Source organism: Squalius cephalus (genome assembly GCF_949319135.1).
Source record: "Squalius cephalus genome assembly, chromosome: 21".
Taxonomy (NCBI): Eukaryota; Metazoa; Chordata; class Actinopteri; order Cypriniformes; family Leuciscidae; genus Squalius; species Squalius cephalus.
In genome coordinates, this window is record NC_137142.1 from 22,038,906 (window position 1) to 22,145,033 (window position 106,128).

The 106,128-nt window shown below is 40.1% G+C and overlaps 1 protein-coding gene and 1 long non-coding RNA gene across 5 annotated transcripts; both read right to left on the bottom strand.

Annotated features, from left to right (window-relative positions):
* Positions 1-38,160: 38,160 nt before the first annotated feature.
* Positions 38,161-47,869, bottom strand: LOC307149134. The gene is made up of 4 exons (XR_013819531.1): positions 47,763-47,869; positions 46,622-46,722; positions 40,229-40,409; positions 38,161-38,247 (listed from the first exon to the last, which is right to left on the bottom strand). It is a non-coding gene; the product is annotated as an uncharacterized lncRNA (long non-coding RNA).
* Positions 47,870-50,613: 2,744 nt separating this feature from the next.
* bcl11aa (BCL11 transcription factor A a) lies at positions 50,614-103,883 on the bottom strand. Of its 4 annotated transcripts, none has more exons than XM_079855177.1 (3): positions 103,342-103,883; positions 99,658-99,993; positions 50,614-54,347 (listed from the first exon to the last, which is right to left on the bottom strand). In XM_079855177.1, the coding sequence occupies exons 1-3, from the start codon at positions 103,394-103,396 to the stop codon at positions 52,279-52,281; spliced, it is 2,460 nt and encodes an 819-aa protein (XP_079711303.1). In that variant the 5' UTR covers positions 103,397-103,883; the 3' UTR covers positions 50,614-52,278. The 4 variants fall into 4 exon arrangements, with proteins under 4 accessions (XP_079711303.1, XP_079711305.1, XP_079711304.1 ...); XM_079855179.1 differs by lacking the exon at positions 103,342-103,883 and adding an exon at positions 102,549-103,308; XM_079855178.1 differs by lacking the exon at positions 103,342-103,883 and adding an exon at positions 103,007-103,079.
* Positions 103,884-106,128: the final 2,245 nt, after the last annotated feature.

Sequence of the window (106,128 nt, forward strand, 5' to 3'; positions counted from 1 at the left end):
TGAATCCTTAAAGTCAAACACGCACTACAAGACTGAAGCTCATGCCATCGTGCACTTGAAGGCCCTGTCCCAAATGGCACCCTAAACACTCACAGTCTTCCTCTAAATCCGCACTTTCGTAATGTAACGCCCTTCTGACACCTAAAATGACTCATGGACTTAACGGACATGCGGAAGATATTGTAAGTCAAGACCGAAAGTGCATATGAAGTGTGCCATTTGGGACAGGGCCTAAGTGTCTTTGTAGCCTGTTTTGTACCATGTTGGTACGGACCATAGGGTATGGACTTTACTCGACTAGATGTGTCAGTTAAAACATCGTCCTTCTAATAGACTACAGTAGTTAATACGTGCACATACCAATGAGAGTTTTATCCTCAACAAATAACATTAAGGAACGACTTGTTTTTGCACATCACAGGTGGAAAAAGAGACAAAAATATTGATGAGAGTGCACCTTTAGCACATAGCAACATTGGTGGGAAAATATGTAAAGTGTGTGCTATGGATTCATACATATGCAATATAAATAGGCATAACCATATCGAATGGAACCAAAAAGAATATTATTATAGAATAATATAGAAAACTTTGCATAGAAAGTTGACAAGCTATATTTATAGTTTTTCAGCCTTAAAATTATTCATTTAAATAAAGATTTATAGAATTGTTTGATTAGAGGTTCTCAACCTTTTTTACCTTTTTGACAAAATAATATTTGAAGGCTCCCTATATAATATGATATTTAAAGAACAATATAAATGTAGTCTTGTAGTGTGCATTTGGCATAATACTCATACACTGAATGCAAGTTTACAGTATGCTGATTCCATGTTAAGTACATGACATGGGCTACAGTATTATACGTATTCATAAGACAATCTGTCAACTAACAAAGAAACTGGCACGCATTTAGCATTGATGATACAAGCAAAGAACTAGCCTATTCTCGACCGGCGATGACCTTGATAAACCCTGGGAATGCTTCTGAAAGTGGAGGCATGCAATAATTATTTTCTCTCATTCTTCATCCTGAGCCTCCCACTGAGGGAAGCATTACACTCTTTCACTCAGCCCATCCTGAACATCCTTTGCTAATGATGGCCCACTATTACTTGTCAATGACCTTACACTCAAACACAGTTCGATTTACACTCTCTCCTCTGAATTTTACAGAAAGGATGGGTAACCTGAGGAATAATTGGATAAGCAAGGCCAATTAAATGGCTAAAAAATGAAAATGTGCTGATGGTGCCAAAAAGAGACGAGAAGAGAGCATTTTCTGTGCTTGATTGCCCTCACTCCTGAAAAGACGCAGGGCAGGGTGCATGTTTGGGCAAGAGAGAGAGAGAAGAATGACTTGAAAAGGTTTGACTGCTTAGCCTAGTCCTTCAGCAGGACCCCAAGCACAGTAACCTTATATCAAAGACAGAGTGTCGAACAGGGAAGGGAACTACATTAATTATTAAAGCACTTTTGGTAACAAGCTGCGCGTCGGTAGATGCCTATTGTAAGGACGACTTCCTCCTGTTTCCAATTATCTACTTTTAACAGTCCTACAGCGCTGTGAGTTTCCCTGAAGCCCATGGACAGGTCTGGCTGCTCAACGGCCAAGTGAGTGAGAGGTGTGTGCTAAACCGTATAACGCTAACTGCTAACATAAGGCGAACTCACTATCTGTGTATCCACAGAGGAACAGACTGCGAGAGGAACCGGTTCATCCCAGCTTTCAGCCGTAGAGTCAGCTACCATTATAATTGTTCACTTCAGGAACGCAGTACATGATCTCATTCAAAAAGCTGGTGGTTGACTCCACACATAGCAGAAATCACAACCTGTGCTGAAGGTCTTATTGGAAGGCATCTCAGGCACTCCGACAATTTATTCATTATCTGCCAGACTCGACAGCACCGGCCTGCAGTCTGCCAGTCAGATTTCTCTTATCAACTGTCTTTCGGTTTTTAGCATTTTCCACATTATATGGAGTCTGTAATGCACTTCAGGGGACAGACGAATCATTCTAAGTTGTTTGTGTTCCATCAAGTATTTCAATGCTTTTTAGTTGTTGTTGTTGTTAGTTAGTTTTGTTTTTAACAGTATTATATTTTTTGTTTGTTTTTTACACTCATTTTATAGTATATTGTTTTCTAAGTTATTCAGTACTTCATAATATTCAATAATTATTTACTAAAATGCCATCTAATTTTGGTATTATATTTAAGTGGATGCCAAAGTAGTCTCGCATAGCCAGACCTTCAGACTGACGGCAGAAAGTCTGGACTCCATAGCAGCTTTCATTGGCCAAGGACTGCCCAGAGCCATCTGAATGAAATGTAAAGCAACCAAACGAAACACAGTCAGATTTAGGGGCGTGAAAATGTAAAGTCAATGGGCCTCATTCACCAATATCTTCCTAAGAATTTTCTTAACTTTGTACTTAATAAACTTCCTAAGAAAAGTCTACGTAGGATTCATGACATGTTCTTAAACAACTGAATTGTTCGCACCTGTGTTCTCAGGATTGATGAATCCCACGTCTTCGTAATTGAAAGCGCGTGACAGTTGTTCCTAATTACCATAAGAAAATGCCCCGCAAATTCCCATTTAAGGACATGACACTTCAGGGCCGTGTGCAAGAATAGTTGGAGAATGTCCAAAAAAACGCATAGACGGTGGTAGTTCACCAATCACCAAACAAAAAAAAGAACTTCAGTAATTCTGAAATTCTACTGCAACAGGTAAATGCTAAACGAGGCATAATATTTGATTTAATCAGCTTAATTGCTGATGTAAATTGCAGTGTTAGTGTTTCTTTGCATATTATGATTTTTTTTTTCAACAAATGATCAGAAATACATTATAGTAAAATACTATCATTGTAAATGGCTGTAGAATTAAATAAAATGCAGTAACCAATTATTTGGAGCAAACTGTCATCACTCAAAGAGTGCTCTTGAGTGTGCATATATTTTGTTCTTAGCTGACATTAGTGAATGTCAGAATCCTCGTAAAAAGTGTACGTTATGTTTAATGCCGCGTTCCAGGCAACCTGTAACCCGTGTTTTTCCAACCTTATACCCGTGAAAGTGCACTGGAACGGCAGTAAAACCCGTAACTTCCCACCCGTGAACTCGTACTAGATCGATGGACTCCCAGTTACGAGTTGGAAAAACACGGGTTACAGTTTGCCTGGAACGCGGCATAAGAACACATTTCTTCGTAAGAACGGTTGGTGAATGAGGCCAATGTCCCTACAATAACAGACCGGCGAAAAAAAAATCTTGGAATTATTATTTTTATTTTTAACTTTTGCAAATACAACATTTAGTTTATCATGATAAGCGCTCAGTGTTTCAGATAAAAACACGAAGGCTTTCCTCTACCATGAGGGGGTTTGGCGTCTTTGTTTCCAGGCAGACCGGTAAAGATATGTAGAATTCACACAATCTGATGATGACTTGAAAACTCATGAAGTCTTTCCAATTTTGTGTGCCATATCAGCCCGGTCTCACCCCAAAACGTCACATACTGACGCGTCTTGACCAAACGGCAATATACGACGAAAAGGGTACCCCTAAAACGTCCATATGAGACGAAGACATAAGCGCACCCGCAGCGCCTCTTAGCGGTACCCTAACGCATACCTAAACCTACCCATAACCCGAATAGTCACATACGGACGTTTTAGGGGTACCCTTTTCGTCGTATATTGCCGTTTGGTCAAGACGCGTCAGTATGTGACGTTTGGGGGTGAGACTAACGACAAAGTGCAAAATGTAACAAAACATTTTGTAAATTAATTTAAAGATGTATTAACATTTAAAGTGATAGTTCGCCCAAAAATGAAACATGAGAAAATATTTTGAAATGTGCTTTTTTTTTTGTCCATACACTGAAAGTCAAAGGGCCTCAGTGTTATACAGAAGAAAGTCAATCCCAGACATCAGGGGCGTAGCAACCGGGGGGGACGGGGGGGACACGTCCCCCTCACTTTTAGAAACAGGTGATTCTGTCCCCCGCATTTTTTTTTTTTTTTTTTTTTTTTGACCCAGCGCCACTATTTCCGCCCGTGTTCTCTGATTTGTTACTTAGACTTGAGTGAACTAACATTCAGCCAATCACAGCGCGAATCATCTCTTGGGCGTGTCTGCCATGAGCTTCAAATCTCTTGTTGCTTGCTCTAAGTTGCGAATTTTCGTTCGTTGTTTAGTCACTTTGCTGTTTGGCCGTCTGGGGTAAAATGAACCCCAGAAAAAAGCAGAGGACATTATATCCTTTTATATCCATTATATCCTTTATGTCGCGATGACATGAATCACGCGTAAAGTTTCCTTGTTGATTTAACCAACTGTACGCAGTAAGACCGTCTATGAGTAAGATGTGCAAGACAACAGAACCCGTATGGACCTCGTCACGTCGCGCCTGATTGTGCCGAGTGTGTGTTAAATGCTCTCCTACTTGTCGCTTTGGATAAAAGCATCTGCTAAATTAGACATAACATATTATTCCCATCAGGTAACTTACGCAATGTAAGACGTTGATATTTGGTTAAATTTCGGTTGTGACGTCGGGTGACCAAAATAATATTAAAACTTTGTAAATACATTGATTTAGGTTTTATTGATAGCCTATATTTAAATAAAATGTCTGTTGTATAAAATTAGGGGGAAAATGCCCTTTATAAAGGTACAAAAAATGAGTGTTTTCAAACAGTGATGTAATGAAACATTGACAATTTAAGTTTAAAGGGAGTAAAGCTTCTGTTTATGCTATTAAGGAAATGTAATTTTGCCAAAAGAAGAACTTTTATTTTAAATAAATGTTCATTTTAAATCAGCCTACTTCAGTGTGATATGTTACCATATTATCATGCTTAACACTAAGAATTTGAATAATTGTAATGTGATGATCAGATGCAGATATCTAAATCAAAGAATATGGGTGGTTGGCGGGTGGATTATTTATTTTTAACAGTGGATTCGGGTGACTCAAAGTGAACCAGATTAATGACCAGATTTTTAACCAGATTAATGAATTTAACTTTAAAATGTACAATGTACACAATGTACACTTTTAACAGTGGATTCGGGTGACTCAAAGTGAACCAGATTAATGACCAGAATTTTAACCAGATTAATGAATTTAACTTTAAAATGTACAAAATTTTCTTACGGGGGGCATGCCCCCGGACCCCCCTAGAGGTACCAAGCTCCACCCACAAAAATAATGTGGGAAACACATTAGGCTATATGATGATCTACAAAAAATACACATTTTCATTATTAGGATTTTACCACCTCCGCCTCATTTTCGGCCAGGAAAAACCCTGTTATGAACATCACCTTTGGGTCACATCCTATGGTCACATACGGCTTTTGTCCCCCCCACTTTTAGAATGGCTGCTGCTTAGGGGCGTCCCTGCCAGACATTATTCACTATGACCAAAATGTTTGAAACGATTATATTCTTTGCAGTGTTAAAATGATCAATCATTTAATTGTCCTCATAATGCACATTTTAATGAATCTAATCTTCGTTATCATTGACGAGGTTAACAATGGCTTTAGCTACTATACATTTAATAAACATACAGACTGTAGCATCCCACATGGGACATAACTGAGTAAATGTCTATGTTTAACTCAGGCAATAAAGTTAACCAGCCACACCATTGTGTTAGGTGCTCTGTTGCCGCATTAAACACTCTTTTCACAACACATTGGCTCTGCAGGGCTCCACTAAAACTCCATCTCCATCCACTCTCCGTCAGTGAGTAGCTGTTGATTAGCGTGTGATTTGTTTACACTGACTGATGGCCTTTCACCCTGAACTGTCATTTCACACGTCCACAACCTTGTGCCAATGAGCCATTTAACACCCTTCAATAAGACCACCAGCCAGCACTCACACCACCCTGAAAGAATCATGTTTATTGGGCTCAATAAAACTCTTTGTTCCTCGGGCAAGAGCAGATAACAGGCAGGCAATATCTCAGAGTACTAAATATTGCCGTTATGATGACGGAGATTGATCTGTGTATCATTGTAGCGCACAACAGTAATGCATTTTGAAGACTCACTCAGAGGTCATTATCACTTAAATTGCAGTGATGAGAACTTCAGGAAGCTTTGCGTCTCGCCTACAACCTGAACTTGGTGATTCAATCAAATATTGAGTTGAGCATCTTCCAGTTTTTCTGCTTACTTCTCTCATGTTTAATTCATTTGTGTAATTAAAATATTAATAATTGAAATTAACATTCGACAGCAATAACGCAGCCTTTGGTACAGGAACATGTTCATGATTGATAAAGATAATTGTATGATTATTCATTATTTTGGTCATTTTAAGTGTTGGATTGATGTTGTGCAACAAAGATGAACAAAGATGAAGTTCGTTTCATGGCTCCTTTCAAGAAGACCCAACTTTTAATGGGCCAACTTTCAGCAACATGAAACGTTTTGCATATTTTCTCGAGTTTAATTTTTAATGGAGCTTTTAAGAACTTCATTAAGTACCAAGGAATGTGAGCGCAAGTATGCATTTGATGTGGTTTTTTTTTTAGTTTTTTAGTTTTTTGGTGAAAAGAGCAGAACCACGCAAATCCCATTGTTGTTGGTGAAACTAAAAACAAGTAAAACTGGCCTCTGTATTAGGCAGTCAGGCTGGAGTCCTTTCAAGCACAGTTGTTTCACTTATCTTCAAAGCAGAGTAGAGCCGAAACCTTTGTTTTTTGCACACCAGTACACTGGCTTGAACCTGACCCTGTTTCTTCAAGCTTGTTGAGGATTACATGTTCCTTTAGTACTGTTTGATAGTAAGAGCACTTTTTTCTCATTTATAATTCATTTTCTCCTAATTTATTATTCATTTGATCTAAAATTTCATTAATTTTCTAAAATGTTCCAATTGGGTTTTTCTAGCCCAGGCAAGAATTTCTTTGTCCCTTTTTATAGATGGTTATCATTCTTTAATGCCTCGTGTTGTAGAGGTTATCATCTTCTAGGGGCAAACATCATTTTTAAAAGTTTTAATCAGCCTTTAATGAAAAGGGTCAGTGTCAGATTGGTGAGATTATGTCTTTCTCTCTGTATTTTTTTTTTCTTCTCAATTTCTTTCACTAATGTTTAGTCACTTTCTTTTCATGGTCTCCTAGTTGCTCCATCTTTCTCTAAAATAAAACGGCTGCACTAATTACAAACTGTAGCACATGGCTGGTCAAACTGGACCAGAAGTCCCTGTATAAGAAACTGATACATGTATTATATGCTCATTTAGGCAGCGATATGCAGTATGAAGTTGTGCAAGTCTATAGTCTCATTATAATGTTCCACATATACTCTTCTCTAGAGACTTTCTTATAATGTTAATGCCTTCTCACTCACTTCTGATATTTTTTTGCATAAGGCTGGAAATACTTCTCTTCACCTACCCCATTTATAATTCCCACTTTTTCATTTAAATAACTAATATTACATTGACTTCAACTTCAGCCTTAGGCTTAATTTATTTTAGAAGAACACTTTAATGCCTGACACAATTAACCCTGTACAGCCAGTTGGTCATTCCAGACTGGACTCAAATCATCTCCCACACTGAAGGATCTAAGTGATCAGATAAACTGCTTTGTGCTGGGTTTGAATTTTACTTGCATATAAGTTGTAGTTAATTTCTATAGCACATTTCCCAAAAAGCATTGTTATTCAAGTAGTTTGTAAAAACAAGAGCATATAGTTGTATTATATACTGTATACACAGACAGCAACATAGATCAGGCCCACATCTGGTACGTGTGGTATCCACATGTACCAGATGTGGCCCGGATCTGGGCCGACACTATGTTGCTGTCTGGGTATAGGCCTATTCATATACTTGTGTATTTAACTTATAAGGTTTATAAAAACGTAATATATTGGTGAATATTTATTAATATATTAAAATATATTTCTGAAAATTTGACCTATTTTAGTACCTTTGAACCTGTTTCCAGAAAAGGGCATACTTCATGATGAGTATTTACATGCCGCTTTGAGAAATAAGTGTTGCTTTGTCATAAAATAATGTACAACAAGATTTTAAGAGTGGTATTTGCAATGTTTTTGGAAAACCCAGCCATTGGTATTTTATTCAATCTATGTATGTGTATGCTTTGGTTTGAGGTCAAGAAAGAAAGACTGTCTCACCTTTGGCCTGAATACAGCAGAATAATGTACTACATTCCTAAAGACTACTGAAAGCAGGTAGGCTTGAGGACTCATGCATGCTATGCTACGTTCACTGCATATTGTATTTCTGGGTATATGGTTTTATGTGCCCTATATGAATATGTCTGCAAATGCATGCATTCATACATTTTTCCTTCATATAGCCGGTGCATCTACAAGCCCCAAATGTCAGTAGTATTATCAGGTGCCTGTTTTGGTCGAATTTGCATCTGGCAGCATCAGTGTGGGCCCATTTCTAAAGAGCAGAGGTTCAGAGCAGTCACAGCTTAGCATTCATATTGATAAGGGTGTACTCAAAGGAGGGCTAAGAAATGCATTTGCCATGTCAAAGCTGGACAAATTCCCTGCTGCCTGCTATGAGGTTGTGCTCCTCTGAGGTTCAAAGAGAGAATGACAAAGAGGAAAATTGTCAGGTGCAATGACTGAGAATAAGACCAGCACAGATAGAGGGAGCTGGCACAGGCGCTGAGCTGTAATTATGGCCAGGGTGACCATAGTCTGAGCCTCAGATAGAACAACCGACCGCCCACAGTCTGTACACTGACCATCTCATGCATATTGCACACTGAGAAAAGGATAAAAGCACTGTGACTGTCTTGATTCGTAAGTTCTAATCTAGCTGATGTTGCACAACTAAGAGCACCAAGGGTTTTTATCAGTCAGCCTTAAACAAAGTTGTTTTTGCATGGTACCAGCACTGTGTAGCAAGTTAACTAGATATCCACATGCAACTGTAGGCCTATATTCTTATATATCTATAATATATATACAGTAAGCACCATGACAAAACAAATAATCTTTTACCTGAGCTGTGTATGTAAGCTTGCAGCTTAAAGTGAATGTGATGTTTATAGCAAAATAGTTTCACACACACACTCAGGTCTTTTTGAATCATTCTAATGAGTTATTCACTTTATGAAATAACTGAATCGTTTACTGAATCAACTTTTTGACTTATTGAACTGTAGGATTTTGAATATTTATTTACAGATAACGTTTATTTTTATTACAAAATACATGACAGCTTAGTAGTTTCAGTCGTTTTTTTATCATTTCAATGTAAATTGTTACTGACCAAACGATAAAGAATATTGTGATATAATTTTGCAAACAAAAATGATACAGAAGACAATGCTTTATTCAGAATTTACTCTTTTATCCAAGGTGACTTTAATGATAAGTAAACGAGCATGAGCAATTTTTCCAAGAGACAAAACGATGTAAGTTATCATACCAAAACCCTGACAGGCTATACCTTGCGAAAGACAATTATATATTCATCAACTGAGAAATTTAGGTGTGTTTGTCAAAGCAGAAATACATTATATTGTTGTTGTGATTAACTCTCCCTTTTTTTACATAGCATTTTCATTTATTATGCATGCACATGAAGTATTATACAAGGCAGACCATAAATGTTCAATATGTAATGATGGAGGTATCAGCTATATGTGATAGAGTCCACAGTTGTGTATTGTTCCACACAGGCAGGGTGGCTGCAAACACACAGCATGTGAAGTAAAATGAACACACATTCTTATCAGATGCAGATTTTTCTACTGCAGCATGTGTGTAGTTGGCTGGCAGTAGCGGTGCAGGGGCCGCTGGCCTGCGCCGGGGGGCATGCTAAGGATAATTGGAGGGCCGGCATATTAAGAATGAGGCCAGGCAGCCCAGTCTGCTCAGGGGGGTCAGCTCTCTGCACTCACAGCTGGTCATTAGTGACCCACGCAGAAAGGAATATGGAGCTATGCTAAAAAACCTATTAAAATTTTAGCTCAGTGGCTGTGACAACATTACAGGAGAGAGGTGAGGGAGGGAGATTAATCTTTATTGGGCGATTAGCGAATACGGCCTTCGTCCGCTGAAACGGGACACACTGTGTTGCCAAGTACAGAGCTGACACACACAGAATAAGGCTGAAAATATGATGTTGCATTCTCTCTGAATGGCAGAACTCTGAAGGGAAAATACATTTGGATTTATTCACATGCATTTAGACTTGTGTACTGTCTCTGTATTTAATATTTCCCGTTAATTTTTTTTTTTTTTTTTTTTTTTTTTTGGTGCTCGATGGGACAATAAATTACCTCAGGTTGCAAAATAAATTGCCAGTATACTCCACCCAGGATCTCATGATTATAAATGGCTAAATTAATTTCTTGAGTTGACCATTGCACGTACCTTTCACTATTAGCCTTGTGAAAGGGCCCTTCTTCAATGGATTCAATTGTTTACTTCTGTTTGGAACAACACATCGAGTAGTATGCCCTTCAAAAATGTTGTTCGAAATTCACCCTAAAATTGAACGTTTGTGTCATTCACAATAGTCATTTTAAAAATAGTCTCACAGGGTAAGACAAAAGCTAGAATCATGTTCAAAGGTTCAAAAGCTCCAAAAGTGATTAAAACTTGATTGTATAACTGAAGATGCTGGCTTAATATTCCAAACAAATAATATTCTATTTCAAATCGGTAGCAGTGTCAGGGATAAAAAAATAAATAAAAATGCATTAATGAGATTTTGAATTATGTGGAAAACAAACACAGATTTCAGTATGCTCTCCAAAATAAAGGTACACCTTGAGGGGGAAAAAGTGCTTGACAAAACACTGCAAAATGACCAACAACCTCGTCCAACCTCGAAACAAAAGAATCCAGGATCTGAAGGTAATAAAGACAAAAAAGAAGAAAAAACATGGCCTCAGCATCTCCTTTTATCGCCCACATTAATTTGTTCTCCAGAACAACAAATGATTTTTCCAGCTCTTGTGAGGATTTTGTTTTTCTTTTATGTGCTTCTCAGACATTAATTATATATTTTTATATAGAATATGCAAAAAGAAATCTGAATGTTGTAAGGCAAGGTGATTAAATATTAAACAATGCAGAAATCATTCTGTTACCTAAAGGGATGCTATTTCTTTTTCTTCTTTTTCCATCTTCCTCTTTTTTGTCGTCTTTGTGTGTTGAAAATTCCTTTAAAGTACCGGTATACTCTGAAGGCATGCAACGATAGACCCGGGCGAAGTTTGTTTCAGACCCCAGCTATTTATTATGGAGTGTGAGGCGGCCGGGTCACTTCACTAAACTAATGTGTCATTACTCGCCGGCTGCAGCACTGACCAAAGCGCTTGCAATATGCATTGAGTTTGAATTATTTCTCTGCCCTCTGGCAGCAACAGTGAGGAAAGAGGCAAACGAGACAGAGAGAGAGAGAGAGAGAGAGAGAGCAAAAAATGAGCAAAAAAAGGAGGAAAGAGGAGGTTCTGCGCAGTTTGGGTCTGATCCTAAGGGAAGCATTAGCAAACCTTTGAAGGGGGAAAAAGGCATCTGCACCATAACTGAGACTAACACTGCAGGGTGAGGGGGTCACAGTCCATTCCACCATGCAGCTATTTTTGGTAGCCGGGCCTGAGGAAGAGGAGGGGCCGAGGGAGACTCACAGCATTCTGCACTCAGTCTGAAAGGAAACTTCACGGCAGGTCTTCGTCGGTGTTAAGCGGATGCTCTCATCCAGTAGCGGCGGTAAACAAACGCAATCGTTAGGGTGGGTTCAGGGCTTGTGGCCTCCTGGTGCAGTAGACCTGGGGCTGGGAAGATCAAGGAGACTCTGGCAAAGGAGGACTGTTCTCTTTGTGCAGGCTGTGAGCCTGCAGGGCTCTGACTCACATACAGTACCTGAATCAATCCACTGCATCATCTCATACTCTCTCGGAGACTTTCAGCTCTGTTCAACATGTTTCACCCGAGGAATGGCTGGATACAGAAGCATCATGCCCATTCAAACTGCTCAGATTTTTGAGCCAAGTGGATTTTGAATGCAACTTCCAAATATATATACTGTATTGTATTGTATGTTTGAAAATCTAAGTGAAACCAGTGCTTAGAAGAACCACTGAGTTGTTAAAGTTGTTCTTTATCTTCCTAGGGAATCAAGTAAGCCAGGACTAGGGATGTGAAACTGGAAGAATAAGCCAATTTCAGTGGATCTGATTCCTATTCCTTAACAGTTTCATACACAATCATTTTAGTACTTTAAAGGAATAAATATTTGCAAACAATTTGCAAAAAAACAGCAAACAAATAATATATAAATTTAAAACCGTTTTGCAAAAAGATGTTTAGACAGATTTATAATGACCTTTCACTGTTTGTTTTAGAGGAGACATAAATGCAACCCAATAACTAGATAAACTAAACTCTGCTATATCCATTAAATAACAATACTAAACAAACAAACAAAACTGGTCACTTATTTCATTCAATCATTTTATTTTGACAGTCCCATTTTATTGAAGTAACTTTGCACCTACATACACATCATCTAACTCTCAGTAGAGTACAAGTTGACTGTCTTCTTAATATCTGCTAACTCTTTATTGTGATAGTCCTCAAACAGACACTCTACTGACTATAAGTAACTTTGCAACTATGTCAGCTTATTCTAACCCTAACCCTAGCAGTCTACTAATACTCTACTAACACTCTGAGAGTTAGTAGACATGTAGGTGCAATGTTACTTAGTCAACAGAATGTGTTAAAGGGACCATCAAAATAAAGTGAAACCAAACTGACAAAACATGTGTATCTTCATGCACATTCTCATTTAAACATCCAGTTAGTAACTACATTTAAGACTCACAAGTCTTAACTACAACATAGTACATCACAGGGTGACATGATTTCACCAAGTACAACAGGTTCCTGGATCAAGATCTTTGCTGATCCTGGAACAACATTCCAATCAACCAATCAGATTTGAGGGACAAGCTTACACTTTATGTCAGGTTTAGGATTACAAACAGAATACGTGCTTCTACATCAGTTATTCACCTATCATTTCCCTCAGATTTTTGGGAGAAGATATGGGTAGGGTTTAGGGGTAAGGATAGCATTAGGAATACATTTTTGGACGTGAATGTTGTTCCAGGATCAACAAAATATCTTGATCCAGGAACATACTTGGAAAAATCACGACCTGTACAGTAAAGGTATGCGTTTAATTCACTAAAAATAACAGACTTATTAGAGTCATTTGTTCGGGGCCAGACTACATAAGTCAAGCTGTTTTGCACTGATGTGACACTGTTGAATAAGTATTACTGGAAACTCTCTTCACTCCTGCATCAGTGGAAGAATGCATGTTTTTTTTTTAAACATTGGATCCGGTCCGGGTCTGAATAATGCCCCTGGCTAGATACATTTTTAATTTTGGTTGTTTCACAAGTACATCTGATCTCTTCTTAATATTTGAAATGGATTTTGTTTGAGATAACTAGGAGATGAGTACTGATGAAAATGGTCCAGCAGAGAAAGGTTTTTGGACACATTGGTTCAACAATCAGCTAGTTAATCTATGAGAGCAGTCTTGCAAAACAAACCATCACCGTCACAAAGGATCTGCCACCTGGATCTGATTTCCCTCAACAACCGTGTGCACCATCACTGAAAACACACACACGTTTTGCGGTCTCTGTAGGTCAACGAAAACTTGCTGGAAGAGCAAATGATGACAAAATCTCATACGTGGTAAATAAACAACTTTTAAAAGAATTCTTCACCAAGCAGAATGGCCCCCATATCATATTAAAATGCATCGGTTTTCATCAAACAGGAATAAACAAATCTGCGGAGGAGAGCCAAAATGGTGTTGCTAATGCTTCCCCTTTGGAAAGGCCTGCGTTTGGCCCCGTGGGCAGAGGAATGATTGGCAGGCAGAGGAAAGTAGGAGCGAGACCCGGAGGGGAATGAGCGCGGCAGGGATTTGGCTTCACCAGCCCTCCCTCCATGTTTTGAAATCTAAGAATAAACAGCGATAAGGCTCCAAACTCTTCCCGCCGTTTAATCTTGCCCCCCCCTCCACCCTGTCTCGCTGGGCAGCCTACCTCAAATGGACTGGGAGGGAAAGAGTGGGCATGCATGGCTGCTCTCACCTGCGCAGGCTGGCTGTGCGGGCAGGACGATCCCCCTGACTGCGGCGCTAATCGCCTTTAACAGGAAGCTCCAGTGTCTCTTCTTATGATTCTTCCCCATCTGTCTTTCTCTTCAGCGATGAAGGCATCCGTCGAGATTTCTTCCCCTTCTACTGTATCCCATTATGTTGTCTTTCATGCTGCTTTCTTAGTTTGTCTTTCAAAGCAACTGTGGATGTCCTCTTTTAGCCACTGAAAATTGTAGACCAGTGATTCTCTAATTGTTCAGATAAAGTATCACCTTTGATCAAATCAGACCTTCCAAGTACCACCCACTAATTTCTGAAAATCTGTGAACATAATTCCATCAGAGCAGCATCTAAAAACACTCACACACACAAACAACAAGAGTAAGATTAATACAGTTTTACGAATACACATTTTTTATACTGATTTTGACGTCCAGTGCACATACATAATGGGATTTGGATCAATGTAGCCAACTAAATTTTTTTCGTGTATTAGCACTTAAACATTTGCCTCGATAAACTCTACTGCTTTATTTAATAGTTAGTAAGGTAGTTGTTAAGTTTAGGAATTGGGTAGGATTAAGGGATGTAGAATATGGTCATGCAAAATAAGGCATTAATATGTGCTTCATAAGTACTAATAAACAGCCAATATCCTAGTAATATGCATGCTAATAAGCAACTAGTTAATAGTGAGATTTGGACCCTAAACTAAAGTGTTACCATATATAATTATGTAACTTTATGTAATATATATATATATATTGTCAATTTTTGTATCAATGCAAAAGTAAATATTGTTTTTTAGTTCTTTATTTGTTGAACATTTCAGAAATGTCTAATTTTACTTTATATTGATACATTGTTGTTTTATATAGCCCTAACTTTATAGCAAAGAGTGTGTGTGAGATGGAAGGTTGTTTCCTACAGAAAGACTGGTACAACCCAAAGAAAGATTCATGTAGTGGCCTTGTATACTCTTAGTGTTTTAGTGAGAGTGAATATTTATCTATATTTTACCACACACTGTAGATTACAGACTCCTGTGAACTGTGTCCTGATGACCAGAAAGCTGCAGCAACATTATCGCTATTATTCACTTGCATATGTCACACAGAAAGACAAATTATGAATGAAAAATGTGGCAGGGCGAGTAAGAGAAAGCTGATGAATAGAAAGTCAGAAATGGAGTGAAAGAGAGAAAGAGTATGACAGAGAGAGAGAGAGAGAGCAGTCGGGGTGGCTCGGTGTCAGCTGACATATATAATTACAGAAATGGTTCTCTCTCCCTAAACCATTATTTATTTTAGCAGTTCTGACCCACTGCTGTGGCTCTACCACCCCCACTCCTGCCAAAAAGTGGCTTTTTTAACTGAAAGCTTTCCAAACAAGCCTCACTAGTACTTGGCTTCACTCCAAGAAACTGTGTATTTTGGTGAATCTGGCCTGTTTTACTATGAGTCCTGTGCTGGATCGGAACTACTCAAGTAGCTAATTTGTGTGTGTGTGTGTGTGTGTGTGTGTGTGTGTGTGTGTGTGTGTGTGTGTGTGTGTGTGTGTGTGTGTGTGTGTGTGTGTGTGTGTGTGTGTGTGTGTGTGTGTGTGCGCGCGCGCTTGTGTGTTTGACTGTACACAAATGGTGTGAAAGCGAAAAGTTTTAGCCTCACTAAAAGGTGCGATAAAAAAAAGACAAACAGAAGGACAGAAATTTAAACAACCATATTTTACAGTGTGATTGCAGATTACAATCCCCTCTGTTTAAGCAAACTGGTCCAGTCCAAAGATTTTTTAATATTGTAGATAGGTTGGGGGAAAAAACAGATATTAAAGGACTCAGAATGAAAGGTTAAAATAACTTACTAAAGGTGTGAATTTGCTGAAGAGGCAAGTACAGGAAAATGTCAGTCATCGCATGATTAAAGTTCAGCCCTAGTGGCTGCTTTCCTCTATTCTGAAAAGAGTCAATTTAAATTTGACAGTATCTGTGCTTTTCTTGGTGATTAGAAGCAGTGTTAGGACAGCTACTTTAAACCTAGCTTGTCAAGATACAAGCAACACATGATTTAAGAGAGTTAAACCTCAGTCAACTCTGAAATAGGTAGTTATCTACATCACAGACTAGCTGACTACTTAAGGGGACAATGATTTTTTTATTTTTTTTATTTGACATGCACACTTATTACAAGATGGATTAAACAACATATCTTAATTCTTTCAAAATTAGCAATAATGTAAGTTGTAGGTAAAGTATTTAGAGGTGAGTATATTCATAGTAGAAAATTCCATGTCTTTTTAAGATTTTATTCATTTTGATTCTTTTTTTAGATGCCATGGAAAGCACAGTTTAAGAATTCCCTGATATATGAACCTAAAATGGACCTAAAATTTCTTTATAAAAAACACCTTTGAAAGAATATACTGTTATATTCACTCACACTCATTTATTGACTCTCTGTGAGGCTGATAAACGTACTAATACTGCTAAAATACTAATAAATCTACCCCATTCCTGCATTAATGTTCCTTTGATTTCTAAATTTTACTGCGGGACTTTTGTTAGTGCTTGCAGATTGATGAATATAGAACTGTTTTATATTACTGTACAGTGAAGCACTTCACTCTTTCACATTCCACTCTTTATTCTTTCCAAAGGTGATGAGTTAATTGTGACCTTTGGCCCCTGTTAGATCTGACAGGTTGTTACCACAGAGGCATGTGAGACTGCTAAAACACACCCTGGTGGACAAATTCCTACACTACAGGCTCAGGATCAGAGAGGAACAGCCCGGTAAGCCAACAAACTGACTGTAAACAAAAGACATACAATAGAGACATAATATGCTGAGAAAAATATTTACTTGTGTGTGTATTTCAGTGCAGTTTGTGGTTTATTGGTTTCAAAAGATGGTAGCAGTATTGTTACGCTTTGAAGAAGAGCTGAAATACTTTTATAAAAAGGTATGTGTGTGCGTGTGATAAATGAGCCAAAACAATAAAAGGTGGCCCCTAACTGAAAGATGCACTCTGTCAAAGAAAATAAATAACTTCAAGCCTCATCACCTTCTTAGGAAAAAAAAAAAAAAAAAGTTTCACCACATGAATATGCAAATATTTCAGCGAGTTTACGTTTGTTTACAAAGCTGCTGCTTTTGTGTCGAGCAATTAAAAGCGCAAACATTTCTTTCTTCTCGCTCTCGTCCCATGAATACGCATATCTGTAGAGATGATATGTAAAAGCTGGCAAATGCATGCAGATTATTAATGCAAATGCAATGCAACTTATTCATTTGTTGACATGAAAGGAATGAACGCCGTATTCAGCATTATCCTGCGGGCTGTGAGTTGCGGCCGGGTCGGGCCACATGCTACACTGGCACCCATGATTTTCTCTCCCCTTCACCCTGACCGCAGAATCGAGCCGATCGGATCCTATTGGATCCAGGGCCGGACACAGGGGACAGGCATTGTCACAATGCATGAGAAGAGTCGCTTGCATCAACACACCCCCTCTGCCTCCATCTGAGATATTTATAATTCTAATGAGGATGATGATGACCAGGGCAAAGCGGCCTGCACATCCGCAGGCTTAATGGAATAACCTCCTGCTCCCTGGATCTTCTGTCCGAATACACACATACATTTGGACATAACAATGCAAATCAGTCTCGGATGCGCCCTGCGGAGAGGCAGCGGTCGATCCCCCACGGACAGAACGCTGTCCTTCTTCATGACCTGTGTCACCAGGAATCAGCAGTCGCTCCTCAGCCGTCCCCCTGACCCACGCATTAGCATCCATTGCTGTGCATTGTTTGCTCGCTTTTTAATGCAGCGTTTTATATGCTGAATATGCAGTAAAAGGCCTCGGCAGAAAAGAAGGAGGGAATGTCCTATGGGTAGGAAATGCTAATTGCTGTAATCGTATAACTCATTTGGCCGTTTTTAAAGGAATAGTACACCCAAAAATATAAAATTCTGTCATTTGTTACACACTCATGTCTTTTGAAATCCAAAGAAGTTATTTATGTCCGATTGTTCAAGCCTCTTGTTTCCGTCCAATGAAAGTCAATGGTGATGAAGGCTTCAAGCTAGATTTTTAATAAGCTACGGCTTAAATTTCAGTCGGTTCCTACACAAAACTACCAAATCGTTTTTTACCGACTACTACTTTTGTGATGCTTTTATGGTTCTTTTTTTTTCCTTTATTGAGCTTGACATTCTGCTCACCATTGTATACAGGTTTGGAACTACAGGGTTAAAAGATGACAGAATTTTCATTTAGTTGAACTATCCCTTTAAGGGGTTTGTTGGTATCCAGTTTATGGGTAAGAGAAAAAGAGTTAATGTCATCTTGACTGTGTGTGTGCACAAGTCAAAAGCTAGAAAAGTACCATTGCTCATCCTGAGAGGAATTTCTCTCATCCTTTTAAGATGTTTTCATGTGACTCGAGATCAATGCCTTTTTATTTCTTTGAACAGCGCGGGATCAATAGTCGGCCACTGTGAAGAGTGTGACCACTGAAAGACGAGCCATATGCAGAATATGGCCATCTACGCACCAGAGCCGAAATATATTTATATATATATATTTCGCTTCTCAATAAAATACATCTTAAGGAAGAGAAAGAGAAATATATAATATTTCGCTATATATATATATATATATATATATATATATATATATATAGTAGACTTGTTTTATATATAATGTTTGTGTTTTTCAAATAAAACAAAAAAACAAGTCCAATATGACACATGTAATTTAGTTTGTCACGTAACTTTGGGGTTGGTTAGATTTTTTTATGTTTTTGAAATTTTTTATCTAAAAACTGAGAATATTGAGAAATATTGAAAAACTGAAATATTGAGAAATATTATTGCAATTAAAAAAAAAACTTCTATTTTCTACTAAACAGCTTAATATTTTTAAATTGGAGTCCATGACGGATTTTTTTTTTTTTTTTTTATCATTCACTTTCATTGTGTGCAGATTAGACTTTCAGCAAAATATCTCCTATAGTGCTCCACACAAGAAAGAAAGAAAGTCATTTAGGTTTAGAACAGCATGAGGGTGAGTAAATGACAGAATTTCCATTTTGAATGAACTACTCCTTTCGAATGATTTTTTGATCTCTCTCTCTCTCTCTCTCTCTCTCTCTCTCTCTCTCTCTCTCACTCACTCACTCACTCACTCTCTCTCTCTCTCTCTCTCTCTCTCTCTCTCTCTCTCTCTCTCTCTCTCTCTCTCTCTCTCTCTCTCTCTCTCTCTCTCTCTCTCTCTCTCTCTCTCTCAAAGATTGGCTATGGAATAGATTAGTGCTCTGCAACATCACTTCAACTCCCAGGCCAGCCAGTGTGTGTGCCCCCACTCCACATTTGTGTTTAATCTTATTTAAATGAAAGGGACTTTGGCAAGAAGGCGGCAGGGAGTGCCAGCCTGCACTACGGAGCTGGGGAGGAGGATAATGCCCAGCTCGGTGGCAGTGAGAACAGGGTTGGGGGGTTTGGGGGGAGGACGGGGGGTCCGGAGGGTGGAGAGTCCGATCCAGCCCAGCAGGAAGCTCCAGATGTGAGGCCACAGAGCTGACAGTGCTCATTCCCTCTGGGAAAGAGTGTGGCTAACATAGCTCAGAGAAAATGAAGAACAGAGAAAGAAAGACAAAGAGAGAGAGAGAGAGGGAGGGAGGAGAGGCCGACAGGCTGCTGTAATTTATTCTTGTGAAATGGACAAAGTTTGGAGTAAACATAGGTGCAGAGGAACAGAGAGTCCTGTGAACTGTGAAAGTGTGAATGTGATGTGCAGAGGAAGTGATGATAGTCTCTTTGCCCATTTTAGCCCTATGTATTTTTTTTTAATACATTTTTACACCTCTTCTATGATGAGCATGTTTTCAATTTCTGTATTGAAATTTATTTTGATGCCTTTGGAGGGGCATAATTAAAACAATTAGATGGTGATACAACTGTCCTGATATCTTTATCACTGAAAAGAATCATTAAAAATGATTTGGCATATTTAAACATAACTGCTTCACTGCTATTGATATCTGAAAAACGTTAGGCAACTAAAGAAAAGTCATGTGTTGCGACTTCCAAAAACTCTATTTATGAACTGTTGTACTATATCATATCATGCTCACGTAAATTGTCAAAAGGGTTAGTCCACCTTTTTTTAGTCCAACTATTGTTGAGGCCGAAAAAAATATAATGGAAGTCAGTGGGAACCGAAACTGTTTGGTTTTGGCGAATTTTATTTGGAATGACAGGAGGGTGAGTAAATGATGACAGAATTTTCATTTTTGGATGGGCTATCCCTTTAATGCCATTAATACCAAAATCCAGAGTACTAAAATGTTCTAGAAATAGTGTAAAGTAAAACAAAACTTTCTCTTTCACTCATCCACTATCCACATGTGGCCATACACCACAAGACTTCTCATAAATGAAGCAGAAAATCTGAAACTTAAATATTTGTAACCTCATATGGTCTAAAATGAGTTATTTTCCGCCTGTTTTCCTCCGCCACTGAGCTTATCCAGTAAGTGTCTTAAGATGATCAAATATATGTTTAAGCTCTCCATCTCTGAGTGTGTGTTTGTGAACTGGGGGTCAGTTTGAGATATGTAGCTACAGTACATGTCACATATCTTATCGTTCTGTTGTTACTTGTGAGTCAACATTGCACACATACAAATGTGTACTCACACACCCATGCAGTGCTGCGTCAGTGTGGCCAGGGGCTAAGAGTGTGGTGGTGGGCCAGATAAGGGGTCGCTGGAGCAGGCGTAGTGTTCCGAGGACAGTCTGAGGACCGATAAGAGCAGATAAGATTCAGCCTGCGAGTGCTTATAGGAACATATAAGCTGAGAGACCCTGCCACCAGCCCCAAAGACTGTGTGTGACACTTCAGAGGCCAGAGAGAAGAAAACTCACACACATTTACACACCGCCCCCAGAGCCTGAATGCTCAATTGCTTTTGCCTGAAGCCATACGGCGAGGAATCGGACATTTACATATTGCCATTACAATAAATACATTTCATATTTATTTAATTAGGCACTTTAAATGCTCTTATAAGGGTTTTGCAATGCAAAAGCGATTCAGTGTGACTTTGTGAAAGGTCTGAAATGACACTGTTTGCTTTAAGACCTTATCTGGAGGTTTATTTCCAGACCAAGCATGAAATACGTCAATGTCAAAGGAGACATTTTGAAGTTCTAGAGGTGGATATTAAGGCCACGCATTTCTCATAAAACATGACCTTCATTTTCTAGGAGGAAGCCGCCACACGGTTCAGGAACTGTTTTGCATTTGATACTGGCTGGTGGGCCTGGGGTTTATTTTGAGACATTTATTGTAACACAGGTGTTCTCTTTTCTGAGAATCAGGAACTAGATGGGTCTGCACGGACCACCATGCTCAGCCAAGTGTCGAAAGGACAGCTTAAATGAAACTGGCCCCAGAGGAGGTGCTGGCAGTGGGGGATAGATCGAGAAGAAGAGCCAATATGACCGTGCAAGCTGGCCTGAAAGGGAAGGAAGGAAACAGGGGCCAGTGGTTCCATCAAACAGACAGCCTCTCGGCTAAAGTCTCTCATGGTTGTGACCACACCATCCCCCTCAGAGTGAGAGCGGACTCCTGACTCTCTCACAGGCCCGAGAGTGAAAATAAACACCACATGCAGCGACCAGACTCCATAGTATTTAATGAGAGGAGAGTGTTTTAAAAGGCTGCTGAAAAGTATGGGGCATGAAAAAAAAAAGAAAATATAAGTCATTCTTTGTATTCCGCCAATTCAATCATTTTTTTATTTTTTTTATTGAGATGTCCTGAGGACATGCTTTACTTGGTGAACATTACTCTGCGAGTGAAACATCTCAAAAGAACCCATGTAGACAAATGTATTTCAAGGAAATATACTGTAAAACTGAACAAGAAGTAAATTCATTTTTTTGCATTGGTTAACTACATTAGTTAACATAAACTAACAATAAAAACTACTGATGAAAAAGCATTTATAAATCTTAGTTCATGTTAAGTTTAACATATACTAATACATTATTAAATCGAAAAGTTGTATCTGTATTTTAATACAGTATATCTGTATATTTATATTATTTAATGGATCTCAGCAAATATTAATAAATGCTGTAACAAATGTAATGTTTTTAGATAATGTTAATTAAAGCACTAACTAACATTAATAGGACCTAATTGTAAATGGGTTAACGATGTTTCTATCTTGTTACTAAGACTTATACAATTTTGAAAACAGTACTGTTGACATTATTATTCTTATTTGTTTTAATCAAAACACTCTTTTGAAAGCCATCAATTGTTGCTTCTTCTACCTGGAAACTTCCCAACAGCTAGAGAGAAACCTGCTGCAAATCTCCATGCATCCAACCATGACTTTGAATCAACTGTGGGCAATAATGAATAGATATTAATTTTTAATATCTGGGACCTTTGTAAGACTTGTCAAGCTGTCGCGAGGCTCTTTTGATATGTGAGTTTTAACATTCATAAAAGGGCTTGAAAGCCTGCCAATGAGCAGCATCTGCTCCCAGTGCAGCGAGACAGGGCTCCTCAATGAACTAACACGCATGCTGCTCCTCCCCACAATGAGACAAAGTCAAAGACAAGTTCCTTGTTGGTGCCTGTCAATGGCAAAGGTGTCACCATTGCAGTTAATCTCTTTAACAGAGAGCAGGGCACTGCTTTGTTTATTCTGCTGGCTTCTCTCCTCCCCGACTGTACTCCCCGCGGCCTCCACACGCACGCTTATCAGACCCCTTATTTCCTTATCGGCCTGTCATAGCTGACCATGGCCTCTTGAGTAACTATGCTGAAGGAAATGGTGAAAAAAAAGGGAAAGAAGCAACAAACGGCTAACCACTTCAGATTTCCACGAACTGCCTTATCAGAGGAGACCGGCCGACCTCTCTCTACCCACCACATGACTAAATAATGACCAGACCTTCCTCTATACTGTTCCCTCCTTCGTTTATTCTCTCACATTTACATCTCTGAGCACTTTCTACCTTAACGGCACCTTTGTCACACCCATGTATTCATGAAGCCCAATCTCCAACTTTTAACACTTTTTCCTAAAACGTATTTGCGATCTTTCTTAAAGGGGGCGTGTGTATACACTTATGTAGCATTTTCCCCCTAAAGTCCAGTTTTAATGTTAGTGAAGGATAGAGCAAGTCGTAATTTAAAGAATGTTCCACCCTCTTTGAAATGTTTTGAGAATTAAAGTCAAAAGAAATAGTTCACCCAAAAATGACTCCCCATATGTTGTCTTGAAGCACAACAAAAATATATTTTGAAAAATGTTTTTTTTTTTTTTTTTGTACATCAAAAGTCAGTGGGGTTCAATTTCAAGTGTGTTTGTGTGTGTGTGTGTGTGTGTGTGTGTGTGTGGGTGTGGTTCAGGTATACCATACGGGTATTTATTTTAAGGTGTCTGTATTACAGTGTAACTATACATTTAAGTACTGAGTAACAATAATTAACTATACATGTACTTATAGGCTTAGTTGCATGTAACTATGCATAATTTATAGTTATCACTACAGTAACTACATGTAACGTGTAATAAGGACAATATCCAAAATCCTTGCCCTTGTGGGGACATTTTTTGTTCCCAATGAGGAAATTAGCTTATAAATTATACTAAGTGATGTTTTTTGAAAATCTAAAAATGCAGAAAGTTTTCTGTGATGGGTAGGTTTGGGGGTAGATTTAGGGTTGGGGTCTGTACAGTTTGTACAGTATAAAAATCATTAAGTCTATGGAAAGTCCCCATAAAACATGAAAACCATTTCAGTGAGTGAGTGAGTGAGCGAGCGAGCGTGCGAGTGTTCCTCAGAAGAAGAAAAATCATACAGGGGTGGGTTTCCCGAAAGCATCGTTGGCCAACTATGGTCGCAAGTTCCGTCGTTACCAATAGAGTTCAATGGACATTGCGATGAACTTGCGACCATAGTTGGCCAACGATGCTTTCGGGAAACGCACCCCAGCTTTGGAACAACATGAGGGTGAGTAAATGATGGCAAAACATTTTTTTTTTTTTTGGTGAACTTTTGCTTTAAGTCTGTCCTTCAAAAATTGCAAACCAGTCGTGTGAAAATAAGCCATGCCATGTTCACATACTTTAATGTAATTTTTGGCACCTGATGGTGGCCTTTACTTGTATGGAATGCATTGATTTGTATGGAAAATAGTACTATCAAATCATTAGAGGTTTTGAACAGAATTATTGATACTGAATTTGCATATTTTTTAGTGAACTGTTCCTTTAAGACTATGTTATGAGTAATTTATGTTTAAACATGGACGGTTGTTTAATGTGCTCATGAGTGTGACGGTACAATAAAAATTTCTGAATTAACCATTTTTGCAAGTTTGTTTTCCTAAATGGGTTGGGCGGACATGGGATGGATCTACATTACACAATGTCTACATAGAACATCAGATCCTTTTCTTTTAAAAGAGCAATGGAAATAGTGTTTCCACGTCCACTTTAAACCAACTCAGCCAGACAGAGCAGTGTCTGCACATGCAGGTATAACATTCACAGCTGTAGTATCAGTGTGAACAGTAAAAGAGCAGAATGTTCTGGAGACGGCGAGCGTTCTTCTTTCGGCTCTCAGATAAAGGCATGGAAATGAAGGGCAAGTTGACTGAGCTGTAAGTACAGCCAACCGAGCATAGATCAGGAGAAATCCCTCGCTTCAATTAGTCATTCTTTTCCTTTCTTTCTTTCTTTCTTTCTCCTTCTTTTTTTTTCTGACATCTGATTAGAAATGTATTCCTGAATCTCACCAGTAAAATGAAAGGGAATGAGAACCGGAGAGAAAGTGCAGGATAAAGATAATCCAGCAGCTTAGGAGATACACCATAAAGTCAAACCAGGGCACGGAGGATGTTTAAAAAAGAAAGAAGCATCAAGACAACGGTTAAAGAACAGGCCAGCTTTAATGAGTCAGTGTCCAAAAAAAAAAGAGGAAAGAGTAGAAAGAAAAGCTGGCTTTAAAGTATCCCTCATTAGCTCCTCAACTGATGTCACATGCTGGCAATCTCACAGCCATGAAGACAATAAAGAAACAGCAACCATGTAGCGATTACGGCTACCCAGACTATAGACACTGTGAAGTAGTGTGGAAAAGTGTATATTCGAGTGTATTAATTAAGCCAATGAGAAAAATGTTGTGTACCCATACAAGGTCACACAAACATTGAACAGAACTATGTTAGATATCTATCAACTTACTGCATGCTAACACATGATAACAGACACACACAGGCAAGTTTAAATATATTGTCGCATCTCAGTATAATTAGAGAGTTGTGATTGGCTGTTCATGTTGCAAAGAACAGATTTTATTTGAAATAGAAATATTTTATAAACATTGTAATTGTCTTTACTCTCACTTTTGAATAAATATGTGATTGCAGAAAATAAAGAAGAAGAAAAAAGAAATCGTACAGACCCCAATGTTTTGAACAGCAGTGTACTTACCTGGTTGTGTTGGTGTTTGTATTTAAATTTGTAACATGTGCTCAATTTTAAAGATGATCCTACTTTTGTTGTATTGGTGTGTAGTATAAACATATTCCAAAACATGCTGCATCTGCCATCTTGGTTTTGTCCTTGGTAAAGGGTCTAAGGTCACAGGTTTCTCCCCCTCTCTTAGGTAGCAAGCCGGGCCTGGCCGTTTGCCGAAGACCCTGTCCTACAACGACAAGGCCACTCATTAGACTCCCAAAGAGCAGGAGGAAACTGGCTAGACAGGGTCTCACAAGGGGACAGATATTGATCAAGGATCAAACACACACCCACACACACACTCATCACACTAGTACATTGTCACACACAAGCACACTCATACACAGCAACTCGAATCAAGGGTGTAAATTGGGGGATGCGAAGAGGAGAGCGAGGGGATGCTTGATGAAATAGAGGCCAATATGTGATCAATACAGCCTGAGATTTTCTCCTCTCTCCATTTCAATTGTCATGCTGCAAGCAATTAGACGAGGTGAAGATAGTGGGCCAGATTTACCCCCATTACCAGACAGGCCCTGGGAGGAAAAAAAAAAAGTTACTTTTATTATTTTTCTTAGTCGATATGCTTTGATTATTATTTTTTTTTTAAATAAAACCGTGCATGGGGTGGAGAGACGTCCTTGAGCTGACAGCAGGCCAATGATGGCAGGTCACTTCTTAGAGAGAGAGAAAGAGAGAGAGAGGTGATGATGATAAAGAGGAGGACACGCTCTTATATGGCTTGGGAACCAAATAATAACGTTCTAGAAATGTTCATTCTCTTTCTTTTCTTTTCTATTTTTTGCATCCAAAAACTAACCTTTCATAAAGAGGTTTTAGTGACAAGCTAAAGAGAACCTATAGACAATGTTTATTTACACTTTATTTCGATAGTGCACTTTAGACATTCTACTGCAACTACATGTCAACTAACTCATTCATTTAAAACTACATGCCAGCTAACTCTCTTTAGACTATTAGTAGACTGTTAGGTTAGGGTTAGGGTATGTATGTATAAAGTGGACAACTGAAATAAAGTGTTACAGAACACTCAGTAATGGTTATTTTTAGGTTTTATTTTATAACCAAAAACTAGCCTTCCCTGAACAATGCAGGGAGGTTTTATTTTTGTGACATATCTAATGGTTATTTTTATGCTTTAATATATAGCCATAAACTAACCTTCCCAGAATGTGGGGTTAGATGAAAGGAACACGCTGTACCAGTTGACCAAGGTCAGTGGAATCTCGTGCATATAGTATGAAATAAAGTGTCAAAGATCCTTGTAACATATCAAGTACATACTACAGAGCACACCTGTGCAGACATGAATCAAGTACAAAGAAATACCAGCTGTCATATCATACATGTCACATATACTAGAATGCGCAGGACATGACCACAAGAGTGAGCTTATTTTTATAATAAACCAGAGGAAATTGTATTTCTTTGGGTTGCTCTTATAGAGCAAATGTGACAACCGTTGACATAAAATAAGAGTATAGCACTATAAAAATGAATGTGGATTCAGCTCAACTGATTTGGTGTTTGAAGAATTTGATGAGAAATGTTTGAGTTGAAATTTCAGATGTTTGATTGTTGAGAACTCTTTGTGAAATGCTCTAAGAGACGTGAGACGACTGAGGTCTTTTTCTCAAGAGAAACATCTAAGAGGCCATTCAGTAAACGTCTCAATTTGTTCTCCATTTCTTTTAATTGGTGTGTGGGAGAAACAATTGAGACGTCCGAGAGATATCATTTGTTTTCTTTCCCATGAGAACTGTCTTAATGGTTTTGTCCTTGCTCCACTCTTGAATAGAACCATCATTACATTCACCAGCAATAACAATGTACTATAGATACCAGATTTAAAAAAAAAAAAAAAGCAAAAAAAAAAATTATATATATTTAACGACAAAGCTGACACTGTAAACGGTATAATAAAGTATTGCTTAGGTCAGAGCTAACAAGATGGTTCTTGGCGCTCATATGCATACCATTGTTCCTAAGCGCTGATATGTGGAGAGAAAACCACGCAAGATCCTTCACATGACCTTCAGCGTCTGCGTCGTCTGAAAGAGCTTACCTCTTTTTCTAGGAGGGAATGTCACGCAGACCCGAAGCTTTATCTCCAACCCAGTTTTTTCATGGGCATCTTAAAGGGCTGTTTGAGCTAGCTGAAGTGTTTGGACAATAGGTATTCATTAAGAGCCAGTGTACAGTGTACAGGGCTGTTTTGTCTGAGAGAGGAAGATAACAAAAGGACATGGCAACCCTCTTCAGCATTTTCTAAATGAATGGCTGGTCCGGAGTGACAGTTTAGCATTCAGTGTCAGGTGTCGCCCGCGATGTACTTTTTCTCATGTTTATTTTTCATGGGCTGGGGATGTCTTGAAACAAAGAGGGGTTCAAAATTGGCACAGTCTCTAATGTGCGTCTTTGCTCTTGTTTGGTGTAATCCTTTAGCGTTGTCTGAAATGACACAAGTGTCAAAGCCAGTGATGTCAGAGAGCGCGGGCTGCATTCTTCGTCCTGCCTCTGAACTCGTCTTCACAGAGAAATTGATTAGCACGGGTTCAGGCCCGGCAGCTCAGGCCTCAGCATGCAGAACACTCCCTGAACACAATAAAAAAGAGGGGGGAAAGAGGAGGGGATAAGAGATCCCTGGCAGAGTGAAACACACAACAGGACAGCGGGGACTAGCCAGTTCAAAGTCCACAGTCTGAAACCCTAGAGAAGCCCCCCACCCCACCCACCCCTCTGAACCCTGCTCCCTGCCCCCTCCTTTCTTGGCCCTCGTCTGGTTTGAAAGGTCAGTGCGTGTCTGGGAAAGAAGTCTGGGGATCCCCTTCTTTATTAAAGGTCACTATTATTCAATAGCTCTTAACACACAGCCGCTCTGCTTGGTCCAGCAAGCCTGGGCAGGAGGGGGTGCTGGAGGATGCAGGATGGGGTGCAGACAAGCCTTGCAGATGAGGTTTAGTAGGTTTTTGGGGAGTCCTGCATAGGGCCATATTACTGAAACATCCTCTCTTAAATCGTATCTATTTCGTAAACATGATGATGTCAGCCTGGATCTCATTTAACTTAATTTTGCTTAATGTAAGACATATTTTAGTTGTTTCTCAAACTATTGTTTGTTTGTTTTTTATCCTATGGGTGACATGCAGGGCTTTCTCCTCTTACGCCCTAAAATTGTGGAACTCACTACTAAGAGATATTTAAAAAGGCATCAACTATCCTTTAAATTAATCATTACCATTAAATCTTAAAATGTATAATTTGATATATTTTATTCATTATCATATTAATTTTTATATATCTTATTTTATATATGTTGTGTATGTACACTACTGCTCAAAAGTTTGGGGTCAGAAAGATTTATTTTTTTAATTTATACTTTTATTTAGCAAGGACACATTACATTTATCAAAAGTGACAGTAAAGACATTTATAATGTTACAAAAGAATCTATCAGTATCAATAAATATCAGTATCATGTGACACTGAAGACTGGAGTAATGTACGCTGAAAACACTTTGCATTACATTTTATAATATAAAACAGAAAACAGTTATTTTCACAATGTTATTCTATTGACAATTTTTTTTATCAAACATGTTTGAGCATAAGAAACTTCTTTGAAAAACATTTTTAAAAAACATTCTGACCCCAAACTTCTGAATGATATTATTATTATTAATAAATTCTAAGGGTTTTAAGTTTTACTGCTAATATGATAAACAGCTGTTTAGAAACTTTCTACCAATGTGAGCTATGAAGCAAAACAGCATTGTGTTGTGTTTTCATTATACTGCAGTCTAATAGAGTTCAGGGTTAAAATGTTTGTTGTGCTGTATGTGGTTATCTGTCGAAAGCGTGATGATGGCCAGTTGAATTTAGCGGTAAATTGAGTTGGTGGGAGGGGGTGTTCCCACATTGCTTTTGGTTCACCCCAGCCAAACTACTTCCCGATTTCTTATGGAGAAAGAGAGAGAGGGAACTGACAGACTCATTCTCATGTAAAACACTCTTCGCACAAGCATCCCCCAATCTGCGAGTCCTCATTAGGTATGCCTAGTTTAGCGCTGACTCTTTTTCATCAAGTGGCTCTATTATTACAATAATCATCACCACTACCTCAATCATGTTTGCAGTAATTTCATAAATCAAGGGCCCTTTAGCAGGCCACAGGAGCTCTGGATTCTCTCAGGCCATTTGTTCACAGTTACAGAGAAGAGGTGAGCCAACGGGGGGAGACTGATCAGTCTAGGCCTTTCACACAAGAGGGACAGTAATTACAACCCTGTGCAATGGGTGACAGGGGAGAATTATCACTCTGATTCAAGACTAAAAGCCGCTTTCTGGCTCCAATGCTAAATTCTCCATCAGTGAACATTGTTCTTGATTTTTTTTTTTACAGATATTTCAGGACCAGATGTTTAAGGTCTTGTATGGAGATGAACACAAACGGATATTTGAGCAGCAGGGTTCACGCTGACTTTGAAACGAGATGATTTTCAACACCTGGTTTTGATAAGGCTCCTTTGCACATGACCCTTAAAGCACATGGCACGATTTCATATGTCATAAAAAATATGGATTTGGTAACAGGATAGTAAAATTTATACGATCTGGCGTCTTTAAATATATATATATATATATATATATATTAAAAAAAAGTCTAAAGAGAGGGTTTTGCTTAGCCTCATACAACTATGAAGAAAAAAACTGTTGCAAGTAGTAATCAGTAGATTCATTTTTTTAGCAGGGAGTTGACTTGAATAAAATAAATGAATGGTTTCGTGAACTTGTTTTCTTGGGTTTTCAATGTGCTTTTTTCTAAACAGCACTGATAATGTGTACAGTCCATTAGCTTCTGAGTCACCACTGAAGGACATTCCTACTTTCCCACTTGAGGATTCATCAGGGAACGGGTGATGGTTCTCTGTGTGGCTTGCATGCCGGCAGTAGCAGATGGCATCAAATTGAATTAGATTGCAGTGTTAATAAGAGTAACTTTTTGTTTGTGTCCTTGAGAAACAGAGGAGGGGGTTTTCATATCATCCTGGATTCCAGACTAAAACACTTAAGCAATGCAGACACATTCCACGAATATGGTACTTTGGTTTACTGTTCTTCTAAGCATTGGATGCACAAATCAATTACTTAGATGTGATTGATGAGATATTATCTAATGTTAAATGTACCTATTAAAAGCATGACACATTATCCGTATCAATATCTAATAATTAAAATCATAAAACAAGGTGACACTTTTGACAAATATTCAACTGAACCAATATTTAGATCATACATATTAAAGTTTAGTAAAAATAAACATGTTTATTAAAACAAGAAAGAAAAAAAACGATACATGGTTTTGACCTGTAATAATAATATTAATAATAATAATAATGAATAATACTGCACCTTTTATACAGCATGACAGGAAAACATCAATAATCTCATTCCAAGTTTTATACAAATTGTCCAGTTGACTGCATTTGTAAAGTGAATTATTTAAGTTATTGTAGTATAGAAACATTTTGTATTTGCATGTTTAATTTTCACTCAAGGCAAGGTTTTAGATTTAATTTAGAAATGTCCCAAATTATAGAAAAAGGGTTGCAAAAATATGCAATGAAAAAAAAAATCAATACAAAATAAATAGGCTCATATAAAATTCAATTTAGCCTCCTTGGGGTCATAATCAACATTTTCCGAAGGTTAAATACCTCCTATTACTGACCATTTGCTGGAAAATATATATTTTTTTATTATTCTTATGATTCATTTTTTTATAAAATAATTATAAATAATTATAAAGAGTACAAGGCCTTATTTTGTATAGTATATATGAAAAGTGACTGGAACATCTCTCTTCATGACCGCTTACATGACACTACTTGTAACATTGTTATGTTATATTATATGGCCTCTACTGGTACTGGTAATATTTTTACCCAATCTATCTCTTCTCATTCTCTCTTTCACTCTTTACATGTAAATATACAAGTAAATGTTTATTAACATGGGTGTGGGGTTTGTATGTAGTATATGTGTGTCACATGTCTGTGTGTGCATGATTGCATGTGAGGGTGCGCCCTGGTGTGTGTGTCCATGTGATTGTATGGCGGGGTGTGTCTGAGTCTCACCCCAGGTCGTGATGAAGTGTCTGGTCTGAATGTGGGGCTCCAGTCAGAGGGGGGCAACTCACAGAAAGAGCACTCAGCTCAACCGGGTCAGCACGCACTTCTTGAACATCTACAACTGATATGTCCACTATCCCGGGCCATCATGACCGTTACGTTGCAGCCATAGAAAACCATATTCAGAGGAGACTGTTTGGACCTGGATGCTATGAAAGACAATTTTATGTCTAATCCCCCCCCCCCCCCCCCAACCAAAAAACAGCTTCCAGTCCCAACCGTCGCTTCAGCCCCCTTTCCCAATCCTGCTAAGGATTATTTTGTATAATGATGAATAATTTATGAAAATCTACCCCCTGGCCCTCAACAGTGTCTCTCAATTGGCCTTGGCATTAAGCCATTCATTCCTCTGTCTGGGGTGGGAGTCGCTCATAAGCAACCGCATAATAAAATCTCATTTTCCCTAAAAGCGAATGATGCCATGACTTAAAATCTTATGAATAATTTCTAAACCTAAATTTGGACACACTCTCCCCTTTGTGAACGCTAAACAAGGATGGTGCCACTTTTCGGTATACCTTTTTACTGCGCATCGCCCCGCCAATGCACCTTTTCTTCTTTCCTAGGTATAAGTCTTCCTCTTCAAATTTGACTTTTATTATTAGGAATGGGTTCTGATGATTTTCCAGTTTTGATTCCTCTTACTGATACCTTAAAAGTTCCAGTGGAAATTATTTTAGAGTTTTTATGGAAATTATGGAAGTTTTTTATGGAATAAATACCAAAAAAAGAGGAGCAATTCCATTGCCAATTGATAAGATCATTAAATAAATTAATAAATGTTAAATACTTTTTAATAATTTATCAATTTTCTTTAGAAGTAGCATAAATCCAACACCGTTATTAAGCTCATAAAAAAAATTGGAAAGATATCTTAAAATACTGCTGACAAAACTCATAATGTGTATCTTTAGATACAAGCTGTCATATGAACAACCAGTCATAAGCTTACACTTAGTGGTAAAAAATGTCTTTGATTGCCTAAAAAGAACCTGCTGATAAGAGTAATCCGTTTGGGAACCGAACTACTCCAATTGTGCTGTATGTTGTTGATTCACTAAAAAGAACTGCCTCATAATAGTCATTTGTTAGGGAAATCGGAATGTATGGCTACATATGAATATGCAAACTACCCCACTATATAGCAGAAAAAAAATGAGTATGTCAGAATTCACAGTTTTCATAAACCGGTAGGTAAAAAGTATCTGAATGACACTACTTCCAGTGAGAATCTAAAGTGTGCACTTTACTATCCCATGAGGCCACGGGAGAAGATTTGTGAATGGCAGTGAAGAGACGCAACTGATGCTGTAGGTCACGATAATGACAATGTGACGGATGTAGTACATCCAGATTAAAACCTTTATATATTAAATAATATGTAAACAAACCAAAAAAAACTTCATATTTCATACATGTTATATGAACAACCAGTCAGACAAGCTAATTCAGGCCCTACAATTAGTTATAGATGTAGGCCTGAATTTGATTGTATGCATTTAATTCACATAAAAAAAAAGTCATTCAGGAATCAGTTGTGATTCACTCAAAAGAATCAGCTCACAAGAGCCAATTGTTCATGAATCGGACTACCCTGGTTGTGCAGTATGTTGTTGATTCACTCAAAAAGACTTGTTCATAAGAGTGTTGTAGATTCAGTAGAAGTGTTGCAGCACCGTTGAAAAGTATTACGTATTTCAGGAGACTCTATCAAAGTATTTTAATACAGTATTCCATCTGCATTGATGGAAGAATGCATGAGCGATAACTGTTAACAGAAATGAACAGCGTTCAATAAAATGTTAAGGGTATATAGCAGCATGTTTTTCTCTATTAAGGTTTACCAGACTGGTCTTTCAATGCATTTACAGCGATTAACAAACCTGCACTTGAGAAAAATAACTGTGTTAATGTGACCCCAGGGTGGCCAGTCGCTAATAACACTCAACACTAGACAAGACACGTCATGCAAACTGAGAGAAGTTAGAGACAGAAATCTGAGGCATCTGTGACGTTTTTTTCTATGTGTGTGTGTGTGACAGAGAGAGAGAGAGGTTTAAAGAAGAAAGACAGAGTGTTATCTGAAGCAGCAAAGCCGTCTCTGGCTGCAGGGATCTTTGATGGTGGAAATCAATAGATACTCACTGCATAGTGGCGTAACCTTGTCAGGCCAGAGCAAGGGTACTCTGGTTAAAAATGTGGGTGGAGGAAAGAGAGAAGGAGAAGGGGAGGGAGAGGAGGATGGTGAGAGTGTCATGTGGCTGCCCTCAGCAGATTAGTATGTGAGTGTCCGGTAATCAGGCCATGGCCTTAAAGGCCTTTTAAAAGCCTTCCGCTGAAGCAGATCATCTAAATGTGACCATGGCAGAGTAAAACGAACAGTGACACACATATACTAACACGGTTACTTCAGGGGTGAGAAACAAGCAAACATCCAATAAATCCTCAGCTTGTGCAGTCAGTGATGTTTTACAGAGGATTGATTCACACACACAGTCATTTCTAACAAACAGAGTCGGTCTAAAGGTTAGCCTGTAAACACATGAGCCCAGGGTCATGTGCACGCGTACCTGCACTGGTTTTGTCCAAGTCCAAGACGTGTGATAGCGGCCAGCACAACATAAACAAAAAAATGACTGAGTGCACCTCAAAGAATCAGACAAAGAGCCCAGTGGCCACGTCAATGGGCGAGTGTTTGCATGCGTGTATGTGAGAGACAGACAGATTGAGAAAGATAAAGCCGGCTCTTTGAATGGGTAGGGGTACGGACAGGCCTACAAGCAGTGCCAGGGGGCACAGCCATTGTGCCAGTGTGGGCTCTTTCTTTGAGTCCCAGCTGAAACAACAGTGCTGCAATTACACCTGCCCATCTCCCTGCTCCCTGAATCTCCCTCTGTTCGCTCGCTGTCTGTAGTGCCCCTGTTGTTTCTGTTTGTTTATATCATTTAGCTTTTTTACTTTCATTTGTTTTTCTTTTTTTTTTTTTTTTTGTTGGTATCTCATGCTTTTTGTGACAGGGCATGGGGGCTGCCTTTGCCTCCAGGAAATAGCTGACAATTTGCAGCAGCTGTGATGCGCAATAATACAGCAAATTCACTTACTGAATGACAACGGCTTTGTTGACAAGCCAATTCAATTAGCCAGTGAAACCAACGGGAGTAGCAAGCGGGCAGCCAGTCAGACCCCGGGTCTCTCTCTCTTTTGCTCTCTCTCTCCCCTTAATTCCCTACATCTCTTTCTATCTGTCCAAATGAGAGGATGGCTGTGTGCCTGTGTTTGGCACTGAGAGAGAAGGCCAGAGTTCTGGCCGTTCTGTAGTCAATGAGAGCTGAATGAGTAGTGTGTGTGAGTGTGAAGCTGTGTAATGCTAATTAATGGTAGTTTTTCACACAGACTCACTGGTAATGGCAGCAGAGCTATTATAGCATGGCTCTGACCTATGCCCAGACAAACTGGCCTGCCAGCTTGACCCAGCTAATGGCGGAAGAGGAGTGGGGCCTGCTATTATGCCTTGATCAATCATTTTCCCAGGGCCCCATGTAAAATGTATTGCGCTTGTCTAAGCTAATGTATCGATATTGGACCTTAGGAGACAGCTTAGTCAGACTCGCTCACTTGTTAGCTTAATTATTTCACCTCTTTAATATCCTGTTATTAACATGTACGTGTGTGTGTGTGTGCTGAGAGGTGTGGACTCTGCTACCACTCTGCTTCCCCCATCTCTTTTTGGTCATTTTTTTCTTGTCAGGAAAAATAGCGAATGTAGTCTTTAACGTGAAGTGGACATTTTCTACGCTTCCTGAAGTTTACTGTTATTAAAGACTCCCTCAATCAAATTATAGTGAAGTTTTTAAATTAAAATTATATGGAGAAAGTGACAAAAGCCATTTGCAAATACTTCAGATTCATACGTTGCGCTAAGAAGTCCTATATAAATTGTCACATTTTTCTCAACAGACTGAAACCAGTCTTTAAATATATGTTCTATAAACTATATATCTCTGAATTGCTGCTCATGCTTTTCTCTTTGCCGTTTTAATGCTATCTAAATAGTCAAAAGTGTAGCAGTTTATTGTGCATGTAATTAAGTAAGTCATTTAAATAGCTCCTTGTTACAGTAACCATTGGAAAGTTGGCAACACTGGCTTTTAGTGTTAAGAAATCAAGAAGAATAAGCCGTGTTTGAAATTGCCCACTATACTCTCATTCGCTATTCCCTACATTATTCCAGTAATATAGTCCAGTTGAAGGAGTGAATGAGCGAATTCGGACACTGGGTGCAGCTTTTGCATAGTTTGTGCTTGCTGTTTATTAATCATTTGAAACTTAGGAAACTGGCAGCTCTAGTAGTAATGAAAAGATTTATCTTGAACTCTCATGGAAACTAGCATGTATAAACCTTAATTTAATAATATAATAATCAATTAAAAATAAATGTATACGATATTGCGATTTACCGACATTGGTCAAGCGGTTTGGAAAATGGATGGATGGACAATTCAGCCACAGATGCCATGTTTTGGCGAGGCATGGGAATTAATTCGGCACTATGGTGCATTATGGGTGTGTTGAGCGTACATTGGCTGTACACGCATTATTGCGGTGCATTATGGGATTAAATGAGTGCACTTGATAATGTGCAGAATGGTTAATGACACAACTAAATGGCTGGGCCCTATTTAACAGTATAGGGGAGGGTATTTTGGACACATCCATAGTCTGTTAGCATCTGCTGCTAGCATTTGATAATTGATAAAAACATATTTAAAATGTATCTCACAAGAGTTCCTAATGAGCGGCCAGCAGCAGCAACACTAATTCATTAAAGATGCTTTCAGTTTGTGTGGCTTGCACACCATCTTGGCTCAATATGGAACAGGTCCCTGGAGGTTGTCCACCCCTCCCTCCAGCTACCAGTCCTAATCGCACCTCTGCCCTCCTACCATGACCTTGGGAAGAGCACTTGACCCACCCTGTGGGTCATTGCTGGTGGTTGTAACTGGAGAGCAGAGCTGTTTCTGACAGAGCTGGTCGTGTTTAGTCCAGTGGAGAAATGCTAAGGGCCAAAGCTATTCAAAGAGCCCCTGAAAACTAGAGCCCCACTGTTCCACTGAGTCCCAAAGGCTTCAGATGAGCACTAATGGATGCAAATAAAGCTGATGTGTCACCTGATACTTTTAATTTTAGAGAAGGAATACACAGCCACCACAATCAGAGACCCCCATTATTCGAGAGCAGTTAGTGCTGAAGGTGCTATGCTGATTGCAATACTGAACAGAATCTGCTGTGCATTTTCACACTGATTTTAAAGGAAAGTCATGTTAAAGTCAGAATGTAATGGAAGTAGCGACAGATCATTTCTCCAGTTTTGAAACGTACATTCAAGTGTAACGGATTATCCACAATTTAGGATGGGGACTTAGTTCAATTCATTGGTTGTTGTTTATGGAGGCAGGTCTGAATGTGAGCTTTTGATCGAATGTATCGATTTGTTTAAGTGGTCTAAATAATTGGAGAAATCTGCCATATGTCACTAAAGAAAAGTCTGTAGTTCTACCAGTAGATTGAGTTATGACATTTTGACTAAAAAGGTTTTTAAAAAAATTGCATGAATGATTCATTCATATTAAGATCTTTAAGATGCATTAAAAATAGGGTGAATTTTTATAATTTAATGCCAACTTTAAAATGTTATGTTTTAACAAGTCTTTAACACTTATTCATAGCTGGGAGCTTAAACTATCTGAAATATTTAATAAATTATATTAATGCATTTGTCAGACTGCATTGTGCAGCATTCAGAATTGATTTGAAAATGCTTTTTATATTCCAATTTAAATTTTAACAATTTTAAATTTAAGTAGCAAATAGGATGCAAACCTGCAATTGAAATTCGAATACAAGTAGAATTAAATGAATTGATATTCAAAGAAATTCATGTTTTGTTTACTACAAAATCTTAAGATGTTGAGATTGATGGAGCCTTTTTGGTATGTGGATGCTAGCTAGAAAGCCTGGAAAAACATGGAGCCAAGCTTACAGTATATCAAAGAGGAAATCGATGGAAAATGGCCCGTAGTTGTTCATGACATATATTTAGCTAAAGCAATTTTCCCCAAATAATATCACTGCATAATATCAGTATATATGCCAAAAGCTGTTACTTGTCCATGGGAGTGCAGCAACCACTGAAGCTCCGCAGACTCCGCGTGGGCCTAGCCGTGGCTGATTTGGTATTCACAGGATGTTCTTGCTTTTATTTTGCAGAGATTTAGTGGTGATGGTGTGAGTAGGAAGTCCTCTCTCAGGTGCTGTGGAAGTCAGAGAGAGGGTACAGAGAGAGGAGAGAGTAATAAAGCGCTGATGGTAATTTAAAAAGCAGGCATGCATATCTGAGACTGGCCATGACACCCCTCTGTCCTCTACCCCTCTCCCTCTCTTTGCTTACCGGCCTTCCATTTTTCTTTTTCTCTTCATTTCCTTTCCCCCAGCCTAGACAATCAATTTCCGCCCCTGGCATAGCGTTCATCTCTCTTTTCCTCTCCCTCTCTTTTTCACTCAATCTCTCTCTCTCTCTCTATTCTCATGGTCAGATGACTGGAGCTGACCTTTTCGCTATAACCCGTTATTAGAGAAACTGACATTCAATCCCTGAGCCCGGAGGACACGGAGAGCCAGCGTCAGTCACCCAGGCCCCCACTGCTGCCCCTGGCTTGCCCCTGACCCTCCCCTTCACGCCGCGCAACCCGTCAATCAACCCGCTATCCTCAGGCGTCCGCCATACCGCCACAGCCTCTGAGAGAAAGGTGCTCTTCGAGAAGGACGGTCTTCGGGGTCATGTGACCATCACACCTGTGAGCCGGGCTGTTGTCAGTCGGGGTCACAGTTACTACACAGTAAAATTGGGGAATGTAAAATTTGCTTTTCACAGTTACATTACTACGACCCTGTTTACACCTGATATTAAGATTCATTTTGGGTGACCATTGCCTTTGTTGTGAAGAATTTAACTTAATTTTATTTAATTTTATTGTTTTATATGATCAAAAGTGACAGTAAAGATATTTATAATGTTACAAAAGTGTTATTTCTATTTTGAAAATAAATGCTGTTCTTTTGATTTTTCTATTCATGAAAGACTAATACATTAATTAGCCATTAATAATCATAAGAAGAAATGTTTCTTGAGCACTAAATCAGCATATTACAATGATTTCTGAATGATCATGTGACACCGAAGACAGGAGTAATGGCTGCTGAAAAATTGTATTTAAAATACAGTAGTCAGCATTTGAAGTGGATCAAAACCTTTCATCAAAGTTATACATGAATTTTGAACAAAACCCGTTCTTGTCTTAGGACAACTTTGATGAACTTTTTTGATCCACTTCAGATGTTGACTAAAATAGAAAAGTTATTTTAAACTGTAAAAATATTTCACAATATTACTGTTTTTAATGTAGTTTTGATTGAATAAATGTAGCATTGTTGAGCATAGAGACTCCTTACCAAAAATCTTACCAAAAATCAGAGACCCTCCCCTCAAAATTCGAAGTGGTCACACATCTAAGGTCCGTTTTACTATCTGGTGTAAATAATAATGTGCCTTGGCTGACTACTTGTGATCGGATGTGACCCGAGACAGATCTTAATAGCCTACCAAGTTTAAACAAAGGCTAAAAAAAATTAGAATCAAGGAAGGGAATAAAAATAAATAAAATCAGGTTTGCTTTAGGTTTAAAGTGTTCTCATTAAATGTTCATTACCATTGGAGTTTAATGAGCTTTTGAAGAAAAGATTAAATGGTAGGCGATGGTGGAAAATTTGATACAGAAAAACAGAGGCATAATTTGCTAGGGAATCAATTCAGCCTTTTTTTTTTTTTTTTTACAGCAAAGTTTATTGACTGACCAGATGAGACACAGACACTGGCAATTTGGACCGACTGCATGTGTGCTTTACACAATGAAAACACACTTTCTCACACTAATTATTTGCCCTTTGCCTTGGCAGAGAGGGGGGCTCAGGTTATGATAATTTTGTTATTTTTAGGTAATTGTTTCCAGTGTGCAAGTTCATGAACATTAAAGGGCTTGCCGCGTTTTTAATCTAGTGGATGAAGGTTTAACGGCAACGGCGATGTGCTCTAATGACAGGGGAGCCAATCATCGGCTCTCCTCACGCACATGGCAGAGCAAATAAACGGCCACTGGGCTGGGCTGCCTGCTCTCTCAAATTCTCAGTTCCTGCAGAGGCTTGCATGCAGCTCCATATGTGTGCGTGTTTACTTACAAAAGTGTCACTCAGTACAGTGCAGGTGAGGAGCAGGTATGTAGGACGGGGTGTGGTCCAGGCCAGTCGAGCAGGTCAAGCATGTGACCAGCGCCAGCGGGCAGAGGGTGTGGAGCAACCCGGAGAGATAAGCGGAAGAAGGGCCAATCGGGGCCGATTCAGCTTTAGGTACAAAGTGTGCCTGCGGGAAGAGGAGGAGAACTAAAATTTCACACACACACATACATAAGCCTTCGGGCTTTTTCCACTGTTTCACAAACAAAAATTGATATAGATGAGTCAGTCTCTCATGCTCAGGTTAACCTCTTACTGCCCACAAGACAAAAGAACACTCACACTTGTACAGTGAACACACATAAAGCAGAACTCAATGTATGATCTTCAGATGACTTTAGTATGGTTGAAAATGTAGTGCACTGAAGTCTATTAAATGTAGGTCTGACATTACACTTTAACCATATTTCAAAAACAATACAATTATGAATTTACATCAAAATTGACTAAAGTTCAGCTAATTGCATTTAATATTTTAAACTATAATACATTTTCATTGATTTAATATCAGTTAACACGCAATTCATTGTCCGAACATTACATGCAGTTCACAGCTATATTCTTTGAAACACTATTAATTCCGTAATAAGTAGCCTACTCTCTTTTTAAAGTGTGCTAAAGTGTACTTCTTTTGCCCAAGGATGACCTTTCAATAAGCCATAAAATGTTACTGTTGTCACCTGCCATTTTCTCAAATAAGCTTTTGCTCTCCTTAATGTGTTCTATGAGAGGTCCTTGTGTTTGAACAATTTGGAAACTTTTGGAAATTATCCAATAATGTGGTAATATGGTAAAAAAAATTGTGTAACTGCATAATTTAACAGTTTCTGTAAAGGAAATGGGCAAAGAATGCTTTGTAATGTCACTGTTGTTTTACCACTATGAGCACATTTAATTGAAAATCACTCAACTCATCAGGACATTCTGAAAAGCCTGTCTGGGTTAGCAACAGTAGCAAAGAGGGCAGAGCTTAGCAAAGGCTCAGTTGAGTGAGTAGAAATTCTATCATTTACATAAAGCTGAGCTATCAGAAATAGTCAGTAATGGGGTACAGAAGCACTTTAAAGTAGTGCAGCTCATCTCAAGGGCCTGGAATCTGGGCCTGGTCTCAATAACAGAGTCGGCTTGATAATGTGAGAGAAAGAGTCAGATGAAAGAAAAAAGGAAGAAATTCTCCACACACATCCTTAAAATAATTAGAACATGTAATCCACCAAAAAAGGTTAAAATTTACAGGAGTAGATGACCCAAAAGGCTTACCTCAGTTTAACAAGCCTCCACAAGCACCAAGTGCTGAGCTGGGCAACTGAGGCTCCTGGGAAATGGGGGACCACTGCATTAATGCCACTTGCTGGATGGGTAAGTGGCAGACATTAGCAGACATTAGCAAGCCTTGCAGGAGCAGTGCATCAGAATCTACTCGAGTCTGCTGGTCATAAACATCCATTATTTTAAAACTGAAACTCAGTTTCTAATACATGAAGGACCTTTTGGGCAGAAAAGATTTAGAGGGGGATCTTGCCCCCTTTTCCAAAGTGGTCTTGTCTAAGAGAGTTCCGGAATGTTGACTGAGCTGACCCGAGTCATTTAGCATGATAAGTAATAGGCACCTGTGGCCATCCACAGCATTCCAAGAGGACAAGACCACTGATATGATCAGCTACTCCAAATACTGATTTCTAGGGCTGAGCACAGAGGTCAGCAAGTACACACACTTACTTACACACACACACACACCCAAGCATAAACCGCATGGGCCAGAGAAAGAGGCGCGCAGCCATCTTTAGAATTTTAGAACTGTAAGACACCTTATCATTCAAAATGAAAACTATAATTGGTTTAACATTACATATGAATATATTTTATTTCAATATTTTTGTATGTATTTTGCCAATATGCCACCTCGTAATACCTGAAACATTGTCAACATATTTTTACATTGAATTTATGGCAACGGCAGCTGCTGTTTTTTGCAGTAAATTTAACGCGATGTATTTTTTACTTTGTGATTCTCCAAATCTGTATGACTTTTTTCTTCTGTGGAATAAATGTGAAAGGATTTTTTCTGACATTTTTCAAATTCTCTTTTAGAAGAAAGTAAGTCATACAGGTTTGGGTAAACATGATGGTGTTTTGGTGAACTGGAGTGAACTGGAGAAAAAAAATAAGTGTCGGACAGTACAAACTTTGGTCTGTTTGTTTGTGTGTGTATGTTGAATTAGAGGCTGTAGGAGAGTGTCCTCACTGAAATAAATATCTCTCTGACCTTGCACGTGTCATCGCTGTTCAAACACAAATACACTGGTCACTATAGCTGAAGACACCACAACTAATGGGGCCCCACTATTCCAGCCAAGGCAGGAAATGAAAATGTTGATGAAGAGGGTATCGATCGCTCAAATTAATTCGGCCCTGATGGCCTAATAGTCACGGTGTGGTGTGTAAACAGAAAATCCCTAACGCAGGAGGGTGAGACAGAAACAGAGAGCAAACCTCATCCACTCACTTCATAAACTGAAGTCTACAGAGTCAGGTTTCAGACATTGAGATTCAATGTATTGTCTTTACCAGACAGGTTAATGTAAGGGCTTTTCACACGTTCACATGTTAATGTAAAAAGGAAGGAAGCTTTGACGCTGTTTGTAATAGAGGTGTTGACCATAAGGATAGTGGGACAGTTAGAGGAGGGGGGGGGGAGGGGGGGCTCCAAACTTCATTAGGAGCTGACTATGATTCTTACTCATTTGATCTGTATGTTCAGATATTTTGTGTTGGCAAAAAAAATACAGGATTCTTTGATGAACAGAAAGACAGCATAGGCCTATATAGGCCTATTTGAAAAAGATGTTGTTTTTTTGTTTGACTTGTTTTTACAAGTCATTCCTGTCAATTTGATCAATACAATGCATCCTGGTTCAATAGTGTCAATTTATTTTTTTCTATAATTTTCTTTATTTTTTTTACTCACCCTAAACTTTTGAATAGTAATGTATGTTTAATTACAGACAACTTAACCTAATTTTCTACTTTTTTATCTACTTTTTTTTCATAAAAAAATTATAATAATAATGCTAATTTGGTTGCTCCAGAAGAACTGTCGCTGTTATACTATAATTCACTTTGAATAAGATCATCTCCTAAAAAAGCATTTAATTTTTTTACTAAATATTAATATGAGAATAACATGTAACATATCACATATTTTGATAACAGATGAAAAATAAAATGAAATAAAAATGGCAGATGAAAAACACCACTTTATGTGAAATATATAGCAAAATAACAATAACCTGTCTGCACTTTCAGGTTTCAAGTTTTTACATTTGTAAAAATCTCTTATAAAAGCATCTGAACATTGTTCAGAACTGATTGGCTGAACATGACTTCAATCTCAAGTGCAACCTTTGCTGGCTCTCCCCTTCCATTCAGCAGCATGTGTCAGGCCAGACATATTGTAGTTCATGAAAGGGTCTGAGACACTGCAGATCAACCAGATTGTGTAGCATGCAGAGTTCAAAACACCCCCCTCGGACGAGCAAACATAGTGAGGCTGGTGGGGCTGTGTGTGTGTGTGTGTGGGGGGGGGGGGTGCTGTATGGTAGGCATGCTGCACCGGTGGCCAATCTCAGCACAGTTCTCAGAGGGAGGAGTTGCACGATCCTCCTCTTGGATTCAGACATGCAAGACACTTCCTTTCTAGTGGGCCGCCGCAACAAAGGTGCTCAGTCATGTGAAACTTAATCTGCAGCCTTGCCATGCTGACCTCTCACCCCCACCACCTTAAGACTGAGAGAAAGAGTGAGAGCTGTGCTTAGACTGAGGGAAACGGCGTGGAGAACATACCAGAGAGACCATGAAGTTGTGAAATGAAGACGGAATGGCCTTTTCAAATCGCTTACAACACATGAAAAATGGTTACTGTGTTCCTGCCACATTTCTCTGTGTGCTTGTTCATGCCTCTGTGTGTATGTGCATGACTCTGGGGATACAAATGTGAACGAGTGTCAAAACGGGATTAAGCGGTAGACAGAGTGCACTGGGGGTCACTTTAACACAAAACAGTAGGACCACTAGACAAAACACAGCCTCAATCCTGCCCACACTGTTCTTCCCCGGCCCATGTTATCCGATCACAAGAGATCAAGCAAGACAGATCGACATTGACACATGGTATTGTTGTATGAAACAGAAGTTGCGATCGTCTTATGTGCCCTTGTAATCTTTAATCAAATACAGTAATGTATCCTCCCCCCTCGCAATGACAACTCTTCTCTGTGCAACCAGTCACTCACATGAGAACGCAGCAATAGCAAACAACAACGATCCAATCAAATCCCGACGGATAAAATCAAGTCCTGCCCTAATTTTTTCTAATTCAAGAATGTGGTTTTGGACTCCATTTACGCCTGTACTTACGACTGACCACTTTTAAACGGACCATGGTTAATAAAGCAATGCCTCACACACCTGTCCCATCCTCCCCTCCAAAGCCCTCTACCAGCCATTAGGAACTGTCCTGAAAAAAATCTGTGATTCAACTTCAGCCGTCCTCTATGATTACCTCATCCCCCCCCCCCCCCCCTCCATCTCTATCGTAGAGAAGGTGACCCAGGCTGTTCATCTCTACAGCTGCAATTAACCCAGGTCACCCTGCACAGCTCCCAGAGTTGAGCAGAAACGAGACGTGTTAACAGCCAGCACGGACAGGCTTTTTTTTTTCCTCCCGCAGATTAGCTCCAGTCTGCCTGGACGCACTGCCTCGCTCTCAACCATCAGGCTACGCTGGGATTAAGGCTGCGCCAGATGCCCAGAGGAGAGGAGAAGAGAGGTGAAGGCTGTTGTATATGTGGGTGTGAGAGAAACTACAGACTGTCACCACAGACAAGCACTTGCAAACTGGAAAACAGATTACTGGCCAGTTAATACAGATACAACTTCAGCACACACACTTATAAATGTTTTTCCTTAGGGAGTGAACTTGACTCTCTGACCTTTACACTCCAGACCATCCATTCACACACACACACACACACACACACACACACCCTGCCCTTCAGTCCGCACAGTCTTAACTTTATCTCAGTTGTCCACACCTTGCATTCCAAGTCTCTTGTCTATCTATAGACTTTAGCCTTCCCAGCTCAGCAAACAGCCAGGGTGAGAACAAGGCCAGCCATTAGTCCAACATGCCCCAGGGCGCTAAAAGAGGACAAGAGAGAGACACACACACACACAGGAAGACACTGATAGATTTATGGTAATGACATACTCACTCTGTTGACCATGCAAGGGCAGGGGACTCGGATAAGTCACCAAACACTAAACTCCAACATCTGATGTCTGAGGTTCAAGGCTTGAGGTGTGTGTGTGTGTGTGTGTGTGTGTGTGTGTGTGTGTGTGTGTGTGTGTGTGTGTGTGTGTGTGTGTGTGTGTGTGTGAGTGTGTGTGTTAGTTCCTATTTATTTGTGTATTTATTTATTTATTTATTTATTTATTTATTTATTTATTAAGTCTTGATATCTTATGCAATTGTGCTTCTGAAGTAAATTTATATCCAAATGTATCAAAGGTGATGTCAATAAATGTGTAGTACTCTCAGATCAGATTAACACATTTAAATCCATTCTGCAGAAATCCACTGGTGTTTCCCCAACAACAACAACAAAATCTGCACAGAAAATGCAGGAAAAATCCTGCATTCCGTTTGCGCAAGCAGATGACTAACCTCTTGGCCTCTTTAAAAGTATTATGCGACTGACGGGTTTTATTGGGCTTCGTGACAACTTAATAAAAGTCATTTCTCATGTGTCTTTAAATATGTGAACCTATAACTTCATTAATTCTCACAGAAGGTATATTCGACTGTATGTACAGTATGTTCTAAAAATGATACATCTCTCCTGGGCCTCACGCCACTGGCGAGAAAAAGAAAGAGAGTCCATATGCGACACAGTTACAGGCCGTTCAAATGACACACCTTCTAAGAATTCAACACGCCTCATTCAAACAGGCTGTTATCTCCAAACAGGGCTCAGTGTGGGCTGCGGGCTCTGTTTATTCAAACCTAAAGGGCATTGCAATCTCCACAACAAAGTGTTCACCTGGGATCAATCAGTTAGCTTATTAAAGCACTAACAATATTCAAATGATGCTGCTGCTGTTTAAGTGTGTGTGTGTGCGCATGTGTGTGTGTACGTGTGTGTATTTTGCTCCCCTGCACCATTTGTGATTAATTATCCCTCACAAATCTAATCATAGAACACACATGGTTGCTTCTAACTATCTATCTGTTGTCCTGTGCTTGAGGGGGAAAAACAACAATGAAGAGACTGATTCCACCTTTAATGAGATTGGAGTCAGCATACAAGTTCTTGTGGCATTGCTCGACCCCCATTCAGCAAGCAGGTGTCCATTTCCAATGACTCCAAGATCCTGACAGCCTGCCATTAAAAAAAAGTGAGAGAGAGAGAGCGAGAGAAAAATAACATGTTAGATATGGCTCACTGGAATGGGGATAAAATGACACTTGACCAATTGACCCCACAAACCTTTGAACAGGCCTGTCAGGGTCAAAGGTTGAGCTTGCTGTGATTTCTGAGGGCTAATCTAGTTCCCATAACCTCCTAATCAACGCCATTTGACCAAGGGTAAGGAATTGTCTCTAATGTTTTGTGTCTCCTTGAGATCAAATTGTTGTGTAAGTTGTGTCTGTGTGTAAATTGCAGTGCGAGGCCGTTCTGTAAGAGCCAAGTAGTTTGCGTTCAGATGATGTGCTGTAAATCTAAGCTTGGTTAACTGTCACATACTTTGAAAGCAGGCGCGAGGTGGTCATTGTCCATTAAGGTGCTCTTACTTTGTGCCCACTCAACTCCACACACCGCATGATTAATAGAGCAAAGCCAAGCTGGGGTAAAAGAAGTGATGCAAAGCTAGTTCAACACACAAAGACGGGCATTGGCGATGAGGCATTTGTGTCTAGTGGTACGCAAACTCTCAAACCGACTAAAAAGTTGACAACGTGTAACGTTTAAACAACTGAGTCAACCTCTGTTTAGACAGCGGTACAGTCCTCTTTGGCAACCTCGTGCTGAATAGCCCAGAGCAGAATGCCTGCCAGCGGGCCATAAACACAAGGAACTTTTGATCAGGAGACCAATTTGCACGGCCAAGCCCACAAAGACACAAAACTAAAACAAACCATGCACCTCAGTGTTTTGAGACTCACATTTTCCAAGTCACTGGAGAATTCTGAACTACAAAACGCTGGGAAAAGGGAAAAGAAGGATATCTGGGGATACTGAGTGAGTAATGCCCATATGGATTTTTATAACAGTGAGAACATAATAACAGTGCCAGTGTTCCGATCTTGTTGTCTTTTGTTATCTGTATATATATTGTTGTAATAGTAGCTAGTTTGATTTTTGACAGGCCATGACAGGGACAGTTCATCCAAACGGAAAATTCTTGCAAATTAACTCACTCTCATGTCGTTCCAAACCCGTGGAACACAAAAGGAGAAGTTTAGTAGAATGTCCAAGCTGCTTGCTTCCACACAATGAAAGGGGATGGAGACCAGGAGCTGCCAAGCTGTTAAACGGGGGAAAAAGGCAGCATGAAAGTAGTCCATATAACTTTAACACCAAATTGCAGATCTTCCCAAATCATATAACTTTACATATAAAAAAAATAAATAAAGCAGTTTGAAATATGTTTTAATCAATGGAAATCTTATATATATTGCTTGACAGCCATGGTCACCATTCACTTCCATTGTATTGGAAAGACCAATTTGGGCATTTAGACCAACATCATACTTTTCTGTACCACATAAGAAAGCTACAGGGGACATGAGGGTGCGTACATGATGGCAGAATTATCATAAATACAGCATTAAAGTCTGTAAAACTTAAGTACAGGGGTTTATGTGAGCATTCGTTGATCAGCCGTGGATAGAAAAGTCAGTGATTTGTTTTATTTGTCTGTCTGTAGTGTAGCATTGTTTGAGTAGAGTGACATGTTGTTCTTAAGAGCCAGATGAATAAATGGGAATGATTGGGTAGGGAGGGGTTGAAGTTTTGCGTTTTTCACACCTGCCAAAACACAATAGGCCTCTCTAAACACAAGTGGCTGAAGGGAAATCTAAAAGAAACACATCTCTGCCTGGTTTTATGGATTTGTGTTAGACAAAGGAGAAAATTTGAGAGTGCATCATTATAAAAAAAAACTTGGTTTGTGGTCAAGGCCTTATTCCACTATACAAAACTAACTTTTGTTGATTTTTGTAGCATATTAAAAATAAAAGAGATATACGAAATAAAGGCGGATTCAATAGTGATCTTGCATATAAGCTGTGTATGTGGTAAACTGCTAAGCTGCTCTTCTGACCTAAAAAACTGGTAAGGTAACACTTTTTAAGTCACTTGGTCACATGACCCCAGAGATCTGCAAAGCAGCCTGAAGGCCCTCCTTCGCCCAAGGGCTGAACACACCAAGCACACAGTAGCGGGCAAAGGAATGGGGGGAGGGGGGAGGTGCCACGAGTGCAGTAGAGCTGCTCAAGAGGACCTTCCTAATTATTATATGCATACACAGAGTGTAATTCAAGGAATTGAAAGTTAAACACCATCATGCTTTAGTATGATGCTCAGCTGTGTGTGCGTGTGTGCGTGTAAAATATCTATATATATAAAATTAAAAGACAAAAATGCAGAGAGAAATCTTTGTCACCAGACACAGATATACTTTAATTTTTTTTATTAATTGTTTTCAATAAAGGGACAAAATTGGTTGGTGAACAGGATAATGTAGACAACTGCCAGAAAACACAGACAGTGGTTTCTCCAATAAAATTTAACATAGACCAGAAACAAACAAAAAGCAAGTCTGTCAATGACCTTTGGTCATTCTTTTCTTTAAAAAATAAAATAAAAAATGAAAACAAACGAACGAACAAAAAAAGGATCCATTGTATGTCTCCGTTTTGAACAGAGTATTTAAGCAATAATAAATAGTGACTCCCATTGAAAAAGATAAAGTTCAAGTTCAAGTTACAACAAACAGCTCTCATAACAGGAATAGAAAAGGCTGATAACAAAATATTCCGCATTGCCATTTACAAAAGAGTATGAACTTAAGTGGGCTGCTCCTTTAGTTCCATTTCATTTTTAAATATGCTTTGCATATGAAAGTCGTCCCAATCTAAATATAAAGCACCATTTAATATTTGGCAATGAAAAAAAAAACACCTGCAAAACATTGATTATTTGAATGATTTTTTTTTTTATTGTTTGTTTATTTACTGGTATTTTACTGCATATGAAGTTAGCTTTTTTTCAAGATGCTGGAATGTATTCAGGTGAGACAGGTGAAAAGACAGAAGCACACTACAGAACAACCCAACATTAGCTTGCTGTACTGCATACAGAATGGCAGCAGAGGAGATTTTAAAAAAGAAGAACAGAAAAAAAGATATGTACAACCACCTGTTTTAGCTAGTGTGGACATTCTCAAAAGACTCCTCGGGGAAACCATTGAATGGCCTCCTTTGTTCAATGCCACATACTTTAATTTTTTAATTTGATTTTTTTTTTTCCGTTTTCTTTTTTTAAACATACAAATAATTCGCACTATATTATCCTGCCAAATTAAAAAAATATACCGTGGCAGCTTGTTGTTTTTTTCCACTACCAAAAAAGGTACAATAATACCTTTTGAGAGAACAAGCAACAGTTAAAAATACAAGCCTCAATATAAATACTGTAGTACCTACACTAGGTGAACATTTAATTCAAATACCATTCTAGAAATACAGAAGAAAGTAGACCATAAATGTGTTTTAGCATAGGAACCGACATGATGTGCATTTTCCTATATTTAAGTTTCTCTATTATATATTTTATATATAATCTTAAACCTTTCCCCAATGCAAGTTTGACCTGAAGAGCTGTGAAGAGCCAAGATGTAAAAAGAAAAAGCAGAAAAAAAAACATATTTTTTCCCATTTTATATATAATGTGATCAAGTCTTGAACACCACCAAGACAAAGAGGAAAAGAGAAACAACAAACTTAAATACAGTTTCCCCTAAGATAATGAAATGTTACCTTTTAAAAAAGTCATTTTATTTTCATACTTAAAAAAAGATTTGTACAAAAAAACGTTCTTGCAGTGAAAGCAGCAAGTTTCAATTGTCCGTACTTTGTCAAGCACTGTGTGCTTTGACACAATAATATTATATCGGAGTTGGGCTTTATCTTCGTGAGGTGAGAGGAGGAGTTGGCTTTTTTACATTAAATAATGACACCATGTTTGATTCTTTTGGAAGTTTTCCCTCTCGTGAATACCTGTAAACTGGGAAACTTTAACAGTGCACTTCGTTGTCCAACAAGCAAGCAATTGTAATTTATACTCAACTACTATACTTCCAATTAGCATGTCTAATACAAAAAGAAGGGCAGAGTGGCAGGTGCTGTCTAAACACCAAAAACGTTGTCTAAAGTCCTTGATGTCATAATGCAGCAATGAAAAAGAGTCTCCTTGAATGTCAACTTATACCACACTATGTGTGAAACTCATATAAAACAAAGGACAAAAAGTGACATATATGGTTTTCCCTCTCTCTGTTTCTCTCTCTCTCTCTCTCTCTCTCTCTCTCTCGCTCAGACGGTCTTTCAGGCTCATTTAGTCTTTTAGGGAGCTCAGACATAGGCAATAATAAAGAAATAAGATTTTGACTCAGACCTGTAGGCAATTCATAGTTAATCATCACTGACAGCTGCAAATATTTCAATGCTTTCTTAATAACCAATTCTCAAGTGTACATTACATTAGTTCGGTCCAAATGCCCTCAAGTGTTCCTTCACAATGGACGTTCACACTAACAATGGTCATCAAAGAAACGTCAAAATGTTGTGCTACTGAAGATAAGACTTGAACAAACACAGAAAAGTCAAATGATTGTGGATTGAAAACTAGTACCGCCAAGTACAGTACCTTCAGATAGAAGAAGTAAACAAGACTGAATCTCACACCATATACTGCTTGTGCCATGCCCAGGACATAAACCACAATGGAAAGATACATTTTACATAGGTACCTAATGATGATTAACTAGAAATTTACTTAGCTTTTTGATTACTACTATTTCTCTCTAAAGTCACAGTTGACTGTAGCGGTCAGGTGCTTGATGCAAGAACCTTTTGAGGATCCAATCGATCCTTACGTAGTATCTAGCTGAGACTCCAGAATTACAGCAGATGAGATTAACCAATGCAATTTCAAGATATCCAAGGCACTCTTTTTGTTTGTTTTACCAAATGATAGTACAAATTCAAATCTTAATGCTGTTTCCTTTTCAAGAAATTCAAAGGCTGTCATTACTTTTATTCCATAATAGGGGCCAATTCATATTTTAACCCTATGTGGACAGAACATCTTTTTGAAAGATTAGTTTAAGTGCGATATCCAGCCCGTCCAAAGAGGGTTAAGCAATAGCCTGTAGTCCTCCATGTTACAACACAAAACTGTACATGATATGTATTACAGAATGTATGCAGCATGGTTGTTTTTCTTTTCTTTTTCTTAGATCTTAAAATAAAAAAATAAAATTAAAGAAAAAACATTTCAAAATAATGAACGTTAAAACAGCAACACATTTACTAAACAACTAACCAACCAGGGACAATTTATTTTAAAATTAGCCAAAATATATCATGCATGCTGTCATAATTTTCCAAAATGGGAAAGAAAAAAGAAAAAGTACACAACATGTAAATTATTGCACAAGAGAAAGGCTCCAAGTTTGCGTCAATGCAATAGTATTGCCCCGATACAGATCATGCATTCAACGGTAAATGAAAAGGGTGTGCTGGTGGTGCCAAGCACGTTGTCTTAGCCGCCACTGGACTAGTGAAACAGGGAAATCTACAAGGATGAGGGTGGGAGTGGGGTAAGGTGTTATTCGCTGTTAACAGGCAAGTGAGTCACCACACTTCACCGCTACTCAGTTTTAATTTCGTTGTTCAATGCGCGGTCACTGTGCCATTTTTTCATGTGTTTCTCAAGGGTGCTGTACACACTAAAAGGCATCTGACAGATTTCACATTTGTAAACGTCCTTGCCCACTTGCCCGTGTGTTTTCATGTGCCGTGTTAGCTTGCTGCTCTGAGCACATGCATAATTGCAGAGATCACACTTATAAGGCCTCTCGCCCGTGTGGCTGCGCCGGTGCACTGTCAGATTGCTGCAGTTTTTAAATATTTTGCCGCAGAACTCACAGGTGTCACTGCGTCGCCCATCTTTCGAGCTGGGCCGACCGGGACCCCCAAGGTGTGGCGTGCTGCCACCACTGCCAGTCCCGCTGCGGCCCGAGACGCCACCATCCAGGTCCCCTGGTGGCGTAGAGAAGCGCAGGCTTCCGTTCTCTGAGGAGTGCTCTGAAGACGAGGCGAAAGGCGATTGTCTGGAATCCCCAAAATTCAGAAAGGGGTCCTTGAGCTGCCGAGAGGCAGCGTAGCCAGCCAACCACTGGGAATAGACATTCTCAGTGTTGGGGATTGTAGGGGTCGAGAGGTCAAAGTCTTTCTCAAGCTTGATTCGTTTGGAGAAAGGACTAAGTGAGCTGGGACTGCCCAGTAAGAGCTTCTTGGACAAACCAACGGAGGCAGACTCGCTGGGGGACGAGCCGCGACCATTGATAGCTGAGCCACAGCCCTCGTCCACTCTGTCTGATTCCAGAGCAGAGTCCTCATCACACATGCCCCTATGTGCATTATTGTCAGAGTTTAGAGCTCCTCGCTTGTGTTGATGAAATGCCTCGCTGTAGTGCTGCATGCTGGCAGCTAAGCCCATGCCCTGAATAACCTCAGGCAGCGAGCGCGGGATCCCATCCTCACCCTCACCTGGACCCAGACGGCCACCGTTGTTCTCGTGGTGCCGTGTAGCCTCAACATTGAGGCTAAAGTGGTAGTTGTTTCTACCTCTCTCCCTATCCAGCTCCTCTTCTTCTCCTTCCTCCTCTTCCTCTTCCTCCTCTTCTTCTTCCTCCTCCTCCTCTTCTTCTTCCTCTTCTTCCTCTCCATTCTCTGGAATCAGATGATCGTTTTCACTCTTGAATTTGGCTACCACAGACTTGAGGGCATTACTGGCACTACCCACCAAGTCGCTGGTTCCCGGTTCAGGGGAGCTGGCTGTGGACAAGCCATCATCGGATTTGACAGTCATTGGTGATGACTTATTCATGTGTGTCTTCATGTGCCGCTTCAGCTTGCTGGCCTGCGTGCAGGCGTGGTCACATAGGTGGCACTTGTACGGTTTCTCACCCGTGTGACTGCGTCGATGCACTATTAAATTACTCTGGAACTTGAAGGTCTTCCCACAGAACTCACAAGACTTGGACTTCAAGGGCGTGTTGGGCTGTTGAGTAAGAGGGGTTGGGGTGGACTGGGAGCCAGAGGGGGACTGCATGGAAGGTAGGGGAGGGCTAGAGAGAAAGGGTGGCTTGGTTCCTGACTGGAATGGTTGTAGTAGCCGTTGCACAGGGCTGGGACGGTTGGGTGAGAGAGGAGGAGTTGACCCTGAGGTGTTACCAGCCAGCTCCCTCAACCTACGAGAAAAGTCCATAGCTGGGGGATCCATGGGTATGGGGTTGAGGCGCAGCACCCTGTCGAAGGCACTCGGGTGATGGGTGGCCAAAGCCAGCTCCTCCGGGCTCAGGTGCTCCATGCGATGAGGGTCCAAGTGATGGCGGGGTGGAGGGCTAAAGAGAGGCGGCGTAGGGGGAAACCGACCCTCTCGGAGAGGAGGTCCATCGCGTCCAGAGTTGGGTATCCGCAGCAGGTTGAATGGGCTTCCCTCTGGGAGATGGATGCCATGCAAAGGGGGCTGAGAGGAGCAATCTGCGCCCATTCCTGAAGGAGCTCCCACACGGGGCGTGAGCGGACTTCCACGCTCGCTTTCAAGGTAGATGCGGAAGCCATGAGTGTTCTGGGCATGTTGCAGCAGAAACCAGGCACTGCTGAACGGCTGTTTACAGGTTGTGCAAGTGTAGCTGCTGGGCTCATCTTTACCTGCAAAACACATAACAGAAGAGTTAGTTCTCTAACTGTACCAAAGACATTAACTGCAAGTAATTTAAAGGAAAACCATTTGGTTAATAGGTCTCTACATCTGCTACATGTGTTTGTTCACACTCATTCCCTTTCTCAGTTGCTCCCTGGTGTATTTTGGACATACAAAAACCCTACAGATTGGGCCTTAATCATTTATGAACCTGCCTAGACCCCGGGCCTTTGCAGCCCCCCATACTAACAGTCTTTCAACAGCTTTAGCCCCTCAGCAGGCTAAAGTAAGTATCACATAACAGTAAACACAGGTCTTATTATAAACATGCTCCCAAACAGCAGTACAGGCCAGAACCCAGTGGAGCAGAGCTTTTCACAACATAAGACCAGACAAAGCACTGATATTCCAGCAGAGAAAGACTGTGTTGGGGTTTGGCTCAGGTCTTTGCATGGGGTGATACACTTCTGCTTTGTGGTTGTCAGCCGGGCAGTAAAAGCAAACAATACTGCTTTCTCAAGCTGAACACTTTCATCCATGTACAAAAACAGATGAACAGGAAGCATACAGTAAACAAAATTTGGAAGGACTAAAGTAATAGATCCTGTAAAGGGAGCAACAGAGGAAGCACACACATTGTTAGGATCTGTTTAAGGTTACATTACTCAATGTTCAGGTGTTGTAAACCAGTGCAAAGTTAGAGGGGAATATGAACATTTGTTGTAACACCTCACACAACACTTTGTTTTTTGTTTTGAAATTAGAATTCCATTTAATAAATTGTCTGCTCTTCAAATGCAATCTCACAAAAGATGTGTTCAAACAAAAATAGCTTCAAATGGAAATAAAAGGTAGAATAAAAAAAAGAAAAACGAGAGAGACTATCCCCTCCCTTACAACTGAAATTGTGATGTGGACAATTGTCACAGCAAAGGAACACTTAAAACAATAATTGACTTTCAACGGCACTTTGACAGTGACCTGTGATGTTCCTCCCATTGCGTTTGTAATCTCATTTGATGTTTCTGACTCCTACGCCACCTTATTTAGGAGATTAAATAATAAAGGAGGCTGGAAACAAGAGCCTTTCAACATTAAACACACTGTGCTGACGCCTGATGCAATGTAACCAATTTATGAAATATTTTTCTTTCTGCATTTTGGAGGAACTAATACAGTATTCCCAGTATATTCACAAGTGAACACCTTGTTATTTTTGATTACCTGGTCTCTGTAAATTAAATAACACCCAATGATGACCAGAGATGCTTTTATAACTTAAAAAAGAAAAAAGAAAAACATCATTTACATACACCTCTCTCATAAATATGCTTGTCTAAATGTTTTATGTAGTCCAGATAGAAAGCTGTCAAAAGCTACAGAACCATTTTTGATAATTACACTGATTACATTTCTAAATAAAAAAAAAAACGTGATGAAAATGGCATTTGCATCTTCAACAGGTAAACAAGCAGCGGGTTCAGCATGCCTATAGTTAAAAACACACGATTAACTCACAAATGGCAATGAAATGGATATTTTCATGAAGTAATGAGTGACAGTTTGAACTCTGAAAATTACCAGCGCTAAAAGGGATGCTATATGCAAGATACAGATATCTACCTACGCTCCCAAAAACGCAAGGTCAAGCGGTCAGGAAAAGAGCCATCATCCACACAGGAACCACAACAACAAACATCAAAAATGGACAGGGGAGATGGATTTAACTCCCCCCACAAGCCAGAGGTCTCTAAACTGCTATCATGTACTGTTTACAACCATCCCGAGAGAAAGAGGGGGAGAGGGAAAAAAGCAAAAAATGGAGAGATGGCGAGAAGAAAGGCTGAAAGAGGTGCTGAACGGTGCCGAACAGGCAGCGTGCACTCTTTCATCTAGTTTGTTTTCCTCAGAGGGGCTTTCTCTGAAGTCTTCAATAGCCAGCAAAGCATGTAACGAGGCAAGGCCTTTCTGCTGCTCAGAGGAGGAAAGGCAGGCCAGAGCCACTGTGGGTTTTCTCAGCTAATCCTGTTAATGCACACAAATGGGGGTGGTTCTGGAAGGATCTGTTGCGGGCAGACAGCCACCTCCGGACATCGCTGAACCCTTTTGTGCTGTCATCATTTTGTCTCTGCCTTGGCACCTCTTAAACATGGTCAACGAAAACACACACCTACATGATGAGCAAGGTGTGTAACAAATAAATGATAGTGTTTAGGAATGGCTGCATGTTAGGAATGACATGAGTGAAGCTAAAAATAATATAACAGATGGTGATGTTTACCAGTGTTTCCCAAAACTTTGCCAACTTGAGCCCTGTCAGTAACACCACCGTAATGTTCTCTTTTACTCAAAATATACTGAATATCAGTTAGCATTATCATTATTCTAATTAAAGTGTACATTTTGAAAATCACCCACTTTTAAACAAAATATTGTCTCTATTTAATAAGACCATTGAACTTGCTTGTCTCTCACTGAGAATTGAAAGGGACGATATAATATATATATTTATGAGATTTATTATGAGATATTTAACAAAAGTACTCAAAAAAGTGTGCGTGTACACACTCAAAATGTACTCTTTATTTACTCTTTAACAAAATTTGAACTTTCTTATTCAAATATCATTTAAAAACTATGATATATCACCCACAAGCAAGTGCACCATATTTAGTATGTTTGTCTATTTTGAGAAGTTATGAATTAAAGGTAACAAACCATACACATTTAAAAGGTCAAAATCAAAATCTCTCCAAATACCACCAGAAACTGCATATAACCCTGGTATGTGCTAAAGACAAAGCCATTCAGACCTCAAAATAAAATCAGATTTGACAGACATTTAAAAAAATAAATAATCCAAGGTCCCAGAACAAAAGAGCAATGGTGACAATATCACATGCCAGCTTTCAGCTGAGAGAGATGGGCAGTGAGGGAGGTGACGGTTGGTGTAAATAGAGAGAAAAATAACAGCACATTGCTGATCTGTGGCCCTGCCACCCACGAGCACCTCCTGACAATCTCACTCATGACCAACAGCTGAAAGCCCTGCACCAAATCAAGACTGCACACTACTTTATAACAGGGGGGTTGATGCAAAGGCCAGCTAAATTATGGATCATTACAATCTGCAGAAATTACATTTAATTGCTGCCACCTGCAGAGGGTTTAACCTAGTATACATTTTTGTATTATCATGCAAAGGGTATTTTTCACTCCCGTCACACAGCTACAACCATAATGGCTATCTGTTGTTGTCGAGTTGGAGAGAGAGTTTTAATTTGCCTCATGTCGAACACAAAACCCAATTCGCTTTCGAACCCGGATCTACGGAAGGTTCGAGTCTTTAAAATAGACTTAGAGGATTCGGCATCTCCTCACCAGCCATGGGGATCTCTGAAGGACAGGTTACCGCATCTCCATGTTTAACAAGGGCCGACTTCATTTCATTACACATGGCAACGCTCAGCGGAATATGTAATCATCTTTTTCACATGACATTTTGAATATCCAACTAGACAAATAATTGCGGCAATAATTGATAGCTTCACGCAGGCTGCAGTATTATTGACTGGCGTGCCTCTCACAGGCACCGGCGTGTGCCATGCGGGCATCGTGCTTGGCATGCTCGCAGCCAGGTTCTTCTTCTGACAAAACTGTCACAATCTGTTCCGATGACAGGAGTCGGTGAACCACCGACAGGTGCTCCAATAATCTGCTATTAGACTCTGAAGATTTTACTGGGTGGAATTAAAAGCAGCAGCCTGCCAAAGAAATTAGCCTCCCCCTCCTTTTGGTCTAATTTTAATTTCCTCAAGAGAGATGAAAGAGTATTCTTTGCATCATTGACTGTCTTTTTGAGACGGGAAGTCGAGAGCTGAGCATTCGGGATGGATGAGCAATAAAAGCAGACGAGGGACTTGCGGGTTCTCAGCTGTTTAATGTGTGCAACTTACGTGGCCACCGCTGGGTGCGCAAGCTTGCTAAATGTAATGATAATCTGTGCCTTGACACTCTAAACACTTAAGAGAAGTCGGAAAGCGGCCTTGCTCTAATTTTCACCGATTCCTCAGTTAATTAGAAAGCTCTCCAATTTGCAGCGAAAGCGGGTCAGTCCGGACAAGCTGGCAAGACGTAGCGTTGGAGGCAGAGACTGCCGGTGACAGTTGTTGGACTGGTCTGCGGGAGCTGGCAGCGGCATGGCTACTTACAGACGGATGCGAGCACTCAGTGCATTGCTGGCAGTTTTTACACAGGGAAATGTCAGAGCAATGTTACAGCACAGAGCCACGGGAAAACAAGAACAACCCCCCCCCCCACCCCCCACCCCCAAAACTGCCAACCACATCCTCACAGGACCGACTAATCCAGCTAAATCGGCACACACACACACACACACCCGCATTAAACTGCAGTTAGATAAAGCCACATTAAATGATCTTGACAAAAAGTAAGGCTGTATTACAGAGCGGTGATGGCTTGGCAGAGAGTGACTGGTGCCCATGGTGTAACCGGAGACGAGGAGGAAGGAAATATGTTGTGAGCCCCCCATCCACCCAATCCCCCCCTTGCTGAGTCCTGCATCTTGCACAGGAAAACTGTAGCACACCAAACAGATAGCTTTACAGTGCAAAAATAACCAAAAAGTGTCAAGTTATGACTTGCGCAAATTTCAGACAGCTCGTCTGGGGTGCAGAATGTACAAAATCCACCTAGGGGACAGGTCAGTCGAATAATATTGCAAAAGTGCACTCGAACGCACACACGTAACCTGTTTGTCGGTGTTCAAAAGGCATTGTGTTAGTTACACAAGCGCATTTACAAATGAAAAATTGTTTTACCGTCATACCAATTCCATTAAAATACAGTTAAATACTGCTAAGTGCATGAAACGAGCATTACCAATGGATTTATCTTGACTGACACACATGGATGACTGACACGTATAGATGGAGAGCGTGTATATTTGGAGTAATGTCTACAGTTGGCTTTGTTAAGAGAGCGGGGTGCATTTCTATGTGTGCCGTCTGGATCGATGGCGCTGGCAGACTAAGATGAATGCCAGATTAAAACAGCTCGGGCAGCCCAATATCCCCGACATGCAGATTCATCCATTGTTCTTCCTCCCACCACTAAAAACCACCCCCCTCACTCACACACTCACACACAACACAAACGGCGTCCATGGCAAACAAAAGCACCGGATATGAACGCACTTGCGTAGAGCAATTCAAAACCTCCTACATGCGAAAGCGCAGGTCATTTGGACAGTTGCTGGCATTTCACGAGCTGTACTCTCAGCCTTCCATCTCGACAGCTTCACTGCTGTCACTAGCCGAGACTGCGGCTCCTTTTGTTTTGTCCTTGACGATTGTGTTAAGACAGCTCTCAGAGATAATGGTAATTGAAGTAATGCAACAATGCAGTAACAGGATTACTGAATGCAGGGGGGGAAAGGACAATGCCATGTAATATCATTTTTGAATTTTATCAGCGGCTTATGCTTTCAAGAGCCTCTGCATATATTTGTGTTTGAGGTGTCCCTTCACCTCTGCACCTGCTCAAGTCTCAAAATTATGAAATTACAATTTTCATATTACATTTTCATAAAGTAAATTAAGCACAATGCATATGAATCCTGTTTACAACGAATAAAATACATTTTATAAATCAATCAATGTCAAACTTTTTAATAAGTATTTTGGGTTGAAATTTATATAAACGTACATTATAAAGAATACACTACCGCCATTCAAAAGCTTGGGGTTGGTACGTTTTTTAAATGTTTTTGAAAGAAGTCTCTTTGATCAAAAATACAGTAAAAACAGTAATATTGTGAAATATTATTAGCATTTGAAATAACTGTTTTGTATTTTAATATATTTTTAAATGTAATTTACTCCTGTGACGGCAAAGCTGAATTTTCAGCAGCTTTACTGCAGTCTTCAGTGTCACATGATCCTTCAGAAATCATTCTAATGCTGATTAAAAACAGTTGTACTGCTTAAAAATTTTGTGAAAAAAATGTATACTTTTTCAGGATTATTTAATGAGATTAAAGTTAAAAGAATAGCATTTATTTAAAGCAAAAAAAAAAAAAAAAAAACTGTAATATTACTAATGCCTTTACTGTCATTTTCGATCAATTTAATGTGTCCTTGCTAAACAAAAAATATCTTACTGACCCCAAACTTTTTAACTGGTAGTGTACATCTAAAATTTGGTAACTGGTCCCAAATTCATTTGAAGTTTTTCACAACTTTTTTGCATTTGCTATATCATTTTAATTGCCCTGCAATGTAACAAATGAATTTGTAAAAGTACAAATATTATACACACACATACACACGTTTATAGCAAAATACTGTTTCAAATACTTTTTACAAGTTCACACTGCAGGACATGTGAATCTCCCAAAAAAAATGTCATGTTGAATACATACCAAACATCTAAAAACACAATAAAAAAAAGAAAAGAAAATGTTTGTAAATCTGACCAGAGTGAAGTTTCAAATGAGTGTCTGTGTTCAGGTCATGTGTGCCTCTGGCTTGTATCAGTATTCCTCCGAGTAGTCTGGTCGGGTCGGCCCAGCACCGCTCTCACACACTTGCCTCTTTGTCCGGTTCCAGACTCTTTGTGGTGTGCCGAGTGACTGGCCACAAACAAAGGCCTGTTTGACCAACACTTGTTCACTGACAAAGCTGGACAGAGGAAGTGCCATAAAAATCCTGCAAAAGACTCTGAGACACTTCTCACACTGTGTGTCCTCCAAACCCAAACATTATGCATTTCTCTCCGCCTTGCCAAAAGAACGCAGAGTAATATCTAAACAATGAGATGCAATGCGCCCTTTATTTGTACTTTCCAAATAGACAGAGAGGGTGAAAAAAAGACTTAATTAAAAGAAATACTGAGATGACACAGAAACTATTATCTATGTGTGGAGTTAAGAAATAAACTCGTCTTAAAATCTGTGACACTTGCAGCACTATAGCATTTATAAGGAATGGAGTAAAAGAGTGTACATCCACAATTTGTGATGGTCAACAAAATATGGGTTAAAATCCTGCTGGAATTCCCTTTCCACATTATGCAAGTAATCCCAGCATCAACTCATTCCGATGTACACCATCATGTCTCCCGTCTGCCTGCCTGCCGGACAAGCAAACGCAATTAAGAGCAGGAGAGATTTCCACACACCTGATTCCCCTCTCCTTATCATTATTACAGCGAGGAGAGACGTGTCCCCTCCAATCAGAAATACACACGGCTAAACAGGGCCTGCCCAGCTAATGATAACTGCAGAGAGTGGCATACGTTTCCCTCTCAAGCCAGTCAAATCAAACCCGACTGCTCGGGACCGACCGTAACGATACAGTTATTGCTGAATACAAGAAGCTGATTTCAGTATTTAAGAGCAACAATGAGGCTAATTTCACAATCCTCTCGGTGTGTCATTAGGCACTGCTCTACAATCTGCCACACAAGAACGAAGACAAAACACAATTACCCCCCAATGCTTTTAAAGAACCGGGATATGAAAGCGTTATTGTTTTGGCGAGGAGGCCAATCAGGACCTTATATGTGTGTATAAATGTATGTATATGCACATGTGGTTTGACTTTTGCTGGGGAGAAATATAAATACTGAGCGCCAGAGAGTTCGACTTCCCTGCTGTGACACTGTGCTTCTCTGCTTGCCACACACACATATTCACTATATGATATAAAAAAAAAAATTTGGATAAATATACACCATTCAAAAGTTTGGGGTCAGTAAAGTTTTTTCAAATATTTCATTTTTAAAACTTTTATTCATCAAGGACACATTAAATTAATTAAAAGTGACAGTAAAGACATTTGTTACAAATAATTTATATTTCAAATGAATGCTGTCCTCTTGAACTTTTTTTCATCAAAGAATCCTAAAAAAGAGTATCATGGTTTCCACAAAAAAAGTCGTTTTTAAACTGTATTCAACACTGAAGATAATAAGAAATGTTTCTCAAGCAGAAAATCAGAATGATTTCTGATCTTGCGACACTTGACACTTGATCTTGTGACATCTTGTGACACACATCTGTTTTGTATTTTAATATATATATATATATATATATATATATATATATATATATATATATATATATATATATATATATATATATATATATATATATATATATATATATATCTTGCCATCCCCAAACTTTTGAACTGTAAAATTGTGCATATTTATCACAACAAAAATATTGTATGAACTTGTTTATTATAGGATGTACAAAGTCTGTTCTTTTCATTTAGAGTCCATTTAATTAAAAGTAACTGCAAACAGGTCTTTAAATAGTGAAGTGAAGTTTTGGAGAGAAAAAAAGCATCATGTGTTTGCAGGTGTCACTTGGTTTGTTATTAATACAAATGACATTCATACACCTGACTTAAGTGACCAAAAGTGTTTAAATGCTCCATATATATGCAGACTTAACAACCCCAGTGAAACCTTTTCTTTATAAAGCACTAACTCAGCAGTCAAACATTACTCTGCTTATGGATGTGAATGTAGGGAGAGCGTGTACCCTGATGATGACTTCATGCAGAAGCAGCCCAGGAGCTGTGCTGGGGATCCGCTTTACCACTGGGGAACATGCCTGGAGAGCAGAAGCCCCAGAGGGACAGATGGAGAACTCTTGGCGAAGACACCCGTGAACAATGAACAAAAACGTTGTTCCGTCACCCGGATTATTGTAACTGCTGCTCCGACCGCTCCTGCACTTTGGATGTGCGAATCAGGCTTCCATAGACGCTGGAATGGACTGTTTAAAAATGAATTCCTGCATAACCTCATAAACATAATTTTAATAATACAGTCAGAGCCTCTTAAACTGTGTTTATGATTGTAATTAAATGGCCAAATCTTTATATAACCGTCAGAGCGTAAAACCATGCGCGCATCCTCTCTCTCGCTCTCTCGCTCTCGCTCTCTCTCTCTTGTGAGGAGAAAACCTCACTGCTGATGGTAGCAACTGTAGACTACTCTTAACCCAAAACCAAAATGTCAAAATTATAGAGAGCACAAATTACAGCATAGGAAGGTTGTGTGCTTTGCTCTTTTTCTTTTTTTAAGCTAAGGAGAAAGAAAAAAAAATGCTCAGAAACAAATACCAGGCTAACCTGCATCCAGATACTCACACACATATCTGGGACCCTAGAAAGAATGACAAGACTGTAGAGGAATGGAAACAGAGAGTGATGTTCATTGTCATAAATAGCCTAATTAATCAATGTGCAAACTACTATACTGCTCCAAATGCATCAATTAATTAAACCCAGATTCATTTAATCCTGTGAGGAACACAAGCTTTGTGCCCAAAATAATTACTGCAGAAAAAAAAAGTCATTATTATTGGAATTATTGTTATAAAATAGATTTCAGTCTGAGGTATCCCCAAAGATTTACAAAAATGCATTTTTTGAAATATACTTTTCAATATGGCTGAGTACTAATTAAGCCTTAGCACTCATTTAACCGGCACAAACACCAAAACGGCATCAGTGTTGCACAAACACACAGATCATTCCTATAACAATGCGCACGGACGGGGCTTCAGCTGCAGCCTCTGAAGCGCAGATCATGGAGACCTCTTTTCTTCATTGTCTCTCTCAGAGCCAGAGAGAACGAGGGAATGAAATAGAGGGGAGGAGGTGGGGGTGAGTGAGATATTCACAGCACGTTCTGCATAAATGTATCGCTGCATCTGTAAGGAAGAGAAATTGGAGCTGCGCAGAGCTGGGGCCCGGGGCATGGCTTCAGACACTGTCAAAACATTTTCAGCCATTTTAATTAGAGGACCAAAGCCAGTTCTGAGGCTCCATAACATTTGCTTTCACATAATTGCACTTCGCTCAGCGTTTTCGCCCTTTCTGTCCCCCATCGTATTCAACTTGGGCAATTCATATTTCCATTAAGGCTTTTTTGTGCTTTTTCAATTTGAATATATTTTCTTATAGGACATTCAAACATTTATGAATAGCGTGTCCTACGGTGGCTGAACAGCTGGAAGTCTGTTCGCTTGTACTTCATTAATTATTCAGCTACCTTCGGCTCTGTCACCGTGGTATAGTGTATATAAAGTACAGTATCCGAAAAGCTTCCATTCGGGTTTTTTAAGGTTCTTATTCCGCATTTTCTCCGCATTTATCCCCTTTGAACCCCTATGCTCAGATAAACCTACAACCACACAAATGCTGACACTTGTGATGGGGAGGTGTTCACATAAATTCAGAGGGGTAATTTTTTCCTGTTCCTTCACACGCAATAAGTCAGCGGTCACCTGTACGCAAAACACACACACACACATATACATGGAGAGAACGGGGATGTGCAGGGACATGCAGACCAGAGCAGACAGCAGCAGCAGCTGGCGGCCACAGAAGATCACTCATCAGCCTTATACTATCATAAAGCTCAGCAAACACCAGGTACTGGCCTCACGCACTTGGAAAGACACACATGCATAAAACACAAACACTTTGCCTCTAACAAGCCGTTATACAAGTACAGCTCTAATTTATCTGAATGGATTTCATTTCAATATTTCAATTGGGCAATCAAATCTTCAGCTTTTTTTTGCTTAAATAACGAAAAAAAATAAATAAAAAAACTCTGCTATTAATATTTTGTTAATACTAATACATCTGGCAATATCATAAATAATCCAGTGCCAGAACTTATCTAGTTGACTTAGTAGTAGGTGGCAGTATTTCACCTTAATGCTGGGTATAAAGTGCAAAAAAGGAAGAAAAATATGATAATGATGATGATGCAGTGTGTAGCTACTACTGTCACACAAAATCATGTCTCAAAAATCCGCACTCAAAAAAGTTAGATAGAACACAAAATGAAGTTAAAGATTAATTTGACTGATAGCATTATTTATTTGTATTTTTTAAATTGAAAATCTGATATTGTGACAGGCCTTGTTCAGGTAAATGTGCATGTGCACACTCTACAGGCAATTCTACAAACCGATTGGCCTTTTAAACTAAAACGCAGGACTCTCATTCCTACATCTGCCATATTAAACATTGCGATTTCTCTCGTACGTCTCCTCTCCTTTTTACTGTCTCTGGTATCTCTCTCTTTTGCTCTTTTTCATTTGTCCATCGTCACCAGGGGGCTGTTCAGGTGTTTGTTTTTCCCAGCCCAGACTATCTTTGGAAATGTTGTTTTTTTTTTTTCCTCCACTATCTGGCTGCAGGTCTGCACTGACTCAACCTTAGGGGTTCAGAAAGGAGAGGAGGGAGTTGATGATGGAGAAAGAGAGAAAAAAAGAACAAAAGGAAAAGTTAAACCTGTAAGTCAGAGCCCTTTTTGCTCTGCAGTCTCCGGAGAAGAAACCTCAGCAAGACTGACCCTCTCTCATAAGCACACACATTCACAATCTAACGCACACCTCACCTCACCAAGAGGCCGCTTTCTTCCTCACAGATGCCCAGAGCTCTCAAAACAACAAGGAAAGATGAAGAGAGAAAGAGAAAGTAAGAGAAAAGGAAATGGGGCATATGGGACTGTGAGCCGGATTCTGACATAAAATAGAATATCGAGAACATTAGAATAGAAAATTAGTCTCAAGAGCTACTTTTTTTTTTTTTTGCACTTTTGTAGGAGAACTGGGTGAGAATTGATTTAATTACTGTGCAAACGTACTAAAATCAGCATTTTAACAGCAACAGAAAAATAACTAATTATATTTTTCCGAAAAAAAGCCTTAATCAGAATATGTAAAATTATGTGCACATAAACACGGTGACTGGAAACACACAGAAACCATACAGGCTTTAGCCAGTTATACAACTTTATCTCATTATTTCATCTCAGAATTTTTCCTCAGTATTAGAAAATAGTCTTCAAATATATTCAACCAAGAGCTATAATCAATAAAAATATTTTTTTAACGCAGATATATACTCGTCAACAGTAAAATCCCCTCAATGATTCTGGTGGCAGTAAGGGGGGTGAGAGAGCCATAAAAAAGTTTATTCACATAACTCCCTCCTGGAGCCACTGACCCTTGCACTACAAGAGCTGACAGACATGCAGAGAGAGGTGTGAGGAGCCTGTGTGTGTTTGTGTTCATGAGTAACACATGGGTAAACCCCTGAGATCTGACTGTAGCTAGCTTCTACGCTAACACAAGCTAATACTCAAATCAATAGTGGAGAAAAACTCCCCATGCAGCGTCCACATGGCAACTTTGAAATGCACATAAAAATCACATCCGTAACCTATTTAATTTTTTTTTTCTTTAGACCAATTAACCAAAGAAAACTGTGTGGTTTTGGGGAATAATTATTTTAATTAATGAGTTTAAAAAAGCTATTTAAGTTATTAAGTATAATTCTCCAAAATTTATTTTAAAGAATATGCATGTTAGTGCCTCGATGTCATACTTTAAAATATTATTTTTAAATAAATATATTTGAACAATATCACACAAGCAAACGTGTTTTTCACTCAATTCCAAATCATATTCTGGGGGGGGGGGTTACAAAAAAAAATACATAATATAATAAGATATAGTTCATTAAGCAATTCGTTAAATTTACACTGTATTTACTTTTGTAAATTCACAAACATAAACTGTGATAAAAAGTGTATCCAAAAGAAGAAGAAAAAAAACAACATTTGAGACTTTGTAAGAACACAGTGAGGAGTCTGCGTTGGTAAGGCTTGGTGAAAATAAAGAGATGAGAGAAGGTCCAAACAGATAGATCACTCACTCTGCCTTACGGCTCAAGCCTGTGTCTGACAAGAGGACAAAAATTTCTCTAAATTATTCAGAGTGGACAAGCACACATCTACTGGGCACTGCCCTAAAAAGAACATATCCAGAGAGCGGGAAAGTAAGCGAGAGGCTAGCAGGGGTTGGGAGGGAGAAAATGGGAAAGGGAGAGAGAGAAGCAGCAGTTTGATGAACGTCAGAAGAAAGGCAGTATTGCAGCAGCAGGCCGCCTGGGGCTAGTTGTGTAGGAGAACACAGAGGCACACAGCCGTTACAGAGCAGTCAATAACGACACAGCCTCTGACATTTACACAAACACCAAGGCCCCGCCACTAGCGCCAAACAAACACCCCCAAAACACATACACACCGCCTTTAAAGGAAGCCCACAGTAGCTCCTCACACGGCAAAGCAGAACGGGAAAGAAAAAGAGGAAGCTACGGACAAGAGTATGTAGAGGCTCTTTGTGCAGGAGTGGATTTAAAGACAGGGCATGTAAGGAGATTGAGAGGTGTTGAAGATCCCTTTGCTTTACCGCTTTCTCTTATCATCAATCTCGTCCAGAGAAATTACCGACCACCCTGGTTTCATTTTTTATCTTACTTAAGAGGCAAGGGAGAGGGCAACTGGCAAATTACAGAAATATATAAATCACACATTAAAAAGTTCCAGAAAACTATTTGCAATCCTTTTTTTAGTGGTGTGTGCGTGCTGGAGTGTGAGTGCTCCATTAGGGCATTTTGAGAGCAGTCTAATGTGGCTAATGTTCCCATCAGAGATACTCTAAGTGCTGTGCCATTCATTTCCCTTCCACCCCCTTGAGCGCAGCGGTCACAAGCCCTCCAAATGTTTCCCTTCGAGGAGTGGCCAGCGCCTTTTAGCCAGGCCCAAAAGATCGGCCGGCTGCGCGGGAAGAGCCAGTGCCCGACCACCGACGCCCTCTCCCAAAGCTATGGGTCTACTAATTACCCCCATCTCAACACCAACAAACAACTTTTAAGACCTATTAGAGGGCAGTTGTCCGGGAAGGGGTTTTATATCCCATTAAAACCAGAAGATTAAATTGCTATTCACATAAATTCACCCGGCCTCATACCAGTAGGACTCGGATGCTAATAGCGTGTGGCCTATCGCTGCTAAACAGGCTACAGCAGGATGGCACCCTCCTGGAAAATAGCCTCGAGTGCGATCACATAAATAACCTCGGCTTTTCCGTTGAAGCCATTTCAGGTTTCAGTGGAATTCCTGTTCTCACGTCTCTCCCGACCTGTTTTTGTCTTTGCGCTCCACTCCCAGAATCCCCTCAGCATTCGCTATCTGGGTTTCTTTGTTGATCCTACCTTTCTCAGCTTTCGGTACGGCCTGGAGGAGGGGGGGGGGGGGGGGGGGGGGGGGTTGGTGTGCAGGACGAACGAGCTGGATCTGCCGGGGCAAGAACTAGAGGTAATGTCAGCCAAGGCCAGAGAGAGCGAAACCCAGCAACCATGTCAAAGCCAACAAACACTCCCTATCTCATTCCCAAAGGAACTCTGTGACTCACTCTCCAGCAAGCCCCCGATTCACTCTCAGCGTAGCCATAACATACATGCCTCAAATTTGGCGTAGAAACCACAGCGACTAATACCAGAGACGTGAGTGTTGGGGTGAAAACGGGTGAAGATGTAAAACTTGATAAAACTTTTCTGGGTAGCGAGGACACCAAACCCAACAGAACTCCGGCTGACCTGATACATCACACCACCCTCCTGACTGCCGCCCCAAGCTGTGTGACATGTCCACCGGGTCTGGGGAGAACATGTGACATTCATGCCTTTAAGAAGGAGCTCTCAGCACATCTATCGAGCTCAGCTGGGACACGAGGCCACACACAAACAGAGCACTGTTTCAAGAGTGGCCAAGGCAGTGCTGTTGCATTCCTCCCGACTGGCGCACGGCCGGCTGGTGAGAGTGCGGTCGGCCTCCAAAGCTGCACCTCATCTCAATCGCTCGTACGCACTGGGTCTGCTCTCACTCACTCTCTCTCTCTCCCTGGAGACGTATGTTTTGCCGGCATGGGCCGTAATACTGTAGCGTATACCAGGAAATTACATGTTCATTTAAAGCTTCTCATAAATACAGCTAAATTTATAATAAATTGGTGACTCATCTGAAGCCAAATAGGAATTCCCTGCCATCTAAAGTACCCTTTTTCCAAACTTGTATGACTTCATATTATCCAGTGTAACCCAAAACAAGGCAGCTGAAGTGTCTTGGTGTTTTTTGTTCATACAATGATTGTCAATGGGGTCCAATGTTGTTTTGGGCCCCATTGACTTTGCCTATAGGACAAATACAGTTGAAACCATTTTAAAGTATCTTTTAAGTTCTGCAAAATATAGAAAGTCATAGAGGTTTGGACAACATGAGGTAAATTATGACAACATTTTCAGGTATGCCTTCAAATTTAATTATTTAGGATTGCTAGTGTCCAGAGGGCAATGAAGTAGACCAATATCTTAAAGAGTTCAATAAAGTATGAATGAAAGACCCTGGTGGAAAGATTGCCTCTGTCTATCTCATTTCACATTAACCTTTGGGCTTGAAATCTGCTGCTTGAACTCTTTTTCAGTATCTTCGTTTACAGTACATGTTGGTGCTAGAGTGGAATGTCCATCAGGGCCAAGGGCCAAGGCTATAGAGGTATATAAAAGTAAGAAAGCAAAATTCAGATGAGGGAGGGTGGGGGTGTGAAAATGATAATGAGACAGACATCAAAGATCAGACCAGGAAACAAACTGCTTCCACATGGTCATAAAACAATTTGAGCCATGCGTCAATACGCTGATAAGGCACATCAGATGCCCGTGGTGAGGCAGTGAGGCAGAGGTGAATGGACAAACACTTGTCTGTGTGTATATGTGTGCGTGTGTGTGCTTTATTCATGTGGGACAGAGCGCATGACTCAAAGGCACTCGGCCCTGCACTTTATTGGGATAAAAAATTCAGACTGACCCTTCTACTGCCCCCGTTTGCAGGCCACAGCCATTAGCAGAAAGAGAAAGAGGGAGAGAGAGAAGGAAGGAAAAAGAGAGAGACCTTTAGGTTTTTGTGACACCAGAGCACTTCCCCCATAAGTCTGATATAGCAGTGATGGGGAAGATACTTTGAAACTTTAGCGTCTAAAGTTTAAAAGCTACTCAACATTTTAAGTATTTAAACTCAAGTCAAGCTACTCTTTCAAAAAAATAGTCAGCTTCTCTTGAAGAGACTTGCTACTGCAAATACATTCACAGAAATTGCTGTGAGCATGTAAGACATGCTGCTGCTGCACATGTAACATACATGGAATAACCCTCATAGCAGATCAACACAGGTGGAGCTGGAGAAGGTGGAGGGTTTCTAAAAGCGTGCTGCAGACTGTTAACAGCAACATTACCGGTATATGAATGTTGAGCCGCAGCTCATTGGCCGTTAATGCAATCAGCTGCGCTATGTAGATAATGATGTGATCGCTACCAAATGAGTTAAAGATCTATCAGCCTGCGTCATTTACAGTTTCATCCCAGAACTAGGTATATATATTTATATATACAAATACTATATAATACAGCAACAAATCAATGATGATTACACTGAAAAGATACATTATTATTAGAAAATGCCACAGTTTCTTAACATGCTGCAGTTCACCGTGTTTTCAATTCCGATACTATAGCTACAAAAATATTTTATTAACACTGACATGAACTATCCCAATTATCCTATGAATCAGACTGCCCAATGTTACACATAAGAGAAGGCAGTGTGACTATTTCTTTAACTTTCTTGGCTGCAAAGTTACACACACAATAAAATATGGGGGGGGGGGTGCTGCAATTATAGCATTTGCGTATTATTATTTTGACTACTGTCAAAAGTAGCAGCTACTGCGGCACTACTAGAAAGCGTAAAGTAGAAATGCTGTTTTTAGTTAGTTACTCCACAAGGCTGTATGACAGTCTGAGAAAACGCTGCAAATACTTAATTGCATCTCTCTGAGGTTGGTTGATGGGTGGAGGGGACAGACATTAGCACGGTGTGGAAAGAAGACGCTAATACTACAGTATAACATTTACCATTTATAACGGGGTGGTAAGATGGATGCCATGCATGCAGGGCTGTGGCTTTTGCTGCTCAGTCTAATTCTTCATGGCAGCGCTTCTACCCACATTTACTCGCAGACCCACAGATAATTCAATACAAGTGTTCTAATCCATATCATCCCATCGTACGTTACCACTGACAGCTCAGCATTGGGGCTACAGACTAACAACCAGTCAGTACGGCCACAGTCCGAACCCTCCTCTGCAAAAACTAACATATTACCATTTGTTTAATCTCCATCCATTTTTCTGCTTGGAGACAGAGTTAGTGTTATGAGTTGGACACAAAGCAAATGCTCTGAGCTCAGCATGAAGGCCTTTTCATGTATGAAAACCAGCCATTCATAAGCAAAAATGTGACTCGTTCCAACCCGGGACGCTTACACAACTGATACAAAAATCTTAATTACTGCAGATGTACCTGCAAGCCCTCTTCAACAGCTAAAGTCAATAAATCAGGTTTTAACACGGCAATGAACAACAACTCAAAGCATGCTGGAACATTACCTGCATGCTCTGCCAAAAATGTGTCCGGGGTCCCATAGATCAGAGATCTTATAGGGGTGGCGTGAAACAGGGTACAAGGAAGTGAGGAGAACGGAGGGGGGAAGAGCTTTCTGTAAGGTCGGTCAGGTTGACGCAACATATCTCAGATGCTTATCTCAAGTGCCTGGACTTCCCAAAAACAGCCTTGAGAAAAGAGAGAGGTGTGTGTCTCTGACATTTATTATGATGCAGTGTGTTTACCGTTTCTAGAAAATTGACTCACCAAACCCGTTTGAGCCCTTGACTTCAGGTTTTTTCCAGTAGCTGAGATGAGCAAAGGACACCGGTCTCTCTCTATCTGAGTATGTGTAGGCGAGACTTCACTATGTGCATATGATCCTGTTTCAGCTTCTAATTTTTGACCCCAACCTTGCCCTCCAGAGCTTGGTCCTCGACCCCACGTTGCATTACAGAACACAAAGTTATAAAAAGCGACGTAAGTAGAGCAAAGCGCAAGCAGCGCCGTTTCTGCCCTCTGTGGCTCCCAGCCAAACATATAATGTATATTCAGCCTGCGGTGCAAACTAGGTCTTTATTTGTAAATACCACAACTCCGTACAGTATCAGACTGTTTTTAGAAGCCTGTCTGAACGGAGTGAACACAGTCTTTTCACGGTGGACAAGTGGAACTAATCCATTTCATTAAAAACAGACAATCAGATTCCAGTCACAGAACAGAGCACTTAGCGCAGACTGGCTTCAAACGGCAACTGACATCAATACTCTCTGCCCCGTAGTAGCGTGAGGAAGCGAGCGGGCTAAAATTGATGCCGTTCACAGTTCATACCCCCTCTACTTTCTGAGCTCGTTTACAACTGTCTTTTTTCACGCATTTCATTGGGCTGGAACAGGCCAAAGAGTGGCCTCTAATAAACTCCAGATCACTGTGCACACACATGTACATGTATTTACATATTCACATAACAGGGCACGGTATATGAACACAAATATTACACGTTAAAGACAGGAACAAAGGGTAGTGTCCATAAGGGTGCTATCTCAAAATTCTCAAAAAGTTATCTCCTAAGTCAGAGACGGGACCTACAATAAAACCAGAATTAATAAAGGACTCAGGGAAGCATTCAATACAAGGAACCAAAATAGAAAATGAAGCAAGCTCAACAAAAATAGGCTGCAGGAGCATATATATATATATACACAAGATACATTATGATCATCAATGAAACTCCCATACAGAATGTAGGTCTGCTCAGCTTAAATCTCAATGTGAATGAGAAGTGTAACACAGCAGTTCTCAACCCTTCTGACTCAAAGGACCCCCTCATTGTCCAAAACAATATTCAAAGGCCTCCCATATTGAATAAGATGTTTCCTCTGGTATTTCTGCTGCTTATTTTCAAACTTTTTTATTAACAGAAACTGACAGTGTGGATATATTACATCACTTTACCACGAAAAAAACAAAACGTTTTGTTATTCCAGAAGATTCAAGATTCTGATTCTGTGTGTTTTTCAACAAATACAATAGTTATTAAATATTTTAAGTCACCCATCGGAAGTTTGCTGAGGGCCAGCCCATTGGGTCCCAGCCCCAGGTTGAGAACCACTGGTGTTGTGCTATAATACATAACATGCTATCATTTTTAAAAGTTCATTACCACGTTAAAGTCAAGATAGATCGATAGATCGATCGATAGATAGATAGATAGATAGATAGATAGATAGATAGATAGATAGATAGATAGATAGATAGATAGATAGATAGATAGATAGATAGATAGATAGATAGATAGATAGATAGATAGATAGATAGATAGATAAATTTAAAACTGCACATTATTTTGAGTCTGTTATAAACATTAACAATTAAATGATTTTTAATCATTATATAATCATTAATAAATCAAAAATGATTTAAATCAGGGAATCACCCCTGCATGAGTCCTATATGTCAGGACACACCTCTGGAGGGAAAAGACAGAAAGAGGTAGAAGTACAAGGCTGCAAGAAACTTTGCCATGTCACTTGATAAACAACACTGGGCAGGGCGTGGTGACATTGTAAGAGTCACGGTACAGTAAAGCAGACCAGGAAATCCCCTCTGACCTACAGAAAACACACAAACACACATTCACAAAGGCTCCTTCAGCTGTCTGGAGCTTCTTACCCGGACAAAAGAGCCTCAATCTGAGGAAATTGCATGAACCTTGACAGAACCGAGTGTAACTATGAGTATATGAAACTTTTGAGAAGGATATGGAAAAAAATAACACTCACTCATCAACAGGGTGTGGAGAGTCTCTCACAATACATCCAACTCTGAGAGGACGGGGGAAACATGCCGAGAAGCCATGTCAACTTTTCTAATCAATGTGCTTTGTGTGTTTAATGAGGATGAAACAGGACTTTTTGCCTCTGTTGGAAATAAGGCGGCGAATAGATCGAGGGAGAGTCAGTGGACAGCGTCAGCCGTGGCACCCTTTTCCCGGTGGTGCCAGATTACATTTCCAACAACAGCTGCCTCCTTTGTCCGCTCGCAGCCAAGCCAAACTGCGCCTAAAATTTCATTTAATCTGCTGCAAAACCTGAGTGTCAGCCACTTAAATGGCAGCTAAAAGCACTACTCTCAGATAACTGACTGACACTTGCTAATAATAGACCCTGGCAACAGGGGAGCCACGGCGGACATTTTGTGTAACCGTAGAGATTCGCCGGGTGCCTGGGAAACAGGGGAGTGGACGGTCCCAGCTCCCCTGATGGGTGGGATCCTCTCACAGGCCGCCTGCAACGTAGCCCCCTCAAGCTCCACCCTTCCCCATGCCCCGATTAGCCAATCCTAAACCAATGACCCAGGTTCTCTCTTTCAGCCCTCAGCCGCCATGCAACAATGGGCCTACATGCTTTTGTCTCCAAGTCTGGGGGCAAGTAGGAGGCAAGGAGGTCCAATCCAAAAGAAAGAGTGAGGATTTATAGATGATATAAAAATGTCCCCTTTTCAACTTAAGCCCCATATGTCTGAATGGAGACTTGGCTCTCCGGTCACAGGTCCGTCAAGCTGTGACGGTTTGGACCCGGTCAAGGAGCAGAAGATTAGCGCATGGAAGAAGGGGGGAAATTGGAGGAGGAGAAGGGGGGACAGGTTGAGCAGCTTCAGTGGTACTGTGTCATTACACAAGGTCTCAACACGCCCTGTACGTGGGAATCTGAGACAAAGCCTGGCAGGTCAGGGCTGAGCTCAAAGCAACAGAGCACCACGCTAAAACCACTGCTTGTGTGTTCAAGAGCCAAAAACCCAACGGACACATCATCTTGCTCTCTTTCTCTCATTCGCAAAGGAGAGAGAGTTTTTATAGAGAGGAGGAAACACCCTTTGACTGAAAAATAAACAGATTCACTGTACTTCGTTGAGGCAACAACATAAAAAAAACGTTCCGGTTCAGTGGGTTCACAGATGCTGCTCTCTCGGTTTTGTTTTTCACTACCCGTTTTCTGCTTTTCTTTCCTCAGGTGTCGAGAGGTGAAGCCGTCTGGAGTGGACACGTGTGGCAGGAAAACCTCAGCAAGAAACAGCGCGAGAGGGACAAAGGGACAAAGAAGGCGTGAGACACTATTGGGTTTGACTAACTTTCACATAAGTGAGGTTTCGATGCGTCTATATATACATATAGTTTTGCAATGTTCCTGAACTGAAAGTCACCGTTAAGGTGCGATCATATAAACGAAACTTGCAGATTAGTGAAATTGATCAGGTCCATTGTCCATGATGCAGGAAGAACCGCTTAGTCTTACTCAGAGGACACTTCCAAACTAAGCAACTTTATCTTGGTCAGCACAGCAAATTTGAAACATTCAAAGTTTAACACACTTTAAAATGATCCGAAATGCTAGTGTGGAAACCTTTTGACTCTATCGGCCCTTACGTTAAATTCCAGATCACGCAGATTCCTATTACAAAGGTAAGTGTGTTACAGTTATGTGCCCCTATAACAATCAGATCCCAAAATGGCACCATGACACATCTCAAAAGCAACAAGGTCCCTTTTTTCACGTTTGCATAATGGCTGCAAATGAATAACAATCAGCATGAGGGTTTTGAAGTTTAACTCACGCGGTTATTGCATTTTTATCACTTTCTTTGCACTTTGTCACTTCTAAGTACTCATGCCCATCTCTAACATATCTGCTCAAAAGCAGGCTGGAAACAGAGAGATGGACAGAGAGAGTAAGACAGGAGGAAGAGAGCGGGCAGGGGGCCTCTTACAGCCTCTGATGAAGACATAAAGGGGAGTGAATGGAGGGGGTGATTTAGTCTTCTGTGGGAGATTTTCACTTCTGCATTCTTGTCATGTCCAGATGTTCTCCTCCAAACACACACACACACGCACGTACACACCAAACAGTGTCCACATGTACTCACTCAGTCTATACAAACACAGTAAACATCAACGCAGTGACTACTGCATCAATACTAGTGGTCAGATGATGGATTTTTCCTAGAGAGCAGGACCGATGGCTGATATAATGCCCACATAATACAATTTAAATATTGCAAATGATATGCACACAAAATGCTGAATTAAAAAATAATCAGTTAAAGAATTATTTAACAAAATATTCACTTACTTAAATGCACTAAACTGATGTTTTGTTCGGAATATTTTAATTACTTTTTTTTTTACCTTTTTGCGTTTGTTATAAATAAGGGAGATGTTGGGGTCGGTAAGATTTTTTTATCCTTTATTCAGCAAGGACGCATGACAATATTAAATGTGACAGTGAAGATTTTTACATTGTTCATTTTATATATCAAATAAATGCTGTTCTTTAGAACTTTCAATTCATCAAAAAATCCTGGGAAAAAAATATAATTTTCCACAAAAATGTCGAGCAGCACAACTGTTTCAATTGTGATAATAAAAAGAAATGTTTTTTGAGCACCAAATCAGCATATTATAATGATTTCTGAAGGATTATGTGACACTGAAGACTGGAGTAATGATGCTGAAAGCTTTGCCATCACAGGAATAGACACTTTAGTTATTAGTTATATTAGATATTTTAAATTGTTATTGTATTTCACAATATTTCTGTTTTTACTGTATTTTTTATCAAATAAATGCAGCCTTATTGAGCATAAAAACCTTTTTTTAAAGATTTAAAAAATCCTACCAACCCCAAACAGAAGTTCATTCGGCGGGCATTAAATCTGAAAACAGAAAATGTGTATTATGCATTGACAAGGCAGTCAACAGATTTTGAAAATGACCCAAGTGTGATATCACTAATTAATACTGCTCTTTTTGCACTGCAAAACTTGCACAAAATGATCTCTCTCTATAGTCTCACAATCCAGTTTAAATATAGTACATTAGAAGTTAGTTTTACTCTTGTACAGGAAGCACAGTGGTGAACCTGTTAAGCAAAACAACCTCTGTCATCTCCACCGAGAGCGACGCATTTCGGACTAGGCCATGACAGCGGCGGGCCGCTTGGCGCACGCTGACGAGCGAGGGGAATTGTGCGCCGATTACTGGCAGCTTGCCTTTCTGACTTGGCAGCTAGTGGTCACTGGGGGAGGAGGACATGATAGAGGCAGGATTTAGCCTCCGCTATACACACAGGGTAATGAGAGCCAGCCAGCGTGGATTTATGTGCATTAGGAGGCACTGGGCAACCCGGCCTGTGATACATTTATTTGGCTTTATTAGCCTTGTGGCATATACGTATTGGAGGTAATTTGGTTAAGGCTGTTAGGTCCATTATGCAGCGAGCATCGTCGGAGGAGGGAAAGGGCTGTTATTAGCGGTTATCAGGTGAGAATTATGAATGATAACGGAAGCCCATCTCTAATTTGTGTGGCTAAGGTCTCCATTTAAATTATGCATACAGTGCAGAGCCGATAAACAGCGGGGCATCTGTGCAGGGATGCGGCCGTTCCTGTGGTCAGGAGAATACTCTGGTCCCTGCTTTAAAATAAACACACGCACTTACAAACGCACACAAATACCCACAGAAAATCAATCCTGAACTGTGCTCGCCCTTTAGTCTATAACAGCTCTCTGTGTGTTCCTGTTTGCAGTGGCCTGGGCTGTATCTATAGCCTGTTGGTCAGCTGTGTGTGACTGCGTTGTGATGCTGGGGTCACCCTATTCTGAAGGTCAGCGGGGACACGGATCAGTTTATTGACCGCCAGCTGAATGCAGAGCTCACCCCGGCGGACTGCTCTTACAGTTTACTCTCTTCATGTGACACGCTCACCTCCGCCGGGGCCTGTGGACACTCAGTGTCAGAGAGTAAAGCTCTTTTGTTCATTTCTGTGTAAAAGATAAATAAATAAAGTACAAGGGCATGTAAGACATATGAAGAGTGTTACAGTCCTTTAGTCTGCAAGGCACAGGGGTCACCTGAGAATTCGGCTCTCTGCTGCTAACAGGTCCCGCACAGCACTGCCTGGTCAAGCAGAAACAGACATCTGTGTCTGGTCACAGGGACCATGAGAGGAAAACACGAAGACAAAATAGGAGAGGGGATGAGAGAAACACAGAGAGGGCAAAGGGTTGCTTCACATAGGAGTCATCATGAATCAAACATGCTAACAAAATAAAATAAAATAAAATAAAATAAAATAAAATAAAATAAAATAAAATAAAATAAAATAAAATAAAATAAAATAAAATAAAATAAAATAAAATAAAATAAAATAAAATGGCTAAATTAAAAACTGAACTGAAATGTTCAAAAATAATATTAAAAATACATACTACATAGAAATAAATATTTGTATATTTAAAAAGAATTGGAATATTGTAATGTTTACAAATGGATTTTTTTCAGATGCTTTTATTCAAAGCAACTTTATAAAACATTATTATCAAATTATAATAATATATATTTATTATTATAATCAATATATTATTTCTGTCAGGACCACAACCGTCAAATATGATTGACAATTAGCATACAGTTTGGATTGGCAGTATGGTTCCTTTCTGGGCGAGAACTCCCTGCGCATCCATGCAGCCTAGCATGGATAAGAGCAGGGAGAGCAGCAATAACCCCCCTTGGGGTAAAAAGAACAGAACCAACATGAAAGTTTGCAAATATATTTAATTCAAGATTTTAAAGTACAACATTATTCGATAATTTATTCTGATTCAAGGGGAATCAGAATGCCAAATCCTGACTGGGCGAGAGGAGGAGCTGGGGATGGAGGAGGGTAATTAGCTCCTGAGAAACGCGATAGCTGCTGATAATACTGAAGGAGCTTATATACAGTATGTATACGGTGATAGACGTCGTATTCCTATAGGTAGATGTGGATCAGCTGAGGGTCAGCTGATGCGAGCTAGACTAACGTGACCTGCCAGAACTAACGCTACGCTAGATAATGTTATAATAAAGAGATATTTTGTGCTGAACTTTAAGAGGCTGACTCAGCACATTATAATTTCACTTTATTATAATTAACTGAATATGGGTTTATCAGTTCCATAATTGATAAAACACATTTTCTGTTCTGTAACCACTTGCGTGTTATATTGTGTGTATTTCATTATTATTTTCTGAACATTCTTTCTTTTTTTTTTTTTTTACATTCAACATTCAAAGACATTAAAAAGCTGCTATGGTGCATCCACACTCACAAACAAACAAACATCCAGCCAGGTAAAAATAGGCAAAAGGAACCAAACCCATGAATCTTAATTTCACCCGTCTCATCACAGTAGAGTAAAACTGCGTTTTTTACAGTACGGCTCCCCCCATCCTGTGCAAGTACTACTGTACAGTTAAAAATAACTGAAGAGCGAGTAACTCTCTGGCTATTGATACAACCTCAACTCCAGCAGTGAGGTCACACACAGTCTCCTCCCCCACGGCCCGTCCACGCACGCTCCCTCGCACATGCAGCCGACCCATAACTTATCAAAGGCATTAACAACTTTTCGTTAAAAGGCTATAAAGTCTGGCAGAGGTCAGAGTTCACAGCGTTAGCTCTCCAGAGCAGAACAGCACAGCTTATGGAATCAGTGTAATGTGTTTAACAACGCAGAGTTATAAAAATGGAATGTTTAAAAAAAGAGAGGGAGAGAGAGAGAGACAGAGATACACTCCTACACAAGCCCCTGTGTGTGTCGGAAAGGCAGAGCAGTACAACATTGAACAAAGAGCAGCCAGGCTGGCATGATGCGTGTGTGTATGTGTGTACGTGTGTACGCAAAAGAGAGAGAGAGAGGGTGAGAGTTTGCCCGCGGCATGCCGAGATGTCAAAACTGTCTCTCAGTAGCTGCAGAGAGACGCAGACAAAGGCAGAGAGTCAGCCACTGCTGCTATTGATTACTTCTCACTGGAGAGCACTGTGTGAAGAGGGAAGACAATGGAGCAGATCAAACTCACACGCTCACCTCTCCACCCCACACAGAGTGCCACCGGCCTCTGCTCTCATGCAAACCACAAAGCCTGTGCTGCGCTCGCCAAAACCTCTGCCACATTTCAGAACTAAAGGAATAGTTCGGTCAAAGATGAAAATGACATCATTCACTCGCCCTCGTGATGTTCCTAACCTGTATGACTATCTTTCTTCCGTGGAACACTAAAGGAGAATTTCTGAAAAATGTACCAGCTGCACTTTTCAATATAATGAAAGTAAATGCGTACTGTAGCTGGCGAGCTTCTAAAAACGCAAAAGCATCATAGAAGTGGTTCCTGTGACTGGTGGTTCACTGTATTCCATATCCAAGTGGTTCAGTGTGCTCCATATCTTCTAAAGTCATAGAGAAGATTTGTGTGATGAACAGACTCAAGGTATTAGTTTTATTTATTTAGTTATTTTTTAGTTATTTTCATTATTAATCCTACTTATTCAAATTTGATTTATATTCTCTTTTTTTCTTTTAAATTTCTCTTTCATTGCTTGCTTTCATAGAATAGCATGTAAATTTCAGTCTGTTTATCATACAAAGCTACATTGACTACTTGGACTACTTCTTATGAAACTTTTATGGTGCTTTTGCATCCTTTTTTTAACTAAACAGCCCCTAATCCTGATTTACTTTCATTATATGTAAGAGTGGTTAAGATATTCTTTAAAAAATCTCTTATGCTTCCTACAATAGAAATCCATACAGGTTTGGGATCACATAAGAGTAAGTAAATAGTGAGCGAAATTTTCCTTTTAGGTGAACTATTCCTTTAAAAAACTGCATTTTACAGCTGCACGGATTAATTTCTCTATATATTCCATGTTCTATATCCTAATGAATTGCACACATAAAGCTGTCTGGATATTTTAGTATTCAGGATTATAGTTTTGTTGGACACGTTGAAGCTATCAGTTGTGGACTGGGCCCCATTAAGGGCACTGATGTGGCTTTTGATGGTCCTTCTGCAGGAGTAATAGCTGTGGAAAACGTCTCTCTCTCCCTCTTTTTTTTTCACTCTCACTCTATGCCTCAGTGCCAAAGAGCTCTTGTCCAGGCAAACTGTTAATAAAAAGCACTTTAACAAGACTTCACACAGCCCAAAAGCAAACATCACAGATACTCTGGCCCCTGTAAGCAGAACAACTACACGTTTACATAACTAAACAGAAACATTTAACAGTGGGTGAACCTGTATCCAAGATAAACATGACTATATCGTTTCATGGCACGGACAGTAAAAAACAGAAATGGGTTATATAAACATAATTATGTATTTATATAAACATAGAAAAAAGAAAAAAAAAGGTAGCAACCTCTTTGTCTCTGCACTTTTTTTTAATTCAAGCCAATTATAACTCCATAAATGAAGGTGCACCAGGGGTGTGAGGGGGCAGTTTTGGCTGCTGTGTTCAGGATGGAGGGAAAGGAAGGGTGAGCAGGTGCTGATGTGAATCTGGAGGGCATGTCCATTCATCAAACGGCCCAATCTTACGGCCCCCGCACACAAACAAAATATGCCACGGTAAACATAATCCATACATCAAACTCCAACACAGCAACCCCATTACCTTGTTCTCTCTCCACTGACGTGAACAGAAGCAGTAGAAGCGACAGCCGGTAAAGATCATTCACTTCCCTCTTTTGAAATTCCAGAACCCTCTGCTTTCGTTTTAAAAGAATATTAACACAAAAACACTGCTAAAACAACATAACAAGAGAGCTCCATATGAGAGATTTGAATCTCACAAGAGTTTGAAGTTAGCATGAAGAGTTCAGATGCAAAAGCCTCTAAGTGCCATCTGAAATTTTCTTCTAGAATGATCATTTTTATCAAGCTTGTATATTTAAGTTCAGTAATTTCACTTAAATGGCAATGAAAATTACCTATGAATTGTCATTTAAGTGAAATTACTGAAAAAGATCATTCACTTCCCTCTTTTGAAATTCCAGAACCCTCTGCTTTCGTTTTAAAAGAATATTAACACAAAAACACTGCTAAGACAACATAACAAGAGAGCTCCATTTGAGAGATTTGAATCTCACAAGAGTTTGAAGTTAGCATGTTGCTAAGCTAATAACCAATTTCTTGTCATCTGAGTGAGCAATGAGATAATCTTGTAAACTGGCTGTTGTCAACAACAGAGAAGCTTTTAGGGCTTCATCTGCAGTTTTCTGACAAAATAAAAGATTGGTGGTTTAAAGTATTGAAAATGGAATCAAGACATTAAGGCAAGCCATAAATATTAATATTGTAATTTTACATTTGCACCATAAAATTTGACAAAATTGAGGTAAAATGAGAAAAAGTCTTTGAATCTCTATGATGCCTTAAAACACAGCTCACAAGGTACTGAAGAGAGCAACTGAAGTGTGAAGGGAAAGAGACAGTTGAAAAGAGGAGGAAGTAGTGGACTTTTTTCAGTTGGTGTCGTGGGATTTTACTTTTGAAAGTTCTGTTTGTCTAGGGAGTGTAATGCTAATGTTAAATAAAACACATTAAGAGACGCGCGTTTTTGCAGTTTCTTGGACATTGTGTCTGTATGCTCAGCATGTCCATTTTACAGAAATAGCCTGTTGGCCAAAGTTGCGAGAAATAGTATTGAGTTTGTTCTGTGCCATTTAATACATGCATAGCTAGATCACATCTATCCTTAGAAATCCAAGCCAACTAAGACGGTGGGCAGGGTGTAATGAATTCCATGTTGTCTATGTTGAGCCTGTCCTCCTATACGTTCCGCTCTGGCCTCTCTATGTCCGGTCAGCCTGTCAGTCTGGCCCAGGCTGAGCCGTATCTGGCCTGCGGTTACATCTGGGGTTCAGATCTCTGACCCCAATCGGGTTACATGTACCACAGTCCGTTCTTCCACACACATACATGAGCGGCAACATGAACACACTCTGAAATGCCAGCCGTCTCATGTAGCACACACACTGTGACCTGTGTATCTGCCACCAAAACACTGTACTGGGTGCCGAACTTGTACATACCTTATGCTGGTGTTCAAAAGGATACTTTCTTTCTTTATTTCTTCTGTGGAACACAAAAGAACATATTTTGAAGATTTTTTTTGTTTGTTTGTTTGTTTTTTGGTCCATTAAATGAAAGTCAATGGGGTCTTAAGGTGTTTTGGACCCCATTGACTTCCATTATATGTACAAAAACAGTTTAAATGTTTCTCAAAATATCTTCTTTAGTGTTTCATAGATGAAAAAGGAAGTCTTACAGGTTTAAAATGCCATGAGGGTGAGTAAATGATGAGGAATTTTCATTTTTGAGATTTTTGAGTGAACTATCCCTTTAATACAACATGGTTTTTAGGAAGACTGATAACACACACATACAAAGCATTTGACCGAAGACTCACATTTGCTGGTCTTTCGGTTCACACAACCGGTTCCCTAAAGAGCACTCGGAGAAAACTTCTAGACTGACTATTAGGGGTGTGCCATATCATACCGTCCACGATAATACCGGTATAAATTTTTACATGATAAAAAAGTGTCATATCGCGATATCACTGATATAGCGATGCAATGACGTATGGCGCATTACGTTCCTTAGCACGCACAATAACAACACCTGTCTGAGCGCGAGAGCAGCAAGTCAGCCTCCAATGACGATTTAGTACCTAAAAAGGAGCTACTTCAATAGTATTTTAATAATTCCCGCAGGTCTACCACTTATAATGCGGGAAATTCCCCCGCAAATATTGATTTTACCAACCGCGTGAGTTTTCAGCGGTGCCGCGTCTTCTCTCTCTCTCGCTTTCAAAATGGGTTGCACAAGTCAAGCGTCGATACCACACTCTTGTGTTTAGCAGTCAGGACATGACGGAATTGTCTTTTGTCACTTGCATCGTAACTAAAGTTTATCATTTTCACTTCTTTTTAAGTCTTATCAGTTTAAACATTTGCGATTTTAAACTATTCAGTACTCTCGCGCGCTCTCTGAGTGATGTTTACTCTGCGTGCATACAGTAAAGCCGCCTCACAAACAGCTCGCGAGTAACAAAAGTTATATTTCGCGGATTATATTGCTTTAACGGGGGAAAAAACACGCAAAATTGTGTAAAAATTCCGGTCATGGTTAGTATATTCGTAAACAGTCGGTTATGTCTGAAATAACCATAATACGTGCGTGACAGTGTGACAGACAGTATAACAGTAATGGATCCGGGCACTAGCTCTAAAAGTGACAGCAGCCATATGTGTCTGTCATTAATGTTGTCGTCAAAACAACAAAAGATAGCTTTCATTGTAAGGAATCAGAATTAATAGCCTTTAATTTAATTTAGTCAGGACTAGTGTTATTTTACATTTGATTACCTTATTCAGTTTCTGTAGTATTTCTGAATAGTGTTAGACCTACCCAAAAACGTTTCTCTTTATTTGTATCTTTATTATTTTGTATATATGTTTTGCTACTTTTTTCAATTTAATTCAAAGATTGAAATCAAGCTTCCTTGTGTTGTGTAAACTCTGAAATACAAAATTACCCAATTGTAAAAACACAATGAGTGAGCAAACATTTAGGTGAGATAAATGTAATAAAAAAAATTGTCAATTTTTTTTTATATCGTCATAAATATCATTATCGCAAATATTCTTGAAATATCGTGATATAATTTTGAGGCTATATCGCCCACCCCTACTGACTATTCAGGTCAGCCACACACACTCACTCACATACAACTAAATGTGACTGCCCCCCGGCAAACACATTGAGGAAAAATAAAACTCACCAGGAAATCATTCCACTAAAACTGGTGCGGGTTAATAAAAATGCATAAAAAGAACAGCGATTATGTCATAAACATCTGGTGACATACTGAATGCTTTGAGGAGCATAGCAGAATGTACATAAACACACACCCCCCACACTCTCACACACAAATAAAGCCATATAAAAGAAAAAACTTGTATTTTTTGTCTGGAAAAATCTAAATGACAACATCATCTGTCATTTAAACAAAACATTCAAAGCATTAGGCCAGAGTCACCCCTCATACCCCCAACCTGCGATTGACAGTTGGTGGCCACTAGAGTGATCAAATGGATAACTGTTGTAGCTGTGCTGGTCTAAGGCAGGTGTGTGTGCGTGTGTGTGTGTGTGTGTGTGTGTGTGTGTGTGTGTGTGTGTGTGTGTGTGTGTGTGTGTGTGTGTGTGTGTGTGTGTGTGTGTGTGTGTGTGTTTGTCTGGCAAGGTTGAATAACTGCAGAGCAGACCAGTACTGACCTCTGTTCCCTGTGTCCAAGCTCACCTTTGATACAGAACCTAGCATGAGATGGGAAAGTGGGCCGTGCCTCAGATAAGACAGAATGCTTTTATGACACATTGCTTTAGAAGGAAGGAGTCTACCCTCACCCTCTCGAGATCATTCTAGTGTAGAACATTTTAAAAAGTGTATGTATCAGACCCCCCCCCCACCCTCCTCCCTCACTATTAGGTTTGATACAACGAAATCCAACAAATCGAAGATTCACACGAGTCAAGATCTGTTCTATCAAATCAACAGGAGGTGTGCATTTATGACTTTTCAAAACATTCATGATTGCTAGGACTGCAACAATATTCAAATTCTGGCCAATACCAATAAGACAATAATTATTTTCATGTTGGCTGATGACTGGCCAATGTTATAAACCTAAATTAATGGTAAAAAAAAAAAAAAAAAAAAAAAATTAAATTCAAAAAGTTAATTTGATTAATGAATGTTCATTATGAAAGATGAAGGATCCTTTTTGTATTTAAAATATGCTACAGATAAGAGTAAACTTTTTGAATTGGGGGGGGGGGGGTGTTCATATAAAATTTGTAAATCTTATTATATAAATAGAAAGTTCAAAAGAACAGCGTTTATTTAAAAAATGATCGTTTGTAACATTAAAATGTCTGTCACTTTTGATCAATTTCATGTATGCTTGAAGTATTCATTTCTGAGAGAGAAAAAAAAGTGCTGACCCCAAACGTTTGAAACCTTATATTCACTAGATAATATAATATCATTTCCATTATAGTTTTTAAAGGCCTAAAATTCCCTGATAATTCCAGGTTTTAATGCCTGTGGGAACCCAGTAGACCCGTATCTAAATCAAACGACCTAGCCAAAGTTTCAGATCACACTAGGAATGAATTATGAAGCACAGTCACAACTGATGAATCACTGTTGCTGGGTCAGTGCCGGCCCAGGGTTCACTGACCATCCCTCAGAGAACAGGGAGAAATCGATGGTGTCCTCTGTTGGCCGAGGGTAAGTGGGTCATACATCAGGGGTCCTGGGTTCAGAGAGCTGTTTAGCAAGTGGCGATCAGGCACTGGGCGGACAGTGACAGACTCCACAGAGGAAATGCCCTTGCTATGGCTCACTCAACAGGTGACCCTGTCCAGTCAAACAAACACACACAAGGCCTTCATGTCCCGTTTAATGCCCTGCTATAGCCTAAGCTCAGCATAATGGACAAAACAGTCATAAACAGACCCCTCAAACACATCGATCAAAGCGGGTTTTTCTCAACCTAACAGCGCTTTTTCTCGTTCATTTGAACTCCTCCTTTCCTTTAAATCACCAACGGGTACCCGCAGGTCATGAGCATTATCAGAATTGTGCTTTCATTTTCTTTTGGTGTTTTGTTTTTGTTCTCCAAAGTCCTCCAAGCTAAAGAAGAAGATGACGGAGCCCTGGCTACAAGGCCAGCTAACCGGTCTAAACTGGTTCTGACATTGGAGGGTGTGCAGCTGGTGGAGAGAGAAAAGTAGCATTGTTTTTGCCTTTAGCAAAAAGGAACCTGGAAGCATTTGAGGAATCGGCTGCAGGTACAGTAAAAGAGAGAGAGAGAAATCAAGAAAGAGAAGAGAATGAAAATGAGAGGTATGAAAAAAACAAGCAGGCAGCACGACTGATGAGCGAGAGAGGAGGGTGAGAGGAATTGTAAAGGCTTGAGTGAGTGCGGGCTATGACACTGTCTCATCAAACAGCTGGACCTCAGCCAAGTTCATCTGTTAATGGACAACCACCATAGGGCCCCCAGCACTCCCCCTTCAACCAACGCCTCCCTCACCCCCTCAAACCCTCGCCGCTCTCTCTTTCTCCCAAAAAGAAACAGACGTAGATTATTCTAAAGCCTTTTCTTTTTGTTGGAGATAAACAAAGTACTTCAGGTTCAGGGCTCGCCCTGGGACTCTGACAAAGCAATCTATCATCCTGTCTGGCTCAGCCAGTTTGACCACACTGAGTCCAAGGAGGCTAATGGACCCACTGGACAATTTTGTCTTTGTGTGGTGGATGCCCCCTCCATTCTGCCAGCCCCATTCCAATGCCCCCTCACAGGCACAGATGTGCTTGACCAGGCCCTCTCTAACCTGGATCCATCTCTTCCTCTGTTTTATTAGAAACCAAAAAGTGAAAATGCTTCTAGTTTGCATTTTTGTAATGTATTTAAATATTTTAAATTACAAATTATATTATCAGCTGACAACCTGAATGAATTATTGAGTAAAAAATGAAAATGCATTTTAGAATGTATTAGTTTTAATGACAGCAGCACTCATGTTGCATGAACTCCACATGCTTTATCGCCTTAGAGCATTATGTGTTTCAATGGAAGCAAGAACATCTGACAACAAAGAATCACATGATCAATGTGACAAGTTTCTTATTTTAAATCATATCGTAGCTTTAGTTTAGAAAACATTATTTTGAATGTCAGAATTTCAACGTGTACACCGTGTGAGACTTTAATACAGAGTGATATCAAAATAAGAGGAAAAAAGATGAAAAATAAGAATTAAAGATGAAAATGATAGTTTGTGAGAGAAAGAGCAGGGGAGATAAGAGATAAAAAGAATGGTTAGCATTAGCCTCAGACGTGTCGAGACACATACGCCTCCTGGATTTTCCCTGGAATGACATGCAACGGAATGAAACTCATGAGAGCGGGTAAAGTATAAAAGAACAAGGGAGGGAGAAGGAGAGAAAGTGCAGAAGAAAGGGGGGAAAGAAGTGGACTTAAGAGTATTTTAGTCCTTGCTTGCAGGGATTTTCAAACAGAGGGCGATTTCACAGCAGTTTTGTCTCGCAATCAAAGGCTGCATTATATATTCTTTTCATACTTTTCCTCGGTCAGGTAACACATTTGTCATATTGCACAATGTTCTATGAAGTTGATAAATCATGTGGTATAAGACATGTCACCATACTGTTAGAAATGTTTGGAAAGTTCCTCACCAACTTTTTTGGATATATTTGAGGGGGGAAAACAACAGTTAACAAATGCTGATTTAATAATAAATGTAATGAATGTAAAACAAAAAAGAACAAATAACAAAGTGAGCAACCAATCAGAAACACAGTGATTTTGATCTCCTGAGCCTTAAACACAACACAGCACTCTATCCATTCTTGGTTCATGAAGTTAGACAAGGTAAAATTACTTGCAATTCAGTAAGTGAGCCAAATAAAATTAGAAACTGCTCCAATGGATTACAAAAAAAAGTTTGTTAATCACTAAAAAAAAGAACCCACTTAAAGTAGTTATTCACTTGGGAATCAGACTTCACTGGTTGCACGGTATGTTTTGATTGACTAAAAAAGTACCGTCACATAAGAGTCATTCATTTGAGAATCTGACTTTAAATGACTTTTAATGTCTATTTCAATCGACAGCAGACTGAACAAACACACAAACGTAAATATTAATTTACTATGCCACACATCTTTCTTTACAGCAGGGACTACCAGACAAATCTTACGTCCACTAATTAATATTCATAAGCCTGATAAAGTTTATAATATGTCCCCTCCCACTTTTCAGATCATTCCTGGTTTCTGCTGAAAACTGATACAAGGATTAAGGCAGACACAATATGAGCAGGTCGTCTATATATCATGCATGATCCAAATACACAGGTAAAGCCCCACTGCGTGTTTATGCATGCATACGTGTGTGTGTGCGTGTGTGTGTGTGTGTGTGTGCGTGTGTGTGTGTGTGCGTGTGCGTGTGTGTGTGTGTGTGTGTGTGTGTGGTGTGTGTGTGTGTTGTATGAGCTCATGCAACAGACTAGAGACAGCAGCACCCATCAGGGATAGGTTCCTGTTCAGAGCACAAACAGACACGGTTCACAACCCCCACTGTGAAACAAACAGTCCAGAGCCTCTGCCAGGATCTCATCTCACACTTACACACACACACACACACACACACGAGTGAATGCATGCGGCATACAACAGATCACACAAGCTGACTGCAAGCAGTCCAGAGCAAGACGTCTCAATCAAACAACAAATATAATTCCCAAAGGATGACAACACATTCTCTGCTGCACAGGTGCAAAGAGATGGTGACAAAGAGGGAAAAGAGCTTAAAGCAGAATTCAAGACGGAATTAGACACAGATGGCCGGAGAGAAGACCTCAGGATGGAGAGATATTTGCTTTTTAAGTCCGCTAATCAAGGAGAAAAGAGAACTAATCAACCCGTATTACAGAGATCAGATGTGCCGCCCGGGACGGAGTCAAACGGACAGCCAACGCTCTTCCCCTAAACATGCACAGCCGTTTCGTTCTTTCTTTACCCATTTTGAGACGATAAATTATCCATTAGATTTCATCATATCTAACTAAGGCAATTACATCAAGAAAATGATAGCGCATTTGGAATCAATTATGCATGCCCTTGGCCGGAGACCAGAGGCTGGGAAGTCGGAAAGGGCAGATCCACTCCGCACATGCACACAAAAACACACACACACACACACCCATACATGCAAAGAAACCCATACTACACTGCGCTACACACACACACACACAAATAAAAAAAGACCCTGGATCTCACAGATGTGCCCCATCAGTTCATCTTACTGACTAAAAAGTTCATGCACTTAATAATTTATTTGTGTTCTGGATACGGTTTCCCAGCTGAATATTAACAACTTTGAAGCGTGCTCACAGCCAGGGTAGGGCTAAAGGAGTCCGGAGGAAACAGCGCCTGCCGAGTCCCACCGGCCCGAGTCCATTCTCCTCCCCCTCCTCTCCTGAAACCAGCGTGTCCGTCTGAGGAATGAACCAAGCAGCCGTGCCATACGCAACTTACTTTTACCCTGATTAAGAATTCTTTTTCAATGTAGGTTTCAGTGCTCCCTCGAAGCATTTTTGACATAAACCGACGAGGAGAGAAAGGAAAAGGAACAAAAAAAAACGTAATATGCAACAACAAAAAAAAAAATTATAATTATTATAATTTTATTTAACATTTTTTTTATTTCAGCTCTCTTCCTCTAATTGCTCATTATAATATGCATTATAATATGCATTTATTTGATTGACATTTTTTGTCCACAAGCAGCCTCTTCCTGGTTCAATTACATATGACATATGATATGTACATATTACATATCACTCTCTTTTGGGAAATGTGTGTGCATTTCCATATGGGCTCCTCCGACTGTACGAATGCATGTTTGAGATCTGGAACCATTACAGCCACATGTCCACATGTGGAGGGACACACGCGACGTGCTGAAAGATTTAATTAATTTCCCTCAGCATGTTAACAGAGAGCCTCACTTAGTAAGACAAATCACTCTCAGAAAATGGCACTAGCATTTGAATCCCAGCAAGTGTGTGTGTGTTTGGGGGGGGGGGGGTTGCTCAACATCTGCTTCCTCGTTGGGAAGGGGGTTTACGGAGTGTTTGGAGCAGGAAAAAAAAAATGTGTGAATGTTGTCATATGCAGAAGGTAGAATCGTCATCCGTGTGTGTGTAATTTGAGTGGTTAGACGAGGCTCTCACTGCTATCTCTGCAGTGTGTTACAGCGCAGGGCTGAGCCGGGTCTGATCAGCAGTGATTAAGTGCGCCGCTGTATGCAAAGTGCATTAATGAGGGTGTGCAGAGTCATCAAGTAAATTAAATATGTCAAATCTCCCGGTGAACTTTCAATCTTCACATACAAAATGCTGCTTTCATTTACATCCTCCATTTCTCGCTCAAAATCCGGGATGAAAAAAAGCAAAGCACAGAAGCAATTTATACCTTTGCTTCTTTTCTTTTTTTTTACGCAGGACCCCCTCCCCTGTGGAAGCATGCACACACACACACTTACAAACACACGCATGCTTTCTCATACACAGCTCCCTGCAGAAGGTCTGACAGGCCGTGCTGATGTGTTCAGAATGCGTATGGTAATAGGCCAATCAAAAATGCAAAACAATTGGCAATTACTGAGAAGACCTAATGGTCATTAGAATTTACAACTAGGTAATGAACTAAAGTCTGCCCACACCATGCATATTCATAAAGCAATTTAGGCTTTGAAGATTAAAGAAGTGCTTAAAATTCAAATGAGCCTGAGCAAATTATCAGTAAGATTCAGTCAGGAAGTAGCGGTGTGTGTGTGTGTGTGTTTCTGTGTGTGTCGCCAGCACATGTTTTTACGAGTAGATGTTGCACCATTTTCCTCAAGTTTGTTAACAGGAAAAGCTGCCCAGCGTGTGTGTGTGTAAGCGAGTATGTGAGCCCCGTGGGCCTGACGGAGACTAGTGAGGGTCTAGGTGTGAGCTCAGAGACCAATCAACACAATAATGGCTGCTTAACATAGCTGGCTCTCAGCTTTACTCGACTCTTCGAAATCTTTATTTGTCTCTGTCCTCTCTCGCTCAGATTGGTTAATTCATAAAGACAAAGCGTTTTCTGGCAATTGCCGGTTTATTGAGTAAATGGTCATTTGAAAAGCGGTTCAATATTTGTGGTATAGCAAACATCTGACGAGGTAGAGCGGTAACAGCGGTAATAAAACTAGCTTTAGTGCGGATATAATAATTTGTTAAAATATAACCATAACAATTTTCCATTCATTATGCAAATTACAGTGCTGATATTATACTTACAATGAAAGCGATTAAATTCAATCAAATAGCAAAATAAATACAAATACATTGTATTTATTTAAAAGACAATTTTGCACAAAAAAAGTAATATTTACATCTTTTGTACTATAAAAAAAACACAAAACGAGACATATCGCTGAGAAATAAACTAACAGAATAAGGTTGCTCATGGAACGACAAATCCTTGTCTTCATCAATGAAATGAAAGGTTGATATCTGTGTCTAAATGTACATGGATCAAATATTAGAGCTTCTGTGGTCACAGGTAGATTGAGTCTGTGTGGGCTGCAGCTGGGATCTGGGTGGCTTCATCCCACTCAAATCTAAAAATAAAGCAATTAACTTATTGGCAGGCAGGAGGGGAAAGAGTATGACAGGCCGTCCTGCTCTGGGTGAGGGGTTGTGACCCACACGGATCTCCAGCACAGTAAAGAAGAGCATAGTCACCGCTGGAACTGACAGAACAGAACATTTCTGAGCATTCATATGGATCTATATACAGTATACACACACACACACACACACACACACACACACAAAGCTAGAGTGAGCTTATCACACTATGTGAATCCAATATCAAACACAATAAGAAGAATCAAATAAACATAACCAATCAACCTATTGTTAAACTTGTTTTATTTGCTTTATTTTAAAAATGCTAAACAAAGTAACAAAAAAAGCTCACAAGAATCCTAATGTAACGTTTCAAGCATATCAGCTCATCATTCCAATGAAGAGCTGATTTGCTCGAAAACATCACATTGTGTACTTTTTTGGGTGTGCTGGCTTTTCATGTTCCTTTGATATCCTCTGATTAATTTTACATGTATACATTTTAAACATAAAAAATAATCGTTATTAATCTATGAAAGATCTGAGCCCTCGTCACGCAACGCGTCTGCATACCGTCACCGCTGCAGAGTTTAAACCACATACACACATGCAAATACGTGCACACACACACACACACATACACAAACACTACAACCCACTAAAACTAGGCAGGCACCCAATACCAACATGAGCAGAGCAGGCAACCACCCAAATCACACACAAACACGGAGAGGGAGATACGGACAGCAGCTCCAGTTGTGGCACGCACGTTCTGGAGGACCTCACATGGGTAAGGGGTGTGGAGTGGCTTCAAGTAAAAGTCTGAGTGAAAGGATTTGACGGCGATCCACCAGCCTGCAAGAGACGGCCTGTCCCGCTTAAGACTCTCTTGTTTTTTTTATATAACCGGATCAGAGAGTGGGTATAACATCCCGTCTTCACCTGTGTGAGAAATCTGAGGGCACTTCCCTGAGGGAAATTTCATTGCTCAGAGATTGCTCTTTTATAGCTCAGGTGATAACTTTAAGAGGGGGAAAAAAAGAATTGTAGGAAAAATTTTAAATCAAATACAAATTACACCTCAGATAATTCAGTTATGGGAGAATTTATTAAGAAATGATTGAGTTCCATCTGAGATCTCATTTGATTGCAAACCTTGGTATCTTGCAAATCTGAGCACGGTTTGAAACATTAAACTGGAGAAAAATCGGAGAAGCACAGGCTTACAGCAAAAAATCTCATGCTCTTTAACTTTAAGAAGGAGGATAAAATAATTTTAGAAGGAAAATATGACACAAAGTTGATCTTTTCTCAGACGCTTTGCTAAAATTATTTAACACACATGAGATAACTTTAAACAGACAAACAAGAAAATGAATGTGGATAAATTAAAATGAAATAAAACTATAGCTCATATAATTCAGTTCTTGAAGAATTTGATGAGAACTTTGATTTCCTGGCAAATCTGAGCACAATCTGAAATCTCTTCTATGAGATTCCCTTTTTCTGAATAGAAAAATCTGATAAGCACAAGATTTCAGCAAAAAAAAAAAAAATCTAAATTTAATCACACTGTCGTTTTGAGCAACTTTTGAGATACTAAAGCGATCTCATTTGTGATTTTTCTTCCCTACAGGTGGAAAGCGGTCCTCCCTTAAGAGATTAGGAGAGACAGAATGATAGAAGGAGCGACAAAACAGACAGGAAGGTAGAAGAAAGAAAAAAACACAGAGCTCTCAAGGTGTCTGTAGAGACTCAAGTCCTGCCATCTGTAACCATTAGAGCCCAGATGAATTGATCGTATTGAGCGACCCGGCTGGCGCGGGGGGCAAAGCTGGTCAAGGTGACCTCATAGTGGAGTTGTGTCCGCCCGGTGATACCAGGAGAGATAGAGCAAAAAGAAAGAAGACAGAAGTAAAAAATGAGCTAGCCTAGCGCTGGAGCAGTGACGAGGCCATCGCATGTGTCTGACAGCGTGTGTGTGTGTAAAAGGTAAACAGAGTAGTGGAGGACACCCCTCCTGAAGCCCACCCGATGCCTCTAGCCCTGCTCTGTGCCAATTTCTCTTTGGCATTGGCCACTGAGGGATGTCCTGCAGTACTAGTGCCAACTCACACACACCTCGCATGCACGGCTGCAGAAAACCACAAACAAACTCGCAGGCCTCTCGCAGCCCCACACACGCGCGCGCGCGCGGCCTAGAAATTCGGCACCATTCCTATCTGTGTTTATAGAAGCTGTCTGTAATCCGCAGAGATTTATAAATATGCTTTGTAGTACATAAACATTTTTATGGACGCGTTCCTCTAAAACATCTGACACAATTTGAGAGCTGCAATACGACAGGACCCAGTGGGTCTGTGCGCGTCCACCCACATACAAAACACGCATTCATGTTGGCACAAATAAAACGAGGAGATCAGACCAGAGGGGAGCTTGAATATCAGCTAAATTATCACAAAATCTCTCCGTAGAGGTATAATCACACTTCTCACGAACCTAAAATCAAACCCTACACCTTCTAGACCTGCACGTACCTGCGAACAATAACAGCGTTTTACATCGAGCAGACAATCACTTTTATTTTTCATTTAACATCCTGAAGAAAGACAAAGCGATCGCTCGAGGTAGTCCAGGAAAGACGGCGTGATCAGGTGGCATTATGGAGATGAGGACAGACAGAAAGGAGAGAGCTGGGTATTTCTCCTCTTGCGATGGAGGAGGCGATGCCATTGTCTGCAGGAGGGAGGGACGAGTGAGGGACGGGGGGGGGGAGCATCATTGGGTGCTAAGAGCGTATGAAGGGGTGCGGGGGTGGGAGAACTGAGACGGAGCGGGTGGCACCGTGCCAGGCAGTGCCCGTCTGGCTGCTAAATACCTTTGTTTCCTTGCACGCCAAAAAAAACAGGTAAAACGGACATGATTTGTAGGGTTTTAAGACTTCAAATATACTTTTTTCATTGAACGTCTCTCAATTTCAAGCGAATATAAAAACAATGGCATTGCACAGATAACAAAATACATCAATTCTCGTTTCTCGTTTTTTTTCCCAGGCAACACAAAATTCCCAACCCAACAAAAAATGTGTGCTGTAGCCCATTAGATGAGAATGGCGAATGAAAGGAAGCCGTCCACCCCCACAGCACCAAGCCGACTGTATCATGCAAATCAAGCCCGAGGATGCAGAATATCACAATGTTTCTGCGAGGGATGCTGCGAGACACATCTCCACATGCAGCAAAACCGCTCCAAGTGAATTAAACATCATTCTGTGCTATTATTACACCTCATCCCTCTGGAAAAGCTGCACACCTCTCACACACACACACACACACTCACTCACATATTCAGTAATGCTATTTTTCTAAGATCAGACATGAGATGGTACGTATGCAGGGACTGGATACAAACACATGCAAACACAGATGGGCATACAACAGCACGGTTTTCTTTGAAAGGGAAGGGAAGACGGGTCTTGTGTGTGAAGAAATTCTGTCGTGAAAGGAAATAAAGGTTTGGAAAATTAGGACCACCCCCCCCCCCCCATTTAAATTTGAATACATATTCATAAAGAGTCTCTTTCAAGGCACCATCGCCGTTCGGGTAAGACATGTCTCTTTGTCGCTTCCTTATAATTCATTTTCCTGATTGTAAAAAAAAAAAACATGCAAGGTTTGGGTGTTGCCCCAATATTAAGCCGTGACAGCGCACACACACACACCTGCACAAATAAAATGATCTTGTGACACTGAGCTGCCTCTGTATACATGCATTTTTCCACATGTGCCGTCTATTACGTCTGTCACACACACTGCCATGCAACACGGGGCGGTTCCGAAAATAAAAGCAACTGTCGTGGTAGCCTCGGCTCTCATTGATGACTGAACGTCAGCTAACGTTGCTCCTCACAAGTCCTCTTAAAAAACTATCAGTGTCAGCACACTCGCAGCTGAACTCCAGAAGGGCGCTTTGATGATAATTATGATCATGACAGATCGTCAAGCTCCAGATAATATGTGATTTAAAAAAAGGAGGAAGAAAAAAAAAAAACAATAAGGGGAAAAAAAGCTTAAATTGCTGGGGTCTTTGTTAAGCCACTCATTTGGGTCACATTTTGGCACAGAAAATTGCAGGCAGCTCACATGCCAGACAATCGCACACAGTGTAATTGATTCAATATTAATTGGATGCCCCTGATTTACATTGACTGTTACAGCCATATGCATAGCAGAGAGGGAAAGAGTGACAAAATGGGTGAGCGAGCGAGCAGGAGAGTTAGAGGCATTAAAAAACCCACCCAGCAAAGGCCATTTAAAAAACAATTATCTGTATTGAGGTCCGTTCTGCATGGCGGCAGTGTTAGTCCGATTTAATCTGCCGATTTATTGGAGAGCAGTCATAATTTCTGAAGGGCTGCCATAGCGAAAGACAGAGTCTTGAAAATCGTTTGATAAAAAAAAAAGTTCAGAGCTCCAAATGGCCCCCATATCGTGAGCCAAAGCGAATTCAATCTGTTCCATCGACATGTTTTTGGACAACGCGTTGCGAAACAGAAGATCATAGGATGTTACTCTGCATAATTTTTACATTTCATCAGACGTCTTACATTGTGAAGCAAAGGACACGATGCAGATTATATCAAGAGAGCGTATTCAAAGCTCTGGGAGCAGTATTAATTCAACTAGACACTTTTGTGACAACCTGTCTAATTTTTTGCCATTTTCAGGGAATTGGCGGCTCCAAATTTTCATTTAGAGATTAAAAATTAAATAAATACATTATGTCTGTATCAAATCACAGCATGGGAGAGGAGAGGGTCTCAGTCTTCTCTAAGGCCCTCTCACCAGGATACATCGTGCTATTTGGGGTAATAGACAGCCACACACATGTGTGTATTGCCACTTTCTATGCTCACACAGCAAGTCCATTCCTCTGTGGCAGGTACTGCTTTTCCTCACACTGAGCTGCTCTACATGGAAATGGAGTTGTTACATCACACATAACAATTTCCTTATTTGGTCATCTGAACTACACCATAATGATCCCTCTTAAAATAGATCAAATCAAATAAATAAAATACATAAAACTAAACATTAATAATATAAAATAAAAAAAATATATATATAAAAGAATAAAAATGATGTAAAAAAATAAATATTCAAATAATATATAAAACATAATTCATAGAAAGAATGTACATAAAAAAATCTTAAAAAAGAATATATAACAACAAAATAACTAGATAGAATATACGTCACAAAAATCCATACATAAATAACAGAATGTAAATGTTTTTCTTTAAAGTGTTAAACTATCACCTTCAGTTTCGTGATGTTCCAGCCCACCTCTAACCCAGGTACAGATACACGCACACTATCACAAAGAATTCTAGTTTACATATTCATGGTAAGCTGCAGTCATAACTAACCTTGAATGTGTTATGTCTGAAATCATCTATAATATGGCTAATTAATATCTCTTCCCTGTCTGACCTGCCATGGCAGCATATTCAGTAACATGCTGAGAAGCTGTTATGGTCCTTCTCACAAAATTGTTTTAAAAAAATAATAATAACAAGCACACATAATACCAGTGACCCAACGCTATCAGCTGAACCCTGATACATTATGATGTAAATGAGTTTAATAACCCAGTTTAGCGGCTGACAGAAACAAGAGACGTGTGCGATATCCGGCTCGCATAAAGGTTGTATAATTTGTGCTGAAACTGCATCAACATGCTTAAAACAAAGAGGGCAAGCAGACACAAATGACCCAGTTCAGCCTCCATATCTGATCAAATTTAAACGTACTATAGCACAGCATTGTGTTCCACAGCAGATTATATGCACACAAACTATACAAATGCATTTTCTCTATCTCAAAATATGCAAGTGGGGAACTGTTGGAAAACAACTTGATACTTGAACTCGGCCGCCGATAATTAGCCCAGAGCAAAGGGTCAAGTCCAAATGACTGTTGATGGGGCTAACCGGACCCAGACGCTTCCTGGAACCTGATCTTTGAGGCAGACCAGAGAATGGCCAAACGCAAAGCCAGGGCAGAAAAACAGACTGGAAAGTCTCAGTCTCACATTTTCTACATTTAAAAAACAGCCACTCTAAATCGCCCCACCAGCCCAAGACACTCATGGACACATAATAGCACGCCGACAACTTAATTTCACTTAACGCTCAGCTTAAGGAAGATTAGACTTATGCTGCTATAAAATTCCAGCCTTTTCTTTTCTTTTTATAAAGTTGTTTACAGTGGAAATTAGGAGCTTGTTTTTTTATTGACTGTATTTTCTGTTTTATACAGTGCAAGTCAACCTCTAATTAAAATGCACATCCACGAAACTCAAACAAATAATTAGCGTTGCATTATTGTTCCCTGACAAACCAAAATAACCAAACGGCCTTCCATTTCCTTTCCTTTTTTGACAGAAAGTGAAAATGTGCAGGCGTGCATTTATACGGATAAGATGTGGCTGTGCAAGAACCCACAACGAAATCAAGATACATCTGTCGAGACCACATGAGAGAGGCTGTGCAGCACAGAGAGGCATTTCCCATGAGTCTGTGGACACACACCGAGGGGGATGGCCTCTCCTGTCACAGCAAGGACTCCTCGAACCGCCCCTCCAGTGCCAAATTCTCCCCCTCTCAATCCCTCTTTTTCTCCCAGTAGGGATGTCGTGCCATTAAGAACACACCCTTTGCACTCTACTTTGGCGGCCAGTAACAAAAATGCAACTTTTAAGTCAAAGTCTGCAACTATGGGCCTCGAGGGGAGTGAACGACAAGTTACCAGAGAAAAGGAATTTAAAAAACACAAAGTGCAAATGTGCTAAACCGAAGCATACAGACGGTGGTGGGAATGTGTGATCTACGGTTAGAATCTGAGCTTAATTATCCAAATCCCACAGAGTCCAACTGATGCTCGATTCAAAGCAGCGATGAACTTGAGATAATAAAGCAGATTTTAAAAGTTTTTTTTTTTTTTCTTTCTATCTTTGTATGAAGTAATGCCGGTTCCTCTTTTGGTCTTAATAGCTTCTCACTCTGAGGTTTGATTGAATATACCCCCTTCCCCTTCCTGCCCCACAGCTTTTAAATATTCAGCATTCTGATACGTCTCCAGAGCTGGGAACGAGACGCCCCACGGAGGAAGGACATGTGTCTACGATATGTAGCCCACGCAACAACTCGGCTCCACCACAAATGTTCCTCACACAGACACAAAAAAAAAGAAATAAAAATCACATGGGATGAGATTACCTGTAATGTTTTCCTGTTTGGGACAGATTCCTCGAGAAGACGTCGATAAGCAGTCGTCATCCTCCGGCGTGACCTGGACGCCCACCTCCACGGGGTTGGACGCTCTCCTCAGCTCACCATGCGAGGGCGAGGGGGGCTTATCCACTGCTTTGTCCATGCACAAAGTGCCATTGCACTGCTTCCTTTTGTGCTCAATGAAAATAAGGATGTCTCCCAAAGGGAAGTTCATCTGACACTGGCCACAGGTGAGCAGGTCCTGGTCTCCCTCTGGAGATACCTGTACCAGCCCGCGCTGTTCCTGCCTCTCCTCCGAGACCACGGCTGACAGGGGCTCGGCTGCATACAGGAAGAATCCATATGCGACACAGAGGGAACAAAAAGCAGAGGGAATATTAGAGACTGGGTGCTGTAATGAACGCAGGCAAGATGAGGGAGCACATATATATATCAGGACAAAAAGAGAAGAAAAAAAACACATTTTATGCTCCACATCAAACTCCCACCATTTTAATTTAGTTTTTAATCTCAGATCCATTAAATGTAATTACCTCACACAAGTTATAAATAATAATAATAATAATCATACAAAAAAATCAATTAGTCATTGCCAGTTGAACTTCATTGAACAAGTACAAAAACATAAGATTCCCATAACTAATAGCAAGGGCATGACATTTTATTAACATTTAATTTATTAAATGTAAAAGTAACATCATTTTGTTATATCTGTTTTGGTTCATTAACATTTTGTCTAGTACTAAAGTAAATTCATCTCAGACTGACTCTTTGTTTCACTCAACGATACACACATCTGGATCGTGAAATGACTGCATGGACGACACGTGTAGATCTCCAGCAAACCCAACACAGTCACAGCTGCAGCAATACATGCTTCACGCTTTTTCCCCTCACGACAAAGTTAGCTATAAGGTTCACACACACACATTCAGGTATTTTATAATGATTGTTTAGTGAAAGCTTTTGCGCAGAGGTTACACTAGCTTGCTAACGGTTAAGAATCTTGACCTTCTTTATAAGCTGCCAATTTCATGCTTTAATGAACCTAAAACCACAGAGAATCAAAAAATAGATTTTAATTTTAGTGGGTGATGATTGGTACAGATTTTGATAAAAAGGTGTTGGGATCATGTGCAGGTCGGATAAATTTACTTCAGCCCAGTCTGGGGCAGCAATGAGGGGCAGATGTGAAGAACCTCCTAGACGTGCTTATCAGGAAAATATCCCACGCATTTGCACATGAAATAACAAAGACGAAGTGTGATAATTCTTCCTTCTCTATATGGAGTAATGCTTTTCGACATTTTTGTAAGTTTAAATGCTCACCATACAAATAAATAAAGGAAAGCCTAAGCGATCAAAAGTGAACTCAAACTATTTTAATTACAAAGTGATTCTTCATAGTGATATTGATTCGTAATGAATTCGTATGTGTGATTGTGATAAAACAGAGATAATCGATATATGCTAAACTTCAGACATCATTTAATAATACCGAGCGAGTATTAAAGTTACAAATTATACATTTCAGTTAAAATACCTCACAATAAAATAGCAGCCTATATTCAACACTTCATTTAGCTATAACAATTATATACTTATTTTACTATCGCAGCTGCAATATAAAGATATCCGTACATATGCATATTTTTTAATTATATTAAAGAAACTTTATACGACTGGTATTGTAGGCTATGTATATATAAACAACGGTTCTGTAAATATGTTGTAAATTAATATTCTACAATCTAGACATTTTTTTTAAATGATAATAATAATAATAAGTTGGCTCAGAAAGTGTGGAAACTGTGGAAAAGTGTTTCATATTGAGTTTTCCAAACTGTTTTAAATTCCTGCACTCAGCGCTGGCAACGATATTACATTCAAACTGTTTTTAAACCCGAGAAAATATTTAGTTATTTCAAATCAATTCAAGTGTCTGAAATCAAAAGAAGCTTAATGCCAAAAAAACAATGATAATATTTTCAAATAGTCATCCTCTAAAAAGTAGGCTATCTCTGTGTGTAGGCTATGAACGTGGACATTTAAAGCTGGTTTTGAATAAAAGAATAAAAACATTTTAATAACAGCTCATTCGTTATAGTGTCTCATTCGCTTTAACAAAATAACTGCCTTCTGTGTTAGCAAAGTTTATCATGATTGACATTTGGTCTATACTGCCTAATCCTAATTTGTTAGTTTGCTTGATCTACTAGGGTACAAAAATACAAGGTATAAAAATTCTACATGTCATGCCAGGTCAGGACGGGGTTAAAAAAAACAGTTACCAGTTCATATACAATACGTTTCGCTCTTGCTAACATATGGTCAAAAATAGATAAAGATAGCGGTGAAAGTGATCGGGTTCGAGTCTAGTTTATGATCGTCGTCTGCCCCCTAGCGGTGGGTTTATGCCATGTACAACAGCGAGCACACGGAGTAACCCGCGCTCGGATCCCACAGCCTGTGTGTGGAAACCCAATAATGTTACACGATACTTTACAATGTTACAACAACTCGGGATTTGTGTCAAACATGTTTATCTAATAAAACGCGGACTGGTGCTTTTGTAGCTTTGCATTTGAGGTAAATATCTAAAAGACTGGAGCTAAAACGTTTTCGTTTCGTCGTCTTCCTGACAACATTTCAGGTCTATAAAATACAAAGCACACTTTGTTTACAAAAATGCAACTTACCACGTAACTTCAAGACATGTTTAGAGTAAATTAGATAATTATAAAGATAATTCTAAGAATAGCAGCCTAGCAGTAGGCTACAAATTGTGTGCATACAAAAAGAGCGAAACTGACTGGGTTTCTCGATACATTTGTATCTAAATAGTTGTAGCCTATTACATTTAGGTGTCGTCTTACCTTTGCCACCGACATTTAAGACAAAATCAGGCCTACGTGAAACTGAATTTATCCTTGCAAATGCACTCGAAACGGCAAAGAGCGTAGCGTAAAATCGTCTCCTACTGCTTTTAAGCGAAAGCCCAAACGAGTAGACCAGAATCGCGTTTTGCTTCAAATGTAAGAAAAGCTTAAGTTTCAAATTCAAGCAGATTTTATATGCAGACGGGTTTCTCTGCACACAGGCGACTATGCGTGCTCTATTTGCTGGCAGTGGGTAGTACGCGCACGCGGCGCTTGTAAACAGTCGGACACGAGATTTTTCCCAATCAAAATTCACTTCCACTCTTTGAAAATCTTCCAAAAATAGTGCGTGAGGGGGGAAATCCTGCCCAGAATCACAGACAGACAGCGTTACGGGACATTCCACGAGATGTGAGCGCAAATAAGCGAGCGAAAGCCAGCGTGCATATACCCACCACAGTCCGGTATATGTGAGCGCTTGCTCTTAAGTGGTCAAAGCGGCTGGGGCACGAGAGCCAAGACATATGCGCCTAAACACAGAGTCGGCATGAACTTCTCCAAGTATAGCGATGGAAAGCAAACTTTTCTGGCATTTCGGCGGACGAAGGTGCGCGTAAAGGCATTTCAGAGATGGGAGCGCTCTCTTCTCTAAAGTCCACTTGATCTGCGCTGTCCAGTGTCCAGTGTGTCTTCACTGAGAATTACGCTCCTCTCCAGCAACTCAACACTACAGAACGGAGCCAAAAACAGGTAAACGGAACGGGAACAACATATATTTGTCTTTACTTACGCGAAAAATCCCGTTTGCTTAAGTGCTGGGGTTTGCCTTGCTTGCGGCGAGACATGGTGGTTGGTGGTGGCTTTCAGCTCGGTTCACATCGGGAGAGCCGGGTTAGAAGGGAGACTCCAGAGAAAATATCTTCATCAATGCCTTTGACATCCAAAATAAATTAGAAATAATACAAAGATGGCGCAGGGAAGATGGATTGTGGGATAGCCGTCATGGCTTTTTTGAAAAGAGAGAGAGAGAGATGAAAAAATGGCAAAAGCCCCCCTGAGCTGCAAGTTCAAGTGCGGACGTGACGTCCCTGCGAACTTGAACGTCAGGAGATGGATGGACATAGACATACAGAACATGGGCAGGGCAAAGCCGTGGAGTGGGAGGAGGGAGTGGAAATAACAAAACCAATGGACACTCATTAGGGGCTGGACATGAAAAATAGACCCGAAGAAGCCAATGGACAGAAAGATCAGGGGGCCGGACAAGAGGCGAGAGAGAGAGAGCGAGAGACACGCACACACTGAAAAGAGAGAGAGGGGGGAGATATGCTTAATGAAAGCAATGTGCGCTGCGGTGCGTGTGCGCGTGTGTGTGTGTGTGTGTGTGTGTGTGTGTGTGTGTGTGTGCGTGCGTGCGCGCGCGCTGGGGGTGGACGCAGGAAAACAGAGCACGAAAAGCCAATGGACAGGAGATTCAAGGGGGCCGGACATGCTATATATACAAAAACAGGGGAGAGGGACCTTGCATATAAGGTTTCGTAGTGGACACTGATGGTGCTTCAAACACAGTCACTCAACTCCTGGTCAAACAGTCAGAGGTAGCGCGCAAGCTGCTTCTCGGCGAGACACGATCGGGTTGCATGAACAGGACAGACAGGTTCCGAGTCGGGGCATGTGGGTTCAACCGCCGCGTGCGCTACCACATTCCTCCAGAACAGAAGCCCAGAGAAACTTAAGGGACATCGCGTTGAGCGGGATAGGATACTAGCTCGCGCGCTTTGCGGGCGATGTAGGTGGGACTTAAATACTACAAGTGTAATTGTAAAAATATAACAACACACACTGACGAATAGATTGTGGGAGCAGCCCACTAGAAAGAAAGGGGACGGGGTAATAACTTTCAGATGTGTTCAGATTATAGAGAATGGCGACTGGGGGGGGAGGAGGGGGGTGTCAGTAAACCGCCGCGTGGATTTAGAAATATAAAGATGCTGTAAACAGCGCCGATGCATTTGAAATTAAAGAGACATGAAGCGTATAACCGAGCGCGATGACAAGCTTGTTCAATGCATGAGGTGGGAGGAAGAGAGAGACACCCCTGCGAACTAGTAGAAGTACGACTAGACTATAGCGACTGCTCCAGAGACTCAAAGCAGAGGCTGCGTGAACAAGTGACAGTCTGCGGGGAAAAGGCACAATTCAATAGGGAACCGATCGGAACTGAAATCGAATGCTGGAGATAATACGTGACCCGTGAGCGAGCGAGCGAGCGAGTGAGTGAAACTGCTTTGCAGGCTTATACGCTGACATCTTTGTTTCTGGACCAAGACTGATCGCTGTGTTGATGCGTGTGTGGTTTTTTTTTTTTTTTTTTTTTTTTTTTTTTTTTCTCGGCGCGAGCTGTCCGATCTTAACGCGAAAGTTGTGTCAGGTTTGCGTTGGGTAAAAAGGTCAACTCTGCGCGAAGGCTATCTGGGAATGCCAATGGATTCGCTCGACTGTATCACACTGACTGTGCCGATGCTTTTCAGGTCATTGTTCTCAACAAGTGAAAAAGCACCGTATCGATCTGAATTTTGTATATAAAACCTTTGATTTAGTTTCATTGCAGCGCATTATTCTCCAGCATGCACAAAGAGAGCTAGCTACATTTACAGCAATTTTGTGAGTGCAGCGCGTATAAAAAAAAAATGCAATTATTAATAATAATAATGTGTTTTAAGCAAAAAACGATACATTCAAAGAAACATGTAGGGTTCTTGCATTTGCTATTATTTGCATATTATAAAAGCTTAGAGATAATTGCATTTGTTTAAAACACCAGATTGGTTTCTGGATAAAAAAAGTATCATAAGAAGGTTCTCATGCGGAATCAAACCGTAACACACTTTTTGTCTCTAACTAGGACCTTTATTTTTAAGTGTCTAATATTTCTGTGCAGCGTGATTGACAGAAATGCACCACGGATTCCTTTAGGACCTCTCGAGAGATCGTGCTCTGTATTTCATGCATCCCACAAAAGGAATGCACTGTTAAACCTCGCTCGGAAAAAAAGGAACTTTGTCGAGATAAACTTAAAATTTGTGGGTAGAAATTGCGTTTGAGGTTTGCTGTAGACTGAAAAGGAGTATTTCCCCGCGCGTGAATAGCAAATATTGGTGAGGTTAGAGCGCAATGTCTGGAAATAGCGTTTACTTTTGACTGATCGGTCGCTGTGTAGCTTTTGGTGCTGCTGGACCATTTTGAGGACGTTCATGCACTTAAGACTAACCATGGCACCTGCCCACTCAGGCCATTGGCTGATGGACCGCCTTTTTTTTTTTTTTTTTCTTCATACATTTTCACTTTTCTTGAGAGTCTGTCCCTGCTCCCAGGCGGACATTGATCAGCGCAAACGGAGCGTACACCTCCTTCAGGAATGAAAGCTATCAGCCTGCAACAAAACGCCGCGTACAAACAGAATCTCAATATGTAAATGACAATGCGACTGATCCCATCATAAATCAGCCAGACGTTAAATGCATAGCAATATCCATCTCTCCGATGCACGGTCAGGCGCGCTCGCTCGTACAGAAAA

Bases quoted from the DNA above. Each gene is read 5' to 3' on its own strand.
- bcl11aa (XM_079855176.1), bottom strand. From the start codon at position 100,192: ATGGATCTGAGATTAAAAACTAAATTAAAATGGTGGGAGTTTGATGTG. The intron at 54,348-99,657 runs GTAATCTCATCC...TGTGTTTTGCAG, and splicing joins CAAACAGGAAAACATTACAG to GTAAAGATGAGCCCAGCAGC.